General features: G+C 40.3%; 2 protein-coding genes across 6 annotated transcripts; one reads left to right on the plus strand and one right to left on the minus strand.

Moving 5' to 3' along the window:
• Positions 1–18,279: 18,279 nt before the first annotated feature.
• On the plus strand, positions 18,280–41,798 carry OPRM1 (opioid receptor mu 1). 3 transcript variants are annotated; one of them, XM_077175401.1, is made up of 5 exons: positions 18,654–18,727; positions 23,293–23,338; positions 32,404–32,756; positions 33,689–34,209; positions 39,268–41,798. In XM_077175401.1, the coding sequence occupies exons 3-5, from the start codon at positions 32,414–32,416 to the stop codon at positions 39,304–39,306; spliced, it is 903 nt and encodes a 300-aa protein (XP_077031516.1). In that variant the 5' UTR covers positions 18,654–18,727; positions 23,293–23,338; positions 32,404–32,413; the 3' UTR covers positions 39,307–41,798. The 3 variants fall into 3 exon arrangements, with proteins under 3 accessions (XP_054485813.2, XP_077031516.1, XP_054485814.2); XM_054629838.2 differs by lacking the exon at positions 23,293–23,338 and having other exon boundaries at positions 18,280–18,727; XM_054629839.2 differs by lacking the exons at positions 18,654–18,727; positions 23,293–23,338 and adding an exon at positions 23,466–23,605.
• Positions 41,799–50,276: 8,478 nt separating this feature from the next.
• IPCEF1 (interaction protein for cytohesin exchange factors 1) lies at positions 50,277–94,789 on the minus strand. Of its 3 annotated transcripts, none has more exons than XM_077175402.1 (10): positions 94,766–94,789; positions 89,118–89,154; positions 88,281–88,450; positions 81,334–81,407; positions 80,120–80,191; positions 77,128–77,189; positions 73,747–73,835; positions 68,097–68,463; positions 59,991–60,184; positions 50,277–56,172 (listed from the first exon to the last, which is right to left on the minus strand). In XM_077175402.1, the coding sequence occupies exons 1-10, from the start codon at positions 94,787–94,789 to the stop codon at positions 55,972–55,974; spliced, it is 1,290 nt and encodes a 429-aa protein (XP_077031517.1). In that variant the 3' UTR covers positions 50,277–55,971. The 3 variants fall into 3 exon arrangements, with proteins under 3 accessions (XP_077031517.1, XP_077031519.1, XP_077031518.1); XM_077175404.1 differs by lacking the exon at positions 94,766–94,789 and adding an exon at positions 89,295–89,312 and having other exon boundaries at positions 68,097–68,466; XM_077175403.1 differs by lacking the exons at positions 89,118–89,154; positions 94,766–94,789 and adding an exon at positions 88,924–89,073 and having other exon boundaries at positions 68,097–68,466.
• Positions 94,790–131,105: the final 36,316 nt, after the last annotated feature.

Below are 131,105 nucleotides of genomic sequence, written 5' to 3' on the forward strand. Positions count from 1 at the left end.
TTTTTTCACAGCTACTCTGAGCAATGCCACAGCTATAACAATGACAACAACAAAGGTACGATCTTTGGAGAAGGAAAATACTGATCCTTTTTTCAGAGGGAAATGGAAAGTGATGTCAGGAGAGGCAGAACTTTACATGTGTGTTGTAACCAGGGAGCTCTTGCTTAGCAAGGGGGCACCTACTTGGAAAGAAACCAATGGTCCCTGCTGTGTCACCTGCAACCTGGCCATCATGCTCTGAAATTACTCACAAAACCAAACTCCTCAATCTAGGCGGGTGGAGGAGCACCTTCAGTGAAATCCCATATGGATTCCTTTATTTTACAGTAAAATGGGAATGCCACAGTGATGGATAGAGTGCCTCAGGTGAGAGAAAAGCTGCTAGCAGCTCACAGGTGACAATTGGATACAAATTGTTTTATTTCATAGTCTCAGGCAGCTGCCTATAGCTGTCTATAGCATTTCTATAACACATATACCTCCATACTGTATTGTCTCTCAGTCATGCACAACAGCTAGCTATAGTGGAGTGCAAGTCTCCTTTTCCCATTTTCAATATTTCACAACCATCAAAAAAACTCCGCAGGTGTTCTACAGAAATCAAGCATAAGATGAACTTGTTTTATTCTTCAATTTATGGTATATTAAACAAACTGTAAATGTTGAATTTAAAACATTCTGCTTGTTGCAAACTTCAGGTTTCTTGCACCTGCCTAGGATTTAGCGCTTCATTCTCCTTTTAGAATTATTTTGCCAAAATATGGCAAAAAACTATATCCACAGAAAGCCTAACTAGCCCTTGAATAATCTATTAGTGGTCAATACCCACATACAGTTAGTCTGCAGAGAGCTTTTTGATCTCCAGGGGAATTACTTGCACATAAGAAAAACATTGATTCATTTCTTATGTTTGTTTAAACACTATCAGATGTATTATATATATTGTTAGTTCGTTTAAAATTTCATAAGGGGTGGGGGCATGCTATGAGCACTCTTCTGTCATGTACCAGTGAGGAGATTGCAGGTGTCATCATGTTCAGTTGAATTGAAATTCAGATTTTGTCCCATGTGGCAATTCCTTCCCCAGGTATCAGAACCAGGTCCATCCTGTTCTCAAAAAAAACTTTGCCTGAAATCTTTGGAAGGACTGAACTGTCAGCAGCAAAAGTCTGCCTGTTGAGTCTTCTTTTTATTTTCCTTCTCATGGTGGGATTCTTGGGGTAGTCCTGTGCAGGGCCAGGAGCTGAACTTTAGTGATTCTTGTTGGTCCCTTCCACCTTCAGATATTCTATTACGCTGTGAAAACTTTTCCTAAGATCAGAAAAGAGTTTGAAAGTTTCTGGGAAACTCAGCATGCATATGAATTCAGTGCCAAAGGAGCACTACCTTCACAAAGGACTATTATTTTATTATCTTCTTCACTAATATAAGATCATCTTAATGTACAATAGGCAATTGGATACCATTTTAGCAAAATAAGATAAAATATAAGTAGACTGCAACCTTTGCAGTCAAGCCAATTCCACTATCTTTCTTTCCAGAGGAAATCCCTAGCTCACCTCATTTTCTCATGTCAGTTTTCCAGTCATCTGATTTTCAACTTAACCAGAACTATGCTGACACAAACCACTTGAAACAGTTACTCATAAATGCTGCAGTGCTACTTACATCTTCTTCTGTCCCCGGTGGTTATCATGTATTATTTCCTACATTATCTGACAGTAACTGCCACAGGCTTGCTAGAAGAGTTGGTTTAAATGCATAAAGAATAAAGCTACATAAAGCTACTGCGTATCTTGGGTGTTTATAGATCTCATCCTGATTTAATTAACCTAAAGCATGTAATTTAAATAGGAGGTGAATGCATGAATACTTCTGTGGCTGAACTGCGAATCAGGAATTCATAAACTAAGGTCACAGTTTGCTTAACATTCACAAAACATGCCCACAGATTCGATTTTTTTCCTCCAATCCAGGGAGCAATTCAAATAACACTAAAAATTAATCCATCACTGGGTTTTTGCTCATGCAGTAAACAGCACTCTCTTCCTGAGGAGAAATCAAACTAGGTAAGACCAGCAGTTCAAACACAGTTTTCCTTAACCTGTGAGATAGAGAAAAAGAAAAAGAAAAAGAAAAAGAAAAAGAAAAAGAAAAAGAAAAAGAAAAAGAAAAAAGAAAAAGACAAAAGAGAAAAAGAAAAGAAAAAAGAAAAAAGAAAATGAAAGGAAATGTTAAGTCTTCTTCTTCAAAAAAAAAAAAACAGAAAAAGAGTGCTTGCTTTTCTGTATTTGCACACTGTTTTCTTTGACAAAAATATTTTTACAACCTCAAGTCTCTCTGGCTTTTCATGCTTTTTCCCAGGAGTTCTCATAATGCAACAGCAGATGAGGACATGCTGAGCAAATTCACTCAGCTTTGACATGGTAAAGGACAATGGTGAGCAAAGAGTAGCTGCATCTTCAGCAAACTGACATAACACCTTCCCTTACTGCAGAAATTATGAATAGGAGAATGTATTTTCTTTGAAGAAACTATTCACACAGATAGTTTTAGATGTATGTGTAGTGTATGCTGAGGCAAACTAGATAATGGCCGTGCTTGTTTGCATGCCAGCAGTCAGGAAACTCAGATTAATCAGGAAACAAATTAGAGATCAGCAAGTCACTGTTAAGAGTGCATATGTAGTGGATGGCAAACAGTGGCCAAAAAGAGCAGACTATCATACAAGAAGGAATATGAATCATTGTAGAAAATATCTGCATACCTTATATTATACTGCCATATCTTTGGAAATAATTGAACTCTATCCTTAACTGCACTGCCTACTTATAGTCATGATGCATGGGTAGAGGAAGAGACACTGACATTTGAAAATATTACATTAAGTACAGATGGGTGTTAATGTCTTTCAGGCAAGACAGGGCTAAATGCAAAATGCCTTCAATTCAATTTTGTTGTTATTTACAGCTGACAGTGGATTTCTGATGAATGTGTAAGGATAGAGATAGGTGTAGGTGGTTCTCAGACAGTAGAAAATAGCATTAACATACCATACTTGTCTATGAAAAAACCCAAGGTTACAAATAGATGCCAGGGAAGGCTCACTGACAGTTCCTCATGCATTATTATAGCTCATTATTATGGTATTCATAACAAAATCTCTTCCATGGAGGGGAGGGGAAGGGAAGGGAAGGGAAGGGAAGGGAAGGGAAGGGAAGGGAAGGGAAGGGAAGGGAAGGGAAGGGAAGGGAAGGGAAGGGAAGGGAAGGGAAGGGAAGGGAAGGGCTAAGTAATGTCTTAGCAAATGCAAGGATATCCTCTGTCTTGGGAAGATCCTAAGTGAAAACTTATGGAAAGCAGAAGAAAATCTACTACATGCTGGTCCTGCTACTATTGTGTTACAGACAGCACCTGCTACTGATGACTAACAAAGTCAGAATTTAGGCTGACATCTTTATTTTCTTACTCAGTATGTGGTTCTGTGAATCATAAATAGTATTCTGGCTTTTCCAAGTAAACACAGCCCTGCAGTGGTCTGACTTCTGCAGAAACATGTCACTAGGTTGTATCTTAACTTCAGCATCTGCTTAACCCCGAGTTCAGTGAAACTGCTGCTGTGATTCACTTTAAATAAACCCTAATGTCAGGATTCTTCTACTGTTTAAGGACACCACGTGGCAGCAATGACACAAGATTCTGAGGACTCAACAGGAGACCAGATGAACAAATTAAAGGATATCTTTAATGGCAATGGATGTCCTTGTTCAAGGAACTGGACTCCACCCTGTTTGGATTTGGCACTGAGAAAGCCCATATCAAGTCTGATCTCTCTAATTCAAATTCACTGGCCCACATTTTGCAAAGCTTTTTTTTTTTTTTTCCTTGTTTTGGGTTTTTTTAGCTGTTAATGCACAATTAAATATTCTGCTGGTTTGGGACACAGAGAAGGTACTAATGTCTAAAAGCCAGTGGATAAGATATGCCCTGGGACTTGTACTGGAGAAGGTCAGAACTTGAATATTTATTTCATTTTGTTGATTAAAGTCATTCCAACCCTTTGAATATAATGGGAGAAACAACAGCAAGTCCCAGCACTGTGGTGCTGAGTTAGAAGATCGTTCCATGTGGAGAAGAGCACAGTGAATCTCATGGCAGGGAAGGATAGTAAGAGACAAAAGGTCTTGCTATCTGGACTGGAGATTCTGGGATTACTAAAACATTTCACAGAGCACCATGACTGTGCTGAAAACTAATTTTGATTCAACTTTTAATTTTAAAATTTCCATTAGAGCAGATGAGACTAAGAAAAATAAATCATAGATGAAAAAAAAATAGCAATTTGAAAGTAAAACTTTGCTCCACATGAAATTATTTTTTCTGGATATTCTTTCTTGGCAAATTTTAAAATGTCAGGTTATGTATATAGCTGAAATTAAAGTAATTTTTTTAAACTGTAAGCTTCTCTGAGAGAATGAATTTCTACTCTGTGTGTCTCAGAGATTCTGTGTGGGCTTGAGAAATTTAGGCTGGAACAAGGAATTTTTGAAGGAGACAGGAAAAGATACGTGTAAAAGTAAATCATTGAAATTTTCAGTATTAAGCAATTTTAAAGTGAATTGCTCCTTAGCTGCTGGACTTCTAAACTACATCCAAACCTTGCTTCAACATAAGGACAAGGTATTCCAAATTAAAGTAGTGTTATGGCCAGACTGAGAAGGCAGAGAAGGAAGCCTGTACTATCCATTTGTGGAGTCGTTTGAGACATAAATTAGTTATATCAGGTTGGGTCACTTATTTTTTTGTGCCCCAAGGTTTCAATTTGGAATATAGACTTCTGACCACATTTACAGTGTCCTTCTAGAGAGACATTTATCAGGAAGAAAAGGGAGTTGGTCTTTTCTTCCATCTGGAGGACCATACAAAGGAAGACACATGCTGTATACATATGTCTCTCCACAGGTAGGCTGTTTTCTCTTTTCCCCTCCTTTCTTTCCCCTTTCTTCTACTCTTAATGCTAGAAATAAGTCACAAAGTTTGTGGTCTTTGTAGGAGGTGGGATTTAAGGCTGAAATAAAGATCCATCTTTTTATTAAAGATCACTTAACATGAACTTTGATAATACCCATATCTGTACATCCTTAAACACCATTCAGGGTTTACAAATGAGCCTCTTCTGAAAAAAAGGGGAAAAGCTTCCAGCCTTCAGGGCACAAATCTGTTTCCCAAGATGACTGGAAACATCTGGTAATCATCTCTCATTGCCTCTGACATGCAAATATTTATTAGATGGAAAGAGCAAACACTTTAAATAGAAGATATTGGGTATTTTTAAAAGCACATTGGGACAAGATTAGCCCTTCACTCCTTTAAAAATGAAAGTCTCTGCTGTTGCATAAAGCTACTCTACTCATATTTTTCTATACTACCAAAGACAAGTTCAAATCAATAGTTAAAAATAGAAAAATATTTACGGTGAGAAGACACATCATTCACTAATACCTGACAACAGATATGGTGATTGATACACCTTGGTTTATTTGCTAGTGTTGCTTACAGAACACCACAAAAAACGAGCCAGGAATATTTACAAGTAACAAGTAACATTTACAACAAGTGAGGAGTCAGCCCTGGCACCTCTGAAGTCCCCCTGCCAAAACAGGGGCTTTTGTGCTTTTGTGGACACTCAGTGCAGTGAGGGCATGGTTTGGGATCTGAATTCATGCTGACAGATCCACGAGCAAGGAGCTGTCTGACAAGGCACCAGAGAGGGAATGTGCCCAGCCCCTGTTCAGGATTCCTTACCGTTCTGCATGCACAGTAGTCTGAAAGCTACCTACAAATCAGTTTACACCCAATTGAGAAAAAAGATGTTCCTTATTGTTACAATACCATAAAAGGAATGATACAGATACAGATAAACTGATGGATACAGATAGATACAGATAAATAGATACAGATAAACTGATGGATAAACTCCATGGCTTTAGTCAACAAAATTTTCTATTTATCCCAGGGCATAGATCATTACATGTTCTCATGGGCAAGTTATTTCCCGGAAATTTATGAAATTGAAGACTAGATTCATTTTACTTGGACACTTAACAGAGGCACCTGTGTTAGAGATTTTTGAGGTCCAGCATGGACACAGGAAACAGAAAGACAGAGGCTTCCTCAGGAGAGAGAAATGCCTCTTGCACATGATTCAATGCACTTCCCACTCTGCCACTACTTCTTCTCCTCACTGTAGCTGTACAGTACATCCTACAGAACTGGAACTGTTTCTTCAGTTCCTGGCAGAAAGGGAATTTCAATATGTGTGGGCTGGAATAATAGCAGGTGCCATAAGAAAAATGGTAACTGGAAGTTGCTGCACTCATGAACAAAGAAAAGTTTTCCTAGAAGAACCTGGAAGGAAGGAAATAAACTCACCAGCTTGCTGAGTTATTTATTAGAGACAGATTCTCATCTGCAAATGCACCTTCTGTATTACAGCTGAAGCACCCTATGCATTTTCTTACATTTTGTTTCGTGCTTGTGCCCTAACCCCATTCAGCATTGATGGTCCAATACTCTCCTGGGCACTTGGGCACTTGCATTTAGGGAGCCTCATCCAAAGGGCTTCCTGACTGAGCAAGTGTGCTATTGGAAAGCTATTGTGCTATTCACACACAATGAATTGTGGGGTGCTCTGAAACCAGTTTTACAATACCTGAATATGAAAAACATGTATTCATTCAAAGAGGGCAGTCTGACTTCAGCGTTTCTGCTGCACAAATGATTCATTCCAGGACTAATGAAATGTCAAGGTTTTGGCAACCCATACTCCCACAGTCTGCCATATCCAGGCACAACCTTACAAGGACAATCTGAACTCTGAATTCATGTTCTAATTACTCTGCATACTCGACACTCAGCCTTAGGAGTTGTGAGAGGACTGCAAAGGTCATCATGGTCTGGCAGGTGAAACACAATAGCGTTGTGGATCGTGGTTCCTGCCTCCTAGACTTTCTGCTTGCTTTCACAAAGACTTCATAGGTCCTTACAAGATGTGGGACTGAGAATTGTTAAGATTTTTATATAAATGAAGTCTTGAACAACGATTTGTCACTCGCCCTTCAATTGTAAGCGATTTCAGTGAGCTGCAAAATCTCACACCTCCTAATGTTATATTTGGCCAGTACTGCTGCACAAGTTCAAGTGGTCTTCTAACCAAGAAGAGAACACTTCTACCCAGGAGTAACTTGATGAAAGATACACTGCAAAAATCATGCATTTAATGGATAATAATAATTTTGTATGCTTCCACTGTACATGTCATCTGAGGATTGCAGAACACTTCTCAAATGTTAATTGAACTTCGTAATACCCTTCTGAGACACATAAAAGATGTAATGAAGGCTTCAGCTCCTCAGTAAACTGTACTAGCTTCCAAGAGAGAATCAAGAAATTATCTGACAGTATATAAACACTTCAGCAGGAAGTGAGAAATGTCAGCATATTGCTTTGAAATAAAGCAAAGGGAATTCAGTAGCAGTTTATTCCAGAAGGCTAAAACTTCCTTTTGCTTCAGATTCACTGAAACATTAATGAAAATACAAGTCAGGAATTTACTATTCTTCCCTATTATCACAGCTGACTATTTAATAATACTAGTAATACTAGTGCCCCAAGCTCTTTTTGAAGTACCTACAGTAAATTCTGCCAAAAAGCAGCATCCATTGCTTCTCTTCTCCACTTCCTGCATCATTTGCTATCCCTGTATGACAGCTATACCATCAACTGTGGCTATTGTACAGCCACACTGTGGGTCATGATATAAGTACAGCATGAAGTGGTGTGGCCCCAGGCAAGCCAATTCTGTGAGGCCAAGGCTCTGGAAACATAGAATCATAGAATCACAAATGGTTAGGATTGGAAGGCACCTTAAAGATCATCTAGTTCCAACCCCCTCACCGTGGGCAGGGACTCCTTTCACTAGGCCAGTTTACTCAAAGTTCCCTCCAACCTGGCCTTAAACGCAGTGATGAGGCATCCACAACTTCTCTGGACAATGTTCAACCTGTTCCAATGCCTTTACCCTATGGTAAAGAATTTCTTCCCACTATCTAGCCTAAACCAACTCTCCTTCAGCTAAAGGCCATTGTTCCTTGTTGTATCACAACATGCTCTTGTGCAAAGTCCCTTTCCATTTCTCCTATAGGTCCCCTTTAGGTATTGCTTTAGGTATACTGGAAAGTATTGCTATGAGGTCTCATCAGAGCCTTTTTTTCTCAAGGTTGAACAATCTCAATTCTCTCAACCTTTCTTTATAGGAGAGCTATTCCAGACCTCTGATCATCTTCATGGTTCTCCTCCGAACTCTTTCCAACACGTCAAGGCCTATCTTGTGCTGGGTGCCCCAGAGCTGGATGCAGCACTCCAGGTGGGCAATCTCCCACAAGAGCAGAGTAGAGGGGGAGAATCACCTCCCTCGCCCTGCTGGCCACGCTGCTTTAGAAGCAGTGCAGGGTGTGGTTGGCATTCTGGGCTGCAATTGTATATAGCTTTTTGTTCACAAACTTCCCCAAGTCCTTGTGCCCAGTCTTGATCCTTTCTACACCCAGTCTGTACTTTGCTTGGGATTGCCCCAACCCAGGTGCAGGACTTTACACTTCACCTTGTTGAACTTCATGAAGATGGCACAGACTCACCTCTCAAACCTGCCAAGATCCCTCCAGATGCCATCCCTTGTCTCCAGCATGATGAAAGTGCCACGTAGTTCCATGTCATTGGCAAACTTGCCACAAGTGCATTTGATCCCACTGTCCATGTTACTGACAAAGACATTAAAAAGTGCTGGTTCCAATACCAACCCCTGAGGAGTGCCACGTGTCACTGCTTTCCACTTGGACATTGAGATGTGGACTGCAACTCGCTGGCTGTGACCATCCAGCCAATTTCTTACCCACCAAATAGCTGATCTATCAAGTCCATGTCTCTCCAGTTTAGAGACAAGGATATCATGGGACAGCATCAAATGCTTTGCACAAGTCCAGGTGGATAATGTCAGTTAGGCCTCTCTTATCTACGCCTGCTGTAACTCCACAGTAGAAGGCCACCAAATTTTTCAGGCATGATTTGCCTTTAGAGAAGCCATGTTGGCTGTTAGAAATTACTTTCTTATTTTTCATATGACCTCCTTTGCCATGACTCATTTTCCTGGCCCTCTACCACTCTACATATTTACTTAAAGCAATAGGAAGGTCTTTCCCACCTCCTAGAACTTGCATTCTAAGTAAATCAAGAGAGCAGACAGAATCTGTCCCCCTAGGTAACAATAACCAAGTCTTTCCTCAAGTTCCTGTTGCCCTGTGAAGCTCCATTGATTTCATCAGAATTATACTTTACTCTAGTAATATCAAAGTAAAATTAGTCCCATTGTTTTCTTTATGGTTAAATGATTCATGGTACAAAAAGATAATGCATCCAGAAACGAGAATTTTGAATGTGATCCTAAGCATGGCATATCCAAACCAGAAAAGAATAAGGCTACCATGGATACTACTACTCTATCATTTCAAGCACTTCAAATACATAAAACATTAAAAGATAATTATGCTACTACAATATCCATGTTTACAGTCATCCATCACACAACTTTCCACTGCATGCCCCATATGTGCTCCCATTTACCTCAGGCAGAATTGCACATGCTTCTTCACTCTGTTTATTCTTGCAGACAAAGACAACAAAGTCACACATCAGAGGTTACAAGAGATCTTAACCTAATAGACTACAGATGTTTCATAGAAGGGAGAAATCAAAGAGAGAAAAAATATTCTGAACTAGAAATCATTTTGAAATCAGAAATTTCAATAAACAATAATTTCCACAATCTAATGGGGTAGGAGTGCAAGGATTTTTTCCATCACTTCAAATGTCATTGTACCCCAACAGGACACTTTTCTATTGCCAGCGGCTCTTAGCATTCAGAATTTTAGTGACAAATTAAAGGTCATTTTCCTATATGTCATATCCTACTGCAAATTAGTTTTTGCAATCACTAATTGATGAGAAACTGGAAGTGCTTATTATACAGATAAGTGTGAAATCTTCAAGTTGATTTCTTTCTCCTATTGTGGTTATTTGGAAATGAATCATCTCCTATGCTCTCTTTTTAGTAACTGCAGACTACTTGCAACTAAAAAGAAAATAGAAAAGGAAGGAAGAGAGAACATAAACCAGAAAAATCAGAAATAAAAGTTTATTTCAAATTTTAGATTTTATGTTACTTTAAAATACATAGATAAATACGGGTCATGCTTGTGACCTTTCATCCTGTCATAAGTAGTACTATTATCCCTCCTATGCAAATGTGAAAACTATGACTCAGACATCTAATTTGTATAGCTTGCTGATTCTCTTATGCATTTGATGAAGAGCCTTAATAACGCACTGAGCAGAGTCTCTGCATGCTTGCACATATTCACAATACAAATACTGCATTCAGAATACAATAGCACATCACCCTGTTCCAGTGAAATCCTATGCCATGTGACACCAAGATTATTATCTGCTCATATGTTGTCTCTTGTACTTGCTGCAAAGAAATAAGCTGGGCAGATATACTTTTCCAAGAAAAATTAACCACGAAAACTCTTTACCCTCCTTCAATGTCTCCCCTCACCAGGTTCATTGTTCAAAATGGATTAGAGTGTGAGAACAAGGCTACAATAGTTAATCCTTTTCTTGGCTCATGAACTGGCAAGCCACATGTGAAAAAGCATTATACCAAGAGAATTCTGCTTTCTGAGTGTCATGGTTTAACCCCAGCTGGCAACTAAGTACCACAGAGCCACTCACTTACTCCCTGCCCCTTCTGGAATGGAGAGATAACTGGAAAAAGTACAAGTTTTTGGGTCAAGATAAGAAAAGTTTAATAATTGAAACAAACTGAAAAATAGCAAGAAGGAGAAGGAGAAGGAGAAGGAGAAGGAGAAGGAGAAGGAGAAGGAGAAGGAGAAGGAGAAGGAGAAGGAGAAGGAGAAGGAGAAGGAGAAGGAGAAGGAGAAGGAGAAGGAGAGAAAGAAGAACACAACACAGGAAAATGAAGTGATGAACAATACAAGTGCTCACCACTCACTCATCAATGCTCAGCCCATCTCCAAGCAGTAATTATCCCCTCCCAACCAATTCCTCCCAGTTCATATACAGGAAATTATGTTTTATTTTATGGAATGTCCATTTAGACCATTTGGACTGTGCTCCCTCCCTGCTTCTTGTGCATCCCCTCACTGTCAGAGCATGAGACACTGAGAAGTCTCTGATTTAAGGTAAGCACTACTTAGCAACAAACAAAATGTCAGTGTACTATCAACAGTATCCTTGTACTAAATCCAAAACACAAGACTGTGCCAGCTACTAAGAAGAAAATGAATTCTATCCCAGCTAAAAACAGGACACTTAGGAAAAAATAAGTGGAGAAGTATAAGTGTCTTTCTTTTGTGTTTTATATAGATGCAATACTTGTAAGATGCCAACTCAAACATTTGTCAAACGTATGACAAGGACAAATGCAAGTAAACAACCTGAGAAAGAGTAGTGCCATGCTTTCTGTCATAAATCTAAACTGAGATTACACCAGCACTCTGCTTAAAACACTATTTAGACAGTGTCATTATCTCACAACAGTCATCTAGAGAGCACAGTGTGGGTTTGAACTCAGTTCAAACCCCAAGGTTTCTTTAAAGCAGGCATTTGCAAGTGTTAAAGTGAATTTGAGCACGAAAATCAGAATTTATCCTTTGGGCATAAGTTACCCAGTACCTTACCCAGTACCTGAGGAAGATGCCTCCCTCAATTTGAAATCACAGACACAACTTCCACTGCTGGGTGTCCATCTTCATGTCACTTCATCAATCACTGCTGCTGCTGCTCCTATGCCTTCTCTCTCATAGGCCCTAATATGCACCCCAAGAACAAGACACCCTGCAAAGACAATGGAACGCCTGAGCTCTCATCTCTCATGGGATGAAAAGGACCTAAGCACAATTTTTAGCAGAGTGCTTAAACAGCAGATGATAGTTCAGGGGAGACTGGGAGAAAAAAAAAAGGATGAAAGATCTCTTTTTTTGGAAGCTGCTCCATTTAGTTATGGATAATTAACCATTTATTTAGCCAGAGCAAAGGGACAATGATAATTCCCAGTTCAGCCATTAAGAAGCTTTGCTTCCTGAGGTGAACTTAACACCAATGCCTATTCCAGTGAACACTGTAAATACAAAATATTTAGCATCTAGTGACACATGGCAGCCAAATAAAAGTATGGAACTTTACATTTCGGAAAGAAGTGATTCTGTGACCAAATATCTAAACCTTTTGGTCAAACTGGCCTTTTGTGGCTAAAATGATGACTTGAGCTTGGAGAAGTCGTGTTACATCTCAAGATGATTGTTCCTACTATTCAATAACACAAAATGAGGTTCACCCTCTGTCTATATTTGCAGGGATTTTTCTAGGACTGCACCTGGTGCTATCAGAAGCCAGATTGACATTAGACTCTTTATGGAATTCCAGTTTCCCAGTGTTTCTTTTCCTTTCATGTTGTTTGTCTTTGCTTAGCCTCTAGCCCTACTTATGTCTTACATCTGTTATGTGCAAGGTTTAAAGTGTAGTGCTGTCTTACAAAAACAGGCAGCCTTCCCTTCTGAAAGGCATGCTGCACACAGCAAGAATGCACACAAAGGCTTCAAGAGCATTTTGAGTATCAATTGTCAGAGCAGAGAAATCAAGCAAGAAGCAACAATTATGAGCTGGAAGACAGAGGACCTTATTTTACACTAATTGATACTTACTGGGAAGACAAAAGAGAGATTAATTCACTTTGCAGTATCACTTACTGTGGAAAGGTTTGAAAAAACAAAGTCCATGGCATGCCTGTAGGTAATTGCTCTCACTTGGGTGTGTTCCCAGTGCCTTTGCAAGCATTGTTTGTGAGGACACTGCTTTCATGATTTATATGAGCCTCTAAAATTATCTCCCTACAAATTACTGCAGATATGGTGGTAAAGTGGGTTTCCTCTGCATGTGGAAGAACAGAGAGATAAAGGCTGGGAGGAGGTGTGCTGAATTTTTATTTTGGCTCATATCAGTGTGCCTCATCTCTGGCTTATGCTTTTGTGAGGGGGAAAAGAGGATATTTGAAGGGGACATAATTTTTAACATTTGTATGCAAGAATAATTAGAAGTAAAACTATCCATTTGTTCAAAACTCCCCATTATTTCACAATAATGGGGGAGTATTCAAGAGTATTCATATGGGAACATGAATGATGGCAATTATGTCAGCAGGGTTACACTGGACAGATTTCCCTATGATAGATCAAATGTCTGTTTAATCACTTCTTGTTAAGGATGCAAAGGAAATAATAAACAAGGAAAGATTTAAAATGGAAAAGGACATGAATTTGAAGGACAGAATAAATAATGCAGTCCTAAAAACAGGTCTATATAGGATGCCCACAAAAAAGTTTTGGAAATGTCAGCAGGTAGAGGCAATGAAATGTTAAATTTGGTAAACATGTCAGGAAACAAAATCCTGCAGTTGGGTTTGTGGAAAAAATCATAAGCTCACACTTCATACAGGAGGAAATTGAGACTATTTCCTCATTAGAAAATAAGTAGAGCTTGTCAGATTTTAAATTCTGTAACTTTTAATCATTTCTAAAATTAACCAAAACACAGATTGGAAAATTCTCAAAATCATAATCCCTCATTTTCCCTCTCCTTTTGGTTTTTAAAATATTTTATTTCTCAAAATAAAATCACATGGATAAATCAAAAAGCCAGATATCACACTGCCCACTCTCTAGAGATTTTGCTAGTGTCTTCTCCTTCCAAGAATCAAAGTCAGCTCTTTATTCTGCCACGTTGTATTATTTAATTTCATTAATCACATAATGGGTGGCAATTGCTTAGTGTCACATAATGCTCTACTTTTAGTGCTACCAAAGTGGCATTACACTGTAGTTTAGAAGTTATATTTGTCACAGGGCAATTTATGATGGCTCAGAGTTTTCCACTTATTTTTGAATGCCTTGTGGAACCTGTGAGGCCCATAACAAATATTTTATTAGTGCATTCTGAGGATTTCCTAGAAGTATATAACTGTATTTAAATTATCTATTTGAATCTCCTCCCTTCAGCAAAAGCCAATTTCATGGGCACATAAATATTTTTCCCTACATTACCATCTGTGAGTGGGCAGAGTAGTCAGTCTCTGTGGACAGTATTTCTCCAACAGGTGCATCCTTTGTGTATGCCTAATGCTGCCTTTCTGGCATATTAGAGAAATCAGTATTTAGCAGTGAGATTGCCAGAGATGACTCTTAAGTTATGTGACCTGTATCTGCACACATGCAGGGAGAGACAGAGACAGCAGCAGGTGGGGGAACCTAAATAATTCTCTGCTATGGCTATTCCTCTGGAGCCACTAGAGGAACCACCATCCCAAAAAGGACCCATCTCCTCACACAGGAAGGAGCCCCAGGACACAAGGGCAGGTGGGGGAACACTGATAATGCCATCAGAGAAATGAGATCTCTCCTAAGACTGTCCCCAGGCTGTCACAGGGGAGCCTCAGCCCCATGGGCCAAGCACTATAACCAATACCACAGGGGAGCAGTTGCCTGGAGCACCTCCCAGTCTGTAGGGTGTCACTGCTAGGGATATGGGACACAATATGGGATGCAGGAAAAGAGTATCTTGGGATTGCACAAAAATGTGTCATGGGATGCTGAAGGGAGGAGGAGACACAGGCAGGAAAAGGGAGGGATACAGGCCAGCTACTGGCTACACTGAGTCTGAGGATGGTTCCTAGGGGGCTTTAGTGTGTCCCTCCATGTGTGTGTTGGGTGTCTGAACGTGAGTCCATATCCACAGCCTGAGTGGGGCTGCAGCCTCAGGACTCCTATGTCCATGTGCAAACAGCTGGGATGCAGGAAGCAGCTACTAGGCAGACTGTCTGATCCAGGTGCTCACTGAGGAGAGACATATGGTGTACATGTACACATATATATTCCCACTAGAACATTTTCACCCTGAACAGCCAGAAGGGAGCAGGGTGAGGCTGTTGGTGCACTTTGTGTTTCTGTTAGTGCTGCTTGTGTCTGTGCTGGTCTGTGGAGCCAGCTCTGTGCATATGTTTATGTGTGGGTTCTATTAAGGTGTTTGCAGGCGTGACTGTTGGGAATACAAGCCCAGTCTGTCTATTAGTTGGACCTAAGGGCACAGAGCTGCAGCAATCTCCCCTCTGTTGAGCTACTGGATTTGTAAAGCCTAACCAATGACAAAGAATTGAGCTTGCAGAGTCAAAATACCTAAGAACTAGAAAATGTAAGATTATACGAACTGAGCTGTTCCCCTTACTATTGTATTAAATTATATCACACACTAACTTCCTCTGGGCCCTTATGTCATTAACTACAGTGGTAGTCTTTTTGGAACGCCTTTCATTCTTCTCATTCAATATGTAGCTCCAACTCAGCAAAAGTAAAACTATTAGTTTGTCAAGGATAGTTGAGAATATAGCTATCAAGGACAGCTAATACAGTCCTTAACAAACTGTCATGAATCTGCTTTGTAGCCTTTCCAGATAAGGAAATTGAAGACTATATCACAGAATCACAGAATGGTCAAGGTTGGGAGAGACCTTAAAGATCATCTAGTCCAACCATCAATGTGGTCCAACTGACACCCTTCAGACTTGTTATACAAGAACAAAAGCTATCACTTATAGCTACATTTATTAAACTTTGAAGAGACATTTTATTTTCTACAAGGGCAGAAGAACTCAGATATGATGAAACTTAAAGTACTTATTTTCAGCTAATGGATATAGTATTTGCCACTCTGCAGATTGCCCTTATCTGCAGAGTCACTGTCAAAATCTAGACACAGGTGATCTGTGAATACAGAAATAATGCAAATGACTGAGACTGCTTCTTTTCTATGAAGAAGGAAAAATCTGAACTACTACCATCAAGAAGGAATTACTGGTCTTCAACTTCACAAACACCCTTTCACCAGAATCTTGGCTACATAGTCCTATATTATCTGAAATTATTTGAAGAAAGGGTCTCACACATTATTACATGCAAAATGATCTTTACCATCTGAAAGCATTATTCTAAACATTTATTTCACATTGCCTATGTCCTTGGGAAATAACACTCGTAATAACTTTGCAAAGAGGCGCATTTAACTATCACTCCCCTACCTTGAAATTTTGCTTAATGAGGCCTGTCTTAAACAGGCTCAACTCCCAGGGCTTTTTGCCAGCCCTCTCTGCATCCTACGATTTCATCTGCACCAGCCAAAAGGTTGATTTATTTGGGCATCATATTTTTTTTTTGTGTGTAATCACTTTTCTGTGAGCAGTCATAAAGACTTGTATATAGCACTCAATTTACCTGGGCATCTGTTTTTAAGGGTTTTTTTAAAAGACGTTTTTATGTCATTTTTAATGCATAGCCTTCTGATAGTGAGGATGATACAAATCTGGCTATGACACAAGATATGGAGTGGATCTCCTGGCAGCCTTGATTTTTGCTCCCCATCTTCCCCATCCCTTCCACAGCCAGGCACAGTTGTGTTCAAAGGGCTAAATAGTAATTTTGTACTTGTGGCTTACCTTAAACTCTTCTGATGGCTTTGGTGTAACAAAGGGCAAGCACAGAGAGAGGCTCCCACACTCTGTGCACATACACAGAGATGAAAGCCTCTGAGAAAAGCCCAGTTTTAAAGCCTTGTTCCTCCTGCTCTGTGTACATGCTATACTTCAACAGGGGATAAAGAGGCAGTGTCTTTGACCACATAAAATCTGAGTTCTTGCTTTCATTTCCACTTGTCCACAGCTTTTTCCAGAGACAAAAATAACTCCTATTCTAAAACTCATCCTACACGCAAGGCTAAATGGGCTCTCTCCTACCCAATGAACAATGCTGAAAATACTCTCTCTGGCCATGAAGCAATACATGCTATCTACTGAAAGTGCCCATTAATAGCTTACTTTTTCTTCTCCTTCCATTTCCCTTTAGAATGAAAAAAGGAATACAAATTCTCCATATCTGTATCCCTCTCAAAGTCCAGTAACACCCCTTTCCCACTGCCTCTTCTTCCTCCCCACAAATTATCAGATATACGTTGAAAGAGTGCGTGGTCAATTCCGCCACTGTTACCTGCCCTGAGCAGCACTGGCTCCCACTGCTTGTGGCACAAGCACATGGGTAACCCTTATACGGAAATGCCAGGGATTCTGCATCTTTCTTTATGGTTGCTACTTGCCTCTTCTCCACTTTTGTCATTACCACTCTTGAAATAGCGGGAGGTGCTCTGCACAGGGTGAGCAGAATAAGTGCGCATCCATGATGAGGCAGCGGGAGCAATCACTGCTGCTCTGTCACCTTCCTGTTCACCAGGAGATATTTTTTTCTGCCTTACCAGGGATCTCTTCTGATTTCATTAGTGAGACAGTAAATGAGCTAAGTCCTAATAATCAGCCATCAGGCAGTCCTGCACCTCTGTACTCATTTGGAACAAGTGATCAGGGAAAGGTGCCGGTGAAAACAAACGGTGTGCAAATTAAGCCCCCAGTAACAATGAGTGTATGGTTCGAGAACGGTTTTGATGTCGTTCTTATCTGTGTTATCACATCTGATAACAATCACACCAACACTAGGGGAGAACATTCTTGGAGCTCTAAACAGAAGGTTCTCTGAAAATCCTAAGGATCCTTGAGATTCAAGTAATTTCTAAAGGATAATTCTGTTCACAACCACCCCTTCCGAAGTGTTGCCGTAAAGTTCGTCACCTTTTAACAAGGTTCTGTTATCTCTATAATCACTGAGGACATCGTTTTGCCAAGACCCCTGTCTCACTACGATAATCAGTCGCGCATTGATCTCCAATCTCTGCACCGGCCTTTATCTCGCCAAGTCAGTTTCCCTCGGTTCTCTCTTTCCGGTGTTTGCCACCGATGCCTGTGGCGCTGGGCAAAGGAACATTTTAAGCGCTTTGCCTTCAAGTGCCACCCGCAGGGAAGGCGAACACCTCCGGCGCGCCGCCCGCTGCCCCCCGCAGGTGCGCCCCGCTGGCCGCTGGGGGCGGCCGCCACCGCGTCCCGCCGGCCGGGGAGGAGCAGCAGCGGGCGGAGGGCGCGGGGAGGCGGCTCCCGCCGCTCCTGCGGACACGGCCCCTCCTCCCGGCCCGCCCCGCCCGCCGCACACATGTGCCCGCAGCCAGCGGCGGGGCGCGCCGTCGGGGCGGGCGGGTGCCGTCGGCTGGCCGACACCGCGGCGGCAGCAGCGCGGCGCGCCGGGCGTCCCTGGGGCGCGGGGAGCGGGGGGCCGCGCTGAGGCCGTGGCTGTCAGACGGCCATGGCTGTCGCCTACCTGCTGGGAAACGGGTCCGCGCCGCTCCTTGCCGGCGCCCTGGAGGTCCCGTTCGCCGCCAATGCCTCCGCCTGCCGCCCGCCCTGCCCGGCCTGGGGCAACGCCTCGGCGGCGCTGGGCTGGAACCGCTCCGAGCCCTGCGGCGGCGGCAATGGCAGCGCGGGCGGCGGCGGGCCCTGCGCGCCCGCGGGCGGCGGCCCCTCCGTGGTCACCGCCATCGCCATCATGGCCCTCTACTCCGTGGTCTGTGTCGTGGGGCTCTTCGGCAACTTCTTGGTCATGTATGTCATCGTCAGGTGAGTGCCGCCCTGCCCCGCCCCGCAGCCCACGGCCGCTGCCGTCGGGGCGGAACCCCGCCGCCCGGAGCCGGGATGCGGGACGGTGTCCCGCCGGGGATGCTGCGGCCCCCCTCCGCCGGGCAGCGCGCTGAGGGGTGCACTGGGGTTGCGGGCGGGCGCAAGAAAGGGAAAGGGAAGGAGGCTTTTGATAAAGAGCCGGAGCGGGTGACGGTGGAAGAGAAACTTGCGGTGGAGCAGTGAGAGGCGGCCGGTCCGTCAGAAACCGCTGCGCGTCCGAAGATGTTCTAAGGACCCTCCGAGCTGCTCACCTCTGCGAGCGGCTCTGGCAAACGCGGCCTGAATCCCGGACTTGTCCCCTAAGGAGCGAGGATTTAAAGGGACTGTAGCCACTGCCTGTGAGCGTGTATGGGCACGGGCTGGTGCACAGATAGGGGGTGGTACACGGATAGCCGGTACGCATCCACCTGTCTGTCCACCCAGCTCTCCGAAATGCACGAACAAAATGTAAATGGCACTGCTTCTCTGTAGCTGTGTTTGGAGATCCTCTGCCTCATGTCTAGATCTATATGTGTATATTGAAATACATTTATATATGTGTATAGACATACATGCGTATACACGTGTATAAATACGTATGCTGTGATCGCCACCGCTTTCTGTAGTCCCGGCGTTCCGGCTGTGCTGCGGCACTTCGCAACTTTCTCGCCCGCAAGAGAAAAAGCCCCCAGTGGGGCTGTTACAGATCAGATCACGCGCGGTAAATCCATTGCCCGTAAATGAGCGGAAAATGAGTGAGAGGGAGATAGATGGAGGAGGCTCCCTTGCCGGCCTGGAGCTGGGCAGGTGGCTTCCGTGGGGGAACACTGCCACCTCCCGGGAGCCACGGGCCGGGAGAGGGACGGCGGGGCGCGACAGGACGGGGCCGACCGAGCCCATCTCCCTTCGTGGCTGCTCGTCGTTCCCAAACCAAGCATCCATTGAGCCCTGGAGAGCCCAGCGGGCGCTTTTAAGGGGGGAGATAGGGGTGGTCCCGGGGCGCGCTCCGTTCCTATCGAGGCAGCCCCAGCAGTACCATTTCCCCCCCCGTCTGGAGCGTCCGTTCTCCCTTTGAGCTCCGCGCTCCCGAGGAGTCGGGGCCGCAGGAGCCGGGGCTGTCTCTTGGCATCCCTGGCAAACCAGCGGCCGCGGGCGGCTTTGTGGTGCGTGGGGGCAGCGCCAGCTGTGGAAAGGCGGGGGTGAGGGTCGCGGTCACCGTGGGGTGTTGCAGCAGGATGGAGGATGCGGCACGTGTTAGGGATGTCACTGCAAAGCCTGTGCATCGGGTAGACCTAGTGGGAACACAAGTGATGCCCATCAGTGGTTCAGACTAGAGCAGTTCAGAAGCCTTGCGGGTTTAACTGTGCTTTAGAGGCTGTATGCACAGAGCTGGGGAGATTGTCTTCTGTCCTGTGGTTTTGGTCAGTCTGAAACTCAAGCTGTCTGTGTGAGGATACATCTGCAGAAAGGCTTCTGAGTGGGGGCATGACTGCAATCACCATAGCAGTGTTGAATGCATTCCTCTGGGAGGAAAAGCAGATGCACAGTGTAACAGAGACAGGATAGCTGTCAGCAGAGAAATATGCCGCAGCTTGTCCCTGAAATTATGTATTTATTATCCTGGGCATAACCCTTACTAGGTTCATATTTCTTACAGTAATTAATTGAATTACACTTGCACCACAAAGCCAAATCTAATGAGGCACTTGTATTTAGATTCCTATCTAATGAAAGCATCTTTCCCTGAGATGACAGCTTACAAACAAAAGCCAGAAGCAATTGGAGAAAGCAAAAATATATTTTCATTTTACAGAAGAAAACGCAAATTAAGTGACTTGTCCAAAACCATCAGGAATTTTAGGGCAAACCCCACATCTCCTGTGCAAGACCAGCTTTTGGTATGACAGAATTCCTTCCCAGTTAGCACCACAGCTGTTAAGCAATTGGGATGACAAGGACTTTACATGCTAATGGCTGAATAGCATCTGTGACTTAAGCAGCATGAAAATACATTCCCTTTCTGTGCTTCTCTGCACGTGTAGTGTATCTGGTCAGCAAGAGGGAACTTAGTGATTTAGTTCCTGCTGCAAGCTATACTAGCCTGAAAGTGTTTCAAATCATAGAATATGATGAAATGTGCTCACATTCATGCCTCCTTTTGTGTAAGAGGCAAAAGTTTCACTGGATTGAATTCATCATCATATAAAACTCCCCTTCTTTATTTCCCTTTCCCATCATGCCTGCTCAGGAAGAACAAAACATTGAACTTCAAATTAATTGTGAGAGGAATTGAGGCTACTAAAAATTAAGACTTTTGAGTAATATTGGTACCTAGTTTGTCTTGAAAATACTAGGAGTTGGGAGGTAGGTGCTTAGATGTTTGAAACTGTCCTACTCACCTTGCAGAGTCCAGCCCCAGTGAAAGCAACAGTGACTTCAGATCGAGTGTACTGCATGATGACATCTCATGCCTGGTTTCTTTGGAAATAGTTTTAAAATAATTATATCATTCTTATAAACATTATTACTCTTAAAATTTTTCCACATGAGGCAAATCCAGGGGTTTGGAGCCAGAACAGTGCAAGTGCTGGCCTTGCAGGGAACTATCATCATCATAGACAATGCCACCCTGCTATCTCTGCTGGGACAGACAGAGGTCAGAAATCAGATATGTCCAAGGACAAGTTAGAAATGTATTGTGATTATCAATGTGAAAAGAAGGCTCTTCCTGCAAAGCAGACTGGACAAATGCATTCCAAGATTTCCAATTTATACACATTACATAATAATTAATGTATTCTCATCCACTCTCCTCATCCTTCCAGATGGTTCCTATTCAGCTGAATGCTTTCATCCTTGAATTAATATTTAGATGTTTTATATGTAGTATGTGAGGATTAACCTCCTGTTACTAACACTGAAGTGTTCCCTTCCTCAAGTACCAAAAAATGCCTTCAAGTGACAGCAGTAGTAGTTTAATAGGTTTTACAGCTAGCCATGAATTTCCTGTAATCTGAAAAAAATCTATAGATAATTTTTATTATCTGTTTTCCTCATGTGCTTTGTGTAAGTGTAAATTACTAATATGAATAATACAATGTCATTATGGCTATATCGACAGCAAATGCTACTTCTACCTGCTGTGGAGTACAAGAAGACAGTGTGCAATTAGTACCATGTGGCATTGAATTAATTTACACAGTAATCTAAAGGCTTTTCCAGCTTTCTCACCGAGTCGGTGGGATATTAGTCTCACAATTAGAGTGGAAATAACAATATGCTTTGTGATTAAAGCAGGAAAGCTGCAATAGAGCCTAGATGAAAATCTTAAGCATCACAGGTCTGGAAGAGAGGAATAGCTCACAGAGGCCCCAGTCCTCCACAATCCAAATGCTCTGGGAGAGATGTAATTCCACCAACAGCCACTGAAGTCACTCAAGTTCAGAGTGATTCCTCATTTGTTTTGCTATAAATTTTTCACATACCATAAACAAAGGGGTCTCAGGTTCTCTGCAATCCTTTGTAGAGGAAGGAAATGTCTTGTTTCATTGAGTAAATTATTACACTGCTTTAAAGAAAAAAAAAAGGCAAATGGGGAAAAAAGTCGAAGAAATCCTCTCTCTGAAATTAAGAGAAATCTTTCTGTGTGTCTCAAAACAGCCTCTTAATAGTGTTTTGAAGAAAAAGACCTGTGGCTGAATCTAATCTGGAAAGACTGTGCAGCACTGAAACTCTGGTTCAGTTGAGTTCACTCACAATTCAGAAAAACTGTTTTATTACGTAAAACAGACTTAGAGTTGAAGTTTCAGTTGTAGAAATAATTGATATCACCAGAGAAATAAATATTCTCACACCTGTGCACAGAAGTGTGGAGTCTTTTTAGAGAAAAAAATTCTGGAAATTATCTCAAGCCTGAAAGTGGGTGAAGCAAAACAAGTATTTCTAAAAAATAGGTTCTTTGCAAGGTGACATGGTGTTATGGATGCTGTATGTAAGGTAACCTTCAGCATCTTTTGTAACAGCACAGATCAGGGAGCTTAGAAACCGAGAAGTGCATAAAATTCCTGCTTTTCTTTCCTGTCCACAGCTTCAAGAACCTCTCTTCATTTGCACAGCATTGCTTGTGTGGGTGTCCTGCCTCTTCCACTGACTGCAAAGATTCTGCCCCCGTGCTAAGAGCTGAAAGCCTCAGCAGCCTTATCCAGTCATGTCAATTATGAATTAATACAGCTCACAGCACCAGCCAGAGGAGACCTGGGGACAGAACTGAGGGAGCACTCTTGGAGCAGCAGAGGAGCTGAATTAAATCAGCAGCATAGCAAGGGGGTGACCCTCAGCATCCTGCCTTACAGAAAGGCAGGTGTCCCTGTTTGCATACTGTTTGTGACAGAGTTTACCAACCTTTGCTAGTGGGTTAATGTTTAACTAGCAAGCAGCTCTCCTCCCTCCCCCAAGATGAAGGAAAGCAGACAGATAAAATGGAATGTATACCTTTATATTCTTTTTTTTTAATTATGTTTTTACAGACATGATGAAAATTTGACCAAAAATACATGAGGCTGCAGCCTGGCGGTAAGACCCACCTCACTGAGGAAGCAGAGACACCTGAGGGATGAGTGAGAGCTCTGCAGCCCCAGACTCATCTCCAGAGCCTGTGCCTGGCCCCAGTCCCAGTGAACTCCTGCACACAGCACAGCGTGCCAGGCCCAGGTGCACAGACCCTCTGGCTCTGCTAGTGCCTGCCACCAGGCAGTTCTGGGCAGGAAACAACCCTTCTCACTCTACTTGCCTGTTAAAAGCTCTTTGATCCCACTGTACTTTTCCTGGAGTGACATTATGGTAATGGCTCCCATGAAAAAATAGTGTTAAACACTTCCTCATTTTTTTTTAATTTCTTTATAAAAATAATCAAAAGTTACCAACTTTTCAAGGCTTCAGTAAGGGTAGAAAATACTGTATGCACATATTGCTTACATTACATAATTACTAGCAAGCTAATGACTAATGAGCCATTTAGCTAACATAATCCCGAAGTACTGCTTTATTTCATTTCAATTTACAGTGTTTTCCCAAACCATTGAGCACAACTTTTGCTGAACACTGTGGATAAGCTTTTATAACTTTTCTAGATCAAAAGGTGACATATTTACAAAAATCTCAAACATAACATGGTGCAAGTCTGAATGTCACAGAATCATAATTTAGCTCACTAGCCTCTTTTCTAGCCATAGCCAGCAGCTGGTGTTTAGTCACAGAGTGGAAAAAAATAGGGGCAAAACTGTGTGAGTATCCTTCTAATAGACTTTTAGACTGCAGAGATTTTCTGAGATGCAGTTTGCCTTAGCATTTATTCAGTGGCTTTTTGTGGACATTTCTAACATTCAGCACTCCTCAAAAAAATGAGGATCAAAAATAAGATTGTTTAGTAGTGGCAGTCTTTGTGACCTTCTTCCAAAGTTGCTTCAAAACAAACATGTGAAGCATTTTTACAGATTCCAATTTGGTTATTTTTAAGCTTAGGTGTTATAAGATTGTTGTTGTAGAGAGGTGTTATAAGATTGTTGTTGTAGAGATCTTCATTAACAGACATTTTCAAAAAATTATTTCTTTTCATTATAATTCTAAGTGAAAACAAGTTATCAATGCTTGATAAATCTCTTCAAAATACAATTCCACTCCTGTAACTATATTTTTTAAAAATCCAAAAGCAACTATTTTCTGAATTGTTATGCTTAGGATAATCTCAAAGAAAGCTCTTTTTATAACCATCTGTGTCTTCTTTGGTTTATATCATGCAGTTTAGGTTTATGGTGTTGAAAGTGGGAATATTATAATTATCTTTCAAAGACCTCTAGTCCTTTTTGGAAGTGGGCTTTTAATGATATTCACTATCAAGGAGTTCCACAGCTTAGGCAAGCTGTGATAAGCATTCTCATTCATTCATTTAATGTTAAACACTTCTAAATTTTATTTATATTTTCCTTTGAATTTTCATGATGAAAAAAGGTAGGGATGACGATGCACCATAGCTAATCAAATAACTGTGAAGGACATGAAATAGATTTTTTCCACCTTCTTACTGAGAAGTGTTCAATTATCAGCTATAAGATCTGGTATCTCAGATCAAGAATAAAACTTCAGAACAAAAATGTTTGTGTAAAATGGAACATCTCCTCCTTGTTGTGTTGTGTGGAGCAGTTCCAACTGAGTGAAGTCTCTTTTTTAACGGGGGGCAGGGAGCAGCAGTTGTCACAGTGCTAATCTTCAGCCCTGGGATGTACTGCTAAGGAGCCAATTACCCAAATCAATCTCATAAGATTGTGGTCTTAGGAACTCCCTCAGAGCCACAGTTGCAGACACGATCTCATCCTTGTCATGTGGAGACTGAGTCCATCATTTCAGTACTTATATGATGATTTATACTTGTATGATGATTTGTACTTATATACATGATTTCAGGTCTTCTCTCATAACACATAGCTGTGCTCCTTCCTCTCATGCCAGCTTCCACCATTGCCTGCTTTCCCCTTCTCCCCACATCAAAGGCAAGCCTTCCTCCGCGTTTATTCTCTCTAATTCCATTGTTTCACTTCTTTTGCTCCTTTCCAGATCACACTCAGCAGCTTCACCAGAAGATCCCAATCTCCTGCATGCAAGAGGCCATACCTTGTATACCTGGTGTTACTTTGGTCTGCACAGTGTGTGTATGGCCTGGCCTCCAGCCCCATGCCACCTCCCTGCTACCCTCTGACCAGGGGGATTGATTACCTGCTGTTCCCTACCACACCTTTAGGGATCTCACATCTACTAGCATTAAAACTGTCTTCAAAGGCTTCCCTGCCAGCTTCCCTGCTGACCAGGGATATTTCATGTACAGTCCTTATCTCAGGTGATCAATCTACAGATCAGGAGTAAGGTACCAGCACCTGGAAACCAGACAAAGTAGCTGATAACTTGTCCCCTCTAGGAAAATGTCACCACATTATCTGTTATCAGAGGTGTAGTCAGCAGTTTTACTCTCAGTCACACTTCCCTGAAGGCAGAGGGGAACAAGTCAAATTGAATATACTGACAGTTTTCCTTTATATATCTTCCTAGCAAAGCAAAAGCTTCAACAATAAGCACCTGCTGCTGGATAACGGCAATATATTGAAGTTAGCCTTTTTAGCACCATTGATTTATTTCAGAGAGATATGTTACACAATAACCATGAAAGCAATGACCTTTATTGGAGACCCATATATGCCTCAGCCCCAGGCAAACAGAGACTCAAATAAAAGTGGTTTAACAAACAGGCCAGATTAAGTTCTGAAATAATTGGCAGGTAATTTTCCCTCTGTTCAGCTAGGCTGGAAGGGAGGGAAGTGTACCAGCAGATGACTGTTTGGGCACTGAAGCATACTTATTACTGTCATTTGTTTTTTATCATTAAGTAGCTTTTTATGATGTCTGGAGAAAGCTTGTTTTATATTCTCCGTGTAGGGGCTAAACTCACTGGCTTAAACTAAATAGCAGAAAGAAAACTTCTAAGTTATGCCTCTCAGTAGCCAAAAAAATAAAATTGGGAAGAGCCACAAAGACAGCAGCAAGTCATTTTTAGTCCAAAGTCCATCACAGGAAAACAGGATGAGTCAGATACCCTCACAACTCCACATAATTTCCCAAAAGACTAGCACTGAAGACTAAAGGTGACTCTGCCTAAAAGGCTCTTGTTTAGCTCACCCTCTCCCAAAGCTGAGGTATGAGATAAATTCCTGATGGGTTCTGAGTACAAGAAAAATGGCCCTGAGCTGGTGCTACTTCCTCAGAGGGGATGTGCTCTGCTTGCTTCTCCTGCATCCTGTAAGCAAATACTGCTGGATCTGCACATGCCTTGGCACTGTCCTGATGAGGGGAAGGGATAAGCTGGGAAGTCAAAGATGCTAACAAGGTAACCCGAGGGAAGTAAACTTTGGTTACATTCTGGCCAAGTCTCGTTTGTACCATGGATTAGAATAAAGTGACAAAGAAGTGGGAAAACAAACTGTTAGGGAGAAAAGAGGTAACAACTGAAGCAGCTACAGTGCAGCAGTTCCCTGTCCTGTGCTCAGGCCCACACTGGCCCCATACATGCTCAGACTCCTTCAGAAAATGGACAGCCCCTTGCCAGTGAGTGAAGGAAGGAGCAAAAGCTGCTCTAGAACAATGTATGTGAAGTATGACCGAGTATGTCAAATAACTAAACTCTGACCTTAGATCTACTGCACTCCCTCAGGATGTCATGCTTTGACACCTTAGTGATGCCTGGTATTTTTCATCTCTAATTAAACCACCATGACAGGTCACAGCACTGAATGGGTAGCACTGTGCTGGGAGTCAGGATGCAAGACTTCAGCAGGAGGGAACAGCGACTGCTTCTGTCTTTCTTAAAGGCAGCAAAAGCTTCCTCACTCCCCCATTTCAGTTTTTACCCCCAAACTCAGGATGGGTGCAGGAAGTAAGTGAATGTGATGCAAATTGCTCAATTTCATTGCAACAAAGTGTGAACGCCTTCAGCTCTATTATACCTGCTTAAAGTTTTGTTTAGTTTTTCAATTTGTTCTTGGTTTGGTTCACTCAGGGCTTACTGTGTTTAAATTACAGCCTTGTATAAGATCTCTTTAGTAGAATATTCATCAAAAGGATGCAGAGTTTGTTAACCACAAGATGGCACTTCCAATCTGGGTGGCCTTACTGCCTAATAACCTATCAGGGTTGTCCACAAATTTATGGTGCTTGTAGCCAGAGATGAAATTAAATGGCTTAAGGAAAAAGCATTCAGAAGTACCCATTAATAGAAAAATCAAAGACTTAAGTTTTCAAGGTAATTAAATCATGTGCTCACGGACATGAAGGTTAGACCTTTCCAGAATATATATGACTTCAAAAGTTTTAATAGGTTACAGCCTGCCACAGCACACATCTTAGCTGTGGCTGAGATATAGTATGGGTCTTTCACTCTATGGAGACCCATTACTGTGGGAAGAAAAGGATAATAAAATAGATGGACATCAGTAAAGTCCCTTTTGAGACCCTTTAGCTCAAAGGTACTTTCCAGAATGGGGCTTGAGAGACTTCATTTCAGTGTTAAATATTAAAACTGGATTGGCAGACAGAAAAATTTTTCAGGTTTTTACAGACCACCTTGAGTAGGTCATGACTTTGTTCAAAGCTTTAGGGACTCAAGAAAAATTGAAAGCACCTGATATCTCAAGAAAACATGCCAAAAAATCCCTTTTTCCTACTGTTTTTGAGTTGCATTATACAAGGTGCACCAGAACAGTCATGGGGGAAAAAAAAATTAAATTGATTCAACTAGCCATACTTCACGTGTTTTTAATCTTGCCACCCAAGGCAACCTCAGCTAATCTAATGTATGCACATAATGATTCTTCATTTGTTTAACAAGTCATTTATGCAAGAAGAACATGAATTTGAAATGCTAACCTAATCTCCAGCATCAAGAAGAGTTATGTCAGGTTGTCTGTATGCAAGACCTAACAGTTGGCTGTTGTTTCTTTCAGCAGCCAAACCATTTTTGAGAGTGACTGCTTTCTGCAGTGAATCTCCAGTGATTTTGTCCAGTTTTTCATGTATTTTGTGCTGAACTTCGACACAGATCTTGAAGTAGTCTTTGTCTCCAAATTAGCATTCCGTAGGCAAAACCTTGCATGCCTTTGTGTTGCTGAAAGTAATTATTACCAGTCTGTCATCGACCAGCCCATTCCATTTCATAAGAGAAAAAGACTTTCTGCTTTCCTCCTCATTGATGTTTTTCAGAGAGGAAATTCTTCAAATTAATTTGTAATGTTATGTATTATTCTGAGCTGCATCATTATCATTAATAATAATTATTATAACAATATAATACTAATTTATCATTATTTTTTGGTGGTGGTGGTGGTCTTGTTATCAATAATAATAATAATAATAATAATAATAATCTGTATTACACTGAGCTAAGTGTGGACCTCTCTAGCCTCTTTGCACCAGCCCAGTGGTCCAAGGATGCTGTAAAGCTGATCTGATCCAGAAGGGCAGAGGGGAGGATGTCTCAACAATCCACATGGATGTAAACCACTTGACTAGGGAGCAGTAGGGACATGACTACATCAGTTGTATGGACCACAATAGCACTATAAAAACTCTGTGAGGCTTAAATAAGAGTCACAAACATGCTCACATCTCTCCTGTTGCACGAGACGCGGAAGGAAAGGTGCGGTTACCCTCGGGAGCCGGAGTCTCTCTGAGGTTAATCTGGTGAAAGATTAACCTGGTGAAATTTTTATTTAGTTTAAAAAACTACAAGTGGCCTGTGGGCAACAGTTGAGGGGTCCATTTCAGGGCTTTCTATTAATCCTTGAATGCCAGGAACATGGTGGCTATCTGAGCTGAATTCTCACTCTTTTCTCCATTGCTTTTTCTTATTCCAAGCAAATCTCAGTGAGTGGACCTGTACAGCTCAAGTCTTCAAACTTGAAGTCTACGTTAAAGCTTTGTAGGATTGAAGATAAAGACAAGGCTGAGCTTTCCCTAAAAATTAGACAGACATAAAGTGTATTCTTACTGTTGTAAACCTGATTTATCATCTACTATTAGCAGCAAAACAACAGTTCCATGAACAGATATTTTATGATACAAAACCTGCACTGAAGAATTAGAAGGGGTGTACTAGTAGGTGCCAGTATTATAATGAGCATAATTAATTTGGATATATACCAAGAGCAGTATTGCGCTGAATATTCACAAAAAGCCCCCAGTTCATCACATTCTATTAGTTTTTTCCTTGCAGAGCTGTAAAATAAAAGTAAGGCCACCCAAAGCTAACTTCTGTCTTCACTTGCAACCTTGCTTTGTTATGCAGAATTTAATACACTTGATGTTTTAGACGCTGAAATTTTAATGTAATCTAAATACCAGCATTCAGATTTTTATGAGTTTGCAATTAAGATTTTTTATCTACGTTTCTGTTAAGTTTTAGATTCTCTAGTAAGTTTGAATGAAAGTGTGAAAACAGTATCTTAAAAGACTGCATTTATAAATTTTGGTATTGCATTATAAATTTTGGTATTACTAAGTCCATCTCAACTGTAGAAATAGAATCACATAAACATCTGTGTCTGGATAATGGAAATGTTTGTTCTGCTTGTTCAAATAGGTAGACTGATACCTTAGCAAAAAGTATAATAGCAGCTAAGTTCAAGACTTTGAAAAGCTTCATTTTGACTGACTGTTGCTTTTCATGCTGTTAAAATTATGTTTAATCAAGTGCTTTGGTATTTATTTGTTCATGCCAAAAAATAATCCTGGGAACACTGATAATCTACTAATTTAGAAAAATACATGTTTTGCAAAATGTACTTTGCAGAAATAAGCCCCTTATAAAATCTTTAAATATTTTGTACAGAGAAATGCCCATAGAATTCACTGAAAAGAATATTGTAAATTTCAATAGGCTTTTGTTGATTAGGCAGCAGGTGGAGGGAAATACTTTCTGTCACCGTAAGAGCTCTGCTTCTATTCATTTTAAGAACAGCATGATTAGAAGTACAAAGATTACAGAGTACATCAAGCAAAACACTTCAGTAATGGTCTACAGAGGCCATTAAACAAAGCAAGTCCAAGAACTTTTAAACTTAAACTGGCATTGAAAATTAGAATGCAAAACTGAAAAATATGTAGCATTTAAGGGGGATAAGGCCCATGCCCAGTGAAGAAACTTTATTCTATTTATTCAGAGTGTTTTTCTGTCTATCCTCTGTCATGCTAACCTGAAAGTCATTTACTTGTTGGTTGATGGTTTGGACTTTTTTGCTGTATCAAGCATTTCTTTTAAATCATAATGGCTTTAATTGCTGCTGACAAAGCATTGTCATTATTACCTGACCATGCGCTCTCCAGACAGACCTGTCCCAAATCCCGTGTGATGGCAGCAGCACTGAGCAGCATTCCCAAGTGTGCTTTCTTGTCCAGCTGTGAAGAAGGCAGGCAATCATCTAAGGTCTGAGCAGGGATCAGCAGCCCAAGTGAGGGCACAGAGCCCTCATCACCTTTGAGAGCCACTGCCCCTCTGTCGCTGTCCCGGCCTGAGCAGATCAGGTGGGAGCAAGCTGGATATGTCTGCTCACAACACAATCAAACCTTCAGGTCAGCTCTGGACAAACCTGCAGATACTCCTGGATGTCTCAGACCTTTGGAGAGATATTCATTTTGATAAACCACAGGGCTTAGTACTGGATAATATTAAAAGCAGAATATAAATGTTGCTGCTTTTATTCTCATCTGGAAGATTCTCCAGCAAGTTGCCTGAGAAATATTTTCTTCTCCTTCCAAACAGCTTTTAGAGCTATAGCTTTTATTGTGTACCTGTCCCACACTGCAATCCTGTACATTTTCCAAATTTCCAGAAGAGAGTTGTAGATGCTTGCAGCATCTACCTCCTCCTGTGTTAGTTACAAACTTGTTATATAAATGGAGTAAGGAAAGTTTTTACAGGACTTTCAGAATATGGAGTTTATTTACAACTTGAAAGTATCATATTCAGATCATACTTTCTCAAGGTATCAATCAAGATAGCGCTTGGATCTACTTAGAAATCTGTTTTTAAAAGCCACGTTAAATTGAAATTAGGATTGTTAGTATCTTCTCATGAAAAGTGCTAAAAATGAGAGAACAGATCCAGTACCAATGACTTCAGATGTTCATCATAAAATTTTTCTAGGTCCATTCAACATGAAGTCTGCATTTCTGCACAGCCTACCAAAGAAAAGTTGCATTCCCTACACAATTCTTTCATTGGATTTTTAGGCAACTGACTCATGTTCTGAAGAAATCTAACTCAGAGAGATAAAACCCACAAAATTATGTATTTTACCTTTTGTTTACCCTAGCAGGTTCCCTAACAGGTCTTTTGAAATTAGCTATTCCTCTTGAAAAGCACTCTATAAATTGTAAAATATTTGATCAAACACTCTTCTTATTAGTTTTGCAGAAATGGAAGGAAGTTTCATCAAAAGAACAAGCCATCTGACCCCCAAAAGCCAAGCAGCCACAGGGCTCAGCAACCTCAGCAGCGATCAGGGCAGCATGACCAGGAACATTACTTAAATTGAAACTGTTTTTGTACCACTGCAAAAGTACAGCCTCTACATAAAAAATGGGTCTCAAGTGCTGCTCTTTTGGAATGACATCATTACTACTTCACAACCTAGAAATGAATTTTTATTTGTACAGAACATAGTTATGATATTTGGCATGACATCAGCAGGTACAGAAAATCTATCCATGTAGTACAGTATCTAATCTGTAAACATACAATTTTTTCATCTTCTCAATTCGTTAGCATCTATAATATTGTTTCTTCTATGTGTATCTTTTTCTTCTGCACAAGTTAAATTAATCTTTTCTTCCTTATACCCTTTAGCTGATGTCTCACTGAACCGCCAACATGGAGGTGAATCATAGTGTGGTCATTTCTTTAAAAGCAGGAAATGTGATCTTTGACAGTATCTAGCACATTATTTTACAGAAGCTTTTTATAGATGATGCACTGAATTCAATTTTATTTAACAATGTCAGTGGTAGTCATTCACATGCTCTGCCAATTTTTTTTTCCCTAGGTACACGAAAATGAAGACTGCCACCAACATCTATATTTTCAATCTTGCATTGGCAGATGCCCTAGCAACAAGTACTCTGCCATTCCAGAGCGTGAATTACTTGATGGGAACCTGGCCATTTGGTACCATCCTCTGTAAGATTGTTATATCCATAGACTACTACAATATGTTCACCAGTATCTTCACTCTCTGCACCATGAGTGTGGATCGCTACGTGGCTGTTTGCCACCCAGTTAAGGCCCTTGATTTCCGCACCCCCCGAAATGCCAAAATTGTCAATGTCTGCAACTGGATTCTTTCCTCTGCCATTGGCCTGCCAGTTATGTTCATGGCAACTACTAAATACAGGCATGGTAAGTCTGGCTGTCATTCCTAAATTGAGTACTCTACATTTAAACTCCTTTCTGCATTGTTTCACTGTAGTGTAGAGGCGTTGAATTAACTTCTGACCTCTAACCTGTGTAAAGCAAGTATCAGTGCAAATGAGCCCCTTCAACAATTTTGCATCTGGCTACAGTTGATTGCACAAGCAGTGCATGTGATCCGTGTTTTACAACAAGCAGCTCCAGCTCCTTCAGGGGGTCCATGCAAGTCTTGCTGTCCCACTCAGTTACTGTAGTGCTTGGAAAAGCATCTGCCTGCCTGCCTTCTGCAGTGGGGCAGTTCTGCACTGCCCCTCAGCACAGGAGCCTGTGCTTTACCCAGGATTTACTCTCACTGGAAAGCTGGCAGTCATAGATATGTTACACTCTGTCTGGCAGGACATGATACAGAGCAGAGAGCACGTTCTGGACCACTGGTGCTCCAAGACCTTCCATAAAGGGGCAGTGACAGCATGTCAGCATAAATCCATCCACAGCACATAGTTACCAAGTGTCGTGGCATTCTCTTCCCTTTTGCCCTGAAATGCCCAAACTCTCAACATATGTGGTGGCTTAACAAACTTTCTTTTCACCTTGTTTTATACTGAAAGTGAAAATCAGTCAAAGTTTAAGCAATATGACAATTCAACTCTTTTCCTTGTTTAGTATCCATTAAATTCCAAGCCATAATATGCAAAAGAGAACATGTTAATTTAGTTTTGTTTTTCTAACTCATGCTTCATGCACTCTATCCTACCAATGTTTGTGGAAATGACAGGTCACAGATTGTTTCATTTTACACGTTTACTTAGGTGTAAAGTCTTCATATATTTGCCTATGATATTTAATTAAAGAAAGGATTAAAGAAAAGCAAATGAAAAGCTAACCTGCATGCCCTTCTCTGCTGTTTTCCTTTTCCTCAGGCTCAATTGACTGCACCCTTACATTCTCCCACCCTGCTTGGTACTGGGAGAACCTCCTGAAAATCTGTGTGTTCATCTTTGCCTTCATCATGCCGGTGCTGATCATTACGGTGTGTTACGGGCTGATGATTTTACGCCTGAAGAGCGTCCGCATGTTATCCGGCTCCAAAGAGAAGGACAGGAACCTGAGGAGAATCACCAGGATGGTTCTTGTGGTGGTGGCAGTGTTCATTGTCTGCTGGACTCCCATCCACATTTATGTTATCATTAAAGCCCTGGTCAACATCCCAGAAACTACTTTCCAGACTGTCTCCTGGCACTTCTGTATTGCTCTAGGGTATACAAATAGCTGCCTTAATCCGGTCCTTTATGCATTTCTAGATGAGAATTTCAAAAGGTGTTTCAGAGAGTTCTGCATCCCCACTTCCTCAACCATTGAGCAGCAAAACTCCACCCGAGTCCGACAAAACACTCGTGACCATGCTTCCACTGCCAACACTGTGGATAGGACTAACCACCAGGTATGACTAGCAGTGGAGATGTCATCTCTGGATCCAGGCCACCCGCTTGGAGATGACATGTGTTCTGAAATTACCACTTACACTGATTTGTAGCTTTTGGAAGGTCTGAACACTTTCAAGGTTATGTTTGAAACTGGTGTATGCATACACAGAGACCCCAGTCCTGCATGGTGCTAAGTTGTTCTCTGCCTTGCTTGATGCTCAGAAGCCAAGGGTTCTAAAGGGTACCTTGAGTGACTGGGTCCAGTGTGCATGCATGTACAAAGCACATTATAAAAAAACAGTGTTTCACTTGTAGGCTGTTTGCAACAGGTTGAAAATTAATCACATATTTCTCTGTTCATACTCCTTATCTGCTGACAGAGACAGGAGTGGGACAGAATACAGGTCTCTCATCTTCTCCCATTGCAACAGTGAATAAAAAGATAAAAAACTGTGCTTGTTCACTTTTCCTGATGTACAAAGAAGGCTTACCTGGCCTTGCTTGTCCAGAAAGTCATGCAAGAGATAGACCAAGGCTTGTCTCATGCAGTTCTTGTGTCAGATAATTATGTGGTGAATAAGGTGGGGTTAGATATGTATATATATGTATATATAGATATGAAAATATATACACACATGTTAAATACTAATGTGCCATCTTGCCATTTCAGGTATACCAAGAAAATACCTTTTCCATGTAGAAAAAGCCTTTAGGAAGTAGGGATTTTATGGCACATCAGATAACAAGAGTTGTTTGTGGTTTTTTTATTCAGCCTATTTTTGCATCGTTTTTGCAAAGAAGCTGTTTTGTACATGTTCAGTATCTATGGTCCTGTACTTCGTCTTGAGGTTTTCCAAGCTTCATCTCTCAGCAAAACAGGAAAGAAAATCTTAACATTCATGAAAGTAGCTCAAGCACATTGCAAGCACTAAAAGTCTGAGTTGTCTCTGTAATTCTTTAAAAATAAGAATGAAAGGCATAAGCCTGGTTCATTCCTTGCTGTATCACCTTTCAGCAATATACTCAGGTTGCTCATGCAACAGTTTCTCACTGCTGCCACTTCAGCCACAAGTTGGCTGCCTCCTCCAGGTGCAGAACTCAGGGGCTTCTTGTGAAAGCAGCTACTGCCTGACGCTCAGCTGCTGCCAGATAGCCCAAATAAGAGAATTCCCATCTCCAAGGAGACTAAACAGTAATTGCACCACAAAAGAGGAGGGAAGTCTAAAGGGAGAAGGGCTAAAGCGAGAATCTTTATTAAGCATCAACAATTGGTGTTCACCTGTGTCTGACTCATCCATGCCAAACTGTGGCCTGTGAAATCAGCACCTGCTCAGTCTGGTGGTGAGGCAGAACTGCCAAACTTGGCATAGGTGCACATATATATGTATGTATGTATGTATTGTAATATTTACTAGGTGTAGCAAACTACTACATTCATCTGTTAATAATGCATTTGTAATCCTCAGTGGAGTCAATTTTGTGCATGTGTCTGACAGCAAGATTGTATTTCTGTCTAGTACAACTACAGCTTTATAGAGTGCAGTGTGTATGCATCCAATTTCTACATTTAGTTGTATATCTTTATCTTACTTCTAGGAGAGCTGTAGCCTTCTAAACTTCTACCCATAGAAAAGATTAATGTGTACTAGGTACTGCCTAGAGGCTGAGTGAAATAAAATCTGTTTGCCTGAGCACAGAATAGAAGATGATGTTTCCCAGAGAGATGTTTCAGCCTACACCACCAAGACAGACAGCCTGCTGGGGCAGGGATGGAGCAAGCAAGTGAAATGATCTTGAGAAGGGCAATAAGGGGGAAGCTAGTCCTATAGTTGGGTTCTTTGCTGGTTAGGGTTCGTTTTTCTCTTCCGGGAATAGTGATGAAATAAATTAGTTACGAAGAAATCAAGCATATATAAAGAGCAGGGAGGGGAAGGATGCTGAAGGGAAGGGGAGGTGAGAGGAAAAATATTGAGGAGAGAGGGAAACATAAGGAATGAGGTTCAAGTGAGGCATTAAGGATGGAAACTGAAGTAAAGAGCCAATCTGCATGGAACAAAAAAGGTGTGGGCAGAGCTGGAAGAAATTTTTTGACTGCTTTGGTAGCTCTTCCTAGCAACTAACCATTAGTTTTCCCCAGAGCCAGGGAGAAGAAGCCAGCACTTGGTAGCTCAGGCACTCATAGGTGGTGGATGGGACTTTGCATGTTCAGGTATTTGAAAGACTCCGGAGTGGCCAACTCCCCTTCCCTCCCTATCATCCCTGCAGTCCTTGCTTTGGCAGCTGCTGATGCCAGATGTGCTCCCTGAATGCTGACCTGGGCCTTCTCCCTGGAGTTCAGCTCACCAGCTATTTGGTACAATCTTTCTCACTCTCCACAATGTCTATGGAATACATTCAGAGCAAGCCATGTTCAAAGCTTAATATTAAAGTCAATTTATCTTTTTTTTTTCTCCTGCAAACATTGCTGTAAGGGACATTTTTGATGTCTGCTTTTATCAGAATGAGAGACAAGATTGTTGAACTAATCTACACTAAACAGATTCTCTGGAATAGCAAATAAAAATGTAATACCTGATATTTTTATATTATTAAACACAAAAGTCCCTAGAATGAACGAAGCTTTAGCTCTCAGAAAATAAAAAAGAAAATAAACCCCCAGACAAACCAATATTTGTTCAGACAGTGAGATTCTGTAAATTCTATAGACAGGGTATTCTTTTTACAGGTAAGTGCTTTCTGTGGAAGAAAGTCTAGTTTGTGTACCTATTGATTGAGGTATACTGACAAGCTCTTTCTTGTATAGACAAGGCCTCGGAGAGCATTTGGTATGAATTCTAATTGCAAGGCTGTGTAGTACTTGGTACATTTCATACAATTTTCTAAGAAACAGATGTTCTACAAGTTGCTTTTTTGCCAAGTAAGAATTCTTTTCTGCTGCTAAATGAGAGCTGCAAGGCTCAATCACATACGGCCTAACACTCTTAAAACATTTAAAAGCATTTAGAATTGACACTTAAGTATTTAAGTTGTTGGAAGGAACAACAGTGTCTTCTACCAGTTCAAAAGCACCAACAGGAAACATCATAAATATTCATATTATTCTGAGTTAATTTAGTGGCCTTGGGCCTACTCTGTGGCTGCCTGGCATTGCCAAAAAGGTTTAGATTAAATGCTTATAGTTTTCAGGAGGGTTTATGCAATCTTATAAGTGTATTTGCATGGAGAAGGAGTGATGGAATCCTGGGGGAAAAAATGCTTGAAAAGCAAAACTGCTTTCTTTGAACTTTTCTCTATGACCAAGTATTGGCAGGGGAGGGGAATGAAAGACCAAATAGTAGCTTTTGCAAATGGCTGAGGGTTTTTGATGTTGTTGACATTAACTGACTCATATCAAAATGTTGGCAAATATATTGAAATCACTTTTACTTCAGATGTTCAGAGACTCTCTGCATCACTTTATCTCTGAGATTAAAAGAAGGTTTAATTTTTTGAATTTAAAATATTGATAGTTATTTTTCCCTGAAAACTGATTTTTTGCTAGTCTCTATGTGTTAATCACTAAAAATCCTAAACAATTAGGGAACTGGATTATTAATAATTATAGAAATCTGAGAAATTTAATTTGTTTCAGTGGATTAGTTTCTTTGTGACCCATTTTTATAGCTGCTTTTATAGCAGCTTCACCTAAATGTATCCAAACAATTAAGGAAATTATGTATAGGCACATCTTTGGGACAATTTAGTGTGTAACTCTTCTTTTCAATTTTAGCTTCTGATGCTTTTTTATCAACTACTGAAATATGTCTAAATGCCCTAATGGAAACTGTAAATCCTCTCCATATGCTGAAAATGAGGCCTCAGATATGTTCAACAACAAAAGGCTCAGCCCTGAAAGCTTTGCCTTTACTGCCTGGATTGGCAGCCACATGTAGAAATAAAAAGGATATTGGATTCAAGAAAAAGTTTTAAGTTAAAAAAAGGAAAAATTGAAAGCTAGTTTCACTTTGATTAAACGAATGAAATAAGTGGTTTTTTACTTCTTAATTTTCCTTGTGCTATATGACCCACTGTGAACAAATGTGGGGACTGCTGGTGATTGCTGTTGCAGAAACATGAAAAAATTGGGCAGCTTCTTGGCAGATTCACATCTATCTGTATTAACAGAGAATGGCATTCCTGTGTGTTTTTAGAAAATTAACATTTCTCCTTTCTCTATAGTGAATTATACTGTATTTCAATAATAATTTTAAAGTACTGGTTTCTTAAAAAGCCCATTTATGGCAAGATAGTGACATCTATGAAACATTTGTAATAAGTCCTTAAAACTGGGCTTTCTTTTGTAGCTGATATGCATTGACATGGGCTCTTTGTGAATCTCCAGTCTCCATCTGTGTCTATGCCATTCCATAAACCCTTGAATTGCAGTGTCTCCCACCCAGCTCTCAGCAGGTTGTTGTACAAAATTTGCTGAGCAAAAAGGGGTTGCAGCCTTTCAGGGTGTGCCAAGCAGCAAGCAGGTTTTCTTGGTGAAAACATCTGTAGTGCTACCCTGCCTGCATGCAAGTAGGACTCAGCCTGGAGACCGTGGACATGCAGGGCTGAGGGATTGTTGGGTTTGTTTGCTGATGTGAGTCCACCTAACACAGAATTTAAACTAGACTATAACTGAAAATCCAGAAGTTAGACACTTGTCTGATATGAACACAGAATGTGTTCAACTAAAGCATGAATTCCCCTGTAATTGCTACAGAAAGAATACAGAGAGGGAGTGAAATTTTTCCATGCTCATGAAATTCATAGAGAGTTCCACCCTAGAAAGTGAACAACTGGCTTGATGTGAAGTATATTCTAATTCAAATTTCAGACCTACTAATGTTTCTTTGTGATCATTTCCTCTGTTGCTTCAGACAAAAGCATAGCCTGGCCTTACTCTGGGCTATGTGCTCAGCTTTATACATCAGAACAGTAGCTGCAAATGAGAAATAAATTCCTCCTAAAAAAAACACACACACAAACTTGTGGGTGGGAAGATATCAAGCAATTGTTCATTGTATTTGCAATTTCTTTCCTTTCAGTTGGAACTTCAAGAAGCTGAAACTACTCCACTGCCGTGACAGGGTCTCCCGCTGCATGGCTCTCAGAGCAGTGGCCACTGCCACGGTGGGCTAGTGGGAACATGTAGGATTTGCTTTCCCTCAAAAACAAAATACCACAGAGGAAAGTGCCTGCTTTTCCAGTCTGTCAAAAATTGCTTCTGCAGCACATCTGCATTGCACTTAACAGAAGCATGAAATGTAACAGCGAGCAGAGCCAGAAGATACAGGGGCCTTTCCAGGCTCCAGTGTTCAAAGCATTCCTGTTTACCAGGAGCACATACATTAGTCTAAAACAAAGCTACTGTGCCTGTAGCAACCTGACATGCTCTTGGTAAGTTACAGTGGTGTTAAAACAGGTTGGAAACAAAAATTCAAAGGCTAGACAACTATAGTTTGAAAAATAAGGTGAGCTTTTGAGGATGGAAAATAATGGGATATGAAGTTGTAATACTGTTGGGTACACTCTATTTACTCTTAAAATTTATTTATAGAGGTGTTTTCTGTGCAGGTTGTTTACGTGCTGAAGTCTCATGAGGTCATGTAGAACAACACATTTTTAGTTCAAGAGGTCTTCTCTTGCAAGGGTTGCATGTTTTGCAGTTTCAAAGGAAAATATTTTTTCAGTGATCCCTTAAAAAAAAAAAACAAAGAAAGCAAACCAAAACAACCAAAACAAGACAAAAAAAAAAAAAAACCAAAAAAGCCTCCAAGTTTCATCTTCTCCTTCTATTTCACATAAATTAAAAAAACACTTTAAAATCAAAACAATGAGCTATCACTTTTTCTAAAAGATAGGAGTAAATGAAAGAATTCTACATTGTTATTGATTGTCAAATGATCCCCAAAATAGCATAGATTAACATAAATTTCTTCGGGAATAAAAATGTAGCTATAAGCCTGTCACAGCTTGCACAGCCTGATGATGTCTTCTCTTTCAAGTAGTTTCTCAAATTTCAGCTGCTCTGTCAGCAGCATTTTCACTTTGTAAGTAAACAACAGCCCTTACGTGAAGTACTTGGAGCAGTTAATGCATTAGACCTTTTTTAAAAAAGAAATTTTAAAAACCAATTTGCTAGACATCTACTTTTTCTTAGCCAAACCCATAGTATGTTTGCTTTTCTAATTAACATGATACAGTCTGCATCTGCATTTTGTATTAGCTGCTAAAACACATTAAGATTTCAGGAAGAAACAATGTGCTGCAGCAAATGCCTTCTTAGCTGTTTTCTATTATGAAGATTAGAAATATCCATGTAGATAATTTGTGGTTCAATGGTATTTTCTAGACATTGTTTGTTACTTGCTCTGTAAATAAATCATCAGTAGTTAACTGGAGGAAAATTGTACTTTGATGAATTTAAGTGTATTCTGAAATACAGCTATATGGAACAGGGTTTTTTGTTTGTTTGTTTGTTTGTTTTGTTCTGCAGCCAAGATATATTTCTTATTTTCATTGTTAAAGTCTGTGTAAAAATAAGGTTATAATGTGAAATTGTTTGTTTCTGCCATAGACTGCATAATAAAGATTGAAGACCAAATCCTTGCAAGTTGTAAATTAAAGGATTATTTGAGTTTCATCACTGTGTTGCAGCTAAATATGTAGCCTATATATCAGCAGAGAATGAAGCTAGATATAACAGAAGTGCCTTAATTTTTTTCTCTTTCTTTTGAAAATTCGACTGTGTGGTCGTATGAATTTATGTTTAATTTTGTGTTAGTTTAGCTGTATCACCTCATAGCCATCATTAAAGTTTAAACCAGAGTCATCACCATTCTAAGAGGTTTTGCATCTAATTTTTAAACAACATAAGATAGGCACTTGGAAGGAGTTGATACCTTGTTTTGTACCACACAGCAGTATTATTTAAATAACAAAATTATTCATTATTATTATTGTTAATTATTAATTATAAATCTAGAATTAACTAGATTTAAATGGAGTAACATCCTGTGAAATCATTACTACCTGATGGACTCAGAGTAGTCTGACATGCTCATATACGACAATCAAAAAATTTTAAGATATTGAATGAATATTTGAATGAAAGAAAGTCTTAACTCATAGACAAAAAACGTGTTTAAGTCAACTTCAGATCATAGTTTTGTGGGTAGTCAAGAGTTCAGCTTTCACAAAATTTATGTAATTAATTGAAGCCATTATTTTTTCTTTACTTTGCATGAAGCACACAGGCAAAATACTGTGACTTGCCAGCAGACAGCCAAATATTTTTAAGGACATTTTCTGTTTCTGCAATCCAAAAATTGAGAAACCTGACTGTAAATATGTTTAGCAGTAATAATATTGTAGCCTTGATGGCTTAAGGATATAAGGAAGTAAATTTTATTAGCAGAGCACTAGCAAAAAGTAAGAAAAATGTCTTTTTTTTCCATAAGGCTTAAATGTTCATTGGTAGTGCTTTGCAGTAAGTAGCATATTATTACACAACTTCTGTATCTGCATTGTAAACCTTTAATAAAAATGTCTCTGTTTCCTGTGGATTTGCACTCCACCCCATTGTCCATGTTTGTGGTGAAAACATTAAATAGCACTGATCCCAAACAGACCCCTGAGGGAGGCCATTTGTCACCAATGTCCATGTGGACATTGAGCCTTAGACCACTACTCTTTGGGTGTGGCTGTCCAAGCAGTTTCTCATCTATTGAACAGTCCACCCATCAAAGTCATGTGTGCCCAATTTAGAGAGAGGGACGTTGTGGGAGATATGCCAAAAGTCTTACCTATGTCCAGATAGATGACACCCAAGGCCTTTCTCTAATCACACTGATGTAGTCACTTCATCGTAGAAGGCCACAAGGTTGGTCAGGCAGGATTTGCCCTTGTTGACGCCATACAGGCTGTCCCAAATCACCTCCCTGTCCCCTGTGTACCTTAACATAACTTCTAAGAGTTCCATGATGCTCCCAGACACAGAGGTGAGGCTGATATGTTGGCTCTCAGGAGCCTCCTTTCTACCTATTTTAATGACAGGTGCAATGTTTCCCTTTTTCCAGTCACCTGGAACTACACCTGATTGCCATGACTTTTCAAATGTGATGGAGAATGTCTCAGCAATTACATCAGCCAATTCCCTCTTTACTTGAAGGAGTCTTTATACAAGGGAAGAGGAAAATTGAGTTGACATTTTCCACTGCAGAGATAGACTCCATGAACCCAAGTCTCTTTGTGTGAGTTTGTCTCTCTTGAAGTTGGAATGTAGCTCAGTGTAATTGCAAATGCTCTAGCAGAAGAAATATGCAGCTGAGTTGGCTTTGAGCTGACTTGTGCAGCTTCACCCAACTAAAAATGGGAAGGGAGAGCTCAATAGCTGAACCCCCTGTCCTTTTGGCTTTGTCGTCCATAAAGTCAAGGCAGCCTAGTAGGATTACCTGTGCTACAGGCATCTGGCTCTCATTTTGAATAATGGGAAGAAACCTTAGACATCTACATCATGTCCTTCCATATCTCCCAATTAATAAAAAAATAGGGCACTTAGATTTTTTCATGGGCAAAATAGTCTTAACTAATCCTTGCTAATTAACCATAAGGATTCAGGTAATTTGGAAAAACTCTGGAAATCAACTATGTGCCACTGCAGTGGTAAAAATACTACTTTGGTGGCCTCCAGTAGGTCCCTGCCCCAGTGTGGGTTGCCAGTAGACACAGTCCTCCAGGAGGCATCCCTGTCCTTGCTACTTATTTTTCACAGGTTTTGGTCTGTTGGGGTCCTTTTGATCAAAGCGGTTTTCTATATAAGGTCAGTGTTTTGCCAAATTTATGAAAAAACAGTTTAGCTCTGATTTTCCAAAGACCATTCAATAATTTTTATTTTTTTTTAAGTGACTTACTTCTACGTTACTTGATTTTCTTAGAACTATGTTTTTAAGGTCGTGTTCTCTTGAAAGCCTTTTTGTACAAACAAACTGAAAGACGTTCTTTCAGTTTTTGCTTTGCATCAAACATTTTCTTCAAGGTGTAGGATCAAAGTGATGACTTTTGTGTCAGTACTGTAAACTGCCTGGAAAATATATCGTCTGGGAATTGCCAGTAGTGAAATCTCCAAACCAGGTAATAAGATCAACACTTTACTTTCTACTAGTATCCAGTTCATAATTTGACCAGCTGCTGTTTCTCCTGATCTTTTAAAGATTTTCTCTTGATTAGTGATTCCATGTACTACATTTTGCCAAATAACATGAAAGTAAAAGTGTTTGACTTTGGCTGAACTTTTACCTGACACAGCATCATATTCTTTTCCTTTCTTTCCCCCCCAATAGATTTCCAATAACTAGTTATTTTCTTGTGAACTTTTCAAAGAAGCAAGATATTTGTGAATAAGATGCAGTTTAGTTCAGGATCATCTGAATTCTCTCTCCCTTCTTACTAATTCTGCAAAGGTACATATTCAAACCTCTTATATTAAATGTTTGCCTGGTTTACTCAATAGTGCAGAGATGATACAGGCTGTTCAAATTTAATTGCTTTTTTTGTTTTCCTTCACTGTGATATTTTCTTGTATCTGATGTTCCAGAGAAGAGAAGACAAAAGAACAGGGAACAGGCAGGCTCCAGGCATATGCTGTTCACATGTAAATGATGCATCACGTTGTTTCTGCACATCAATTTACTGTCACAGTCTCTTTCTGTAAATATCTATTTTATTTTTCCCTTGTAATGCTGTCAGTAGGCAGCATCAGAAGAACTCATTCTTCTCCAGAGTCCTCTACATTGAGTCAGAGGGATAAATACAACCTGGTAGATCCAAATATGATAAGGGGTCTGATGATGAAGGCAGACAAAACTTCTTGCTCTGAAAGATTTACAAATCAAAATTGCTTCCATGTACCATAATACAATTAGATAAAACCAGAGAATGGTAGCATCATAAAACTAATACAAAAGTTATTATACAATGTTTATGAGACTTTTATTTTCAAGAGAGAATCAGACGTTATCACAGTATCCGCTTATGATGGATCAAAATTTCATGCTTTGACATTAATTCTTGGTAATGGAGAAGATGAATATCATCATCAGATGAACTCTGAACAGAGGGCCTCCCATTGGTGTTGCTAATCACTATAATCTCCCTCTGTGCCGATGGTCTCTGGCTTAATGCAGTTCATTACAGAGCAACAGAAAATTAATTTTTTTAAACATTTGATAGAGCATTTATGTTGCCTTTTATACTGCCATCATCATCTCTGTAATTTGGAAGTTGAATATGGGATAATTGTGAGAAAGCTTTTTTCTCTCCCAAGAAAAACATGTGCTAGATATGGCAGAGAAACCCTGTGTCAACTGTGTGAAAGCAGAGGTAACAGTGGAATTACACACATGCTTGTAACTGCACACACTACCTGTGCTTCTGCCTATTGGTTGAACTGAAGCAGAATCACAGAATCACAGAATCACTTAGGTGAGAAAAGAGCTCTAGGATCATCAAGTCCAGCCATTAACCCAGCACTGCCAAGCCCACCACTAAACCACATCCCCAAGGGCCATATTTACACATCTTACCTCTAGGGATCAAAAGTCAACCACTTCCTTGGGCAGCCTGTTCCAATGCTTGACAAGCCTTTGCATGAAGCAAGTTTTCCTAATATCCAATCTAAACCTCTCCTGGCACAACTTGAGGCCATTTCCTCTCATCCCAACATTTGTTACCTGGGACTCCTTTCAGGCAGTCACAGAGAGCAATAAGGTCTCCCGTGAGCCTCATTTTCTCCAGGCTAAGCACCCACAAGCTCCCTCAGCCACGTCTCCTAAGACCTGTGCTCCAGATCCTTCACCAGCTGGAAGTTTTAGTCTCTTTAATAGCAGTCAGAAAATGAATTGCAATCAGTAGGAAGTGAAGTAATGGCCAATTCAGGTAGCTCCCCTGCATACATATGTGCTAGAGACATTTTAGACAGAAGTATCATGAAAGTATAATGGGATTTCAACTTATTGAAGCAAAAATACCCTCCATCCACACTTTTCTTAAAGCAAAACATCATGTGTTGGGATCACTTGGACTTGGTAAAAGACTACACAGTCTTTGTAGACAGTCTGAACAGAAAGTTGTAGCATTTGGGTTTGGCTTTCAAATCTCTGGATTGGTGAATTTGCCTGTGAGGGATGAGCAAAACACCATCTAAAGACATCCTCACAATGTTTTGGTTTAAAAGTAATAATACAGGCCACTAGTTGCAGTAGATTCTAGGTAACAATGCCAGAACTTCAGCAAATCTCTTCCAGGCCCTAAGTGAACATATGTCAATAATAAGGTACAGTCTAGAAGTGAGTGAGGAGAAGAAAGCAAACAGCATAAGAAAATTTATTATGCAGGAAAATTCAGCAAAATCAGTATTACCTATAATGGAGTAAAAGTTAGGGCAAATTTTAAATGTCATATAGGTGGTTATCTCCACAGGCTGTCTTACTAAGGCTTCCCCTTTCCACTCCTCCACCCTTTTCCCTTTAACATTACTACCTCTGCTTTGTAGCTGCTATTTTACTTTCTGTCTGGTGTAAGTTCAGTGGAACTACTGCTGCCTCTTCTCCAACACAGCAGCAATCCTCTTTCTTGTCCTATTCTTTTGTAGAAATTATTCTTCCTTCTAAGTGCATATTTTCTAATAATGTATTCGATGGTTGCTGCTGAGCTTTCAGCACAGGTATCAATGAGAGTGTTAGAAGGAGTGCTACTTTTTTTTTAAGATTGTGGTGGTTTTAATGGGAGGAAACTGTTTCAGAGAGCAGTGAAATAAAATGTTATATAAAAAGTGCTATGAAGAAAAAAAGTATTGTGAGTGTTCAATATTGTTCAGGCTTTCTTCAAGCTCAAGGTGTTTTGTTGCAACCAATATCAGCACCTTCATCTGTGAATCTGTGGGTATGTGCTGCAGAAAAGGCTGCTGCTGGATTTGAAAGGATTAATTGGAGCAATACAGAATAAATGTCTCTCTTTCATCTTGATCTGTACTACTTTTATAATCCTCACTAATGTAGCACTTAAGAATTTAGCCTGATACTGCAGCTACAAATTATTCCAAAACTTTCAATGAATCAAAGGAAAAACTATATCTCTTTGTTCAGCTAGTGCCAAAGGTGAATTTGGTGCAGTGGAATTAATTGGATGCTACATTAAGAACTGAATACAGGTATGTGTATAGTTATTTTTCTGATCTTTATTGGAAATTTTGACAGACAAAGTAGGAGTACGAAATTGTTGCAAAGATCCTCATCCAAAGTCATTTTACTGTGCAACTCTGGGAGGCTGCAGGTGGCATAAGATCCCAGAGATAGCTATGTCTTTCTTGAACTATAAACAGAATTTATCACTGTGTCCTCTCCAGGAGGTAGATAGTATATCAGGGAAGGTGTAAACCCGCACAGTAGGATTTCATATCTTCCAAAGCAACAAATTGACTGGAAAACTGAAGGCTGGAGAAGCTGAATTGTGAACATTGCCAAAAGTGGCATCATGGTTCAGGCCACACTGCAAAGCTCAGGCCCAGGCTGCTGACCTATTGCAGCTGCCTCTTGTGTGCAAACACATCTTTGGGAACTGAGCCCACTGCAGTTTCCCTTGTGTCACCTTCCCATCCTTGACACCAAGCCATGGTTTACTATGTCTTGATGCTCTGCTTACCTTGCCAGGTGGTGTCTACGAAACAAATGGAACTTGGGAACTTGGGAGATTTGCAGCCTGTTTTTTCTCTCCTCTTGCTTTATATCATTAAGCTAGGTCCAGATGTCAGCTTGTGTTCTGTCCAGTCCTGCCTGTTCAGCCAGGTCACCCTACAATCCTCCAGAGCAGCCATGCTCCTAAACCAGTCCACACCTTCCTGCATCTGAACTTTATTCCCAGGGTTTACTTCACACTGATTTTTTTGTATGAACAGCGCTGTCACACAAACTCTGCCTTCATTTCTCTGATTCCTTATGGGATAGGCTTCCTTTCTCTCTTTAATGAGTGAAATTCCCACATCCTCTTTTGAAGATGTCATTTGTGCCACTGTCTCCAAAGTGCTGAGCTTTGTTTGCTGCCTCAGTCCTGAGGCTGTCATCTGCTTCTTCCAAATAGTACCAGCACCATAAGTCATTCGTTTTCTTGTGTTAGAAAACACATTTCAGAAACAACACAGCTGCCTGAATTGCCTCATGTCATGAGCAGCAAGATGAACAGAATAAATTGTTTCACAGAAAGCAAATTATGCTCATGATGAAGTATCACATCTATCTGGGAAGGTGATATGTGTGTTTTACAATAGTATAAAATCTGATTTGGAGCTCCTCCTGACATTTGTAGAGAAAAATTTCCAAATTTCACAGCAAATGACACCACTAGCAGAGTCATCTTCATAGCTGCTGTATGCATGAACTTAAGTGCTAGCCAAGGTGAACTGAATTTACTGTCTGTAAAAAAATAAGATTTAGGAAAATGCACCTTAGAAACAAAGATTCTACTTCAGCAACAGGACTGCAAGAGCACAGCCAGGCCTGTCAGTCACCAGGACTGCCATTGCAAGGTTTGAGGACATTGGAAATGCCTCTGACTTTTCAGCTATTTTCTTGCAACACACCATAACAGTGGCTTTGGGGTTTCACCAGGCATGCACAGAACATTTCACAAGGGACAGAAACATGGTCCGTAAGTGCATTTTACACAAAAAAAATCTCTGACATCTGAACCCTCAAATTTTAGGGTGCTCTGCAGAATATCTTTAATAAATTGCTGGATGAGATATATGGATATTAAATAGCCATATACTAAAAATCATCCCCATCCATTGTATGGCCAATTGGGGTGTTCCACTAATCTCATGCCACCTGCTTTTCATCAGACAATAATTACCCCTTTCCCACACCCCCTAATTTACCAGCTCTTTTTTCTTTGTGTTCACCTTTGCTGCTCAGGTGTTCACTTGCTCTTTCTCACTAAAGAGCATCTTTATCTCCAGACTGACCTTGGTTTCATTTTACTGCTTCTGTTTCGGCTCTGGAGAGGGTCAGTGTCCCAGACAGCATCTCCCATTTTCACACTAGCTGTAAATGCTGTCACCTCTCTGCAAACGTCCTCAATTGTGAGCTGAGACCATCACAAACTTGTACACGTGCAGAAGAGGGGAAGGCAAAAACCCAAAACCTTGTACTGGGGATAAGGAAGCCAAAAAATCATGATCCTGCAGCAAACCCTCTTATTTTTGTTTCCACTCTTCCAGACGAACCTGTGACTTCCCTCCTTGCTTGTCGTGCTGCCAGCAGCCAGCAGGCTGTGCTGAGGGATCAGTTTTCTCCGTCAGGAACACGCTGAGAGCCTCTCGCAGAAGTTTTCTCAGCCGCAGTACAAGAACTTGTTTGTCTTCCCAAGACTGAGAGCACTTTGCCAAGAAGTGGAAAGGGGAAAGATACAGTTTCCCCACCAAAATAACAGAGCAGTTTGTCACTGTGCACTGTATGTCATGTACTGCCAAGGCTTCTGTTAGACAATTTGAAACATCCCCCAGTGGTAATGAGGATATTTCTTGAGAAGAGGAAGAAATACAGGAACTTTCTCACTGACAGTAGGCACTTTCTTCCAGCAATAAGAAAAAGCCACAATAATAAGGAGAATGGTGACTGAGCCTTTCCAAAATAAGCAGTGATGAAATGGGGTCAGATGCAGGGATGGAGCCTTTGCCCTCTGATGTGAACCTTTGCCAGTGATCATGCTCACCCCAAGCTCACAGGAAGCAAGCCAAATAAAACCCAACAGAGTTTTTTTAATCAGGCAAAAGACAAATGTCCAAATCCTAATGAGCAACTCAATGATACCTTTATAAAACGCTGGAACAGCTGATGTTTTGTACCACCACAAGAGGGTGTAAAGCAAAAGCAAGAGCCAAACAAGAGGCAGCCCAAGGCAGTGAGGTGAGGTGTTACAGCAGGCATAAGGGTAGACAGATGGTGCCCCACTGCCTTTCCTGTCAACATTCCCACAGCAAGCATGCCAGGAAGGATCCTAAAGAGAGGTATCATTGATGCTTTTTTGTAGAGTTTTGTTTTCAGGCCCAGACACCAAATGTTTGGCTGTGCATTAGGCACTGAGAGCAAGAGCACAGGCTGAGATCACATGAAAACTGTTTCCTCAGGTTGTCTTCATGACTCCCTGTCTAGCAGGGGAAAAAAAAAGAAATCATTGCTTGTTAGAAGCGAAGGTATAACTTTGTGGGAACATGAGCCAAGCTAATGCTTTACTTCTGAAAGGAAAGAGTCCCTTTCTTCCTTCCCACTTACACAGCTCTTCTTCCTTCTGCTTCTGCCTACAGAATCCAGCTGCATCCCTTCTGAGGACTCTGTCAGGCACTGACCCTCTCCATGAGGCAATTTCAGTTATCATCACTGCAGATGAATATCCAGCTTGCTGTGTCTGCTCCCTGCTGCCTGACTTGGCTGAGCTGACAGAGGTGGCAAATGATGAGCTGATTAGCCCAAGGCAAGCAGTGGGAGCATGTAGGAGGTCGGGGGAAGAGAGGGGACAGAGACAGGGACATTCTTTTTTCAGCTGAGCCCTTATGACAAGTTCATTTCCTAGGAAACACACTTTCACCATACTGCTACCTGGCTGGCCTCTCCAGCTAAACTGAAAGCCTTTTGACAAAAATACCTATCTTCTTTTAATTGAAGCAGGCTGCTCTGTGAGCTTAAAAATAATCTAGTAATGTTCCATACCTGTCAGAAGAGACTGATCTTCCTGAAGGGTGCCTAAAATAACCAATTAAGAGTTAGAGTTAACTAATTTAAAAGCAGTTTCAAATACCACATTGCAGACTAGTAGAAGGCATTCCTTAGTCAAACCATTCATTGACTCTTCCTGGTTTCAGATTATACAACTTAATAATAATATTAGTCCCACAGGGAAATTGCTTGCTTAAAGAACCAGCAAAAATTTATTTCTTTTTATAGAAGTAAACTGAAAAATCTGCAGTGAAAATAAGCAGAAAAAAAAAAGGCTGAGCAAAATATTCTCTCATTTCAGTGTTTAATTGACAAGTGCAAACATAAGGCTCTCATTCTGCAAGATGTGTGTATCATTCCATGAAAATCAATTCACGCGTGTAGGCAACAAGCAGTAAAAAGGCAGCGCTGAGTGCCAACATTGTGCTGTGAGTTTTAAACTAGTGAAGAAAAGAAAAAAAAGACTCAGCAGATAAAATACTGAATTTGGATCCCTTGTACTTTTGTCGTGCTGCAGGCCCTGCTACTGCCTGATAGGAGTCCTTGTAAATCTTCTTCTGTGCCTGACTTTTCCTCTCTACACAGAGCACAGTGGGACGGTCACATCCATTCCTGCTTTGGGCCAGCCCTCAGCACTGAAAGCTTGGCACAAGAGCACTGCTGTTTGTATGCACAAATGGCTTTTCACCAGGTGAGCTATTTTGGTAAACACTCATAAATAAGGTGACTTACATTAATCTCTGCTAGACTAGTGCTAGTTTTAATTCATGTGGGAGTGGGAAATGTGCTTTCATATCCTCTATTTATTTTTAGTTGAGAGAAGATTAAACTGCCATAAGCAGCTTCAAGAGTCAGAGTAATTTGGGCAGGTCCTAAGGCATCTAGGACACAGGGAGTGGTTCCTAAGCTATGGAATGAGGACACAAACTATTTGCCCTATAGAAAAGCCATTCACCTACATCTTCAAAATGGACCTCATGTGGACCAGATGGGGTGCATAAGCTTCAGACACTGGTAGCTACAATGCTCTCCCAAAGAAATGGATTTTACAGGCTGAGCCATCTAAAGTCAACCATTTCCAGATCATACATCAAGGTTGTTGAGCTATCAATGAATTACATGCATATTTCATATTTAACTTGCTGCCATCTTATAAACCACTCCCTTTGGATTTTTATCAGGAGGGAATAAATTAGGAAAATATTCATTTTTCCAGAGTAGACAAGTCTTGGAACTTCTCCCACAGCAAATTTCAAGGAACGTAGTACTCTTTTCAACACCTTACAATTTTTTTCAGTGTTGAAACGCTTAGCTTTTGGCAAGCTCAGCTCCTACTACCCTATGCAGAGATGTGAATTTCAGCATGATCTTAGCTCCAATATTTTTTCTGTTCTATTTTCCTTTTTTCACCTCAAATTTTGTTTCAGTTCAGAATAAATGCAGTTTTTAAAAATGTAATAATGTTGCAGTTTGAAGCAAACAAAAATGGGATAAATCTTCAAGCATAAAGGAAATTCTCACTGACATCTTAAAATGTCTGCTGCTTTGAATGCCCCACAGAAAACAGGAAATTCCACTTTGGCTCCACTACTGCAAGAAAACCACTTTGGCTTCCTGTTAGCAGAAAGCCATGTCTCATATAAGCGAAGTAAACTCAGGCCCTCACTTGGGTACAATTGGTTACAATTGGCTACTTTTGTATGACTAAACAAGCAAAAGAGTAAAAAAAAGGCCAAAGCCCAAAACCCAAAATCAGGAGTTCCTCCCATAAAAGTATGCTTTCATGGGTTCCTTTGCTATTTGAAAAATTTAAAAATACAGGTTTTCATATTAAATCTGTAATAGACATGTAAGCTTACAAGCTTACACAATAGGTGTAACACATCCATAATTTTTTCAAGTTAGAAATAATTTTAAATTCTGAATTTCCACTGAGTTTTAAATCAAATACCATGTTTTTTCTTCCCCTCCCTCCTTGGCTGTGTCACACCAGCCTTTTCTCTCAATATGATGGTATCCTCAAAAATTCAAATTATTTGCAAAAAAGAGAAGCAGCACATTATTTGTTCCTGTTTATTCCTGGTATCAGTTAGGGTCTAGTTAATTTCTGCTTCAGTAGCTGTTACAGTGCTGTGTTTTGGATTCAGAATGGGAATGGTATTGACAACACACTGGTGTTTTGGTTTTTGCTAAGCCATGTTTTATCCTAAGTCAAGGATATTTTTCCTTGTTTCGTGCTCTGCCAGTGAGGAAATGCACAAAAACCCAAACCAGCAGGGAGCATGGCTGGGACAGGGGACTCAAACTGACCAAAGGGATATTCCACATTGCAGAACATCATGGCAGGTAAATAAACCAGGGGCAGCTACCTGGGAGGAGGGCGTGATCTGGGTTTGGGAAGAAGGGTCTGGCAGGTCAGTGGGTGGTGAGCAATTGCATTGTACATCACTTGCTTGGGTTTCTTTCCTTTTTTAATCATTATTATTATTTACCATTACTGTTGTATTTTATTTTATTTTAAATTATTAAACCATTCTTGTCTCGGCCTACAATTTTTACTTCAATTCTGCTCCCCATTACACAGGGATAGGGAAGGAAAAGAGAGGAGGGGCTGAGCAAGCAACTGCATGGTGTTTCATCTCCAGCTGCACTTAAAACCATGTCAAGGTGAAACCCTAGTATTGATTGAATCATCAGAGCTAGATGTAAAAATATTCAAAATCCCCACATGGAATCCCTTCCATCATAGGAAAGGAAATGTGATCTCACCTCATTCTGGTATCTCATGAGATGTACATCACCAGAACAGAGAGATTTGATTTCCAGAAAAGCTGCAGAAACAGTTGAAATTAGGTATTTTTACCAGGAATTTCAAAATCTCCATTGCTGGACTTTCTGCACCAACTGGCTTTACTGACAGAAGAAAAATTGTGCATGTGCACGTATCCACACACATATACTTTCTCTCAAAAAAGTGTATAAAACATGTCCCTTGAGGCAGATGGTTAAAAACTTCTTGACATTCACACTAGGGATGCACAGCTCCCTATGCTGTGAGTCAATAGTGCAGGTCTTCCAAATCCAGACCAAGAAATACCAGTTACTCCAAGCATCAATGAGCAGAGCACAGACTTGTCCAAATTTGTCCTGTTGAGGCAGCTCCCCACTGTAGCCGTCAGCTTGTGTGTAATTCTGTCTCTGATTATAGCTTTCACGCTGCTGGGCAGCCCCTTGTGATAAACCCAGGCAAAAACTGTCACAGTAATTAGCAATGCCAGAAAATTAATCCTGTTTCACTGCAATTTTCACTTTGCATTTTCCACGCTTTGCATTATTTTGAGTCTAAGTAGTAGCTGAAGGGAGTGGAGTTAGACTTCCTGCAGTCTAAAACCCATAAATTTGCTTTCCTGAACAGAGAAATTTGTTAAAGTTATAACTGGGATTGAAGTAACCCCATTCAAGAATTTTCTGTTCTTTTCTAAGCGGTGATGGAGCCCATACTTAGTAGATCTCCAAAACCTCAATAGTTCAACAATAAGTATCTACTGACCATCTAAAAGAGAGTAATTTAAAAGCAATTTCAGGCTATGTAATCTGTCAAAACCAACAGTGCAGTTTGGGCAGTCCAAGGGCATCTCTTTGTCTCTAGATTTGGGAAAGCTGTTTTGTCTATGTTTACACAAGTGCAGTGTGAAAAGAGCCAACACAGCATGTACAGGCCTCATAGGTTTTTCTTTGTGTCCAGCAAATCTACTTCAGCAAATGGAGTTGACTCAGACTTTGCTCAGAACTGCAAGGCACTGACTCGTCTGGCCCAGCTCAACAGGCCACTTAAGCATGTGCTTCTTTTCAGCATCTGAGTGAAGATGATTTTGAAGGAAAACAGTGTTTACGTGCTTTCTTTTGTGAGAAACTCACATGTGTGATAGAACATGCAATTTGTCCTCCAATATTTATCCGTTACTTAGCACCAGGTAGTTAAAAATTAAATGGTAAGCAGATTAATCCCTACACTCCTAATTTTCAGGGTGCTCTCAGCAGATAAGTGACAGCATTTCAGTGGGAGTGGTGGAAGAATTATTAAAAAAACCCAAAAAAACAAAAAGAAGCACAAAAAAGCAACCTAAAACTGGACTCCATTTTTAGGATGCAATTACTCCAAACCAAATTGCACCAGGTATTTAGCTTGCTTAACTTCTAGTTAGAATTAGTGAAGTGATGAAGTCACCATTCATATGATGATTTCCTGAAAAAATAGCTTTTTAACCATCCAGGGTTTTGTGTCTGCTTCCCCATTTAGTAATTTTCATATATTTCCTTGCCTCTGTTTTAAAAGAAAAACTGCTGAGTATTAAAAATGCAATATCGACACTCAAACAAATCACTACACAGGTGAAAAAGACTTCATGTGTTCCCACTAACACCATTATCTTTTGTTTTGTCTATCAAGCTATGATAAAACATAAAAAGTATAAAGAGAGGTGAATATGGCTGCATCTCTATAGTGTATTTTGCTTTAAAAGATAAACTGTATTGAAAACTAATGACAAAGAATATCTTAATGAAATAGCAACAGAAGTGCAGATTGTCACAGTTCCTGTAGTGACATTAATTTGGGAATGGTGGACTAATCCTTGCTTTTCAAAATTCAGCACCCTGCAAAATTCCTTATACTGCAGAAGAGAGGAAGGCAAAAGCCCAAAACCTTGTATGAGGATAATGAAGCCAAAAAGTCATGATCCTGCAGCAAAACCTCTTATTTTTTCCCCCAAAGGGAAGTCTTGAAACTCTCTAGAAAAATTCTTTCAGGCCCTAAGTTGTACAGATTTTCTTCATCTAAAACTCAAAGCTAGAAAAGCAAAAGAAACAGTCACAGCATATGCCTCAGGGTAGTCTCAGCTGCAGAGCCATTACTGTGATCTATAATGGAACAAAAAAAAAGAGGCATTTCAAGTCAATCTGTAAGCACTCACAGCTGGGTGGGCTTGGTCCACATGTGCCTATTTATATTAGGAAATTCAGCATATATAAATATATAAATAAAACATCTATACAGTACATAGTCACATTCATATAAGTCATAAAATTACATATATTTACAAAAATATTTGCAGCTTTGTTTTACACTGCCAGGTCCACATTAGGAGTTGAGTCATTTAGCTTCTGGCTTGTGAATATGATCACCTTCCTTAAGTTGGACTCTGGGATGAACTTGTACCTTATATACTTTCAGTTGTCAAAAAAAGATAGAAGAACATAATTCTTCCAAAAAATTCTTCCAAGTCCATAAGAAAAGTTGAATCTTGTCTCACTGAAGAGTAAATTACATTTTAGCAAAAACTTAGAGACCTCTTCTTCTTGTAGAAAGACAGTACCTTCTTGGTCTGGACCATAAATAAATTTGAAACTCATAAAACATCAGGCAGAGCCCAAACTGGGTGCCTGGCAGCTGTCAACAGTATCAACTCATGAGTAATTACTCTTCCATTTGTCTCCTTTAAACTGGTTGAGTGGTGAAAATAAATGAAAGCTAATACATTGGGTTATCGTAGAGGGTAAAAAGGTAGAGTAGGCTACATCCTGTTGGGATCAGTTTAGCTTCATTTCAAGGTAAGGTGTATAGTTAAAACAATCCCAAGGATCTCATATTTATACAGTACATATTACATAGTTCTGTGTCCTCCAGGAGCTGGACACTTATAATTCTCTTCTCCAAAAACTGAAAAACGTTTCTTTGCTGCTTTGTTAAATAGTCTTCTTATGTATGCAGGCCACATTCAGGCATGATTTTTGGGCAACTTGGGCAAGTTTGGGGAACTTGCCTATTTGACAATAAATGAGCTCTGCAAGAGCATTTAAAACTTTGGAGACTGGGTTGTTTTCCTTTTAAGCATGCTTGCGAAAAACAAACCTCAAGATACAGCAGCTTAAATCGCTTGTACGTGAAGACCCGTGCAGAAAAATCTTGCCATGTGCCATTGATCAAATAGCACTTTCAGTGACTGGCTGTGGAGCCATTTCTTGCTCTTCACTATTCTCTGCGGACGTGTCCTGGACCTCCTGCTGCTGATAAATATCTTGGACCAGCATGATGTTTGTGCTCCTCCACTCTCTGTACTTCACCGCTGTCAACTGTGGGTCCTCTAGCAACTGGTTAATTGTGGCCAGGTCATGTTCCTTACACTAGGAAGAGAACAAGTGGTTATTTCCACAGAAAATGTCAAGACAATTGTCCCTAACAAAAACACTCTGGAAATGTTAGACTCATGTCACAAGGAGATGGCAAATAACCCATTCTCCTGGCAGCTTGTTCCCATTTTTAGAGTGTAGGTCATCAAAGTTATGTCTACAGTAAAAATTCTTCCCAGTTAAAGGCAAGTTATGATTGCATCTAGATTTTTTATAGGCTTTTTAACAAAACTTGATGAGAGAAGATTCATGTGAAAATTGCACATTGTTACTCTCTCTCTCAACAAGACAGTACTTGCATGAAACGAGACACAACAGCATTTATTTCTGTAATTCACAGCAGTTCTAACTTTCTCAAAAACACTTAATCCATGTAATAAACGTCTCTTCTCTGGGAGCTGGACTGACCATAATTTTGGATATAATTTGTGCACTGGCAGTAGAGTGGCTACAGTACCTGTGTCTGCCATCTACCACCAGCTACTGCAAATAAATCTGGTATCTACTTAGGCAAGAGCAGCTCAGACCACGTATTGCAAGCACCCTGATTCACTTGTAAGGTGCAGGCAGTGACTGATGCAGGGACATTGAGACTGTGTATGTCACAGAACTACAGAATGGTTGAGCTTGGAAGGGACCTCTGGGAGTCATTTGGTCCAAAACCCTTCCTCAAACAGAGCCACCTACTGCAGGCTGCCTAGGACTGTGTGCAGATGACTCTTGAGTATCTCCAAAGATGGAGACTCAACAGCTTCCCTGGACAATCTGTGCTTGGTCTCCTTCACAGCATTTCTTGCTACCCAGGGGAAACCTGTGTTTCAGTTTGAACCCTCACTTCTTGTCCTGTCACTGGGCACCACTAAAAATAGCCTGGCTCTGTCTTCATTGCACCCTCCTTTCACACACTGATGTTCTTTGATGTCCTCATGTTGTAGCATAACAAACCACTTCACTTTTCCAGCCCATATTGCCTATCCAGGGACCATAGGATAGAGAAGCCCCAGTGAGCAGGTATAATGTCACTATACGACACAAAACAACACAAGTACGCACACTGCTGCTCTCAAGGTGAAGAAAAGCGAAATTTATTATCTGACTTTAATATTTATAGTTTTCTAAAAATGACAGTGGATTGGAGGATAAAAGTGCTACCTCTCCAATGACACTGGACAATCTATCAAATTTCTCTTCCTCCATAAAAGAATGCAAAACAATGAGTTATTTACAGAAAGTGTGTGAGAAAGTTCATTACAAGAATGTAAACATCAGAAGGCTTAGAAAATCTTAAAAAATCAGGGTGACAGTATAATTTATTAACGGAGGCACCATGCTGCACTAACAAAACTTGGCTATTTCTGCTGGGCTCCCTTGCTCCAGTCTGTGTGTGAAAGCAATGGAATAGTTCTAACCATCTTCTCCTGCTACCACCCATTCATCATACCCAAGAACACCCTGTGTTGGTGGCTGCCTTGAAAACACCTTGAAAGTACTCCCACACACTCATTTCACCTTCTGATAGCAGCCATCAGCTGTTTCTATATCCATATCCCACTAATTATCTAATGAACCTTCAACTGCACCAATTCCTGTCATGCCTTAGCTGCTTTTTAAACCCAAAAGCTCTTTCAAGTGTATTTTACACGTCCTACCCTCAAGACCCAGTGACAGCCCTTTTAAGAAGACTTCTGGTACTGATGCAGGGATATGTGCAGTTAGTTTAAGAGAAGAAGAGAGGAGACACGGAGGTGGAAGGAAGAGGAGTATTTCTATTGGACAAACTTGGCAGCAAAAATCATGCCATGGAGTTTCTCCTGTAACACTAAAACTATCTCCCACATTCACTAAGACTGTGATGCATTTGCACATAGCTTCCCTCTCTTACAAAGTATTCAAAGCATGTTTTGTTAATGATATATTTTGGCAGCAACATTAATCTGTTGTTAAATATGTGGAGTCAAAAGTCTAAAATTAAAATTGCATTGAGACTTGCATAAATCACTTCTCGAACTAATAGGGTTTTAATTAAAGCAGAGTACATATGGATCTAAAAAATCCTGATTTTTAAATTTCCAGTAGATAATTTCCAATTATCTTATGTCTTATATTATACATTAAGAAAATTGACTTTAAAGGCACATAATTTCACTGATGTAATTAATATGGCACTTTCCCACTGCAGGCACTTGACTTTCAGACAGGCTAACTTAAATACTGCTGTGTAGAGAACTCTGTTTGTGTCTATGGGAAAGTGTCTGTGCTTTTTTATTTGTCTTGTCAATACTTCAATACTTAGTTCGAAGAAAAAAAAAACAAAAAAAAAACCCAAAAAAAACCCAAAAACCAAAAACCCAAAGAGATCAACACATTTTATATGTTATAAATACTCCAAAACTTATTTTTCCATATTAAATACAAGTGTTAGACAAGCCTAAGTTAATCACAACTTATATAATACTCCCATGCTAAATCAATGCACCATTGTCCTCCTTGCTCATGTCTGGCAATGAGGCTTCCATTCAGCTCCATGTTAATGAAAGTGACTGTCCCACAAAATACAACTCCACTTTGCGCCAACTGGTTCTTAGATTTATTAGCGAGGGTCCTGTCAGGGAAAACTTTTTGGAATGTTTCTCCATGTATCTTCCTATCCTAGGAAGTAGACATTCTTTTTAAACCAACTTTCTGCTATGTGGGGGGCTCACTTTACTGCTGATGCAAATGAATACTTCTGTATCACTGCCACATCTCTGAAAACTCTTTGATACTAAGGAGAGACTTCACCAGGTCTCATACAGAGCCAAGTATGCCTCTCTTCCCAATTCCTTTTACTTTTCAGGAATTTCAATACGGGCTAAGGTGCCAAACCCAAGTCTTCCATTGCAACTAATAATCAAACCAATGATTGTGCTGGCAGGATAAGTTTTTAGAATCATAGAACTGCTAAGGTTGGAAAAGACCTCTAAGATCATCAAGTCCAACCATTTTACATGCATTTCTCCAGCTTACAGTGCCTGAAGCCAAATACATCCATTTGAAACAAGATACTCAATTCCTGCTTCTAATGCATACGAAAAGAAACAAGTGAAGCCCCAAGTCTACATTTATTCTGTCTTCTCCTTACAATATAAATGCTATGGTTAAGCTTTTTGTTTCCCTCAGTACCACTCAGAAGCAGGCTTTGAAATCCCATGACACTTGATGCTGGCAAGTAAACTGCTTCATAAATTCCCACATTCCAGACAGATTTACCAGCCCTTTCATGGAACGTCTCCTGAACCCCTGTACCCCTCCAGTTCGTGATATATTTCCAACATAAAAGCAGGATGCTTTCGTTATTAGAAATATTTTAGTTACAGGAGGTCTTTACAATAGCTTTGGCACATCCTGTACATTCTCTGATAATCACATAAGGAAAACTTTTTTTGGCTCAGGGTCATTTTCGTGTCCTTTATCATCAATGTACTTTGTCTGCTCTTCCTTTTTTAAGGCTCCCCTGTTTAGTGCATTTAGCTGAGCTAGCAAGTTTTCCAGTTAACTAAGAGTTTTCTTTATTAAATTTTCCAAATGGGCTGGAACTTCTGTAAGAGGAGTCCCTCCTGAGCTATTGCCTCTGCTTCCAGTTCAAGCTGAACAACATAACGCAGATCAGTGTTCACAATGAAGCAGAAAAAAAGAATTCAAAAACCTAACAAAATTCTCTGGGGCTTACAGTAAATACATAATTACAGTTTGGCTGAAGTCTGTACTGCTTCTTTTTCAGCCAAACTGGTTTTTTTTCTCAAGCTTTTCCTTGGCAAGATCTGCAAACTCACCTTTAATGTACTGTTCAGCATTCGAATTTTGTGGAGTTTCTCATTAATGGAGGGGTTTTTGCTGCGCTTGATAAATGACTTCCTAAGCTCCTTCTTAGTTGACAGTCGACGATCACCAATGGGGGACAGGCTTGCTTGCTCCAATGACTTGTAAAGTCGCTCCATCTCATCATCTTCATCACACTTTTCCTGGTCTGCAAAGAAAAGAATAAATTGGGTATGAGAATGTGAAAGTATCAGCAGATAACAGAAAAGTTATGTTCAGCTATTAGGAAGGCTCTTAACCAACTCAAAAAATAATTGTATTAGAGTTAAAACTAAGGACAATTAGGGTAATTTCTAGGGTAATGATGCCTATGAAAAAGACATACTTCCAAACTCACATGTTGTTAAGAATCAGGTAATGATCCAAACAGATGTGAGCTTGTATGTCCACTAACAAGAGTGTTCCTTTAATGCTCTGAATATATCACAGATTTTGAACAACTGTCAGTAGCCCTATGTTTGAATGAAACTCTGATAGCATCTACACCCATTCATCCCACCCTGCATGCTACACACAGCGAATTATACTTCTACCTGACAACTCTCAGGGTAAATTCTCTTTGGTGTGCTGATTCATCACCAGGTTTTGGTAATTATTGAAAACAGAGTTTCAAAAAAATGAGCAATTAAAAGAAACATAGAAACATTTCAGGGTCTCCAAGAGAAGGTCCCTAGAAAAGAGATTAAAGCAAGAACCCTTGGGGAATCCAATATCTTGCCCCTGAGTTTCACAGATTGCAGCAGAGAATTTGCTTATAAAGCCTCACAACAGTCTTGATTATCTCCACCTTAATTATTCTGTTGGCTCCCAAGCTGCAGGACCATCTTCCAAGACAGAGAGTACACAAAAGGAAAAGCAAGTAAACAGCTGAGAATAGCATAAAATAAGATGAAAATTTAAGCAAATGCATTTCTCAGAATAAAACAACTTAAAAATGAACAGACGGAAATGAAAAAATGTTCCGGGCATATGTAGGGGCGCTTTAGCAGAAGGACATTTTTAGCAACAGACTGCGCAACTCACTTCTTGTCCTTTAGTCCAAACAACTTCAGTGATCTCTAAAGGAAAATCTTACAGCTATTGCTGTTTTCAGGGTGCTAATGAATCCCTCAAGATCCCCTTTGGATAACACTTGGTTTTATGTCACTGGGGGTAGTGGTGTTGGCTCTTCTCAACTGCAGTCCTTCCTATTCCCATTGAACTGGATGTGCACTTTTTTTTTTAAAGTTAAACATTTACTTTTCTAAATCATCTGCAGTCAGAAAATATATTCACAACAAAAGGAAAAAGTCCTTCTGCTCAGTCATGCTGCTGCGAAAAGAATTCTGCAATATGTCAGCATGGTAAGGAGGCTGCTTCTTATCTTTTCCATGTTTTATAAAGTACAGTATCCTCCTACATCTCTGTTCTTTCCAAATATTTAGGTTACAAGAAAGGTTTATGATATGCTGCAAATATTTGCCTTCACTGTGTTTCTGGCCTATTCTTCACTACTGTGTGATTATAAAAAGCCTACTGTAACTTGACTAAAACTAAATATAACTTCCAACATTGGTACATTGCTGGGGGAGGAAAAGGAGAACTGTTGTATATTTAACAAGCTGCAGGAAACAGAAAAAAAAAAACAGGAGTGTAAGGCATAATACACGGCAATAGTATTTCCTGAAAGCTGTTGGCACATGCCATGAGGCTTGCAATAACTAGTTTCCTGTCTGCTTTCTTGGGATGAAGCAGCTGTTTGTTTCATTAGCCAGCTTCTGCACAGGACTGGCTCAACTCTGCTGTAGACATCACCTATCAGGACTGTGCACAGTAATACTTTGAGAGATAAATTGATTTTTATCAGCTATCCAAGAAAGACTGTGTAAGAAGGGAAACAATTTATTTCAATCCTGCTCAGCAGCTCTTAGATAAAGTCAACCCACAGGGGACTTAAGGTCCCTGCTCCAGACACCTTTTGAGGCTAACTCATGAACTTCCTCAGCATCCTAAGAGGGTTACAAAGTAGCAAACCCGAGAAAACACCCTAACTGAACACTCTTCTTTCATGCTAAATAATCTGATATCTTCCATGCACTTGTGGGAAACTGTAAGGAGTACAGTAACATTCAGCACAGGAAAAGATAGAGCCAAAGTGAGAAAAGCACAGGAGAAGTCTTGCACATGATGCACTTGCCCAGAAAAGTGTACTCAGCTCCTGCAGACTTTCAAGACTTCTACCTGAAACTCACTTCCTATTTGTTATTCTTCCACCATTCCCATCCTCCAAGGGATCAGGGTCAGGTAATTTCAAAGGGAAAGGAACATGGCAGATTCTTCATATCAGGTGGATAAAGGACTAAATGGAATTTCAGCAAACTGCTAAAAAACAAAGGTGAGTGGCACTTACAGGTTGTGTAGAACCTGGTATGAGTTACACAGCACTTTTGTCACCATCTTTGATTAATTTCAACTACTGTTATAAAATAAGAGAGTATCCTAATATTGTGGATTTGTGTAGAACACTGTTGCTGTTGACAAATGATATGTCTGCCAACAAACCTCTATAAACTGAGGCCAGACTATCTGTTACCTATCTGGAATTTTACCTTCAGCATCCCGAGTACCCCTGAGCCAAGCTCAGAAAGGAAAAGCCCACATTTTGCAGGCTTGAAGCTGCCATTGAATGCATTAGATTGATGCTGTAAATTTGAAAGGGAGGGAGATAATAGAGGAACTGATTTAGGGGAACTAAAACACAGTTCTGAGGCTTGATGCCATTTATCTGGAATTTCCTCCTAACAGGAGGTATCACATACAGGAACAACTTCCCAGAGGCTCAACATGCCTATTCTTCACCTCCTCGATTTTCAGCTTCAGCTCTCCTGTCAGCCAACTTGCCAGAGGCTGGAGACATTAAGATTTTGAGACTCCCCATCTTGGAGCATCAGTACAGGAGCCTGTCTGAAATCTCAACTTTAATGCTCTTTAGGTCTCCATAAGTGAAATTATCCAGAACTTTCAAAAAGCAGCTGTGAAAAATAATGTTGATCGTTTCCCAGTAGTAAAGATCAAGAAATAGGAAATGTTTGGCAAAAAGAGCATTTTGCATTGAAAACCACCTCCAACAGAATGTATCTGACTAAATTTATCTGAAATGTAAATATTTGTTCTCCCATTCTGTAACTGAGATCTCACAGACCCCCAGTTGTGTATTAATTCCAGGGGAAAAAAATCTCTGCTTCTTCCTCCTGTTCTTGCTACTCTTATGAGCATCTTGTAGCTTTGCCAGCACCTCTGTTTCTGATTCTACTAGAATTTTTTATGCCAGTCGAGAGAACACATAAACCCAAAGCTGAAAAGAGCAGAGGGGAAAAAAGTCACTGATGATTTTGCCCTTACCTACCTATCCACCCCCTAGCCCTTCTCCACAGTAGTACTAGACTTTTCAATGGTAATATGAAGTCACCTCAGGGAAATCCCATTTCCCACATAATTATGGAACAGAAAATACAGAAGAAATTTCAATTAGGTGAGCATAACTTAAGCAAACTTCTCACTGGCAAATGCAGAACTAAGGGAGGAAAGATTGGAAGAAAATAAGAGGAAAACTATATTACCACAATTAGATGCTGTTGTCTGACAGTATAGTGGACTTAATAGTGAGGGGTGGAACTTTAATAAACTGAACTGGAAACAACATAAATAAGTATCTCTTTTTCAGAGGGTTCAGAAAACCATAGCACCATAGTTTTCACTCTGATTTCTAAAGCTTTTTTGATGAGAAACAAAATAATAATTCAAGTTGTTTCTCTACATAGCTGTTCTCACCATAAGCACATTTCTTGTCTAGTCTCAGCCACGATCCAGCTATTTTCTATAACTTTTGCAGAAGGAACAAAGGGGCCAGAGCACACCAGAGGATCTGTTCTGACTATTACTGGCACAGGCAGACTCCAGAGAGGAAGAGGATGTCAGTCATGAGAACAGAAGGAATTGAATGAGTCCAGCTCCTATTTAACCAACTCCTTCCCATAAAACCAACCCAGATAAAATCCAAGAGGTATTTGAAAAGCTGTCCAGGTTTGAAAATATCAGCACACACCAGATCTTCCACAGCTACTGTGAGCTAAGGTAAAATAAACCAGAAGTGGTAAAATAGGAATGCCTTGCCAAGGTACATTAACTTCATATGATCATGAAAGCCTCAGAAAATGCAGGGAAGAAGGATCTTACTGCTATAGTAGTAGATCCCTAAATAAATAGGGATTTTCCTATTTTCTTATTCCTATTTTCTTATATGACCTCTTAGTTCCTGTGGCTTCCTTTAGCTGTTGTGGTTTTTGATCATAATGGGTCACACACTTTTTCTTCCAGTGGTTGCCAGAAGAAATACAAAGGATGAAGAGTGTGTCTAGCCATCCTGGAGAGGCCAAGGCCAGCTCCTGGATACAGTGCACGTAGTCAGACAGCTGCTTGTATTCTCAGCTGTTTCTTGTTTACCTTTCAGTTGCTTTGCATCACAGGCAGCTTAGAATCCTTTGTCACTCTGCATGTAGCAAGCTGCATCACCAAAGTCTTAAATATTTCCAAAAAGAAAATGGATGCATAATGTTGGTCTCCTTTCAAAAGAGAAAACTGATAAACTCCCCTTCTTTGTTCCACTCTCTGGTGTGTAACATCTCCCCAGCAACTGGTGCAGAGAATAAATGCTGACAATGTTCATAATGCCACTAAGAGTGGTTGGAAAGATTGTTTAAAATACCAAATGTGGCTCCTTGCACCAGACACTCACAGTTGCTTAGCAGAGTTCATTAAATAATTTCTGTAGAAAAAATAATCCATCATCATTTAGGTTGAATCTGTAGCTTTTCTTATGGAGATTCATTCATTTATTTCTGGAAAATGTTTCTTCCATTGTTTAACTCATCACTAAGGTTTCTTCACTGTTTTTGTACTTTTTCATTATAAGTTCTTCCCACAAAATGACAGCTACTCTTTCTTCCTTTTAGGTACCAACTTTTCTCATGTTGGTCTCCATTTCTAGACTTTGCCCAGCAAAAGTGTTCTTCAGTTCTAGAAAATTTTTACCTCAACTCTAGGCTCTTATCAGCTACAACCAAAAATTCAGCTTGTGGCTTTACCTTGAAGAATGTGGCCAGAAAACAGTGTGGCAGGGTGTTTTTATCCTCACCAGGAGAAAGAGAGAGACACATCAGTAGGTTCTGTGGGGGACTGGGATCAAAGACTATCTAAGAATATAGCTGTGCTGATGATATCAGGGCTATCTTTACACACAGGGAATATGTGCTTTCAGGACAAATGTGGACAAAAGACAAACTTGTCTCCTCCTGCATGCAGTCTCATGACTCTGAAACATGTCAGAAACAGACTATTCAGAAGCACTGTAAAGCAAATAATGCCCACTGCACTGAGGTATGCCTTCTTGTTTTGCATCAGATAACAAGGGTGTTCTTACCATTATTGCAAATCAGGAGAATTTGCAGCTAGATTTTACCCAACAACTTGAATTCATCTCACAGTATTTATGCATGTGCTTATCAACTAGCTGGAGAGGGAAATTATTGGGGGATGAGCCACAGACCCAGAATTGCATTCTTTTTGATAACTTTCATTTGGAACTGAAATGTTATTCTACTTTAATCCTTCTTTTCCTACTTCATGCTCAAATTGAAGTTGCTTTATCTCCTTGCAAAATATTTCCCTAATGTTTTCAGTGACCATTGCAGGGAAGGGGCCCCCACAGCAGCACTCTCCACACCCAGCCAGTAGTCTGCAGACTGATAAAGGAAAGACAGACCTGTGTCTGGTGTACGTTTGCTTGGTCAGCAATGGGTTGTGACACAGACAAGAACTAGTGAGGTGATAGAGTTTCCATAGTGACTGTCTTGGTGCAATGATCTATATCTGGAATTCTGTCAGTGATCACCACTGTGGTTTGGGTGGAAGTGTTCTGTGCTCTGCCATCAGGGCTGCCCATCAGCTAAGCAGTGAGCAACAGAAGAATTCATTTCCCCAGGAATAATCTTACCAAAATTAAACCATCTTGCACACTGCAGGAACATACCAAAATATGCCTTGATTTACATTTTAATCCCATTTAAGTGGTTGGTATGATTGAGCCTATTATCAAACTATACTTTAAGTGATTATGAATGTGTCATGCACATTCTCTGACATCCATAAAAGTATTTGTCACCCTTACATTACAATGGAAAACAATAACCTACACATTATTGCAGGATTTCTGACAATATCAGAGGAATACATTCTAAGCAAAAGTTTAGATTTCTGAAGAGCAACCACTGAAGCTTTGTCAACAGGATCTATAAGCCACTATGCCATTTATGACCTACATTCCAACAATCCACTTAAATATCCCTAATGATGTTTTCCAAAGACATTACTTTATCAAATTTAACTCAGAAGGTAAAATTATAGAAAACAATATATTTAATATGTCTGTGATTTTTTCATTAGGGATTCCATTTCTGCCAGCTCCAGCCTTTCACAACTTACAAAGCCAGAATTAGGGGAATTAGATTCCACAGTAACTCAAAGCACTGTTTTCCAATACATAGAAACAGCACATATGCTCACTCTGGATTTTAATTCTTTCTGCTCTTCATTGCTGCAGAATTTTCTAGCAGAGAAGCCTACAAAATGGATAAGGTAGGTGAGCATAAAACACTGAGTAAATTTTTACTTTTGATGAAAACTTTACTTTTCTTAATGTCCTTTTCTTTTCTATTTTTTGGTGTAAAATCAGGAAAGGTATGACTACACAAAGGGGTGCCAGCTTTCTAAGTGTGGATATTTGTAAAACATAGAGGCACTGACTGACAAGGTAACTAATGTGCCTCATCGTATCATCTTTCAGTATCAAGTTCACCTACAGTGAAATGCCCTGATTTCCCAACAACTCCAGTGTTGTTTCTTTCCACCACTGCATTACTTTCAGCCTAAGCTCTTAGATGCACCTTTCTTTTGCATTGTGCTGAGACAACCCTTCTCTTTCAGCAACCAAGAAGCCACTTCAAATCTTTACAAGGATTTGGAATCATGGGAGGAGCTGAGGCACAGGAATGTTGTTGTTCCCTTATGTATTACCCCTCTACTCAGAACTGTATGCCAGGAACAGCTCTTAGGCTTCGACTGCTTTTAATTCAGAAAGAAGCTTTGCTCAGAAGGTAGGAGATATTTCCTGGCTACACAGGAGAGTTACGAACAGTAACAATAACCAAATTCTGGAACCATGCCACCTTTTTCAATTAGCAGTACATTTCAGTAGGAGGATACTGTGCATACACCTATTTGCTTAAACAAAATCCAGTCTTAATAGACTTTCTGATTCAGGATTTCAATTGTTTTCTCTTGATTACAATGAAGCTTAATGTAGCAAATAGAGAGCATGTACTTTGAGTAAATGCAACAGCACAGATTTGTGAAATTGGACTGACTTAACCCTATGTTCACGAATCCCTACATATTACAGTTTTGTTACAGTGTCCATTCTGTGACACACTTTGTTAACATTTTTATTCAATCCTAACTAATAAAAGATATAAAGATATAAACACTCAAATAAAGGATGTTAATAAAATTAGGTCTTTGCTAAATTTATACACAGAGGTTATGGTCTAACATATAGATAAAATTTGAGAAAAGTTGTAAAGGTACCTACAAACCAGATACCCGGTTATATATTTAATGTGCAATAATTTAAATGTTATAAATGATGTGCCACTGGAAAACTCTTCAGTGAAGAATATAGAGGAAGGAAGGGGGACTATTAATAAAATTATGTCTATTCTAAATTTATACACAGAGGTTATGGTCTAACATATAGATACAATTTGAGAAAAGTCGCAAAGGTACCTACAAACCAGATACTAGGTTATATATTTAATGTGCAATAGTTTAAATGTTATAAATGATGTGCCACTGGAAAACTCTTCAGTGAGGAATATAGAGGAAGGAAGAGGGAAGGAAGTTAAGGAAACCTGGAACTCTTCTATTGTATGGCTCTGCAGCAAAAATCTCCTCTCTCATTAGCTCACCTCTGGCTGGTGATCGCTGTCCTGCTGCATCTGGCACAGCTAGACAGTGTGTATCTGCACTTAAGTAAGAGGTTTGGGATCCACCATTGGGTTGGGAAATCTGGACTTCTTGGCTTTCTGCTGCATCTCCACAGACCACTTGTGGTGCCTCGTCAGAATGGATCTGTATGCAGAATGTTAAAGGCTGATCACCCTCTTCCGTGGCAGAGCCGCTCACCAGGTCAAGCCAGGACTGCCTCTCAGAATAAACCACTTTGGATGTCAAGGAAGACGATGATTCTTGGGAATTGAAAGTGCTTTCAGGAGAGGAGAGAGAGCAAGATGCTTCACTTGACAGAGTTGAGGTGAATGATGACTTTTGCTGATCCTGCTTTCCAGAAACAAAAGAAAAAAAGAGAAAAAAGAAAAAATATTTACAAATTACTCCTCTTTCTAGGTTCTACATGATGTATAGATATGCAATTGAAATGCTGAATGACCAAAAATTGATGTACTGGTTACTTATTCATCCAAACAAACCAGTGGTGTGGCAATCAATCCCCTACAGAGCAGTAACTTCAGAAACCAAGCCACCAGGAAGCCAAAGGCAAAAGAGGTATGAACCTGACAATGCCTAGAAACAAAGACCAAGGAAAACTATTACTCAGAATGCAGCCTTCTGTGGTAGGTCTCACACTCACCTTCTTTCTTTAATTTGTCTTCACTTTATTGGCCTAATCAAGAGTGAAGAAGAAAAACTCCAAATTAGCCATTGAACATGAAGCACTCAACAGTTCCACCAATGCAATAACCAGGGATAGACAGAAGGGGTTCCAAGCACTGAAGTACAGTAAAGTATTTTTCCTAGTCCATTCAAGGGGTAATCATTCACCAGAGCAAGAAGGCTTAGCAGAAACTATCAGAAATTGTGATGAGATCATCATGATATGAAAGCCAGATTTGCTACTGCAGAAATTTACTCCTTCTGCATATCATCTCCTACTGGCCAATGCCAGCATTGGAATACCAGACTTGATGGACCACAAGTTTCTGTCCTCAATATCTATGTAAAACAGATCTGTGTAAGGATTAAAACAGATGATAACAAGACAGAAAATATTGAAACTTACTGAGAAGGTGTTGCTACGGAAACCTGGAAAAGCTGAAAACACAGTAAAGGGACTAGCCTGGAATACCTATTTATAAAGTAAACCAGAAATAAGTTTTATTCAAATAAACCAAGCCAAGAGTAACAATTTTTTATTATGATTTTTAAACTCTGCAATTCAGTGTTGTATACTGTAATGTATACTACTTCCTTCTCATATTAAAACCAGCAAAGCCTTCCTGTGCTTCTAATACAGCTGCATCATGTAACAAGGAGCCAATTCAGAGGATGAGGAGGACCTATATCAGACTGTGGGCACTATTTGTTTATAGCAGCTTCTTCACTTTTGTAAATTTTTGAAGCCATTCATAATATCATAGAATTGTCAAGGTTGGAAGAGACTCTCAAGTTCATCCAGTCCAGCCAAGCACCCAGCACTTCCACTGCAACCCCTAAACCACATCATCCAGCACTGGATTTGGATCCCTCTTGAACACTTCCAGGGATGGTGACTTCACCACCTGCCTGGGTAACCTATTCCAATCCCTGACCAACCTAATGGTGAAAAATATTTGTCTTATATCTAACCTGAATCTGCCCTGTCCCAACTTAAGGCCACTTCCTCCAGTGCTGTCACTGTAGGCATGGCCCCCACCTGGCTACAACCTCCCTTCAGGGAATTGTAGAGGGCAATGAGGACTCCCCTGAGCCCCCTCTTCTTGAGACTGAACAAACCCAGCTCCCTCAGCCATTCCTCACAAGGCATGTTTTCTGATCCTTTCATGATTCCTATAGGACCATGCCAAACACTGTAGGACCCAGACATTTATATTCCCCTGTGAAAAGCACAGCACTGTGTTTCAGGTGTGTTTTTGTTTCTAAAATAGAAACCTTCACATATGCATCCTCAAGCAAAGGATGAGGAGATGCTGTATTAAACTAGGAGTACTAAAAATGCCCTTGGGAACACAGGTGATACGAAGCATTTCATCTAAGAGCTCCTACCACAAAGACAAATTGTTGAAGCATTTATAAAGTCAAGCAGAACAACCCAACAGGAAGAGCTCTTGCCCACATGTTGCAGATGGTCTAATTTCAGTTGTTCAAAGCTGGAAAAGGAAGATATTAGATCTCACCTCTATTTTTCTGGCATTTGTCTCTACAAAAAAGGAAAAACTGTTATTGAAATGAAGGCTGTGCCTCACTGAGGGGAATATGTTTTTATTTTCATTGTGTGTTAATTAAAAAATATGAGTGAGAATAAATATGACTGCCAGAAGGCATTTCTTTTTGTCTGCATATGTGTTGTGTTTTGTTTTTCCTTTGGCATGACAAATGTTTACCTAACTTATTTGAGTGACTCCTCTGGAAGTTTTGCAATCATCCATATAATAAATTTCCATTTGGGGATGTTTTAAAAAGCAGATCATAAGGATTTCACTGGAGGTTAATGAGTCTCTAGATATTTTTTAGAGACAAATTATGACCATGAAACTCTTCAACTGCATTTTTGGCTGCTGCTGCAATCTATTGTCTTAGCATATCTGCTGATTTTTTAACTGTGTATGCATTCACACTTGGACAACGCAGGTGGTCAGTTTAACTTTTGTCCTACAGATGTTATAATTTACTTGTTCTGCACTTACATTTTTCCTCCACAGTACCCAAACTCATGCATACACATGGAACTTCATGATCACTACTTTTTTCTTCTGCAAATTTCAAAATGGTTTGAGCCAGCAGAGAATAGAACAGTAAGTACAAACTTGGCTCTAGAAGTACAGCAAAATTTTTGCTGCTCTAAAATGTAACAGAGCCTACACCTGCGTTTCTATTAGTTTCCAGAATAATAGTTTTTGGTTTGGAGTTGATGTCAAGAAGTTTGGAGACCTTTCTGCTTAAAATAATAAAAAGCCATTAACTCCAATCAATGCCTGTGGCATTCTTGACACTGAGCTGAGTTGACAGGATAAGTGTCACTTCCAGTAGCAATCTGAGAAAACTGAAGTAGGCCAAGTGCTGCACCCACAGAATATGAACCCAAATCCACCACAGTTTTGAGACTTCACAGCTTGGTTCAAGAACTCTGCAACAAATGAACTGGCAGAGAGCTTTGTTTAACCAGCCCTCCCTGAGACAACCACAGGCTGTAAACCTCAAATTGAGTTTTTAGTGGAAGCTGAGCTTTTCCAATCCTTCCAGTCTTTTTCTTGTTTCAGCCCTTGCCCAGAAGTGAAAGGGCAATTAAATATTGTATTTAAAAGAAGACTCTGACTTGCAGTCAAACAGAGCTGTTCCTACTCACTACGTAAGCAAGCTGAGCACGGGGCAGACCCACAGCAAATGGAGTGGCCAAATGGGTGAAAAGATGACTCCTTTGTCCACAAGGAAAGGGATTTTAAGAGATAGAAAGAATTGGGAAATCAGCTGACAAAGGCAAAGGCTGAAGGGAAGATTCTCTTTAAGGGAAAGCTTGAGAAAGCAGGATCCCTCAGCATCTGCACCACTGCCTTCCTCCCACATGTTCCCTGCCAAAATGTGGAGGCCAGCACCCCAGAGGAGCATATGGGAAGGAGACAACCGGAGATGGCCTCTGCAGCAACAGACCAACAGGCAGCAGGAAACCAGAAAAACAGAAAACTAAAACCAGCACCTGTTTAAAACTCATCATCTGGAAAAATGCAGGCACTCACTCAGAGGCAAGCAAATGGAAAACACATCTACATCTCCTGAGGCAAGCCACTGAGGTATAAAATTCAAGATGCTCCATTAACTGACCCACAGCCATGAATAACTGTGGGAGACATATTGCCAAAGCTCTTCTCTCCTCTGATATTTATAGGCACTCAGTCACATTTCACTTCCAGCTAATACAGGCAATAAAGAACCACGTTCTACAGTAGTGAATGCCTCACACCCCCGCGTGCCAGGAGGATTGTTCTGGTGATAAACGTCACACGTTTCGGGATGAGGAAGTGAAGGCTGACTTATCTGACTGAAAATGAGGGGGGTGAGTGGGTGACAGTGTGACATGTGCTCCCAGCTTTATGTCAGCTAATTAGAGATTGCCAGACAGGCAGCTCTGTCCACAACATCTCCTTTTATTAATGCCAGTGATTGCACAGGCCTCTCTAGCTCATCTGTATATTTCTGATTTGCTCCTGCTTTGCTGCTCCTGTGCCCACCCCAGCTACTGGGTGTCATTTCAGCGTGCCACAGAGGAACTTGTACCTCAACAGCAGACACTTCCATTCCACGAGATGCCATGAGAATATTTAGTACCAAGTATACTACTGCAACACCTCTCAGTGTTAACTTTCAGGTAGGGAAGGGAAAGGCTTGAATCAGGATTCTTTTTTACCAACCCAAACCAGATCACTCTTTTCTAAACACAGAATTAAATAAATTTGACTTTCCATTTTAATGGGAAAAATTTAAAAAATTAAAAATGAAGTGACAAAAGACTCTCACAAGGCTGCTCTATAGCTTCCAAAGCATGATATGAACAATCTGTTTACTCAAAATTGGAGCCCCAATGCCTGTTGCTAGCTCCAGGAAAACTTACTGGTTACAAACATCAAAGGATTGCTTCTGCTACTTGCAACAGCTCTTCCTGACTTCTACTACAAATTAAACTTTTCTTTTAAAGGCTGAAAAGAGAGGAAAACATCCCACCCTAAACCTACTAGTGAAGCTACCTGCCATAGTAAATTAACAACTTTTCTTTCTTTACTTAAATAATAAAATGGAAAAACTTCTTAAAAATTTGAAGATTTTTTTAAAAATCCATTTAAATCACATCTAAGGACAATGAGATCACTGGGAAAAACAATTACATAGAAACAAGATTAATAGGGCAAGAAGTAGATAATAATTAGGCAAGCCAATTTGATTAGACTCATGAGGGTTCATAGTGCTTATTTTAATTTATGAAATGAAGGAATATTCTGGGACAATATGCTACATAGATTTTGGAAGAATGCCTATTATCTTTTTTCATAGCCTATTTTTCAGAGGTAGAGGAAAAAAAACAGATTTTTATCTCTGTGTGAAGAGGCCTCTTTTCCTTCACTTCACTGCCACAAAAGCAGCTTCAAATTCAGCAGTCTTAAAAACAGCCCACTCAAATAAATAAATAAATACACAGCTGTTAGATATGCTACCAAGGTCACAAAAAGAGAGAGGTTTCAGGATGGATTTTTAAAAAAGAGAGAACAGTATGAAAAAACAGCTTATAGCAGTGTGTTAAAAATCTTCTAAAGAAAAGACAGAGTTTGTTTATGAGGTAGAATGACACCTTCCTTTCTCCAGCAAGATAAATAGCAAGGAGCTGATCTTTTACAGCACAAATCTCCCTGTGGTGCAGGATGTGCCAGCTGTGAGCTCTGCCACGGGGCGGGCAGTCTGCGCATGAAGGTTTCACAGGAACATGGACATTTGACTGGAAATGCATGGACACTTCCAGACAAAGTTTTAGGTTATTCCCAGAGGTCCACCACCTCAGGAGGGTTTTGTTTCAAACCTGCTTGCAACAAGAAACAAGGTAATAACTGGAACACTTACCGAAGGAGGAGGTGGGGTCTGGACTGTGTAGGGTGGAGGTGGCGTGTCTGTTATTTCTGGGTCGTCATGCTCACTTTCACTGTAGCATTCTGAGGGTAGACATGGAAAATGAGCAAAAATAAAGAGTTAGACCAACATATTAATCTTTGCAGCACTGTGGCAACCAAAGATCACCAAGTAGGGTGTTCTGGATTTAGGACTACACTTTAACAAGTCAGTCTCCTAATCTGCTTGTAGTAATGCTGGAGAGCTGTTGCAAGTAGCAGAGGCAATCCCTTAATTCTGTAACCAGTAAGTTTTCCTGGAGCTAGCAACAGGCACTGGGGCTTTGGCTGCAATTTTGGAATAAAAAGATTGTTCATATAATGCTTTGGAAACTATAGAGCAGCCTTGTGGGAGTCTTGTGTCACACATGGTGTCTCATATAGACACACCATACAGCATGGCAGTACATATGAAGAAGTAATACCAAAAGTAAACACAGTACTCTAGGAGTACTCTAGGAATACCCTACTTGTCTTTTTCTATATTTTTTTTTTTTTTGTAACAAACTCGTAGGAGTTTGAACTCATGGACATGTGGCAGAGGCAGTCATCCTGTTATTTCTTTCAACAATCTGTGCAGCAGGTGAAAACATTTTCCACAAATTTGTTTAAAGGTGGATTGAAGAAGTGATAATCATTGATAAAATGATAAAAGACACAGAATAAGGGAGGCAGAATGTTGCTGGTTCTTATCCCCAGGACCTGGCAATAGTAAACATTGGACAAGATCCCCACTGAGCTGGGGGCATGGGAGTTTTCAAAGACAAAGACAAAGTCAGAGCCTGATGAGGACAACTTGAGTGCCAGACAAGAGGCTGCCCCTGTGGTGTCCATGGGATCCAGGGCTGCCCTTTGCTGGCCACAAGCACTCAGCAGCCTGTGCTGTCCAAGAGCTTCTGTCCAGCTCTGCCCCAAAGAGCAGGGTTGCTTATGTCCAGCTCTGATTCCTCATCAGAGCTCGACTTCAGGAGCTCACACCACTAGAAAGCAGTTTGTTAGCATGGTCTCTGGACAGTCACCTGAAATTATTTCATCTAAAATTAACTCATTTAATAACCACATGCTTTATTTTTCTGCATGTGATTGCGGGGGGAGGGTGGGTGTTAACAAGCACAGAGTGAGGGGAATAAAGTTATAAGAGAGAAGAATTTTGTGCATGAGAGAGAATTTTCTAACATGTTAACAAAGAAAAACTTAAAGGAGTTCATTATTTTTTCTCCCTGTACTCTTTGCAGAATTGTAGGGTTTTGAATAGCATAGATGCTGTTCTGTTTACTGGAAATATATGCTGGCACATCTAAGCTTAAAGAACTGAAACTGGCTGCAATAAGGCCTATACTGAATTCTAAGACTCTACTAATGCCTTTTTGAGTAACTCAGTAACAAGCTATGCTTTCTACAGCTCCCATTTTAGGCACACAGAAGAACTGAAAAAGAGTCAACAGCTGTTTCTGATACTCTTACAGAGTGTCAGAAACAGGGGGCCTGTGTTAAAATGCACAGAAAGTATCTGAATACATAAGAAATGCCATAAAAAGAGAAAATATTCTGAAGAATTGTGTGACACAGAGAAGAGGAACTGGTCAGCAGGAACAGAAGTGACTGTGGGTAGTGACAGTGTTTTTATGAAACATAGCAATGTTTCTGTAAGGATGTGTCCACCCAGGCACCACTGGGTGCTGCACCCACACTGAAGGCAGTGGCTGGAGCACCTGTGACAAAACATGCATGAAAAGAAAGGAGGTGTTTGACACTGGAATCAGAAGGCCTTTTCCTGAGGGGAAAACAGGTGGCTATCCTTAAAAGCTGAAGAAATATTGGCTATATTATGCTATTGCAAAGTTATTAGATAACCTGTTGCAGAGGTTATTGAGTGGATTTTTTTTTTATCTTTTGGACATTTTTTTAAAATATTAAAATTAGTGGAATAACTCCTTTTTTATTGCTTCATAATTCTTGATTCAACCAATACAACCAGTATCATGTTTTATTGAGGTTTAAAAAAATTGGTTTGTTGTAAAAAATTTTGGCCATTTCCACTTTCCATTGAACTCTTCCCTTCATGAAAAGATGGACAATATATTTGCAGACTTCATCCCTGAGTACAAGTATCTTGCAGTTCTTGCTATACAACCTAATATTCAATACAGCCCTTTATCCTAAAATGTTTTGATAAAGGTGGCTTCAAACAGGATACAGGCAGGAAGAATTAGATGGTGTGGAAGTTAACAAGTTTCCTGACAAGAAACAAATGTGACCTAAAAACAAAGAAACTGATGAGATTTGCTGAATTCTCCAGAAATCAGCAGCATCAGTGTTTACCAATCCCAAAGCTGCTTTTAATGGTAGACCATAATTGGAGCCAGATCAAATTCTTCAATAATGTAATGACATGTCTCAAGCCTGGACATAAACCACAATCTTGAATTTTGTGGTAAAGCAGAAGGGATGCAGAGAGGAACTTCATTGCTTAGACAAAATAGGCTGCATCACCTCAGTTTCATGCAACTGCAAATACCAGCAGCTTCTTCTTCATAATGACAGCTCCTTCACAAGCTCAGCAATTCCAAAAAGAGCGCTGGGTACCAATACTCTAAAAATGGAGACTTAAAAGCCCGGATATTCCTCACATATTCCTCAGGTTACAGTCCATTCCTGGTTTGGTAACATAATATTACCCAGAGCACTTCTCATTCTAAACCAGCCCCTCTGCCCAGATTTGTGATTTGAGTGCTGGTATCCTCCCACCAAAGAGTTATAGTAGGTCGGTGTACAAATTAGGACAATAAATAAATTGTTTAGGAGTTTTAAAGTTTTTCATTCTGTAATGAACTTCGGCTTGGCTCCAAAACAAATTGTAAGCTCCAGAATAGCAGTACCATCCCCTCAACCCCCAACACTGCAATTGTTGAAACCCCCCAGACTGGAGGAGACACAGTAGGGACGGGTCTGCAGAGCACAAGTTATCCCTGGGCCTGCAGCTGCCACGCTGCAGCACAACTCCTGTGATATAACTCACCAGCTCAAAACCCAGAGCAGCACAGCTGTTCCTCTTCACGCTTGGTAGGCTTAGCAAGCCAGCAAACTGCCAGAAAGTAGTTACACACCTCTCCCAAGATCACCTAGTGTCTCTCACTCACGCTGTTTCTCACCATTTTTTCTTTTCCTGTGGTTACTCTGTGTCATGACAATGTGGTTTCTCTGAGCTCAGGCAGTAGGCAGACCCAAGATGGCAGTTCAAAAGAAAGAAAATAGCTGGCAAAAATCAAAAATTTGGCCAAGCAAAAACTGTGAAGAACACAAGGTAGTTACACACTGAAACCAGTTAGGAGCATACCTTCCTCATTCTTCCTGTTTGGTGCCTGAGGGTCTACGGCCATTCCCAGCTTACTTAGCCACCTGTGTGTGAAACAGAGGGAACACAAGTCAGGGACACTCACATGCTCTTCAGACTGAGTTTTGCTCCTTTCAGTTGTTTTCTACATCACCACATCTGTTTTCATTAGCCTGACAGCTAAATGTCAAAGTTTCTATTTCTTAGATAATCTTCTAGAAAGGCACCAGTTACCTCTGTTTTAATATTCCCTGTAGTGAACATGATTAGCTGCCTGGGACATTTTTCCTTGATACTGAAAAAAAGTCATCATACTGATGACCCAGGAGTCGCATTTGTGTAAGCTAAAGAAAAAGTCTTTGTGCTGTAACTCCATGTCAGAGAATTAGTCCAGCTGTTGAGGTGTCATCTTTCACCTGAGATGAAGAAACAGGAATGGGAGCCTCAGAAGATGATGTCAGCTGGCCTGGCCAAAATTATCGCAGCACAGTCTGCACCACTTGAAACCAAACTTTTTGATCATAACATATCACATTTTTCAACTTGCTATGTACTTTTGGTTTTAGTAAGTCTCACTTCCTGTGTTGGTTTATGCTATAATTGGGTGTTTTTCACTTATCTTCCTAGGTGGCTGCATTCTTCCGCTGCTAGAAACATTCCCTAGTCATACTTTTTGTACATTATGTTTGCCTGTAGGTGATTCAGATCTATCTGCATTTTAAGTAACTAACAACTGAAAAGGCTTAAGCTTTTAAGATTAAAATTCAAGATGTATATAAAGAAAGTATGAAGGGCAGGAATTCCTTACTGGGAAAACACCTTTTTTTTATTTTGGTTCTACTAAAGCAACAGGGAATTTGCTAGTAAGATCAGCATCAAAGTAACTGCACTTTTAGATTACAGTATGAGCAATGGAGCCACAAACAAATCAGAAAAACAAAGCTTCATTTCTATAAGAGTGGTCCATTGATTCTTTTTGGATAGCTAATCCTAACAGAATGATTTTTTAAATGAAAATCAACCTTAACAAGGAAAAGAATTGCTAAAAAAAATTCTAGGGCTTCATTAATGATGAGGGCAGACAAGTCACTAATAACTATGTACAACTGGCCAGCTAAATGCATGCAGCTAGTCAGCATGGCTTCACTTTTCATGTGTGTATGACAATAAAAAATGCATGATAAATTAGTGAAACAAATGACTTTTTTAATCAATCCACTGTTGATTTAATAGAGATATATGTACAGGTATATGCACATGTCGATATATGCGTGAAGAGTTACAAAAGGTCACGATCCATCAAGCATTTCTGCACACCAGGAACTCGACACACACAAATGCTCCAGTGAGTTCAGTGGAACCATTCACACGTGCATTTGCAGGAGTGGAGCCAAGGGAACAGATGTCTTTTAGTCTGTTTCGACATATGCGTGAGTATGCGTGTACTTTATGTATTAAATGCATGTATTTTGTACTTTGCCAAGGAAAACATCATCAGCTGCAGCAGTGGGGGGTTAGTACAGCATAGTGCAGGCTGCTCTAACACTAGGCTACCTATCTTTAAGCCAAAATGAAATTTAATCAAGAAGTGGAATTTGAACAAAATCATTCCAGGGGCATAAGAGCTAAGACACCTGCTTAGATTTCAATCACTGACTCACAAGAGACTAAGCATTTTTCATATGAGAATTTCCAGCTGGGCTCCAAACTGGCTGTTAGCACTTACTAATATCCTCCATTAGCTCTAATTTTCCTTCTCCAGACATCCTTCCATCTCTTCTCTCTTAACTAGGGTTACCCTCTCTACTGAAATATTCCTGTCCAGCTGTCCCTCATTCTCAGTCATCCTCATCCAATCTGCCTCAGGATCTTGTCACTCCATTCAGGAACTCTGGTGGGAAGTGCAGGAACAACAAAATGCATGGTTATCTCCCCACCAGAATGCTCTATGCTGCTCCAACTTGCAAAGGGCAACAGATTCTTTTAATCTATATTTACTTGTAGGCATCTGTAGAGTACAGATTTATTAATACATATCTAGGGACACACACTACTGTAATATTATACATTTCTGTACCTATAGATCTTTCAGAAGGTTACACACATTCTCTCAACCTCTCGCTTTTTCTATTGTGGCAAATATGTATGAGGTCTCTCATTTATAGAGGGAATGAGTAGTCATTGCCCTGTGAAAAATCACACAAAGGTCACCAGTAGAGCCATGATGAAAATCCTGACCCAACTATTGTAGGAGCTCTCTTCCCATTTAAATTGTACTTCTTTGTATCCAGTATTTGGCTATTTAATGCAATGGCACAGAGAACAGACTGCAATCTGAAGTAAAAAAGGCAAAGATATGAGATATATCTAAACTGGCCAAATGCGGATTAATAGAAAATATCTTTCTGATAGCTCAGTGGTTTTCAAAATGGCAGTATTCATATCCATTTTTACTTCTTCCATTGTGAACTATTTGGTTGTTAATCTTCTAGACCATTTGTGGAAAGAAAATGTCTGACCTGCCATGAGGATCATTCAACTACAGCACAGTTTGATGCTGAAGTTAATGCTAATTTACATAAAGGAAACAGACCTCTCTATCCCTCTAACCCTCCTTGTTAGCTGATACGATACTCTGAAATCAGAAACTGTTATATTCTAGTCCCAGATCACTTCTGGGACTTTTCCCTCTCTTTCTTTTCTCCCCTCACTTCTTCCCAGGTGCTGTACTTGCTATCAAATCTTAGCCCCACTCTAACAGAAAGGGATTTATACCAGCAAATGCTGGGAAGATTAGCACCAAAATTGGGCTAATTTCAATCATAATTAGTGAACAAAGAGCAATAGTTTTCTTCCATTTAGTGACCAGAAAAATTAGACTCAGTAATTCCCCAAATAACTTTGTCAACGACTGCTTGACAGTGAAAGAATGAACTTTCAAAGGGTGTTCTCAGGCATGAGACAGGATGAAACACGACCAGTCGCTCCTACTTACGTGTTCATTTCCAGAACATTTTCTGCCGCAAAATAAAATGTCTTGATCTGTGGGTGGCTGATCTTAATAGCACTTTAGGAAAGGAAAAAGATAAGAGATATGAAGAAAAATAGTTTCCATAAGAAAGAAAAAATAACAGCTGAATGAATTATTTAAAATATTTATTCACTCCACTATATTAATCCAGATTAGTTTGTCCATCAATACAGCTCTTTCTTTAAAACTCTAGTCTATTTTTAGCTCATTTCCTAGGCCACACACTATTCAGAGAATATAAATTACAGGAACTGAGGGAAGGAATAAAGAATAAAACAAAGTCTTCCATTATTTCATTACATAACTTTGCTACCTTCTCATACCTCAAATACTATGTGCAATTTTGTTTCCTCCAGCTCTGAGATGCAAAGCAAACTTGAAAAATGTTGGAAGAAAACACCAGTAGTGACCCAAGACATGGAACAGCTTCCGTGTGCTGTGATCAATCAGGCTAAGACCCCAAAGCATGGAAAACTGATGGCTGAGGGAAGGGACATGTGACACAGTAAAATCACAAGCAGCACACATTTGGTGAACAGTGACTAGCTCTTCTGACTTCTCCATCAGAAGAACGAAGATTTTCTCTTGAGGGACACAATTAAAACCATGCTGCACTTTATAACTTTAAACAACAGCAACACCCCTCCCAACGTTTGAAGTGTACTCAGAAGCAGCTGGAAGTCAGTTCTGCCTATGGAGTTTGGAGAGAATACTTTTAAATGCACCCTGCTAAAGAAAGTATTAATTCCCTGCACAACCAAAGGCCTCAAGTACAGTCCAAGCTCAGTTGCACCACAGCAGCCTAAAGAATAGTCCAGGCTTGGAGGGATGCAGCATTACTTGCACCACTGCTGACCTCCTCAACTAAGAGGGCAATCTGAGAATTACAGTCTACTCATAAACAGCAAATGAAAAAAAAAAAAAACAGGAAAAGAAAAAGAAAGCATTTGGCACACTCATCTGTTCTTTTTTATTTGTGGTTTTAGCAAAGCACATCTGGTAGAAATTTTTCAAAAAATATTTTTGCAATATGGTTTTCTCTCAGTAGCTCAATTAATATCTCATTATTTATACAACAAAAAAGAACTCCCCACAGTTTCACTGTCAAAGACTACTGAGGCTCATTCCTTGCAATGTTGAAAAAATCATGCAAAACTGGGAACAAGAGATAAACTTACTGCTTTTTTTTGCATTCAATTGCTCGATCCACACTGAAGTCTGGAAGTCTTATAAATCCTTCTGCTTTTTCAGCCTTCCATAAAAGAAAAAAGAAATTAAATATCACCACATCAACCAACTGGTAAACTAGTAGACTCCAATGCTGAATAATATTTAACATGCAAGTGCTTGTTTTTGACAGCTTTTTATACTGTGAAAATATATGCTCATCACCATGGGGACAGATTAACGCCTGATGGAATATTTCTATACCAGCTATATTTGTGCAAATCCGGGGTGCAAGTGCACTCCTGTTGGTGCAAGTGGCAGAGTGTAAGCATCGATTTTGTTGACTAGTAAAGAGGTACACGGGTTATATCATCTGTTCAGGTCTGGATGGCACCTACAGTCTCAAAGGTGGGTTTGTGCCATGTACACACAGCATGTGTGTGTCTTACACAAACATGTAACAGCAGCACATAAAATGACCTATGTATAGTTAAAAAATACAGCTCAGAAGTGCCCCAAGATTATTCTAAGTAGAAATGGAGGAGGGTGTCCCCTGTGTAATTGCAGCATGAACCATTTTGCAGGGTCACCTGTACGCAAGCAAGGCAGAGGCAATGCAGGCTGCTCCCATCCCATGCAGCTGAGTTCTGTGGTCAAACACTGCAGACCTGCCTCAGAGGGCTTTGGTCACCCAGCTATCACTACCCCCTGAAATTTGCAGGCATGGTGCAAGAGGTAGCAATACCCAGCCAGACATTTACATTTACATTTTCAGTACCCTGTTTATATCCAGTCAGCCCTTTCTGCATGCCAGGAGCTTAACTGAGCATTGACGTCTCTGCTCTCAGTCAGCAGGACTCTGAGTCAGAGCTGAGAACTAAAGTGACAAGCCTCAAATCCCTGTTTGTGCTGCCTGAAACTGAAGCATCTCAGGCAGAAACATCTTCCTTACTACATCCATCTATATACACCTAGTCATCTGCAATGAGGTTAGAAGTCCTCCTAAGATGAGATGAATATATAATGTCAACAAAAGTCTGTAGGACATAATGTCAGGAAAAAACGTACTTTCCAAAACACAGAGTGCTCATTCCTGAATTACATTTTTGCTGCTCACAGCCATTGCTAGTAGACACATTAAAATTCTGAAAATGTACACTGAGTTAAAGCAGATAAAATACACACAACAATTACAAAGACAGAGGATAAATGAAGATGACTGACAGTATCTCAAGTCTCATTATGCATGAATATGATCAGACTATAAAAGATGCTCATCAAGACAAGTCTTTGAGCTTTAATGCTTGGAAGTATGAATCTCCAAGAACTGAAATATTAATACAGAATGGTTACTTCAGTGGGTGGCTTCCCCTCACATCTGCATATCTGTTCTTTGGTATACAATAAATTATGGCCTAACCATCATTCCTGTCATTTACATGTATTAAACATTCATGTGAGAAGTTTGTATTTCATATCACCACCAATAAATGATTTTGCTGTTTCAAGACACAGACACAGCACCACTGGAAGGGGTTTTTCTTATTTTTCTGTCAGTACAGGAGAAAAAAAGATTTTTTTTACGTCTGGGCTGGAAAATTTTCATTTTGTAATATTTGTATGGAAAAGTGCTTATTTGCTACTTGGGCTTTTAACACTTTCTGATTGTATTTTTATCTGTATAACTTGCTTAGTGACTAGCTTGGGGAGTTTTTGTTTCCATTCCACAGGCTGGAATTTCATGAGCTTAAAGTCATTGAGATAAAATGACAACTAACTAAACCTAGCATTACCAAATCCATAGTATATTAAATATATAGGGATGAGCAAATAAATACTGGTGAGAAATGAAGGAGCACTATTCTTGGGCTGGACTGTACTAAAAGTAGAGACTGTATTATCCAGCATTTCTGTTCCAAAAAGAGGATCATTTACTGGATCTGGAACACCAAAATTCCTGTTTAGTTCCCAAAACCAATTTAAAAATACCATGAACCAAACTCAAAAAAGCTGTCCATGAGATACAACAATCACTATTCTACACACTGCTGGATGAGAAATGCATACAATGCCAGTTGCTTCTCTGTAGTAGGAATCCATACTCCCAGTAAAAAGGAAAAAAAGAAAGGAAAAAGAAAAATAAGTCACTAAAAATCTTAAAGGTGTTATTTCAGTCAGCAGATAGAATTCTAAATAAATCCTAGGAATAGAACATCTGGAAGTCATATTTTCAGTCATTCTTAGGATAAAAATGACATTTTAAAACATTTAAAGCATACAGAAATCCTAAGTGCTTTCTTTCTTCCAAAACGTTATCCCTAACATGACTTTAGCATGCTATTATTTAACTCACACGGTTCATTCAAGATTCCTTCAGATTTTGATGTGAAGCTGTAAAATAGCCCTAAAAAACTCAGATACAAAGAATCTTAACCTATTCTCTACTTAATCAGTATGTTTAAAAGAATAAGCTGTCATCTCTTTCAGGTTTTATCGAGGTTAGACTAACATAAATCTCTGCTTTTGCTATTCCAAGTTGTAGAAAAATAATTTCATTAGTAATAACAGTCTCTGCAAAATCTTGTGGCAAAAAATAAAGTAGCCATTTTTTCACAGGAAAAGCTTTGCACTCAAAAAAACCCCAGAAATTATTTATGAAACACAATGCATGAATCCAATGAAAGAGGCTAATGTCCTTTTGAGCTTGCCTCAATATGTTACTTAAATGTGGCTTTAGGAGATTAAGTAAGTCATTTAAAGGGAGTGTAATGTTGCAGCAAGATTTTAAAACATAGTGCTAGAAAATTAAATATCTTGTTATTGTGGAAGAGCTCCAATCTGCAAATCAGGGTAGTCCTCATGGCTTCATCAGTGTTTCAGCACTGCCCCCAGAAGACACTATGGATGTTGGAGGAGCAGTTCAGCATTTTAGTCTTTTTTTCTCTCTACCAAGTACACCAATGAGGCATCCTATAGAACTGTGAATAATTTGTCTAAGATATTAGGCCACAGGTCCCCAAGCCTCTCAGCTCAATCAGCTGACATCAATGACTTTTTCTCATCCACATAAGCAGCTATTAAAACTCAAAGGTAAAAGATTTTTCTTTTAAAAGGCCATAGTTATACAGCTTCCAGCAAAGCTGTTGGAGTGAGTACCAATTCAGATGCAGTGAATAAGGAAAAAAAAAGTACAAAGATAAATAGTGACAGTAGATCACAGCCTGCATCTCTCTAATTTTATATTTATATTTCTTTTCAGCTGTATCCCCATGACAACCACCATTAAGACATTCCACAAAAATCTATTTCAACTCTATTTGGAAAACCAGTCAAGTTACCCTAAAGACCCACCAGACAGAGGCATTTAGTTCTTTGTCCCATTCCAGCCAACACTATCCAACACAGTTGAAACAAGCCCAGAGAGCCAGGAGCCTGGGATTCCATGTGACAATCCTCCCCCACCACCCCTCTTCCTACGTAGGAGTACTGATTCCCTCTGGGGTTTCAGTATGAGAATTGAAGCAGCTAAAGGGTCAGGCAGGATCACAAACTGTACTACTTAAACACTTGTCTTCAAGGCAGCTGCCTACAGAGAGCAGTACTAAAAAAAAAAAAATACATAAACGAACACTAATGAAGAGCGGTTGTCCAAGGAGTTTGATGTTCTTGAATGCACCCAGAAATTCTGACTGCCCAGATATATTTTCTGACATGTCCTGTGTTTTCATTGCAAAACCAGCCCTTCCGTGCTTCCTCCTAGTCCAAGCAGCTTCCCCTCCCCAGACTGGGAGTGCTTCCGTGCTGCAAAGAGAAGTTTACTTGTCTCACATTTTATAGAAAGAAGAAGGTTGTCTGGGAAGAGGTTCCAGGGCAGCCTACCAAAGCCTGCTGAGACCACTGGGCCCTGACCTCAGCTAGCTCATTGAAAATTTATTCAGATTTGCTTGTGTTCTCTGGCTTTCTTTCAGTGAAGGAGAAGCTTGACTCTTAGGGTGTCTGATCTGCTATTGATCATGCTTTTTTTTTTTTTTTCTCTTTTGAGCTGTGGCATTCACAAAATATTTTACATTAAATTGAAGGAAATATCAGCTGAAAATTGTCACAACAATTGTCCTATGTAATGTATCCAAATCTGCCTCTCATGAGGGACCCAGAACCAGAGTGGCTTGAAGAAAAATTAAGCTAGAGTGACAGATATATCCAGAGCTTCAGAGGCACATGAAGACAAACTTGACCAAGAAGATGATATGCAGATGAGGTTATCTCCCCAAATCCAGGATTATGCACGTTCCCATACAAATTCCACCCACTCTCAATTTTCTCCATCTCCATTAGAAAAAAGGTCCAGCACCCTGTTGCTATGCTACAGTTGCCAGTGTCTGCTTTTCACACAACCACAAACAAACCAAGCTCCTTTCTCAGCAAAGCCAAGCTGGTCAAGCAGAGCTACAGGCAACCAGTGTGCCCCAGTCCCTTTGACATCAGCCCCACTCTTTCATCACCACTTTTGACATCAGCCCCTGTAAAAGGGCCCATCACAGGAAGCCTCAGGCACGTGAGGAGCAGGACTCCTGTTTCAACAGAACTTGAGACTGTCACATTGTACAGCCCCTTGGGACCAAGGATTAACTTTACTGAAGACAGTGGAAGTGCAGGCAGTCCTAATGCCAGAGACTTGTCAAGCAAGCAAGCGCATGTGTCACTGCTATTTCTCTTTCAACAACCTAGAAGCAAGAATATCTGGCTCTACGTGATCCCACATACAACTCTGAGCATGCCTCTGGTTTCAAGAGTTTAAGTGAGCAGGCCTTAGCAAAGAAGACCTCTCCTCCTTTCCAAACCCCCCCAAAGTTACTGACATTCTGCAAATACTGGTTGAACCTACAGTTACATAGGGGCTGCACTTTAAGCTGCCCAAAGAAACCTTGAATTTTTACCATAAAATAGTGTGTGAGAGTTGGCAGAAGTTGAAAGCAAAGAGGTGCTACTGGCTAGCATGCTTAAAGCACAGCTGTGATAGGTGAGAACTCAGGGTTGACACAAGACAACAGTATTTTGAAGCCACATTAGCTCTTCAGAGGAAATGAAATAAACTGGAATGAGGCTGACTCCTATTTTTCAGCCTTGTTCTTTTGGGGGCAGTCAGTGACAGTCAGGAAATAGGCATGGACTAAAAGGCTAAGTGCTGTCTAGGAGCACAGGAACCAGCATGATCATGGTTTTTCTGGATCTCAGGAGTGGAATTTAAGCAGGCCAGAACAACTGAAGGAAGTGGAGGAATTTGCACCTCTCCCCCATCACTCTTCTCTTCCCAGAGGCAATTTTTTCCTAGTCTTGCCTTTTTTATTTCCTCTCATCTTGATTACTCCTTAGAATTATTCCTTTCAGATATTTTCTGTGTCTAAAAGGTCATGTCAGCCAGCAGGCTCACCTTTCTTAAAACTTAAAGCTTGGCCAGAAGTACAACTGCAAACAGATTTATAAAAGCCAATAAGGTTTTGCAAGGTATTAATGCTGCTTATTGGTATTACTGCCTCCCCATGTCTTTCAAGTAGAGATATTGTAAGCATAAGGAAAAAAGTGCCTTTTCAAAACTTTTTTCCCCAATATTTCTATTTATTTTCTTTCTATTATGCACTTATTTGACATAGTCTTGAAAGGAATCCATATCAGACATATCCATATGAATCCAAAGGAATCCATATCAGACCACATCATAAAAAACAACAGCCCAAGACTAGCAGAGTTGCTTTCCTTTACCCGAAGAAGAAATAGTTAATATCATCTTGAAGTACCAGTCAAAGTTTTTATTTGGATTTAAAAAAAGCAAACAGAAAAAATATCTCACACACACACAAGCAAAAAAACACCCCACAAAAAATACTAGCACTATACTCTGAAGGGAGAATGTGAATTAGTCTAACCAAGTAAAGCTTTGTTTAGGGTTTGAGGAGTTTTTTAAATGGCTTAAACTATTGTATTTTTTTCCCTGAAACAGCTAGCAAAAATTTTGATGGGGATTGCTGCAGTGTAAATAAACAAGTGAAAATCATTCAGATTGCCTTTGATATTTTTTAAAACGCTCTAAGAATTAATAAGGCGTCCTTTAATCTTTCATTCTTTGCTGTGCCTGTGACATGCTGATTTCCAGGGCAGCTGTGTTGCATTTAAGGAACCTCATGCCCATCCACAATTCAACACTGAAACTGCTGAGTTTCAAACTATGTTTTTGCTGGCATACCCTAATGCTCTTCAGACCCTAATTCTTAGATCTGTCACCCCATCATTTGAATGTGATAAGAGTTTTTTAAAGGTAGCAGTGCCAGACAGCAAAGTGAAGGGAATAACTGTATCTGAATCTTCCTAGGATGGGCAAAACACCCTCTCTGCCCAATCAAACAAGCCCAGAGTAAAGCCAGCTGCCCTCTACTATTTGAAAAGAGAAAAAAAAAAGAAAAAAGAAAAAGGAGGCCAAATAAATTTAAATAGGAAGAAAAATAGAAGAAAAAAGAAAATCAAACTAAGAAGACAAATGGAATAATCTCAGTGTGGAAGGGGATGGAAAGAGAGATAGGAGAGACATTTCTGAAAATTAAATTAATAGGAAGTGAAGAAGCATTCCTGTTTTGAGTTTTTTTGCAATTTGTCTATACCCAGGAAAAGATTTCTCAAATTCAAATGCCACCAGATCCCTCAAAGAAGAGCTCTTTACATGGCAAAACAGACAGCAAGTTAACATTTCACAAGTACCTGCTGAACTAGAAAACACATAGTTTTCTGCATATTTCAAATTCATATGGACACTTCCCAGATCACAAGAAGTGCCAGGGCTGAGAAATAAACCCAGTTATTTGTACTCCTCCAGGGTGCACCTAAATTGTGACCCCAGGTTCCCTTCTGTCAGTCCCAGCAGATGCAGTTTGTCTGGCAGCCGGAGCTGCCTGTACACTGTACTCACCAGCTGACTGCTGTACCAATACAGCGATGACTCCTTTAGCACACACCAGAACTTTTTCCATTTGTTGCCAATGAAAGCTCCTTTTTCCTTCTTTTTGTAGAGCCATCCTTGGCAATCGGCTTGCCCCAGCTCTTTGCACGATATCCTCCGTCGGCTCATTATAAAGAACCCTGTACCATTAAAAATACAGTGTTGTGCTTGTTTAAAACTGCATTACCAGGAAAGATGTTGCTGCTAATTAAGGATATCATCCTTACTTAGGAACCTCAGCAAGTCATCCAAGCATGTCTTAAAATATACTTAGAAGTAATTCAGTTTTATAATGGCTGTGACAGTAACACACACTCATTTGAAAGGCTTGCTGATGTTCAGAAATTAAACAGTAAGCTATAGATAATGCAGATACTAATTAATGCTAAGATAACCATACACGAGTTTTTGTAAATTAAAAATACAGCCTTTGATCCTTTTAAGAGAAGCATGCATATATTTTCTCTCACACAGCTGCACTGAAAATGATACATCTATTTAAGTCAGCTAGAGAAAACTATTATGCCAAATACATGAAAACCACTAGTGTGTACGTCTGTGCAGGCAGCTGATTCTACCTCACTGATTTCCAGCTTTGATTCAATTAACCTACCACAAGGATTTAGTCCAAAGGAACAGCCCGTTGTCATTTTTCTCAGAATCGGTGTAAGAATCAGTGGAGTTAAAAAGCAGCTTTTCACCAGATGAGTAGCAGTACAAAATCCTCACCCTCCCAAGAATAAGACATACCAAGAAAATAACAAAAGAGGAATCCAGGAGAGAAAAGAAAAAATAATCTCTCATTACCTTGACTTTTCTTTTTTGCCTTCTGACGCAAAGGAACCTGTAAGAAATGCAGGAAGGAAAGAAAAGAGGAAATTTCAGATTGTGTTGCAACATTTGTGTAGAAAGGGGAGGGGGGAGCTAGAAAAGGACGTGGTGGTGATGCTGGTGGTATATGCAGGATGGAAACACATAACCCACTCGCTGCTGAAGGGACGTTAGCAGCTGAAGCAAAAAACGTGTTAATTAAAATTGATGTATATCTAGTTGAGCAAGAGCAAACACAACCCTATTACACGTGTCTATCTACTCCTGCTTCCTGTTTCACATCCACAGACAGCTTCTACTTTGCTGTGTTTGCCCAAATTGTATTCTGTGGTTTGTAGTTAAAAAATAGAAGTTAAAACTCCAGCATTTTAAGGCTTCATTAGGCTCCATAAGGAGGATTTACAAACATGGGGAGATTAAAATACATGCCAGATGACTGATAGTCATTTAGCTCATTCTAAGAAATACTGAAAAAGAAAAAAAAAATTGATCTTCGCCTTTGCCTCTTTTTATTTAATGCAGAACTTTTTTTTCCTTATTAAATAGTTTCATAATATTTCTTAAGGAAAAAAAATCACACAAAATGTATGGAAATTTTAGTCACTGCAAAAATAACACAATTGAATTTATTTACACATTTGCAGTCTACATATTTAATCCTGCAAAAACACATAGAAAATGAAACTAAAAGAGAAGACCACAGAACAAAAAAGGAGGTAATTGAAAATGGAAGCTATGGCTTTTAGAGTAAATTCTCCCCAGACTGGTTTTGTGATTGTGGACAAAGTACTTGACTTCTCTTTGCCTCAACCTTTCCTTCTCTAGTGTGGGAACTAAAGCATTCACTTTTTTCTATTTTTAGGAAGGGTTTGAAGCCCCCAGATGACAAATGCAGCATAAAGTGACATATGATTTAATATGCTGGCCACAATGTTGCTATGCAAAGCCGCTAGCTACCTGATGCGCTGCAGAGCTACGCTCTGAACATCCCTAATGTAGCCCCTCCGCCTTGCCAGACAGCTCCTCAGGAAAACAAAACCCCATTTCATATCCCTCTTGAAAAATTTGATGGCCCTTCTCAGAGGCAAATTAAAGATGAGTAAAGCTAGACCATCTGCAGGTTGATAGAAGAGCCCACTGTCACCAGTATTTACAAGAGCTACAACTTTGTGAAGCGGGGATCTCTGCAGAGTGTGGCACAGAGCACAGAGCTGTGCCTCGCAGTCCTGTGCTTATCCTGTTTGACATGACCTGAACAACACTCTTGTGGGAGGCTTTACCAGGCATGAATAATCCCAGACTCCTGCCTAATCACTGAGTATTCTTTTTCTTTCCTTTTTCCCTTATTGTTTTATTTTTTAATACTACCACTGCCTCTCTCTCTCAGACTATTCTCCATGACAACACACAAAGAAAAGCAATAAGAAAACACATCAGCTCTATTAGAGACTCTGCTATTTCCCCATCTTTTTCATGTCTTCATTCCAAAGAAACTTACGCCCTATGTAGGACACATGGAAATAATGTATGGCCTCAGGGAATCAATGGATCACACAAACTAATTGCTTTCCTTCAGAGCTATCCAAAATGATATTAAGGAAAGCAAGTATGGATCAGGTCTGCTGGCCCAAAAACTACGTAGTAAAGAAACACCACATCTTTGCCATGGCACTATATTGGGGTTGTTCAATCTCTAACCAATATAAAGTCATTAAAAAAAAAGAGCAATACTGAGGCAGGATGTGGCTCTCTCTACACAACTGAGGAGGAAGCAATCTTTCCACTAACCTTGTTGATGATCTAAAAAAAAATAGCATGGTCTCTTGCTCATGTGTCAGGAAAGAGTTAGTACCCACGTTATGTAAGACATCTGTTGGGCCCACTTTATATCAGACTGAAGCAAAAACTGATCACCTAATGAGAGCTTGGGCTAGCTAAAATAATTTACAAATTTATGTGTATTATTCTGTAGCAATGATGGTATCCTGCTGCAAGGTGATAGGGGTGATCAACCAACCCTCTTTTTCTTCCTATATTGTGGGAGGAGTTGGGAAATTAATGGTGGAAGGAAGAGCAGTTTCTCTACAGCCAGACCTGTATTTAGTCTGCCTGGATAAAATCAGTGGTAAATCTCTAACAAAATAACTGATGAATTATTTTCTTAAATTAAGATACATTTCTCATTGTCTTTCTAAGTATTCCTGAAAATTGAGGTAAATTTTCAACAAATTAGCACTAAGCCTGGAATTCTGCAACTTCCAATTGTGTTTTAGCACTATTCAGAAACTCAGCTTCATTCTATTAAAAAAAATGTGTTCTGCTCCACACAAGAGAAATCTTTTATCCCCAAATGCAGCAATAAAATGCAGCATGATTCACAAAATTGCCTTCTCAAATTTTGTTATCTATAAACAAATAAAAACAACCTCTTTCTCCAAAGCACAGTGTTTGGAGTCAGATAGATACACAAACAGTTTTCAGTAAAACTGTTTTCGTCTCAAACCAATAGAAAACTTTTATTTAAATGAATCTAACACAAAATTCATAAAATGTCTCACCAGCACAGTTTGGATTCAATTTTCCATGAAAATACAACACATTAGCAAGTCTCCAGTGGCAAAATTTTTTTCAAAAAGTGAATTAAAGTTTCCTTCACTGAAAACTCTTTTATAAAAAAGTCAATAATCTTTTATATCAGTGGACCTGGGTGAACATTGATTAAAAGATACTTTTAAGTTTCACTCTTCTACAGATTCTTACCAGCACAGAGCAAAGAGAAAACTGTGGAAGGCAGAGTTGTCACCAATTAAACAAGGCCTACAAGAGGAGTTTCAGATGTGAATATTCTGTAACTAGCAAACATAGCCACTGAATAATCTGAAACTAAACCAAAAGTCATGATTTTGCTTTTAACAATGCTGGATATTTTTCTATAATTTTAAATTTCCTAATGGGAAGTGATTTATTTCATTATCACGGGTCCAACTGAAAAGCTAAGAACATCAGATATATTTCTATTTCTTCTTACCAAGGGAAATCTGAGAGCAGTAGTTCTCAGAAAGCTCTGGGATAACTGCAAAACATACACTTTTGTGCAAGGCTGGTAATAGAGAGTAGGTTTAAATTATTTTGGTAGTCTTTGGTTTGGTAAGGACTGAACAGGATGGGCTAGTGATCCTGCAGAACTGCACAGACTTCAAACTTGCTATCCATTACTCCTGCACTTGGCAAACACACCACAAGTGAGTTGCAAAGGAACCTGCACAACTGTGCATAGTTCATTTCCACTTCTGTGCCAGGCAGGTTCCAGCAATGAGCAAAAACGTGTGAGAGAAGTGGCAACTGTAGCAGAGGCTTCTGTCAGTCCAGGTGTCCTTTTTTTCCACAGAATCACAGTATGATTAAGATTGAAGGAACTTCAGGAGGTCATCTAAGTCCACTCCCCACCTGCAACTGGTTTTCCAGGACTGTTTCTAGCTGGCTTTTGCATTTCACTGAGCATGGAGACACCCCAGCCTCTCTGGGCAACCTGTGACAGTGTCCAGTCATCCTCACAGTAAAAAAGGTTTCCTGATGTTCACAGGGAACCTCCTGTGTTTTGGTTTGTGTGCATCATTTCTTGTGTGCACCACTTTCAGTGGTGTCACTGGGCACCACTGAAAAGAATCACAGAAGCATTAAGGTTGAAAAAGACCTTCAAAGCCATCAAGTCCAACCATCAACTTAGCACCACCACCATGTCGGCCACTAAATCATGTCCTCTTCTTTGGATCCTCCCTTCAGGTATTTATGCACATGGGTAAGAGGCCCCCTGAGCCTGTTTTCCAACCTAAACAGACCCAGTTCACTTAATCTTTCCTCATATCTCTGATGGCACAGTCCCTTAATTATTCTTCTGGCTTTCATTGGGCCTCTTCAGTATATCATGTGTCTCTTATATTGAGGTCATTCCTGTGGTGGCCTCAGCAGCACTGAATAAATTACGACCTCCCTTGACCTGATGGCAATACTTTGTCTGATGTAGCCAAAGACACCACTCACCTTCTTTGCAGCATGGGCACATTGTTGGTTCATGATGTCCACCAAGATTCCCAAGCCATTCTCTGCAAAGCTACTTTCCAGCTCTATGGCCCTCAGCACATACTGGCTTCCCCTAGCAGTACCTTTTGTGCTCAAATGGAATAACAACAGGGCATAGAAGTCAGAGGGCTGCACAGGCTTTGGCAGTCTCTGGACAACATCCTGGATCCTGGCCCCTCCCAGGCAGCAAACATCTCTGGATGGTTGGTCAGGCCTATAGATGGGTCCTTTGTCCCTTGCAGCAGGGAGTCACACACTGCAGGGTCTCACCTCTTCTTCCTGGCAGACCTGTGTGGTTTGCAGTCAAGTGAACCACATCCTTTGCTATGGGACACATCTGGCTCCTCTTCAGTTATGAGGGCAGTCAACCTGTTCTTAGATGAGGCAGGAGCTTCCTCTTGATACAAGTCATCAGCTTCCATCCTTCCAATTCTCCAGAATTGGAGAAAGTTTTCTTACTTTGATAGAGGGCATAGACACTGCCTGCTTCTCCATTGCAGGTGGGGACTGGTGGTCTTCACATTGTTGTGTCTCAGAGAAGACTCTATCTCTCTCCCTTCCACTTTCTCTGATGCTGCACAGTTTGCACACTTGCTCTGGATCCTCCTCCACTTCCCAGCACAGCTCCTCCAAGATGGCCTGCAGGGCTGAGAGACATCACCCTCGGCCTCAGGGAGAGGCTCCTGAAACCTCCTGAAGTCTGGGACTTGGAGAGCTGCAGCCACTCCGTGTGGAAGCCTCTGTCTTAGCAGGGACAGCTGTTCCTACACCTTCTGAGGAAAGTGCCCTGTTACCACCATGTCTAAGACTGCTGCAGCCCCACAGTTTGAATGGAGGCCCCCTTATTTCACTCCTTCTTCACACCCAGCTGCACAAACTGGTGGCTCTGTTGGCTGCTCTCAGGGCAGATCCCTCCCAAGCACCAGTTATAGGACTCTTGACCCTTCCTAGTCAGAGGGAGCTGCATCAAAGGCTCCAGGAGCCCTGGGTCAGGGGTAGCCTGCAAACTCCCCAGGAATAAAAATGGGGTGAAATAGGTATACGAGGCTGTTTTAGGGGAAAGAAAAAAAAAGTCTACATGGAAAAGCAGGGGCATTGGGCCACTACTAAAAAACAGACTTCATGTCTCATTAAGTTTGACTCACAACACACGAGTCTGAGAAGGCACCAAAGGCAGCTATGATCAACAGATATATTCTACAGAGCTGTACTTTCTTTAAGCTTTCCTTGGACTGTGTGGCTAAGGAGATCCTTTGCTGAGCTCATGTATCTTAGGTTACAGTTATCTCACCCATTGAGGGGTAGGATTTGGAAGTGAGGGCACCCCTAGCATCAGGCACATGCAGTAGATTTCAGTTTATCCTTATAGCAGAACTGGGGCAACCTCTCTGCTTGGGCTAGCCCATTAGAAAGATCCTGTTAGGATATTGATGCTGTTGTGCATCTTTTATGCTGTTCATGGTCTTTGTGACTACAAGATATAATGCCAACATGTGACCTCTTCAGATGATCAATAACTCTGTCATAGCTTCAAGTATACTTACAAGAATATTGCCATCAGCTTCCATGAATGGTTTCAAAGCCCAATGGAAAAGCTGTTAAAAGAGAAAATTTTGTGTACTTAAGCTCTGTATTATATTCTCATATATAACATGTCTTGTCAGTAGAGTAAAAAAAATGCTTTCAAACATTTTGTCTTTCTAAATCTACCCTCTGACTTCTCCCAACCCCTAAAAAAAATTTTCCAAAGACAATCCTATGTTATATAAACTGATTTTACTGATTTAGAACAAGCAGTAAGTAACATTAACTCAAAAGTATCCAAGCTTATTTTTATGAAATAAACAGAACAAAGCTCATGGATTTGGCCAGAGGGTTGCTTTTTGCTTGATTGTGATAGGTTTTGGGTGGGAATGGAGGTTTTTGGGGTTTTAAGAGGAAATGCAAGAGAGAGAATAAATAAATAAAATTGGGAGTGATTTTATTTGGTTCATTTTGGTCTTTAGTCTGAAAGAAATCTATAAGACTTGGATTCCTGTTTTGGTTAAGTAATTCCCAGCATTTTCTGGGAATAAAAATTGAGTAACCTTCTGGTTCTCCTGAATGGGATGAGACCTCATACTGGAGTACTCATTTTACAGTGAGTTGAAATTTTCCTTTCTGGAGACCAAAATCTGTGCAGTCTAACAGCAGACACTGGATTCTATTTTCCAAAGACACCAGGTTAGTAGGTATCCATTTAGGTGGCAGATGAGGTAATTTCACTGGGTTAACACAAGCACTTGTCAGTTTCCTGTGTGATTTTCCTTCGCTTGGTAGAATGGGTAGATGATGAATTGGAGCAGTACAAGATGAATGAAAACATACCAGTGTTTTGGTGCCAGAAAAGTTCCCATAAAACTCACCCCTCTGCTTGTGAAAGAATCATGGAGGAAAATGGGAGAGGATACAAAACTCTGCTGAAGCAAGCAAGAAGGGATTTCCAGAAATAGAGCCACACTTCAGAGGAATTTCTAACAAGAACATTTTCCTGTTACTAGAACCAGTTATTTAAGATATGTGCCACTCCTCATACATAATATTTGTCTTGGTTTGAAAATAAAATCTTAAAAAAGAAAATAAAAACCCACCTACTGGCTTCCAGCAATTTCAAATCAAAAATAGAAAGGCAAACAAATACATCTTTTTCTGGCTGCCAGCCGTTTCTGTTCAAAAGTAGAAAGAAGCACTTTCTATAAGTAGCTCAAGTTGAAGTAATATCATGATGAGGACAGATGTTATGGCCAATAATTTCAAGGATGTTTAGAAATCATAGCTAGTACAAACAAGCAGAGGAAACACCTTGAGTTATACAAGTAAATTAACATTGAGCCTCAAATACAGAGCAAGAAAGAAAGGGAATAACAGACCATATCACAGTAATTATTGTGACATGGCCTTTTTCCTGTCATTCCTTAATTTCATGTGTGCCTAGGGTTTGTGGAGGAACTGCACATAGTCTGAATCACACAGTACCAGGAGCAAGGGGAGAAGCATTAGTTAACTGGCAAGGCAATGTTTCCTCCTGTGTGCTTTGTGCCAAAGGACTTGAAATGGATTTCAGCTAACCCTTCTCTGTGACTTTAACTCAGACATTTGTTTAGTTTCCAGAACTGGACAAGCAGTTTTGAGCCAGCACCCTGTGTTCAAAAGCAACATTGACTTCTGTCCCATTCTAGTTAAAGGATATAATTTATTGTTCCCTGTGTAATGAAAGATACTTAAAAAATCACACAGTCACTGCAGAAATAACTCTTAGACACTTAACCTGAGTTTGTTTCTCCTAAGAAAGCCCAACCTGAGTGAGATTAGTTACTCTGTGAAAAGGCATTAGGATTCTTTATATCCACTCAAGCGTACTCAACTGTTTCAAAACTAACACTGCAGAAGGGCATAACCTGCTTATCTCTGCCCTAGAGCAGAATAAGTGATTCTTTTCAATGTTGTGCAGGTTTACTGTGGGAAAACTATCCTTTCTAAACAGTCAGGTGAATTACAGCCTGAGCTGGATAAATGTGGCACCTCAAATAGAGCCAATCCACCTTACTGGATGGTCCAGCACGACTCTGCAGGGGCTGTCTCTGGGAACCACAGCCCCTGGCCCCCAGTAAACCCCTCACACAGGCTGCAGCTGGGATCTCATGATGGGCAGTGCCCTCACTTTTCCCTCTGTGTGCTCGTAGTGGTCACACCATGGCAGCCCAGGGATGTGCTCAGGGCTGGCAGCTTGGCCAACAGAAAAACTTCTGGGGCCACAAAAGTGACACCTGAGCTCAGGAGCTTTGCAAGTGAGAGGTTAGTGAGAGACAAGCCTTCATCATCAGGAAGGGCTCCTGACTCCTCGCTGGAGTAGCTGCAGCAGGAGAAGATGGCTCATTTCACAGCACTGACATCCTGAAGACCTGTGTGCATCCTTGTCCTGAATGGAACGAAGTTTGAAGTGGGATGTCACCCTGAAAGGTGTGTGTGGGATTCTAGCCCTCTTCCCAAAACTCTCCACTTGCAACAAGATAAACTCTAGGAACAGAAGGAGAGGAAAACCCTCCAGCCTACGGATTAAGGTACCCACATGGAAGATTTGTAACAGGATTGCAGTCTGCTGTAATGGATGCTTAATTTGCTAAAATTAAAATGTGGAACAAATCAAAAAGAGAAAATTAAACATGGTAAATGCTCTCCCACTTCAGATGGTTTCAGAAACAGTAAAGCAAACTTGAATCTCTCATTTTCTGGAGGGTAAACGGCAATGGATGTACTCAATAAAAGCAAAGGGGATAGATTCATATTATCAGTTTGTAAACCATGACTATATTTCTTTGGCTTTTCTGGGAGTTATCTGAACCACCTGATTTTATTTCAGTCTGAATTGAATACAATGTCAAATGTGGTTTCAGTTAAAAGATCTCCAAATCAAGTTCTTGAGGGCTTTTTAAATTTTGGTTGAACAACAGAACATTAAGTATCTGTGTGCATAGTTTTATTAGTCTCACTTCATCCTTGCTTTTTCAAGAAGAGTAATAAACAAGTAGGTATGTGAGCAATAAGCTGATGCAACAAACATGGAAACATCAGAAATATCTTGCAATAATAGATAGAGGTTGTCTATTTGACTCATCATGTCTCCTAAAATATATAGAAAAATCCATAAATACCAAATTTAATTTAAAAGGGTGGGAAAAAGGAAAAAAAAAACAAAAAAGAGAACACAGAGGTTCCAATGACTCTAATTGCAAAAATCAATCTTAATTCATTAGTAATATTCCTCTTGGGAAAATCAAAATCCACAAGGCCTTATGCTGTCTCTTGCCAATTACAAGCTACAGTGAGTATGTCAATCTGCAATGATCAGGGCATAAGCCTGCCAGACATGCCTTCCAGGCATCTCTCAGATGACATTCAGAGTGGACATATGCCTTCCTGCTTCTGAGCAAAATATTTGATATATGCAACATGACTCAGACTATTTGTGTCACAGAAGCCCCCAAAATGTGCATAGCTAAGTTCCTGTTCAAGTGGCATTGACACAGACTACTCCAAAAGAAAATTTCTGTTTTACCAAGTACCAAGCCAGGGCTGTGGACAACCTGGAAAATAAGCTCTGAGCCTTCTGTTTACATTTCTCACACTGGTCACCAGCTTTAACCCCTGTGCTTGTTTTCTGCTCGTCTGGCTGCCTGCAACAATCTGCGCTTCAGTGCACAATGAATTGACAGGTGATATGAAACTAGTGAGAATGGCACAAAGTTTCCCCCCCAAAAATCAATGATTACTTAATCACATATTTCACCAGACATTAGGAATAACATTGCCCCAATTTACAGCAGCGCTTGAAGTACTGTCCTGTGGCAAGGAGACTGCCTTACATAATAGTCCTAAATTATCACCTTACCTCTAACTGGGGTTCTTGCAACAATGCAGGGGAAAAATTATCACAGTGATTGCAAGTTCTTAAATGGCCTTAGGCTTACTAGAGATCAATTTAATCTGACAGAACCTTACCATCAACCACTAATTAGCCAGCTCTAGTCAGGTACTTAACTGGTTAATAAGCTATCTAAATTTACTGTATAACTTGTACAAGGAGTTTCTTGGCCTGCAGATTTTCTCTCACATACAGGCTCACCAGGGAAGATGGATATTAAGGTGGCACTTTGCCTCAGGGCAATGACAAATATACACTAAGGTAATTTTCACAAAAGTTCATGGACCCATTCCCATCCTGGATAAGGTTGCCCCACCTACTTTGGTCCCCATGACCTCATGTTTCTAATTGCAGATGAAACTACAGATTCACCATTAGCATCAGAAAGAGCAAGTCTATGAAAATATAGTCAGAAGACATAATTTTTAGACTATACATTCAGCTTCGGCCGCAATGGATAACTTTAACCTTTTGAATAAGTGTTACACTTTGAAAAGACCAAAAGGCTCTTTTCACAGGCTCAGCAGCAAGAAACTGCATTTTTCGTATCTAATATATTTATATTTTATAATACCATTGGTTATAACATTGTTTTCAAATGCATTTGGAATTACTCCATCCCCTCATGTGAAAGCAATTCAAAAAGATGACTTCTGACTCTGTTTGGGAGAAGGCCAGGAAAAACTGGAACAAAGTTCACTGCTCCCGTGTTGGAGACAGAAAGGGTCTGGAGACATCGCCCTGCTTGGATCATGGCCAGGTGCTGTCAGCCCAGCTGGGAAGCCCCAGGGCAGCAGGTTATATGTGCTGACAGCTCAGAGCAGGCAGTTGCAGGAGTCAGTGCTCTTTGCCTTCAGGAGAAGAGGGGCGGGAAAGAAAGAGGAAGTTCAGCGAAAGGAAGACATGCTCCAGCTGCCTCTATGGCCTCACAGACTAAAATGAGAAAACAAACTGTCATGCTTAATGAAGTGTGTCTGCCCCACATTCCTGGTAGTGTTGAACTCCTAGTGCTGCTATGCTTGAAGGCCGAGGAAGAGTTTGCAGAGATGTTGAGTGCAATGCTTCAATTCCTACTGCCTTCTAGCTGGCTTTTTGGTTTTGCTGTGGCAGGCAATGAAAGTGGGCAAAGTTAAGCTCTCTGCAAAACTGGATGAAGAGTTAGTGCACTGAAAGGGTAAGGAAACACTCCAGGGATAAATAAGAACTTCCCTGATGTTCTGCTCTCCTCCAAAGATGCACAGGTTTTTGCTAGTCCAGAAGATGAAACACAGAAGGGAGGAAGGGGAAAAAAGTAAAAAACCTATAGACCCTCCTGAGACAACAATCTAAGGTGTTTCTCTCAAAGCAAGTCCCTTGTGAAAAGATACAGATGAGGAGAGAGGGACCATAAACCCCTCCTCTATTTTTTCTGATCAGCTGTTCAGCAAAGACAGTTTTGAGGGAACACTGCAAGGTCCAGTACAATAAAGAGAGAACAAGGGCATGACTCACCCTAGCACAGAGGTTCAGAACTGTTGCTCTGCTTGCAAATTTGGATTATTGCAGTGACAAGAACCTGAGACATCCTCACCGGAAGGCAGTTCTGAATAACCTTTACTGTCATGGCATTGCAGAAGGTTTATACATCCATTGGAAGGTAAAAATTGCAGGAGCATGCTTTCAACTTGCTGCATTTGAGAGCAAGAGGCCAGCAAAAATTGTTACTCTTTGCACTCTGAAGCTTAGAGCTAAGTCTTGTTTCTTCCACCAAGGAAACATTCGTTGTATCAACAGCGCTACACAAAAGGCCAGCATTCACACTTCCAGGGAAATCTCAAGAGAACAGATTTTAAAAATCAAAGCAAAATCATTATGTTGATGATGATGAGGATGAAATAGGTAAGAAATATCTGTTGCTTCTTCCATCAAAGAATTCCACTCCACATTCATAAAGTTCTCAGGAAACTGAAGTCTCGAGAGTCCTGTCTGGTTCTTCATTAAGAGATCAGGAGCAATGAAGAGTTTATCTTCCTCCCACACATCAGAGCACAGCAAACACATGTGCTGCACTCAAACATCACCTCTGCAATAAGGTAATCCCAGAGGGGAGAGGCAGAGCAAGGATAAACTGCCCTGGCAAGTTTCACCAAAGGAGGGTGGAACTGCTTCTGCTCACAGTGTCATCTGCTGAGCCATACAGATTTGCAAGTGGCCTGCTTTTTCCTTTGGCTGAAAGGAATTTCCCTAGGAATAGAAAATGGAAATCTGGACTGCTGACATCAGAACTTCTCCAGAGAAATTTAGCCAGAGCCCATTCCTCCATTCAACATCCATGTGCTAATATACAGTATAGGATTTCTCCAAGGTCTAGGACAGGCAGGCCAATGATCTGGGCAGGCAACTGGGAGCCAAATGCTGTTCTCAGCATGTCTGAGTTAGACCACATATGGACTACTAAGCAGAAAAAAATCATCTCTAGGGTTAAAGCTCAAATATATGATAAGAAGGTACTCTTAGAAACATTTTTCCTTGAAATCCAGTTTAATTATCAAGTAGCTTGCCTGCTTCTAGACTGTTTCAGCAGTAGATTTGTGTTTCTTTTAAACAGATTAATTCTCATCTTCAGTTGCTACCAGCCATATTTACTTTGACTTACATTTTCAATAAGGAAGAGAAAAAAGTCTCTTTACCACACAAAAAGAGCACAGTAAGTAACATCTGCTAGAATATAGACCCTCACCAGTGTGAAAAGGGGGTCTTGTCTAAGGTGGGTAGCATAACAAGCTGGTTTGCCCTGAGAGCAGCAATAAACTTTAAAAATACCCCTATGACTGATTGCAAATGATGGCTGCATGCAAATGATCACTGCAGTACTTTTCTTCAGTCTTCAGCGCCTGTAGACATTCAGGATTAACTGATTCTTGTTTCTTAAACACCATAGCCTTTGCCAGAACATCTGCACAAAGAAATAAATCATTAGAGATAACTATTTGCTACTCCTGTAAATGCAGATATGGCTACATCAGGCACTTGCTTGTTGAATCTTACAGAAATGAACACTTTTCTGTACTCTTTTCCTGTAGTGTTGCCCTCACTGTAGTGAAATCTGAAATTAAAATAGTGAGCCTTTTTCTAAAGAAGAAACCCATATGGTAAAATTACTTCCATAGAACTAAAAACTGAACATCTTCTTTCACAGAAACAACTCAAAGTTTTCCCAGAATGTCTGGATTTTATGTCATAATCTGTATTTCACCAAACTTTTGTACTTATGTTCCAGCATCCTATTGTTGTTCTCACAACAGTCTACACCAAGTTAATCTGTGTGTCTTATTTTTCTTCTAAAGAGATACTTCCTGTCTTCTCTGTTTTTTTTCTAAAATGTTCCCAGCTCTTTATGGTTTTTTTACATTTAAAAGAATATATTTCAATATAGAGCACCTCAATTTTTTCATAATTCTTATTATACACATATTTTGAAGCTTTATAGAGGAAAAGGAAATAGTCAAAATAAATTCTTGACTTCTTAGTCATAAAAATAATAATTAAGACAATACAAAATTAGTATTATCACCTATTTGTACATCTCACAGTAATTGCAACCTCAATAGTTACTCTTATTTCTATGATCCTCTTTAAATAAATTGTTTTAACTTCTTACTTCAGTTTTTCCTCCCATTGGCAACAGAGCCCTCATGGTGGTAAAAGTAATGAATGAGAAGTAAACGCTTGAAGAAAAGCAACTCCACATTTGGTATTTCCCACTGCAGCCAAGCTCTAATTTATACCAATAACAATATGATTTCAAAAGTTAAGTATGTTCTGATTGAAAATACTTATTTTTCAAATTATATTACTGTCCTTAAATTTCAATTTTATAACTTATGTACAATTAAGTAATAATATAAAATTCATCCAAATTCATAAGAAGGCTGGCACAAGAAACCTAGTTCACATAAATTGGACAGACTTTTGACCAAGAGTCCATGATTTATTGAGATTAATGAGGATGAAAAAAATTCAAGCTATTCCAAACCACTTCAGAGGACTCACTTTCAGTATGCTTGTGTTGTTTTTTTATTAAATATTTGCCACTCCAGAATTTAAGCCCCAGTTCTTAGCAGGAAAAGAAGATCTGGCCACAGGAATAGGATGAAAGAATGCTGAAAATGTTGAATTCAAGGTAGCCAAGGCTGAAACTCCACAGTGTCAGGTCAGAAGGCTGAACAGCTGTTCAAACTGGATGTCAGTCAAGTTTTCAGCACATTTTATAATGTGCTGCATGTGCAACAAATATGTTCCTACTTTGTCACGTCTTTAAAAGCAAAAGAAGAAGAAGCAGCAGCAGAGGAAAGCTGTGGACTCTACTGTCCTTGCACATCCACAGGCAGCAGGGTAGAACCCAAATATTCTATCATCTGACATGATATAAAGTTATATTATGACCCAAAATTAAGAGCAACATATCTCCACAGTTGAGCAGCTGTCTCTGAAGCTGTACCAAGGTTTCCACCAGGAGAAAAACAGGCCAGAAGACAACAACCACCTGGAAGTCTATCTGATCAGAAATCACTGAAGTGGAGGAACTGGAAAAAGCCCTATGGACTCAGCAATTAATCAGTACAAGACCAAATCTTTTCTGTGGGTTAGAAACCCAAGACCACAGTTAAATTGCTCTGATTCACTATGTTTCTAGGATTTTATCTTCACAATTCATCTCTGCATTTCATTTGTCCTTCATTTGGAAGTGAAGTGTATGCCAGGTACAGACAACACATCCAGAACATAAAAAACTGCTGGAGGGTCTTGTTTACCCCTGCAATGGTGTGTACTACATGGCAATTTAGAATACAGATTCAATCTTCTTCTCAGCATTGCTTCAAGTGTGTTGGTAGCACTTGGGCAAAACCCACAAGACCCCAGGCAGAGACACAATACAAAAAGCACAGCTGGGAAAAAAAAAAAAAATCAGTGAACTAAATTCCTAGTAAAAAAATAAATAAGTAGTGATAATTTCTGGTTCTCCATTTCAGCTCTCTTCCCTTCCCTCCCAAAATTCCTATTTTGCTCATATCTGTAGAGATGTTAAATAACCAATTTGGGAAATGCTGCATCTTACTAAATACAAACATCTTCACACTGTTGCTTTCTGAGAAAAACTGACGATTTGATGTCATCTTCTTTCTCCTTGCCCTTTGTAAGATCCACACAAATCATTTAAAGACTCTATTAAGAGGGAGCTGCAGAAAGCTCAGACAATAAGCAAATTACTGTGTATATTAGCTGAGACACATTAACTACGAAGGAGCTTTAAGGCAAACTGAATTGCCAGTTGTTTTTGCTTTAGATTAAGAGAAAATAAGCACAATTAATATGACTCAGCTGGTACGGTATTTTGATGGTGCTTGTACCCAGAAGCTGTTCCCAGAAGAACCTGGTAGACTTGGATGCACCATGGAATAAGAGCATGAGAGCTCTCTTGAGACCTTGCAAGAAGGAACAAGGATAACAAAACAGCTACACAATGTAAAAAAGCTGAGAAATAGTCAAATGATTCACAGCATCAACACACAAAATATTTTTGAAGAAACTTCTCTGAAGTGTTAGCAACAGGGATTGCAGTATGCTTGCTTCCGTTACAACGGACCATGTGCACTATAGGAACAGGGAAGAAAAGACAGCTCTCTTGGCAGATTCAAGACAAGATACAGCAGGAGGATGTAGGCAGGAATCAGACAGACTTCAAGATGACAGCAGGACAACAACCACCAGGATCGTATTTTGGGTCTCAGTAAGCCTGAGGACAGGCAGTGTCGAAGGTTTGTGTTAGCACCAGAGCAAGGGCTTTGAAAAATAATGAGATGATATACATTCAAATGCTTGTCAAACTAAGAGAGGGATCCCAGGAGTTCAAAATGAGAGTTCAGGCTCAGTATGTATAATGCTGCTCAGAAGTATAAATAAATTGGATAGGAGATTCATCAATGAACCAGAGCAGGAAAACTATCCTTGCAGTGAGTTTCTGAACTGATATGAGGTGATGAAATTACTTTTGTCAAGGCCACATAATAGGAGATTTCAGTAAAAGTGACAATATACTTAGATAAGAGTATATTTCTGTCAATGGAGAGTGAAGGCATTTAAAAGTTTATGTGAAATTTAAACAATAGCTTGGAAATGAGAACAAAGAACTAAAGTCCTTAGATTATGATAGCCTTATCAGTATGATATCATTGCCAGCAATGAGCAAGTATGACTTAGGAAAGGTAGAAGTTGATCATGCTGGCTGGATTCAACTAGAGGCTGATCCATAGCATATCAGAGAGACAGGTCAAACACTACATTTGGTAAAAAAAAGAAAAAAACAAAACAAATCTAAACAGACAAAAAACCAATTCTGTGTTTAGGATTAGATCTGTCCTTCATAGGAGGACGCTTGTGAATAAAATTACTTGGGCAAAATGTACAGAGGAATAGATCAGAGTACAGTAGAGATTAGATCATAAACAGCATGTTGACGTATATCAGGACCTTCTGAAAGACATTTTGCACATGTTTTCAGAAAACAGATGGAGAACCATAAGCAGATAGAATCACAGGTGGAAGGTTTTAAGAAGAGTTTTTCAGATAAAATTGAGGGTAATTGCCAGGATAAAATGAAGGCAGAGTGGACAGGGTTTTGTTCATTGACTGTGGTTAATAGAAGAAGTAAGAACATGCTAGCTGAGAAAGAGAGAAAGACTAGAGGAGGTCTGGGAGAAAAGCAAGGTAAAGAAGTCAAAGGAAGATGAGCTCTGCCCTGATGAGAAAGCCATATCTGCCAAAGAAGCAGTTAAAGAAGTAGAAGGTGAGTCAAGGCCACGTCATTACGTTGATTTTTTTTTTTCCTTCCCCCCCAGAAGCAACCCACAAGAGCTGTTTGGAGAGAAAGGACAGAAGAATATGGGGACAACTGAAAGCACAAGCACAGGAAAAGCATGACTCAGCTAAGCCAGAGGCAGGGGATAGAGCTGGAGGAGGACAGACACAGCCTATTCACAAGATTTATGCCAGAGATGCCCCATAGCAAAAGCAAAAGAAACAGACACTGGAGGACAGCCAGACTGTAACTTGATGATAGGAAAGAGAAGTGAGCAATTAAATAGTAGAGGAGGCTCCAAAAGAGAAATATTTTTAGAAAGGCATGTCGCTAAGGCATAAATGCAGTGCACACACTTTGATGAGCTGTGTCTGTAACTGCTTTCCAGAGAAATTCTTAAGAGAAAAAAATGTGGCTCTCCTTCAGGCAAGAAGGAACTAAGATGCAGAAAGGGGTAATAGGTATAGTTTCACATGCAACATTGCTTCTGTGCCCATCTCCCTGTCTAGTGATGGTGCAACACTCAGTATGATTTTATCAGCATTAAGTGACGCATCAGGAAGGACACCTTCTCCAGACATGAAACCAGTACCAGCTACACTGGTCTGTAAACAGCCCCCATGAGTTAACAAGGGGTTGAATGACTCCTTGAAGAGAGTTCTGTGCACAAAACAGTGAAACTATTCAGCATGTCATGCAGTGACAGCCCTTTCCTTGGTTACTGCCCCTACCACAGGATCCAACAATGACTGAGAATCTCCTAGGATCCCCCCACGACAAGCTGGTGAGCTGCAGGCTGCAAATCCATGCCATTTAATCAAGTGAGTGCACAATACTGTTGTCTGTACAGTGCCCTGCAGCTGTGTCTTTACCTGCAGCAGACATTGTCCCCCAAATCAGTATTACTTTAGGGAGATCATGGGGGAATGTGTAAGGGATGGATTTGTGGGGCAAAGGGAAACATCTGAAATCAATAAGGACAAAACAGAGAATCTTAAAAAATGAGGAAGCCCTTCAGCCTGTATTGGCTTGATGCTTGCCTCCACCACCTGGCACAGGGCTGGGGGAGAGCCTGCCATGCTGAGCAGGCAGCACCCAGCTGCTGCACCTACAAGGAAATACACTCACAGAGGTGAAAAGCAAATGTTGTGTGGCAACTAGACAGCCCTGCAAGAAATCAGGTCTCCCAGCATGCACGGGGACAAGTAGCAAACAGCTAGAACCCAAAGTTCACATGAACATTAGCAGCCTGGCATGAATAGCTCTTGCCATTTATAAGGTGAAACAGAGCCTTCCACCACCCTGTGATGGAAAAGGGACAGCAGGGAGGCATATAAAGCTTTGTTCACATAGAGCATGACTCTGCCACCAGAGTCAACACCAAGAGAGGGGCACTGTGGGAATCTCTGCTCCACAGAGGTATTTCTTGCATCTAGAGAGTTTCACCACAGGGGAGGGTACAGAAAGGCCATTCCGTAAGAAGTCACAAAACAATTTCTCTCTCCTTTTTGAATTGTCACAAACCATTGAATATTGGCATAGCTGGCAGATGGGAAAATCCTGCCAAACTGAACTGCAATTCCTGCATGGGCATAATAAACCATCCAAGAAACCAAATTAATACTACTGAGCCCTACACTTCAAAAAGAACTGGTTGAAAGAAAGTAGGTAAGTGAATAATTAAACTGGATGCTAACCTCCACTTTCTCCAGAGGCACATTTTGTTGAGGAAAACTCGAATCCAGAAATAAAGACAGGGCTTTGGGTTTTCTGTTTCAGCACAAAGGACAGGAGATTCTAATTCCAGCTGTCCTTTTGTATGGGTAAGCCCACTCACACAGTGCTTTAGCCATGTCCTTACTCATTCAATTTAGTCTGTATGAGCGAAACATTAAAACTGATGGACACTAAAATTCTTTTCACATTGAAAAGAGAATTAATTCTGCTCGGTGCTGTCACCACAGCACAATAAAATCTACTCCCATATTGCACTCTGAATTCTCTTCACACAACACTATATCTGCATGTTTTTCTCTAGGAACCCAAAATCAATAAGGGAATTGCTTCAATTTCCATATTACACATTTGTCTTCACAAATATCAGATTTACATGAACAGCTATGAATAGATTGTCACCGCGTCCTTTGATGGATCTTATAACTTAACTGAATTAAACTTGTCCAGAAGAGGGTAATTCATATACATCTTGTCCCTTGTCCTCACTCAACAAAAATTTTTTCTAATTATTTCATTATTTTCTAGTGATCCATTTGAATTTTTAACCAAAGTAGAGAGGAGGATGGGAGAACATGAGATCTTTTACACAGGCCTTTTAAAACAGGCAGCTACATGCTCCTGTGAACTTCCTTTATTGTACCAAGTGAACATTGTTTCTTATCAGCTAAAACTATACTGTCTTTAAAAAAGAAAAAGAAAATAGATGTGACAAGACAGAAATAACTAACATTTGTCACTTAAGCAAAAAAAAAAAAAAAATCAGCCACAACCTTACCAGCAAGGAATTCTGACGAATAGCCACGCTTGTCCTGTCAGCTCCATACACCTTGCAAAGCAGAGAGGAAACTCTTACAGAAATCAGTTGCAATGCTGAAATTGCCCAAGAGGAAACTCATGTGTCTTTTACAAGCCATGACTACACAAACCACAAGTCAGACATCAAAGCAAGTGCTAAAAGCCTTGCCTGCCAGAAGTGTTAATGTTAGAACCCAGACATGGAAATGGGATAGGAGATGCAAATAAAATATCAGAAATATTCCCAGATAGCTAATTTTTAATATTTTTTGTTTGTTTCCCAAATGAAAATTGCTTTGAAAAATGTACTCTCATGCATTCCTGAGCAGTGTCTTGTGGGAGACAGAAGAAATTATGCAATAGTCCCCATGACAAATGGCACTCTCAAAGCCTCAGCACAGCCTCTCTTGCTAACACATTCCTCAGAGCACAGCACCTCTCCAGTCCCAGTCTCCTGGGGGCCCCAGCGTTCACTCCTGAACCCCAAGGTGTGGTGGAGCCTGAACCCAGCCGCACCAAGGGCAGGGAGCCCTTGGGACAAAAGGAAAGACGGGACATGAAGTGCTGTCGGTTTGGTTTTTCTGGGTCATCTGCAAGGTGTGTCCCAGGAAACCCCATCCAAGCAGGGATGACAGCAAGATCTGCAGACAAGCACATGGATCTAATAGTTTCAGATCAACCATCTTTAGTTACCACATTTCAACTAACCAACAGAGTGGTAAGCTAAAATTAACAACCCTGTTAAAAATAGGAGACAGATGCCTCTGTAAGTTTCATATTCACTAGGCTTGTGGGAAAAAGGAAATGAAAATTCAGGACCTTGTATTTTTGGGTACTTTTCTGGCTTATATATTCAACAGTTTTACCCAAAGGTATGTGGACTTCAAGAATGAATAAACATCTAGCACAAATATCCAAGTAACTTTTCATTGCTCTATCTACACAGCTCTTATTTCACATATCACATTAGTCCATAAAGACAGAGCATGCACTCTGTTAAATTTCATCCTTCTTCAAAGAGATAGGCATTGCTAAAAATAAAGCAGGCCATCACATACTTTGAAATTATTTTTTCTTTTTTAACTTCCTGGAATATTACAGACCAGTTTCCTCAAAGCAGGATGGAGGGATACTGCTGCTTAGGGATTCTCCTGCATTTTCTCAGATCTCATTCCCTGTCACAGCAAAATTCCAGGATCCAGAGTCAGGTAAAGGAGATACACAGAGATCTCCATGCTTTACTATTCATGAAATTACACTGAAATTACAGTGCCACCTGTAGGACATCCAAAAAAAAAAATTATTTTGGGTATTGCTGGTGCCACAAACACCAGTTATAATTATAGGGCTTTCTAGTAGTCTTGGCAGAAGTGTAGGAACATAAAAACAGATGACTCATATCAGTCTACAGGGAGTTACTTGAAAGCTTTGTTCACATAGAGCAACATGCATCAGCACATCCAGAAGAAGATATTTTGCTACAAAGATGAACCCTTTATGGAAGGAGGACATGCCAGCACAATGCATTCATAGTCCATCCATTTCAGGGCTTGTGCCAGCATAGGCAGGAGAGATCTGCCATATCGTCAACCACTTCCAGCTGAGAGAGACATCACCCTTGAATCTAAAGAAAGTTTCCATTGTGGCTGCACACTTTTTGTTTATTTGTTTGTTTTTAACTTTTCCATTCTCAATTTAGTTTTTAACTGTGGACCATGTTAACCCAGTGCATCACATTTCATTGACTGGTATTTGCATTGCATTCATATGTTACTTTGCACCAGCATTAAAAAGCACTCATATATCCTTCAAAATATGCCAAGGAACTTATTTTATGTTGCTTTCCCTTTTCTTTTTTTTCCCTCTTTACCAAGAGAGTAATTTTCCACTTTTCTAACGCATAGCTAAGGCAATGCTTCTCTCCAATGTATCATTTCAAGACATAAGGTAAGACAAGAGTAAGCAGATGCACCTTTGTAGCTACATTTCCATTAATAACATTTGAAGTGAAAAGTACTCAACCGATTTACTTAATAGCTCTGTTGCTGCAAATGAGCTTAAAAAGAGAATGTGTACAAAATGTTCAAGGGCAGTTTATGCTTAATGTTCAGCTGTGGTCAGAAGCAGAACAAAATAGTTTGACACATGAGGAAGGGAATAGTGAATAATAGAATGGGTTTACGAATGCTTTTCTTTGGATCAATTGCAGTTTTGTGTGGAATATTACATAACATAGCCATCAGTAACACACACTAGAAAGAATCTGTAAGACTAAAGAGAAAAGAGTGAAAAGAATGGTCAAGAATTGCCAGGGGGAAAAAGCTCTTGTAGGAACACGGATTTTAATACAAACAGTTATTTTAATACAAACAATGCATTGTAATGTGGCTTGACTGATAATGGATTCAACATAAATAGTTTAGATTATGATTTATATAGGGAAAATGCATCCCTTTCTCAGTCATGTAGAACAAAAAGGGAAGGAACAAACAATGAAAGGTGATAAAATGAAAAGAAGGAAGAGGATTCTCGGTGTTTGGACCTTTGGTACAGACTTGAAAATATTACTCTATGAAACAGAGCAAATAGTGATTTAATATGTGTAGAGAGCGGTAAACTAAGTAGTTTCGAGAAATATTAGGTCAAAATATTCATGACAAATTTCACAGCATAAAAATATTATTCTCTTTGCTTTACTAGCTTCTTATGGGCACAGCAGTGGCAAAGAGTCAGAGACTGTCACTAACTTTTGAGGTTACAACTTAGTAGAAATCACTAAGTTTCCACACAGGTAGTTATGGAAGGCTGGAGCAGAAAAAGGATGTTCTGAAGGGACTTCCTGCCAACATGGCTACAAGGACACAGGAAAACTTGCAGAGAGGAACAAAAAATATTTAGGAATTTCCAATTCCTGTTTCTCTGGCAAGCTGTCTGTGAGGAAATAAAGGATTGTTGTAAGCAGAAAAATCAGAATCATATGTATACCAGGGCACATATGAACATGAGGGCAGCTCACAGAGATGAGTGACACTTGGTGAAAGCAGGCAGGTCAAACTACTTTTCCATTGTGCTCCTAGCAGACTTCATTGGAGTTGGGAATTGCACAGTATAAACATATTTGTGTAGTTAAAAATTCAAGACACAGCATCTGTCTTTTTTCCTTGAGCTGAACAAATGTTGTTACAGAAAAAAGGGAGAAAAAAGTCCCCATATTTGCAGTTTATTTGCAATAAAATCCCATTAGACATTGCATTTTTTATTCAAAATGCTCCGTGAGTGTTTGTTTCTTACCAGACAGGAAAGCAAGGTATCATCTGAACTTTCCTTTGCCTACTCAGACGACCAAGTAACCGATAAATGTACCAGGAGGTATGGGAAATCTGCTGAAACTTATCACACACCAACAAACCTATTGGCTGTATGACCCCTGTCACAGGCTGTACAGACCACAAGTGAGAAGAGATGAGACTCTGTCGACCAATATGATTCATATTTGCCAAACGCACCTGTTACAGGCAAACCAGGTGATATCAGCACTTAACGCTTACAATTGCAAGCTACTGACTTGCACAACCATAAAGTTTTCCTTCTAAGCAGTAAAGATGTTCCAGTTTCCTCTGTGAGCTTTTTTTTCCATTTTACCTTGTTTCAGTTAATGAAGTGAATTTGAAATAGAGAGCTTTAACCAGTCTTTGAATGCTCCAGTGTTGAGAGAATGGTGGGAGTTCACACACATCACCTCCTCTCTACCCCAGATTAAGTCCCCGTTGTGGGAACATTACTGGCAAAATCAAAGGGGAGGAAATCAACTGTATATTTGCCTTTACCACTTTGCTAAATCCCAGTGTGAGACTTTGAAAATAAATTGCTGCAGGACAACATGAATCTGAAAGCCTTTGAGCAGGGAATCAGTACTCAGAGGCTCCAGGCCTGATTCTGGCACTGACTTTCCACCTGACTTTGAACCCCCTTCTTCCACAGCTTTACCTTCACACTTTTAGAGGTACACAATAATTACCTGCATTGGAGGAATTTTATGAAAATTTAGTAATTAATTCCTCTTAAGTGTTTGGAGCTCCCCAGATAAACTGCTTCACAGGCTGGAAGCATTTGAGCTGCCTTTGTAAGGACAGCACTATCGGAAAAGAGAAACACCTTTCAGTGGCCAGAAAACTGCTTAAACATTTTGAAAACAAGCAGTTGCCAAAGTTAAGCATTAGACACTGGTTTTATTGTGGCACTATACTAAACAAGGACTTGAGCATCTGTACAGAATTCTAAATCCTACTCTTTGCTTCAAAATCGTTTCTTGCAGAACCTTATGCCACTGCTTTTCTTTCATCTTTGATAAAAAGCCCTCAGCAGTTCCAGTCACGTTGGTACTACTGCTGCTTGTTGTGGCTGTATATGTTTAAAATGCCTGCCAGAGAGTCTGCAACAGCTTCCCATTGCAAATGTTGACATGGATGGACACTTTTATCACTAACCCAGTGACAGGAACTGGGCGTTCCAGATGCACTGGGAATGTGGTGGGCTTGCAAGATGGCCAGCAAGCCATAGGGATGGAAGCACAGCCAGAGACTGAAGGACATGATTATACCCCTCTTCTTGGTTTGAACCACATCTAAACGCTGTATCCAGTTTGGAGCACACACCCCACTGCAGGAGAGATGGTGACAAACAAACAAGCTCAGCAGGGGACACCGAGATGGTTGGAGCTGGATGATTGGTGCAAAGTTGAGGGACTGTGACACTTCCAGCTTGGAGCAGGGACAGCTCCAGGGGCCCTCTAACAGGAGCCCTCCACTCTTATGGGGCGATCAGCGAGACTATGGAGATGGGCTCTTCCTGATGGTCCACAGCAAAAGGCTGAGGCACAAGAAGCAGAAGTTGAAAGAGGAGGTGTACAGACAGAATTAAAAAACCCCTTCCTTCCCTATGAAGACAGTGGGACCAGTCACCCAGAGAAGCTGTGCAGGCTCCGTCCTTGAAAGTTTTCAAGCCCTGATGGGATCAAGCCCCAAGGGAGTTGGTTTGAGCTCCCAGCTGAGCCTGCCAGGAGCTGGAGGTTGAGGCCGCCTGCTTGGGTGGTGCAATGAGCCTGCCATTCTTTGTTAGTTCCAAACCTCCTTCTGACCAGCAAATCACCCAAAAACCTGCTGAGAAAATATTAAAATGTCTTCCCAGAAGAAGATAGACACATATATTTTCAAAAAGCAAGATATGTATGAATACAAACACAGGTTTAGAGCAATCTGTGACTTGTACACGTGTAAAATTCCCTGTTAAAATCCAGCCATAAATTATTATTGTTAGAGATATGCTAATGAACCAAGACAATGCAATTTCAAAACATATGCTCTGTTAGAAGTTATCTTCTCTCACCATGAAAAACATCCTTCTCCTTCATTCATCTATTTCAACTATTTCTGCCAAGATATCAAAAGATTTAAAGTATATTTTTTCACACACAAAAAAAGGGATAAGGCCCTTATCAAACTATTTGGTATTTAAAAAATTATACAGGAAAAGAGGAGAGTTGTTGGAGGTTACTTGAGAAGAAAAACCTTAAAAAGGAAAACTTACGAACAATATGCGTGTTTTCTGTATTCTTGCTCAACTGTCTCTATTCCAATTGCAAGGTCATTCAGCAAAAGAAAAATTAAAAAGAAAAAAAATATTTCTTGAAAATGAAAATATCTTAAACTGTTTGAAATTCTTCTAAAAACACACCATATTATTTTCACATATCTTAAATCTATTTTTTCAAATAGTTCTAGGGTTGTGCTCTGAGATTTCTAAGGCTAGCCCATCTACTTTCTTGTAAAGAACCTAAAAAAGGATGTCCCATTCCAGTTGCAAGATAAATAGATAAAAAGCCAATGCAGCCATTGACTTATGTTATTAATGTCAACAATCTAGCAGCAATTCATCAATAAACTTTTATTCCTTTATATACAAGTCATCAGGAGTGCATTGAATTCAATGATAGCAGAGGGTCACATGAGTTACACCTACATTCAAATACTGCCATGGTATAGCTATCTGAAATTCTCAGTCTTCAAAAATTCATAACATGCAGAAGATCAATTTTTAAGACATTGGTAAGAAAAGCCTGTCATGCTATGTTTTTGTTGTTTGGGTTTTTTTGCTGTTTGCATGTTTATTTATCAAATAGTGCCTTTTCAAATTATACTAATATTAGGTATATGGACATCATCTAAATTCATTTGGGTTAACTGAATTTGCCCAAACAAATTCTCTCCCTCATTTTCCCTACAGGCATTCCCTCTGTGCTGAGCTTACTGCTGCGCTCACACCTCTGAGGGTCAAAGGAGGTCACACAGCAACACCAACACATTCTGCAGGAAGAGCAACAGCCTCAGCTGCATGTTTGCCATTTCTCATCAGTATTTTCTGCTGAGGTTGCAAAGTATTCACAATTGCTGCTTCCTCTTCCTCTCTCTTCCTCCCCCACAGCATTCAACCCAGGTCCAGCAACAAACTTTGCAGGTGAGGACACTGAAGGCTGCTCTCCAGTCATCCTTTCTGCCCAGCTATCATTTGTGCCCTTACTCCACTCCCCCAGGTTATTTGCATTTTTCATGCTCAGTAGTCATAATAATAAGGCAAGAGCAGGGAATAAAAGCATTTTGCAATATATCTTAGTAAACGTTTGAGTCACTGTGGTCTAGTGGTTAAAATCTCTGTCTGTTTTGAATAGGCTCCTATGTTAACACCTAAGCACAAGGCTTAAAGAAATACACTTGGGACTCATTGTTCTTTTTTTACCAAGACTTCTTTTTTTCCCCCTTAAGTTCACATGTTCCTTAACAGGGAATTTCACCTTGGTAAAATCTCGGTCTTGGAAAGCTCCAAATAGCATAAGGAAAACAGCTCAGTGTTAAACCCACAGTGTACATGAGGAATGTAACAATGTTAGGGCTGGATTGCACCCTGACTAAACAAAACCATAAAAGCCTGAGAACTTGTGACACGTCTACCAACACTTCTGCATCGCTAATGACAGCAATTCTGTGCAAAGGTGCTGAAGCCTCCCATGCAGGCACAGATGAGGATATCCCACCTGGTTCTCCTTTGTAGTAAGAGTGATTGCTTAACCAGCTCTCAGAAAGGCAATCCTTGATTAAGAAGACAATATTAAGAAGACAATAAGGTATCTATGGTTTGTCAACTCTAATTTTCAAACTCATCATCACAAGCAACCATTTATTTTCCTTTTATACCAGAACTGACTGCTGTTGGGCACCCCTGAAAGCATCTTGGCTAAATAGGGAGCTCTTGGACAAACTCAGTGGAAAAAAGAGAGTTATTGACCTCTGGAAGAAGGGGTAGGCAACTCAGGAAGAATACAAAGATGTTGTTAGGTCATGTAGAGAGAAAGGAGGAAGCTCAGCTAGAATTCAGTCTGGCCACTGCTGTGACAGATAATAAAAAGGGGTTTTAGAAAAACATGAACAATGAAAGGAGGGTCAAGGAAAATATCCCTCCTTTATTTTATGCAGGGGAAACATTGCCACCAAGGATAATGAAAAGCCTGAGGTACTTAATGCCTCTTTCCCTCAGCCTTTAGCAGAAAGACCAGTTATCCTCAGGGCAACCAGGCCCCCAAGCTGGTAGACAGACACAGAGAGCAGAGCAAAAAGGCTGCAATCTAGAAGGAAGTAGATAATGATCAGTTGAGCCACTTAGACACAAGTCTGCAGGGCTGGAGAGGATTCACCCAAGGATACTGGCTGGTGGAAGGACTTGCCCAGCCACTCTCCAACATTCATCCTCAGTCCTGGTTAACCAGGGAAGTCCCAGATGGCTGGATATCAAATGTGATGCTCACCTACAAGAAGGGTTTGAAGGAGGATATAGTGAACTACAGCTTGTCAGCCTGACCTTGGTGCAAAGGCAGGTCACAAGGCAGATAAACCTGAGTGAAAAAACACAGCAAGTACAAGACAACCAGGGGATCAGACCCAGCCAGCAGGGGTTTAGGAAAGCCATATCCTGCTTGAACAACCTGATCTCCTTTTATGACCAAGTGTCCCAGCTGCTGGAGGAGGGAAAGACTCTGGATATAGTCCACCTGGCCTTAAGCCTTTGGTACAGCCTCCCACAGAATTCTCCTGGAGGAACTGCCAGCCCATGGCTTGGACAAGTGCACTCTTCACTGGGTTAAAAACTGGCTGGATGGCTGGGCCCAGACAGTGGTGGTGAATGCAGTTACATCCAGCTGTAGGCCAGTCACAAGGCCCAGTTACTCCGGGCTCAGTGCTGAGGCCAGTCCTGTTAAATACCTGTATTGGCTATCAAGTGCACCCTCAGTCAGTTCATGGTGACACTCAGGCAGGAGTGTTCATCTGCTGGAGAGCAGGAAGGCTCTCCATAGGGATCTGGACAGGCTGGATCAAGGGGCTGAGGCCAGGTTCAACAAGGCCAAGTTCTAAATTCTGCCCTTGGGTCATGACAACCCCAGGCAGTGCTACAGGCATGGGAAAGAGTGGCTGGAATGTGGCCCAGGAGAAAAAGACCTGGAGGTGCTGGTCAGCATTGGCCAAACATGGCCAAACTGGCCACCAGCTGTGCCAGGTGGCCAAGAAGGACAATGACATCCTGGTCTGTGTCTGTCAGGAATAGTGTGGCCAGCAGGAGCAGAGCAATGATTGTCCCCTGTACTCACCACTGGTGAGACCTCACTTTGAGTGCTGTGCCCAATTCTGGGCCTCTCACTTCAAGAAGGACATTGAGGGGCTGGAGCATGTCCAGAGGAGGGCAACAAAGCTGGTAAAGGGTCTGGAGCACAAATCTTGTGAAGAGCAGCTGAGAGAGCTGGAGGTATATAGCCTGGAGAAAGGGAGGCTCTACAACTCCCTGAAGGGAGGGTGTTGCCAGGTCGGGACTGGTCTCTTCTCCCAGGGAACCAACCACAGAACAAAAGGAAAACCCTCAAGCTGCACTGGGGATGTTCAAGTTGGACATTAGAAAGAATTCCTTCCCTGAATGGGTGGTTAAGCACTGGAATGGGCTGCCCAGGGAGGTGGTGGAGTCGCTACCCCTGGAGATATTCAAGAAATGGCTGGACATGGCACTTAGTGCTGTGGTCGAGTTGACAAGCTGTTGTTTGGTCAAAGGTTAGATTCAACAATCTTGGAGGTCTTTTCCAACCTTAATGATTTTATTTGGTGAAAGCACCAAGGTCCAAGCCCTTGTCAATGAAGCAGATAAAGAGTCTTTCCACTGTCCTCCACCCCTGTCGCCAACATGACTCAGTGACATTACCACACGTGTCCTTTGACAGTTCAAGAAGAGCTTGGAACTCCCCAACCCCACTGCTACTCCTACTCATTTGTTCCACCACTATAAAAAAATTATGAAACTCTAAAAACTTGTTATGTGAGGTTTAAGAGCATTGCAACAACCTCTTCATATGTATTAAAAGTTCCAACAGCTCCCGTTATAGAGGAATTCCCTGTCTGCTCAAAAAAAAAAGATGGATGGGAACAAAGGTGAATGGTTACATACAGAGTGAAAAATAATGAGTGAGAAGGCAAGAGAGATGTAATTAAACAAGCCAGTGGTACAGATCCCCACTTTGCTACACCTTTCTTCCAAGAGCCTGCACCAGTTCTGAGCTGCAAAATTTAAAGGACCTTTGAAACTTAGAAGAGCACGATATCTCTTGAGGAGCTCTCCATAGATTCCCAGGCAGTCACTGCTTACCAGGACACCCATCCACCTGCTCTTACAATTTCAGGTCTCTAAGACACTCTACACATTTTCTCCAGAGTCACCACTTAAAAGAAGCTCCTTTGCTGTAATTCAACCTGCTACAACATCTGTAACCACATCTGTAATTTCCCTGGTTCTTCTCAGAGTCAGAAACTACTGAATGCCCTTTGGGTGTTCTTGATTGTCATAGTCCTTGGCACAGCACCCCTCCACCTGCCCTGTGCCACCTCCCTGCTAGCACTGAGGTTTGTCCCAAACACCCACATCAAAATTGCTCCCAAGGCTGACACAGAAACAGTACTGCAAGTTCAAGCCACTTCCCAAAGCTGGAAACTACAGCAGGACTCTGCAAGTGAGGTCACAGGTGGTGCACAAGGCAGAGAGGCCCCTTGCAAGGCTTCACAGCACTAGCAGCATCTCCAGAATTAAAGCAAGTTGGCATTGCAAGACAATGCAATATTGTAGAGAATAAGGTACATGTGCCTATTTCACCCTCAGATCTTTCTAGAGAGCTTGACTCAAGACTGCTACATAAAAAGAAGTATGGATAATCTGGGTGTCCCAAGGGGATGCAGAGAGGAAGTATTTGTATCTTCAATAACAAGCTGAAGAAATGTGATCTCATGGATTATTACTTTTTCTTATTTACTTAGAGACTTGGAGAGGAAATGAAAGTAGCATTTTTATGTAGTGCTCAAACTGTGTCAGAATAAAGGTAAAGTGGAAATTAACAGAGCACAGGAAAAGAGCCAGAATAGAGACAATGTCAAGTGAAGTCTCCATGAGGAATTCTGCCATTCCACAGTCTGGGGACATCCTGAAGGAATATTTGCAGAGCTTCATTGTATGAAGAGCTTAATTTCTCAAGAGCTTGTCCTTCCATAAACTTTTCTCTTTGCTTTTTGAACCCATTTATACATTCAGCAAAATGAAATCCACACTAACTCCCACAATTTAATTTTGCAGTGTGTGAAAAAGTACTTCTTTATTCTTTAAATTTGCTGCCAGTTTTGTTGGGGTTTTTTTGTTTGAGTTTTTTTGAGGTACTTGTTGTGGCTTTTTGTTTGTATTGTTTTAACAAATGGTGCATACTAGTTTTCCTGTGGAAAATGGGTATTCACTGCCACTTTGTAACCATCTCTGCAGCGTGAAGAGGGTCCCACGGAGAGTTGGCGGAGTAACAACAATCCCACCAATGTGGCTACATGTCGTTCCACTTTAATTTGTCACTTTGGCATATTTATCATCCTCTATACACTGTCTCACACCACTAATGCTTAATGCTCATTGGCTAAGTAGCCATATTCACGCATACATGTTAATTACTGATTGGTTGTCATGCTATAAGCATTTTTAGCTAAGGTGTGCCAAATTAGCAGTTCCCACAACATGCTTGGCATCTGGTCTCATCTTGGCACAATGCTCACTCTTCTTTTTTGTATCTATTCGAGGACAGTACATGGTCTGTCTTGTTCCAAGGACAACACATGGTCTTCAAAGTAACTCTGTAATCTGCAGGCCAGGGTTGCCCAGTTCTTGTAGGAGAATAGCATGTCCTTGTTCTGCTAAGAATCCTTCTACAGTGGTGGTCATCACTGACAGACCTCTTACATTACTTCTCAATCCTTTTTTTCAAGCTGATGAATCCTAGTGGACTGAAACCCTAGTTCCCCTTTTCCATACTTTGTTTCCAGCCTTTGCTTCCCATTGTTTAATTAGCTGTTAGCCCACAAAAGAGCTGTAGCTGCCTTAGCTGTCATGAGCCTTTGGCTAGAGCCCTGCCAAAAGGTGTCTGGAAATCCAAGCCTGCTGCAGTGATACACACATAGACAAGCAGTGCATCAGGCTACCAACCATGAATCCACAGAGCAAAGTGTGCAGTGCCAAGGATCTGACATGCACACAAATAAATGATCACCAGTGGTCCAGTCTCATGGACTGATTAGCAGTGCAGTCCTGGAGCACATCTGGTTAATTTTATTCTAAGGATGCTCATTTTGTATAATGCAAGATCTGTCTGCCATGTGAACTACAGCAGGGCAAGTGGGGATAATCTGGAGGCTGGCTTCAGAAGTGCACTCCTTGTCTGAATTAACACATCTGTGTCAAAACATCCCCTATCAACTGGATACACCTTCAATGCAGGTTGGCTCATAAAACCAAAGAATGCTGGATTTAGGAAGAGCATCATCTTTACCCCAAAAAAACCCCAAAATCAGTATGTCGCCCTTGATACATATGAATCCACCTGTTGTAATTTGCCTCTTCTTTTTCCTCTAGTACTAATTCAGCTAGTAAATTACATGCCACAGTCTTTTTTAGCATTTCCTTTTTCCAGTTGCTCTAGAATTCTCCATGAACACTGATGGTTTCTTTTACTAGTTTGTTTTAAAATTCATTCTTGTAGTAGTTCACTTTGGGACAGCTCTTTAGTTTCCACCACCGAAAAAAAAAAAAAGGTTTTCTCTAGTAACATCTAGTACAAGCTCACATAATACTATTTCTTAGTCTTATCATATTTTCCTACTTCTTTTATAATTCAAACAGTATCAAAATCTTTCTCTGGTTTCTGTTTCTAATGATCTGAAAGGATTTTGCTGTGACTTCCTCCTCAGTCCATTTTTTATGACTTTAGTGATCAAACCAAAAATACAAAATATTTACCAGAACTTTTGGTCTTTTCCCTTCTTATTATATTGGACATGACTCCCAATTTTTGAAAAAAAACAAAAAAACCAAAAAAAACACCACCTTCTTATTTCTAACAGACTGCTGTAATTTTTTGTTTGCACACACCATCTTTGCCATATTTTTTTTTTTAATCTTTCTTGACATGGATACATATTTGCTCTTAGTTTCTACTAATAGCACAATTAAAGAGCCTTGATGCCATTTCAAATAGCTTGTCCTTTAAGCTGTTTCTCTTATTTTTCTCTGAACGCACTGTCACATCATTTAGTCCACTTTTAAAAGTTACTTGATTTCTTAACTACCAGATTGATGCTGAATTTGAAGTCAGTGTGGTTCCTACATTTGTTTAACTTCATAAAGATGAGATATATAATGCTTTCATTGTCATTCCCCTTAACACCTGCCATATGGAATATAAATTTTATCCAGGATGTTTTTTTGGTTTTTTTTTTTTTTTTTTGATAAGCACTTCCTGCTAAACAATCTTGATAACAAAAAAGTTTTTGTTCATCATCAAAAAAAAAAAGATCCCTACATATTAAGTACTGATGTTAGTATTCTCAGAAATCCTGAGGTGGAAGATTAACAGTAATAATCAAAGCAACAATAACATTTTCACCCCAAAGCCAAGGCAGGGGCCAGGGAGGCTGCAGGACATTGCTGCCCCACACTCTGGGGCTGGTGACACCTGGCAGGAGGGGACAGGGTCAGGCTCTGCTGGGAAGCAGCACCATGCCCCAGCCATATGCAGAACATCTGCTCATCTCTCCTGCTAGGAAGACCTACTTGTTTGATAAATACTAGGTTGCCTGCATACATTAAGCATACATTTGTACAGCAGTGAACTTACAAAAGTCTTCCTTTCCCACCCCTTAGGCTGTCTGCCAGAAACACTCAGCTATAAGTTTCTCCACAGACTAACCCCACATTAAAAATCTGAACCAGTATGACCCAGCCTTCCGAGGCCATGGGGTGTTTAACCATTAACTGCTTGTTGGACCACAGCAGATTTCTATCAATCAGCACTTTTCCTGGTCCAGCCACTGCACTAAGGTTGCATGAAGCACTGGTTTAAAGAGCAGAATGTGACAGCTGATGCAGTACCCTGCTCCAGCAGAGCTAAGCAGGGATCTAGGCTTGCCTGCAGGACTCGGGATTCAGTGGGATGCTCCTTGGGACTTTTTATCCTCTGAGAGGAGATAAGGAGAGTCTAAAAAGATACCTAGTTCCTGTGCATGACTGCAGGAACTCCACCTAACGTAAGCATTGTAGAAGTTGGTAATATGGAACTGCATTCATTTGTGCAAAATGTTAGTGACTACAGATGTACAAGGTATTAAATCAATCACTAGTTATAACCAATTTTTAATCCCAAAAGTGGTAGTCAAATTAAATATTTAAATTTCCTTTTCCAATCCTGCCTTATCACATATTTCTCTTTTATTAGAGAAACTCAAAGGGAACATTACATATAGCTTAAAAGCTTTTAAGAGCTAGGTATGAAGATATTTTAGAAGAAATGCCAATATAAATCTGACTGCACCAAAATCTGTCAGAGATAACAGGTTCATTTCAATGATTATACCCATCAGAGGCTCCCCCACCCGCAGCTATCTGCTCAGCTTTCTGCTGCAGAAGGTGACAGCAGTATGGGCACCTTGTCCTCAAAGACACAGTGCTCTGTACATACACAATGGAGCAGGTAGTGGAAACTCCACAAAACACAAACCCTAAGCCTCTCTTTACACAACTTTTCCACACCACAGCTCAAACTCTTTCCTTCCCCCTCCTCCAGTAAGGAAAACTGTGCATTCTAATCCACAAGAGAGAAATATCCAACTGTGGTTTTTTTCTCAGGGCTAATTTTCAGACTTAATTTTTTCAAGTTCTTCACTAAATACAGTTCAGCTGAATCCTCTGCAGGCACAGAAACCCCATCAGGCACAGGTCATTTCAAAGACTGAGTAATGGCTGGTGACCACTGCCATGCACCACTGAATTAGCCACAGTGACAGAATAGTTAAGAGATTGACAGCAGGGAAGATAGTCCAGCTGCAGAAGAGCACTGCTTTACAGTTCAAGGCCTTTCCATTCCCGTCCCCTCATTTGCTTTGCAGTGCTGAGCGAGCTTGGTTTACCTCTGTCTCAGTTCCTCAAATCATCCAAGGAAAGCAATGGCTGTTCTCTCCTGCAGATGGAAGTGTTGTGAAGGGCAGATGTAAATCCACAAAACACTGGGGAACTTCTCTACCCAGATGTGGGGATTGCAGTCCCCAGTCAGCACCCAGAACAAGTACTTGTTGTTAAATGCCAGCTGAGATCTATCCACCTCATTAACAGCAGCAATGAGCCTTTCAGTACAGGAAATAAAAATATGTAAAGACTTAAAATTCCTGACCAAACCCTCATGATTTTAAGTTAAGGAAGCTGATAGCAATGCCATAGTTACAATGAAACAGAAGTCAGCTCTCAGAACAAGAACAGGAGGTTCTCTCTCACAGAAACAACTCTGGTCCAGGGGCTACCAGTGCTCCAGTCTTCACATAACAGCATTAGTGCTGATGCATTCCTGACAGCCATTTTCCTTAGGGTTATGTACAACATCTGCTTATGAAGTCTGACAGCAGAGCTGTTGTGGTTCGTTTTGGCCACACCGCTCCACAGAGCCTAAGGAAAAAACTAAACTATTTAAACCTACCCATCCTTTTTCTATAGAAAGTCCCCAGCTTCCAGGCACTTACAGAGGAACCTTCCCATCTTTTTTTTTTTTGCAGAGCAGCCACATGATGGAGTGGAAGCTGTGCGTTCAATTCTAGTTTCATGACATGCAATCTCAAGAAAACTCTTCCTTTTACCCCACCATTTAAAACATTCAGACATTGCTAGACAGTGAGGAAGTTTCCTCAACTTACATAATGCTTTCCCTTCTCTTCCTCTTCCCTTACATCCTCCAAGCTGGTGAAGCAGAGGACCTGGGCAGAGCTCCAAGAAGAGTGCAGTAGGAAGAGCAGTGATTCTTGCTACCTTCTTACCAGTTGTGCTACAGACCTCCCAGATTTGAGCAGGAGATGAAGTGAGCACCAGACTTTCTCTACCATGTGGGCATGCTCCTCATCAATTACACTTCTGCTCAGTGAGTCTCTTCAGAGAGACAGAAAGAAAAGACAACAGAAAGAAAAGTCAAACACAAATGCTGACTTTGCTTTCTTTCTTCAGATTTACTGACATCCCTTTTTCTCACTCTTCAGTTCCAAGAAATGTGTTTTACCTGCCGAGCTTACTTCAGTTCCAGGAACATCTGGGGCTGAGAAGCGACCGATCATGCAGAGCAGATACTTTTCCCAAGCTACTTTTCCATCAGCCTAGCTGCAGCAGAATCAAAGTTGCAAGTGTGACAACCGAGTGGGGAGAGAAGCTCTGGGAGTTTGTTCTGGCACAGGCTGGGAGGACTGGAAGAGCACTGACGTAACGAGACCTATATAAGGCTTTGTGACAACCAGCAGTTGTCTCAGTGGCTCGACAAGTATCAGTTGTATTTACTCTGGCTGAGGTGTTGCTATCTGCAATAGAAATTCAGCTTTTCTATGGCTGCTTCTCAATTCAGCATTCATGAAACAGCCAACACCCTTGGTCAGGATTAAGAGCTCATCATGGTAGATACTAGGTAGATAAAGAAGATGACATCATCCCATCCCAGAGACTTGGCAGAGATAAAGAGGGAGTAAGATGATGACAAAGTACCTGGAAAGTGAAAAAACAAATCCAACCATGCCCCCTCTTGGCCTCTATCAAAGTAATGATTATGTGTAAAGCCCTGACTGTATGCATATACATAAATAAAAATCAAGACTCATACTCAGCACCAGGAAGTTGTTTAGCTCAAGTCTGCAAACTCCTGCCTATAATAATCTTCCAGCTTTCTGACTGGAGCCAAGAAAAGGGTTTAGCATTTTTCCTCTTCTCTAACCTAATACTATTTGTAAATGTGTTTTTCCTCTCTCCTATCTTTCCAGTTGGTTTAATTTATGTAGACATGCCAGTGTGGTAAATTTCATGCCTATAATTTGTGGCTTCCTGACTTAGGGATGGTTCTGAAGTAATTCTTATGTGGCTATTCCTCCAGCTGGATGTTTACACACATATACACTGTGCATAGCTTCTACTTATGTGCATGAGCAAGGGTTCTGCATGCTTCACATAACTTTTCAGAGTCTACATGTGTTTCTGATCATGACAACGCGTCGAAAATATGTGCCTACAAAACACATTTTAAATGTATTTATACAACACAGTATGTACTTACCCTTGAGGTGTTTTCTATATATAGAAAAGCTGAAAATTAGGCCTCCTGTTCTCATTCTTTCCCTTTAAGTTCTTCTCTTGCTATTCATTGTATCCACGTTTCCATTACCGCTCAGCTATGCACTATTTTTCACTGGCATGAAATCAATCAAACCTGAATTCTGATAACACACATGCACATGATAAAGCATGAGACTATCCCCTAAGGAGATATCAGGACATTCACATTTCAGTCAATTCAAAATCAACAGTGATGGTGTGGGAATGACCATCAGCTCCATGTCAGCTGAGACCAGGCCTCATAAGCCTTCAAGGTATCAAAAAGTATAGTTACAAATATCAGTGCTCATTGTCACCATATTGAACATATATGCACTTTAAATTTCTTAAAATAAAAAAAAAAGTAAATCTAATAAATTCTGTCTTGTTTTTAATGGTTTTAAACAGTGATTTAGCTCCAAAGTCCATTTTTTAATTTGCTTGTTTTAGCTTGCAGATGAGGCCTAACAAGCCATTCTGTTTCCTTCCAGATGTCAAACCTGAAGGTGTTAATAAGAATTTTCACACCTGAATCTTGCAATAAGCTACATGCAGCATAAAAAGTCAGTCACCCAATTGGCCCCAAAGAGGAAACACAAAGAGCCATGGCTAGTTCTTGATTGGCCCACACTTCTGAAAATATTCACTCTTCTAGGACTTTACAGTATGAGAGTTAAACATTACTTTCTCCACCATGACCTTCCTTTTCCTAAGGCTGAGATGCAGGAAGGGAAGGCAGGCAGGCTGCAGCAGCCCTGGGACCTGCACTCACAACTTGTCAGCTCCCAGTCAACAGCTACAGACACCTCTGGGGTGGCCTTCCCCCAGTGAGGAAATACAAAACAGGAATGACCACAGCCTGAAGATGGTAACACTTTAAACTAGATGAGTTTAACAAAATGACTATGTGTGTTCTGCAGCCTTTGGACTAATCTTATAAACTTGAGCAGTTCTAAAAGTCAACAGTGCTACATAAATGTATTCACATGCTGATAGCTGCCTGCAGGACCAAGACCTAAATTGAGTACATTCTACAAACCTCATTATTGTCTGTATTTACAGAATATGATCTATCTGACATATGTATGTTCCCTTTTTGTCATCATTATCCTGAATGGATTTTTATTTATGTGCATGACTAGACAGGCTGTGTTTTTATGAATACCAGCATTCATCCACAGAGAACAATAAAACATCTTTCTCCCACTGCAAAAGTTTGTCTGGGAGCAGAGACCTACACGGCTCAGCCAAGCAGTCAAATGCCACAAAAAATCCACTTAGGAAATAATGTAAACAAACAATTTCCAAAGGACTAGTACAGCAGGCTGTGATACACAATCTGCTTGCTGTTACAGACAAGTACATTTTTACCATTCAGAATGTTTTCACAATCTATTTGAAATAAGAAGAGAGGGCTGAGAGGACTAGAAAATCCAACCAGGGTTAGCCACCACTGAAAAACCCTCAGCAGCCCAACCAGCTGAGTAATTCCTGCAGTGCTCTCCTACAGCAGAGTCACACAGATAAAAGCCCAATGGCACCACCAGTCAGACAGCAAACGCCAGCTGCTCGCACAATAATATTTGAAAAAAAGGTTAAATAATACAGCAGCAAAACATCCAGAAATTTTAGATGAGGGCTAGCTTTCTGCATGGTTCCATGGTACAGCCTTACCCTGGCAAGGAGGAGGCATCATTCTTCATCCTCCTCCTCCACCCCTGTTAGCAGGACCTGGAGCTGCTGCCACCCTTTCCTGCAGTGGGAGGAGTCCAGTACGAAGGACAGACAATGGGAAGATAAACACCCCACTCTGGATGTCTCTTAGAGCCAGTTGGTCCCCAAACACACTCTGGACTACATTAAGTCTCACCCAGTAACTTTCTCTTCCTAAAGAGAATGCTGGATCTGCTGATAGGATCATTGGGAAGAGTTAAGTACTGACAAGGAGCAGTTTTGGATAGTGAGGAAGCCGAAGGGCATATGATGGTATGTTTGAAAGAGAAAGGCTAAAGCATGTCCTGAAAGCACAAGTGTTCCCAACAAGTGTCCCTGTGCTGGTTCTGTGTATCAGAAGCTAGTTCTAGAGCCAGTCAGGTGTGCAAGAGGCAGAGACTGATGGTAAAAATAAATAATTAATGAACAATTTCAAGCCAAAAGCCATTGGGAATGATGGTTTTGTTCCCCAAAACATTTACTGTGCTTGAGCCTTGTTTAAAGCCTGGAATGGAACTTCAGACCACTGTTTTCCCCAAATTTTATCTAAATCCATAATTTTGGGGGGAAAAAAATGCAACAGCAATTTTAAGTCAAATTATCTTCTAATCAAATTGATGACCACTTTATCTAGTTTCTTCCATTCTGCTAAACCCAGTCTCTTACATTACAAATTAAATTCATAATAATCCACTTTTTCTGTTCATTCTGATGATGGTTTTTCAGGAGAATAAATAGTTATTTATCAGAAAAGAAATAGAAATAAAACATTTTTTAGAAGGTTAAGTGGCGCCTAATAGTCTACAATCCAACAAGTTAAGCAAACAAAGAGAAGGGCAAACCCTACCTTGTAAATAAGGCAATTACAAACCTAGTTTCTACACTCTGGAATGAAGCCAAGATCTACGTGTGAAGGACTCAGAGGAAAATCTGTTGTAAATTCCTTCAAGTGAAAGTCCCTATTTAAAAGGCAGAGAACACATTTTAGAAAGGTCATGAAGTCACAGCAGTTGTTTGGGTTTTTTTCAAAGCACAACTGTAAATGAAATTTGACTTCTTTTTATAAAGGCAGAGATACACACAGCTGCACTTGAAGTGTAACCCTGACATTAGAAGGAGAATGGCAATGATTAAAAATGGTTTTGCACTGAACCTTTGTAAGTACTTCAAATACCTACTGAATAGGAACTGCAATGATTGTGAAAATTTATTCTTATATATTCTCTGTTTAAAGAAAAGAAAAAAAAAGAGAAATATACCTCATATAGGCATAAAATGAGAAGTTACACAAAAGCTGTTTCAGTAAACTTTCACTTGAGCTTGGTTTTATCATCTTTCTAGGTAAGGGGACTGTGTGAACAGGGAAATATGGCAACAGCAGACCCATTTTCCTTGACTATAGATTGTAAGTCCAAGCTCTTTGGAAGGTTTTTAGCAAAGGTAAAAGACTGAATCTGAAAGACAGAGCTCACAAGTCATGCCATTCCATCTCAAATATTATGGTTGAATAGTTTAAACAGAATTCAGTGCATGGGTATATACATTCACCTACAGGCATACACACATGTAAATACTTTTATACTTATATAAAGCTCAGGCAAATTCCACTGAAACTAGGAAACCAGACTGGAAAATCCACTTACATTGCATTTTAGTCATACACCTTTGCATTTTAGTCATAAATTAAAAAGACTGTGGGTGTTGTGACTAACTGACAGAAAGTAAATTGAGCCACTACGTGGTGTTTACCATGGGGTAAACTGTTGCCTCTCCTGATTTTTAATTGGAGGTTAACTTTGGCACACTCCACTATAAACAAGTCCTGGCACTAAAAACAAAGAGGCAAGGAATCATTTCATGGATGCATTCCTGTAGTTCATCAAGTATTCATCACTTACATTGCCCAGATATATTGTCAAAGGTGATAAACACACACATATCAGTAACAATAGTCTGATATTCTGCTCCATGCCTCATCACAGAGGTACCCAATCCTGATTCCAAGGAAAGAAACAGAGCAGTGTGCAACCATACCCAAGAATATGAAAGGTCTGGCTTTAACTCTCAGAAGCCTTCCTGAGCAAGTTTAGCAAAACAGCACCTTGATCCTGGCCTCCATTTCTATTCACCTTCCATATAATTGCACACACATACAAAAGTGACTCTGAACTAGATATGGAGTGACCCAGCAACACTTCACCACACCTCCTACGTAACACCAGAAGGCCTCGTGGCAAACACCCCACTCACTTGCTGTCTCTCTCCCAGTCAGGATGCTGACAGATCACACACACACAAAAAAGCTACTGCAAGAAAGGGTCCTGGCAGAAAAGTGATGGCAAATCCCAGAACAGAGCGCTACAGGATATATAAGTAGTCTCAGACTGACCAGCTGGCAAGACTGCCACATTTCAGGCAGTACATACATGAGCATGCCCAGCTTACTTGGAGTTGTACTGGGGCTCAAGCAGACATGAAGAGACATAAATATCTCAGTTATAATTATATAAATACTTTGAAAAACAGAGGCTGTTATTGTTTTTTAGCTTATCAGGCTGTTACTTTCTTGCATTGTTACTTTGCAAAGCATGTTATTCTCCCCCAAAAATTAAAACACGACACCCTTAATCACAGGTTGCTCCCACTAATAAATTACCTATTTAATATGTTTACATGGGCTCTTTTCCACAGTACGAGTCATGTTGAAATTGCCCTAATTAAAATATCTCTATTTATTTGCATGACTAATCAGTACTTATCTGTAACATGGCACTTTATATCTTCAAAGCAGTTCAACTGCATATAAATGGATTATCTGAAAACTTGCCCAAAAATGCATCTTGAAATCTGATGCAGAGACTCAGCTATTGCTTCCTAAAATAACTACTGGCTTTACGTGCACTGTGAATCATAGTGAGGGCAGTACTGGCAGGTCTGAAGAAGCACATGTGTTACTTATGGAAAGAGTAAATATTCCACAGAAGAGATCAAGGCAGCACACCAGACAGCGTTCCTTGATGACGTGGAAAAGCAGATGGCTCAGTCCTCTGAGTGGTAGTAAAGAAAAAGCCTGTCCCACTTCCCACCATGCTTTTTGCTTAAAAGAGCTGTCACACTCATGTGCAAATGAAGTCCCACATCCCTAAAATTTCTTGCAAGAGACTTGCCACCATTCTTTCACTTCCTCCTTTTTGGAGCTTTCTGCAGACTTGAATGTCAAAATATTCAGGACATCTGGTACTGCTTTCTGGAGACTCTGGCCACTGATGATTTTCACTGCATGAGAAATTAATCTCTTGGTACCATGACGCATGTGTGTCTCCCCATAAAGTTCATAACCCTGGGCCACCCACTGGTTGAAAGAAAATGAAGGTGGGTACTTTTTTGTTTCACAGCTTGTTCTAACAAGGAACTTATATACAGAAACAAGCTACTTCCATAAGCACAGAGCTGCTCTACCTGTCTGCAAGTTATTTTGCTTTTTAAAAATTAAAAATTACATTCAAAATGGCAGGGATGTGGGGACGTGTCTCTCAACTCTATCAGGAAGCAGTATAAAAGAGCAGGTTTTGTAGGTCTATTGTCTTGATTTTAAAAGGCCAGACTATATTTTAGAGCTATCAATATGCTTTCCCTTGTCAGAAGTGTAGCACCATTACTAATACCTTCCTTCTATTAAGAGAAAACCCCCACAGTTCTTCAAAACAAAACGTGGTGGTTTTGAAATGTTCCACAAGTGCCTCAAAAATTGAAGGAACAATAATGGTAATTTTTGATGATGCTTTTATTCTAGATAAGTATAAAATTACTGAATCTGAATGTTATTGCTCCCTGTCCCTGTTTCCTGTGTGGTAGCCCTGAACTGCATCTTCTCATGCATTCATTTGATTGCTTCAAGGACCTTTAAACATCCAAATTTCACCAGGATTATGGTGAAGTGTGCATGATGGCTTTTATCCAGAAGGGCCTGAAAGCACTTGATGAACTCTAGCAGCATGCAATCACACACAGCCTACTCACATCTCTGCAAATTCACAAGGTTGCAGAGACATCAAGAGATCATTAAGTCTGTCCCTCCCAGCAGGATCAATTATACTTGGGCTATTTCTGACAGAGGCCACCTAACCTGTTCTTTAAGACTTCAAATAATGGAGGTTCCACAGCTCCCTTCAGCATCTTAAACCAGTGCTTAACTCTCCTTGACATCAGGTTTTTCAACCAAATTCAAGCTCTCTGCTGTAATTCAACCTTATTGTCTCTTGTCCTATAAATTTCTTACATAAATCTTTAATGTTTGTTCTTATGACACAAATGCAGTCATCTTTCCTTAAGACTATGCAACATAGTTTGATTTGGTATTTTCTCAAAGGCCAGTGTTTTCTAAGCAAGAGGGGCTGTTGCCCCCTTGCTGAAACTACCTGCTGTGGTAAGTACTTCAGGTTATTGCAGGCACTGCCAGCCCTATAATGACAGTCACCAAAAGGAATGGAAGTGCCCCCCTTGCACAGTTAATGAGAGGTTCTCTTGAAGAATCTGCTAAGAATCAGAGCCCCAGCTCTTTTTTCCT

Source organism: Agelaius phoeniceus, chromosome 3 (genome assembly GCF_051311805.1).
Source record: "Agelaius phoeniceus isolate bAgePho1 chromosome 3, bAgePho1.hap1, whole genome shotgun sequence".
NCBI lineage: Eukaryota > Metazoa > Chordata > Aves > Passeriformes > Icteridae > Agelaius > Agelaius phoeniceus.

Bases quoted from the DNA above. Each gene is read 5' to 3' on its own strand.
- OPRM1 (XM_054629838.2), top strand. From the start codon at position 18,417: ATGGCTGTCGCCTACCTGCTGGGAAACGGGTCCGCGCCGCTCCTTGCC. The intron at 18,728-32,403 runs GTGAGTGCCGCC...TTTTTTCCCTAG, and splicing joins GTCATGTATGTCATCGTCAG to GTACACGAAAATGAAGACTG. The intron at 32,757-33,688 runs GTAAGTCTGGCT...CCTTTTCCTCAG, and splicing joins AACTACTAAATACAGGCATG to GCTCAATTGACTGCACCCTT.
- IPCEF1 (XM_077175402.1), bottom strand. From the start codon at position 94,789: ATGGAAGCTGATGGCAATATTCTT. The intron at 81,408-88,280 runs GTGAGTACAGTG...CTTTTATGGAAG, and splicing joins ATTGGTACAGCAGTCAGCTG to GCTGAAAAAGCAGAAGGATT. The intron at 77,190-80,119 runs GTAAGTAGGAGC...TTTCACACACAG, and splicing joins AATGTTCTGGAAATGAACAC to GTGGCTAAGTAAGCTGGGAA.